This window comes from Schistocerca gregaria, chromosome 10, assembly GCF_023897955.1.
Source record: "Schistocerca gregaria isolate iqSchGreg1 chromosome 10, iqSchGreg1.2, whole genome shotgun sequence".
NCBI classification, from domain to species: Eukaryota; Metazoa; Arthropoda; class Insecta; order Orthoptera; family Acrididae; genus Schistocerca; species Schistocerca gregaria.
The window spans coordinates 181,213,877-181,358,055 of NC_064929.1; positions in this window are offsets into that span (position 1 = coordinate 181,213,877).

Sequence of the window (144,179 nt, forward strand, 5' to 3'; positions counted from 1 at the left end):
CCGAGAGGACTTAAAGGTGCTGCTCCACTTGCACTGTCCGCTCGTCATAGCTCTCCAGGAAATGAATCGATCAAATTGCCTTGGCACACTATATCCTGTGCGTTTTGACCTACCCACTGCTGCAGGTATTTCAGCTAATGGAGTGGTTATGTTGCTGGTCCAGGATGATATTTACTACGATCCCATCACATTGAACACGGGCCTGCAGGCAGTTGCCGTCTGAATTACTCTCCCCACTTTCACTTTTTCCGTTTGTACCGTTTACACTCCTTCGTCATCTGCTGCTACTGGGGCAGACATGATGCAAATTATTGCTCAGCTACCTGCACCATTTTTGTTAACTGGAGACTTCTATGCTCACCATCCTCTTTGGGGCTCTCCAGCATCCTGTCCGAGGGCCTCTATTTTAGCAGACGTTTTGAACCAGCTCAATCTTGTCAGCCTCAATACTGCCGCCCCTACTTTTCTTTTGGACACAACTCACACCTATCCCCATTTATTCCTCTATATGTTCTACCCAACCATGCACGCTGTTTTGAGTGGTATGCACTTTCTGCTACATATTAGAGTGACCACTTCCCTTGTGTTATCCATCTCCTGCATCATACCCCATCTACATGCTCAACTAGTTGGCACATCTCCAAAGCAGACTGGGGGCTCTTCTCTTCCAGGGCGACCTTCCTGGATCAAACCTTCGCAAGCTGCGATAGTCAGGTCGCACACCTCACGGAAGTCATTCTCACTGCTGCTGTATATTCCATTCCTCACACTGCTTCTTCTCCACGTCGAGCACCGGTCCATTGGTGGACCACAGCAGGTAGATACGCTATACGTGCTCGTCGACATGCTTTACGCACCTTTAAACGCCACCATACTATGGCGAATTGTATTAATTATAAACGATTACGTGCACAGTGCCGTCGTGTTATTAAGGAATGCAAGAAAGACAGCTGGGCTGCTTTCACAAGCTCTTTACAGTTTTACTTCTTCTGTTGTCTGGGGTAGCCTGCGCCGGGTATCTAGCACTAAGGTCCACTCACCAGCATCTCGCTTGACGGTCGCGAATGACGTCCTTGTGGCCCCTAAGGATGTCGGCAATGCCTTTGGCCGATTTATTGCTGAGGTTTCGAGAACTGCTCATTACCACCCTGCCTTCCTCCCCCGAAAACAGGCAGAGGAGCCTAGGCCACCTAACTTCCGCTCCTCGAATCGTGAAAGTTACAATGCCACATTCACCATGCGGGAACTCGAAAATGCACTTGCCCGGTCACGGTCCTCCGCTCCAAGACCTGATTCTATTCATATTCCAATGCTGAAGAACCTTTCTCTTGTGGGTAAAGGTTTCCTTCTTCGTACTTATAATCCCAATCTGTCTCGCGTGTGTGTTCCCACATGCTGGCGCGAATCTATTGCCACGATTCCTACGCCTGGAACGGACAAGCACTTGCCTTCCAGTTATCGACCCATCTCGCTTACCAGCTGTGTCTGTAAGGTGATGAAGCGAATGGATAACTCTCGTTTGGTTTGGCTGCTCGAATCTCGACACCTACTTACCAATGTATAATGTGTATTTCGTAGGCGCCGCTCTGCTGTTGACCATCTGGTTACCTTGTCGAACTTCGTTATGAATAACCTCTTGCGCAAGCGCCTGACCGCGGATGAGTTCTTTGATTTGGAGAAAGCTTACGACACCTGTTGGAGGGCGGGCATTCTCCGCACCATATTTTATTCATGCATTTTTAATCGATGGACAGTTCAGGGTACGTGTGGGTTCTGTCATGTCCGTCGCCTTTCGCTAGGAGAATGGGGTGCCACAGGGCTCAGTTTTGAGCGTCGGTCTCTTCGCCATAGCGATCAATCCAATAATGGATTGCCTCCCAGCTGATGTATCAGGCTCCCTTTTCGTGGACGATTTTACCATTTACTGCAGCTCGCAGCTTACATGTTTCATGGACCGCTGTCTTTAGCGTTCTCTTGACCGTCTTTACTCCTGGAGTGTCGCCGAGAAGACGGTCTGTATTAACTTCTGGCGCTACAAAGAGTTTCTCCCACCATCCTTACGAGTCGGTAGCATTGCTCTCCCATTTGTGGAGACAACAAAATTTTTAGGTGTTACATTTGACAGGAAACTCCTCCGTGTTCTCAGTGCTATGTCGTAGGGAGCGGATCGAACCGTCCAACTTCGCATATATCGGTCGATCGTCCGCTCCAAGCTGGATTATTGGGAGCTTCGGATACTCCTCTGCACGGCCGTCTATCTTACGCCGCCTCAATTCCATACAACATCGGTGTTGACGTCTTGCGATAGGAACGTTTTATACTAGTCCCATCGAGAGTCTCATGCTGAAGCCGGTGAATTGTCACTAACCTACCTGCGCGATTTGTCGTTATGCCTGTCGGCTACTGTCAATGCTGGACCGCCCGTCTTATAGGTCCTTATTTTGACGACACTCTCGACCGTCTATACGGGTTGTATGTCTCTGCCCTGATACCCCCTGGAGTACGCTTTCGTTGCCTCCTTCAGCAACTTAAATATACACTCCCTGCAACCTTTAGAGTGGGCGAGAGCCAAACGCCACCTTGGCTCCAGACTCAGGTTCGCGTTCACCTTGGCCTCAGCTCGTTCCCAAAGGAGATATCCCCAGCTTCGGTATACCGCTCCCGTTTTGTCGAACTTCGTTCGAAGTTCTTTAATATGACCTTCATTTATACAGATGGCTCTAAGACCAATGACGGTATCGGGTGTTCTTTTATTGTCAGGGCACACAGTTTCAAATACCGGCTCCATAGCCATTGTTCGCTCTTAGCAACTGAGCTATTTCCTCTCTACCAGGCTGTTCTTTACATCTGCCGCCACCGACAATCTGCTTATGTCATCTGCTCCGATTCCCTGAGCGCTATCCACAGCCTCAGTGATCCATATCCGGTTTACCTTTTTGTGCACCGGGTCCAACGCTCTCTTCAGTAGCTGGTGGACGACGGTTCTCCGGTTAGCTTTGTGGGTTCCTGGCCATGTCGGTATCCCTGGGAACGAAGCTGCAGATGCCGTGGCCAAGGCTGTGGTCCTCCAGCCTCAGACAGCTTCTTGTTGTGTCCCTTCATCAGATTGTAGCAGGGTCATTTGACAGCGCATTTTGTCACTGTGTCATGCCGATTGGGCTGTACTTAGGGACAACAAGCTTCCGCCCTTGAAACCTCTTGCCGCGGCTTGGACGTCCTCTTCATGCCCTTCTCGGTGGGAAGAGGTCGTTTTGGCCCGGTTACGAATTGGACACTGCCTCTTCAGCCATCGCCATCTGCTGACGGTCCGCCACGTATTAAAGTTCCGTCCAAATTTTAATACACTGCGTGTTGATCTTCGCCTGCCATGTACTCTGGATGCCATTTTAGCGGATGACCCAGGAGAAGGTGCACACGTTCTTCGTTTTGTCAACTTGACAAACCTGTCTGACATTTGATTATGCAGTTTTTTTTAATCCTCTGCCTGTCCGTCTTGTATAGTATTGTCCCTTTTAGTTGCTGTATTAACCTTGTGCCTCGCGGAGCATTCCTAACTTAGTCTGGGCGCTAATTACAATTACAATTGCAGTTGTGCCCCCTAAAACCCCCCAAAAAAATCCCTCTTGAAGGTGTGGCTGTCAGAATATGGGCGACGCAGGAAATAACTGTGTGCAATGTATATCTTCCTCCAGATGGTGCAGTACACCTGATTGTATTAGGTGCACTGATTGATCAACTCCCTAAGCCTTTCCTACTTCTGGGAGATTTGAACGCCCATAACCCCTTGAGGTGGCAGTGTGCTTACTGGCAGAGTCAGAGACATCGAAACATTACTGTCTCAGTTCGACCTCTACCTCTTAAACACTGGGGCCGCTACACAATTCAATGTGGCTCGATGTAGTTACTCGGCCATTGATTTATCAATTTGCAGCCCAGGACCTCTCCCATCTATCCACTGGTGATCACTTAACGACAGAGTGAGGTGGCGCAGTGGCTAGCACACTGGACTGGCATTCGGGAGGACGAAGTCTCAATCCCGCGTCAGTCCATCCTGATTTAGGTTTTCCGTGATTTCCCTAAATCGCTCTAGGCAAATGCCGGGATGGATTCTTTGAAAGGCACTGCCGACTTCCTTCCCCGTCCTTCTGTAATCCGATGCTGAGAGAACATAACGGCCTGTATAGTAGTGACCACATCCCCAACTTCCTGTCACTGCCCCAGCATCAGGCATACAGACGCCTGCCCACATGGGCTTTAAACAAGGCAGACTGGGAAATTTTAACCTCTGATGTTACCGTTGACTCTCCCCCACATGGTAACACCGATCTTATGGTTGAGCAGGTGACAAAATTGTTTCTCTGCAGAAAAACGCGGTCCCTCGCTCTTCAGGGTGCCAGAGTTGTGAGGCAGTCCCTTGGTGGTCGCCAGAACTCTGTAAAGCAGTTAAGGAGCGTCGGCGAGCTCTACAGTGGCATAAGCAGCATCCTTCCTGGAGCACCTCATTGCCTTTACAACAGCTCTGTGCCCTTGTTCAGCAACTTACCAAGTGATGGAAGCAGGAGTGTTTGGAGAGAGAAATCTCGACCACTGGGTGCCATGTGTCACCTTCGCAAGTCTGGGCAAATATCAAGCGTCTTTTCGGGTACCAGACCCTAACAGGTGTTCAGTGTTAGGATAAATGGCGTATTATTTACCGACGCAAACGCGATTGCCGAGCATTTTGCTCAAGTCTCTGTGTCGGAGGCCCACTCTTCCAGCCAAGCAAATCGCTGCGGCAGATTTAGAGATGGGCAGAGCTTCTTCTCTGAAATCGGATCACAACTGGTCAACCACCGGGAAGAACACTTTCTTTTTCATGACTCACCACTCTCACACAATAAGTGAAAGGAAGTCACATCGCCTTTTTAATTCAGGTCACTAACCCTGAATTTTTATCTGGTTTGATCCTAGTTCTAAAGAACTTAAAAATAGTAAAAATTGTTACTGCCCTATTAATGGTGAGATATTAAAGTTTTAAACATCGTCTGCTGTAAAAGTTACAAATGTTGAAAATAATACTAAATGTTTATCAAGTGATACTTCTTATATCTTGCTACCTCAATTGGAAAAGTACAGTATACAAATTACAACTGTAAAATAGTGTGTCTGCTTTCATTTAGTCAGTATTACCATATGTGTATTCAAAAAGGAATTTATAAATAAAATCTGACCCTCTTCAGTCGATGTCTCTCCTCAGTGGATATTTGTCGTGCTTTTAAAAATATTCGTTAACAGGGCACTGATGTTGCTCCGATGCATAACGCTTTTGGAACAAATTGATACAGCGTCGTCCATTGTAATTTTCTTGTTTCTCACCAGTTTACGGGATCGCTGTTTCTAGGCAAATATCCCTCCGCTAAATATTTATCCGAGTCTACAATTGCCGCATTTTGCACGTGGTGCCTTTCTTGGTTTCACCAAACTCATTCCAGGTTGCTCTGGCATTACAGTGGTAAATAGTTCAGAAATGAGCTGTGTTCTTGTTGAACAACCAACGCTTACTTCTCTGCAATAGCCTTCATGCTGAAAATCCTTGTTTGAATCGGAGGTCCAGTAACGTAACTTTGCCTGACCAGTTCGTTCCTGGAGATAACGCCAAAGCACTCAGATAACCCTTTAAGGAAATTATAAACCAGTGACTCGTTCTTGAGGACATTCTTTCTGTCCTTCAGATTCCAATTGTCGTTCCATTAATCTTGGCAAGATTCTCGTTTTTGAATGTGACAGTTTTGAAGACATCTCTTTGGTCACCTGACTGAAACTTTCAAAATCAGTAAAGGCTGTTGCATTATCTCCCAGGATGTATGTTATAAGTTTAAGATGATAGATTTTTGACCGAAAACAGCGAGGCAAGAAACTGAATCGCAAATTGTCAATTTTCGTTTTTTTCACTGAATAGTCATTTAAGAGTGTCGCGTATCGTTTGGTGTTGAAATGAAACTAGTCATACTTCTACAAATGGCAGAACAAGTAGTGCATTTAACGCTGTATGTTGGTGAAACCAAATAAGTCACTGACTTGTTTCGTTTCAACAGATATTGCTCGCTCCTGCGGACAGCCTGTTTTCCTTCAATAGTTGACATCCAATTCCTTTGTTGTGGCACTAATAGTCGCTGTTAATGCTCATTGCGCGACAGTTGGTTGTACTACCATGGCTCCAAAAGAAGAATAGTACTGCAAATTATGGAGGAAATAAGGTAAAGGCAATCTCTGTAATTGCTTTTGTACGAGCTATGTTCGAGGGAAAACAGTTAGAGAATCTTGCAGGTAAATATCACTCGTCCTTGTAACAACCGTAGGAAACTATAGATGTAAATGTCAATATTACCAGAAATATCATTCTTGTATTATTAATTTCATTCCAGCTGCAGAATTCAATGTAATGCCTCAATTGACGTAATTCAACGTAATATTTTGACGAAATTCCTTGATCTTTCTCTTTCACAAGTAATTGTTGTAAACCACTGACAACTCTTAATATCTATTAGAGTTGTTCACAGTCAACAAAGAGATGTAAATTAGAATAATGTTACTACGTAGCCAGTGTTTCATGCACCGGATCTGAGGACGGCCACGTTTGCTCGTTCTAATGCCATTAGCTTGCTGTGTCGCCTGGACGAAAACACTGTCATTTGCTATAAGACAAAAGCACATTCTGCGTAATGGTACTTTTTAGTACTGTACTGTTACTTAGTAATGAGTTTATTTATGATAAAAATAAAAAATGTAAATTATTTCAGATACATAACAAACATCAAACACACATGTTAATGTGGCAGGGGGGATGTTAAGGAGTGGTAATCTAATGGAAGTAAAGGAAACCAAGGAGAGATTTAGGTGACAGATATCGTCCAGTAGAGTGTTTCTTTACAATTGTGATTCTAAGATGTTGTACACATTCAAATTGTCCACAAGATGCACCAGGCACCCATTTTAATCTGAAGTTTAGTTGTCATTATGGCTGGAATGAAATATGAGCTACCAGATCCATTTGGAGGTTACAAACTGCCGTCGGTCCTGCCTGGTGAATGGAAGAGGAGAACAAAAAACAAGTTACTTTTTGTGGCCAGACATGAATAGTCAAGGTGAGACTACCTTCAGAAAGTATCAGACTTGGTTGTGAAGTTCTTATGTCGGATAATTTTGTTTGACAAGTAGTTCCTCAGGTGTGTTCCATACAATATGACCTTTTTTTCATGGTTCATTTGACTCTCTACTTGTGTATAGTATGAAATGTATTATGATACAGGAGTATACCAGATACAGGAAGTATGCATACAAGTAAAGCTGGAATTGCAGACCTAGTTATGTAGAATTGGGACAGACAAGGAAGCATGGTCTGTTGCCCAGTCTACATTAATGTACATTAAAATACGTATCACTTAATGAATCATGAATCAGGTCGTAAGTATGACATCCATGTAAATGTATAATCTAACCTGCAGCCCAGTAATTCCATCAATTCTAAAAATTTAGAGCAGCCAACTAAAAGTCGGACACCAGAGAAACTGCATAACACAAAAAGAAAAAAAACATCCATTTGCAAAGTGAAGGTACGTAAAATTGCGGTAGGTTCACTACTTAGAAAACAAGAATCGGTGACATTCATCTGTAGGTTAAATTTTCTGTATCAGCCTAGTTACACACCAGGTTAATTACAGAAATAGGGAAAAGACGTGATGAATACTTTAAACACACAGGGGCATATACTGTAAAATGTTGGCCAGACAGAGCACCTTTAGAATATGATAAAAGTAATATGTGGAGAGTACCGAAGTCAGTCTAGTTTAAGGAACCTATCTTGAAGGCCTTCACCACATTAATGGAGGCATGCAGAACATTTTACAGAGCTCTAGGAGGTAGGGAGAGGTCCAATTTTAAATATATATAGTTACTGACAAACATGACTCGCTACTTAGAGAATAGGACAAATATACTGCAGTGCAGAAAAATAAGTAGGCATTAAAGAGCTATTTCGAAAACTAGCCCCATAAAGAATGACATATACGTAACACACAAGATGGTCATATTTTGCTCCATGTGTTTTATTGAGCTCAAATGACCCATCTTCTCACAGATGGTTGTCGGACCTTGGCTTTTCTGTACAGACTATTTTATACGGACAATTGAGCAGTCGGCAGGTGATGTTTAAAGTGAGCGTCGTATCAAAAATCTAGATGCCAGTCATTGAATACTGGCCCCTATTGTGACTGGGCCAGAGGTGGGAAAACTTCAAACACATTGGGCGTGGGGCCTGAAGACAGCATAATATATCACCAAAACTGTTTCCTCAATAACAAAGCAATTTGGAAATGTAGATGGTTAAAAGGTGTTTGGTTTGACTTTTGTACATGGAGAGAAAAGTTGTTCATAAATTGTATGGATGCCACACAGCAGTTAAGTGCTGAAAGACGCATAAGGGGAATAGTGTTAAGGTAGGGAGAGAGGGCTGGAGCTTACCAACAATGCTATTCAGTCGGTACATTGAACAAAGAAGTTAAAAAAGATGAAAGGAAAACCTTGGCTATGAAATTGTCAGATGACACATGACTTGGAAGAGCAGTTGAACACAGTGGATAGTGTCTTTGAGAGATCATAAGATGAGCAAGAAAAGTGTAATGGAATGTAGTCTAATTAAATGAAGTGACTATGAGAGAATTACACATAAGGCAATATATTGTATAATAGGATGCCATATAAATGTGGTATTCTCCCATGATCGTATTTTAGACAGCTGAATAAGATTTTAGGTATTCAACCTAAAAATTTACAGTAAAAGTTTTCTCTTATAGGATTTGTTGTACATGATCCAGAACAGTTCATGAGAAATACTGATGTTTTAGCAGTCTCCTGACTGGTTTGATTTGGCGTACTGTGAACTCCTCTACCCCAACTACATAACCTCACAGTATAACACCCAGTTATTTTCTGGACATATTCCAATCTCTGCCATCTCCTGAAATTATTACCTCTGTAGCTCCCCAAAGTATGATGAAAGTTAATTGTTAGTGTCTTAACGCATGCCCTTTCATTTTGTCCCTTCTTGCCACTGTTCCTGTGGTGAAACTCTTCATTTCTTACCACAGCAGTTCACTGAATTTTAGTCATTCCTCTGTAGAACCAGAGGCCAAATACTTAGAATTATATGAAAGTCAATTACACATTGTGATAAACCAGAAAAATAAATTTGTGTTCCAAAAGTAAAATTCCCCTCCCCAACTGCTTCACTCCCTCCTCCACTAGGAGTTTTAGGACCTCGTGTGCCTCCAGCATTATTGGATTGCAGGTCTCCCAATAATTTATTCAACTCCTAATTTTCATTGCATCACCTATGTGTTCAAACTCTTCTTCTGTCATGTCATCAAACAGATCCTACCACACATAGAAGCCTTAATGCACTCTTACCACATGCCACCTTAGTCCTCCGAGTTCAACACTGGAATTACTTTCGCGTCATTTAACTTTGCCTCCTTTGCTTTCCTGTTTCAAACAAGTGACTTACTTCGCTGTATTTCTGTGATATATTGCACATTTTTGTAGTTCCTTACTTTACGAATCAATTTCAGTATTTATTCTGTAACAAGAGTTCTTTTACAGTTACCTCGTGCATACATAAATTTGTCTGTCCAACATCTGTGACTGCCGTTTTCAGATAAATCCTTCCCTCTTCAACTGATCTGCGTGTTGCAGTATTCATTACCACACTATTTATTGCTTCAGATAACTTTAAACACACACCATTCTTCTCAGTACCCCACTTACTTCACCACTAACAGTTATGGACTATTCTCTTACGCCTCGGTCTGCTCTTGGTCATTACTAACTTGTGACATGAATGTATATCTGTTCCTGAGTATACCCTGCTATCCAATATCAGATTTTACAAAATGTCTCAGTGATGTAATCCAGATAGAATCTCCTCATGTCCCTCAGACTTTTTCCAAATATACCTCTTCCTCCAGTAACTTTAAAATAGCATATTCATAATTAATAACAGACTTATAGAGAAATGGAACTTTTTTACTCATCACTTCTATTATCAAGCTCATTCTCCTAAACTCTGCCATGTATTACATTGCCTTTTACAGCATTCCAGTCACTCATGATTATTAGATTTACATCCTCATTACATACACATTTTGCATATACTTCTCCCTCTTCGTCAGATTGTGACATTGGCAGATATACCTGAAACATAACCATTAGCTTTTTGGTGCAAATTTTGATGAGAATATTCTTATTACTGAACTGGCCACTGTACTGACCCACACATACACTCCCAAAATCTTTGTAAGCAGTTTGCAGTGTGTACCGTGCAAGTCAGATGGAGATGGTGCTTGTGGATGTACACAGCCTCTCATCCATGCACTCTGCTTTCCAGCTGACATCTTTTGGGTATAGGATGAGCAACCTCTAGCTCAGTCATGTTTACCTTGACATGCATGTTACCTCATTGTTATTGTGCACGTCTCTGTACCTGGTATAATTTATGTTTTAGATTTAGTTTGTTGTGTCCATCATTATATTGTGTTCTCTTGCAGGATTAGAACATTCAATGACTCAAACTCTACCCTACATTTCTGCTCGTGAGAAATCCATCTTACCAGAAATGATATTATTCCTATATCGTTTCACTGACTGCCACTACATCCAGAGTGAACATTAAAATTTCCTCTTCAGATTTTCTAGCGTCTTTACCATATTGAACTTCTACAGATTTGTGAGTCAAAGCATGGAATGTCAGTAGTCACTGGACATTCATGTTTTGCAAGTTCATTTTATCAGGGGGATCTTCAGAGCCGAGATATATCTTTAATGAAGAAATGTATCCCGTACTCGAATCACACAGCATCCGTATGAGTATGCCTTATTTGGTAATTTTTGATGGATTGTAAAATTTAACTGTCCACACCATGGTTTCATTCCTTCATCAGTTGAGATATTTTGACTTAGATTAAACATTTCTTTATACTTTTTGGAAAAATAATCAACTGCAAATTTCACTTCAAAAAGCCGGTCGGCATTATCTGGTTTATTGTTGTCAGAAAAATGTAAAAATGATAATATTTGTCTGAATATCTTGTGGACATCGCTTTGCGAAATATGTGTCTATCAATGGATTTGTTGATCAGTAATCATGGATCCTTGCGTTTCGAAAATTCCCATAAGGATACTAAGCCCAAACTATTTTATAAAAACGGATCCCATAATGCTGACAAATATGACATTTTTAATCCAGTTTCCTTCTATTGCAATGTTGACTGTAATACTCATGGGTTTCATTGCTAATGTACTCAAACAGATCTTTCCCAATATATAATTCTGAAATATCCATGACGCTCTGTGAATCTTTGGGAAATGTGTGTGGACCCGGAGATTCTTCAAATTTGTTATTGGTCCTCAGTAAATCATAGTCTGTCTTTGTCTGATTCATCTGAGAGCTGGTATCTGATAAAGCTGTTTTCACAGTTTTCACTTGTAGCCTTTCCTCTAATAGGTTGGCATAATCCTGTGTCAGACCTAGAAACATGGTTTTGGTGAATTGGACAGGCTATGCACCTTGTTCTCGAATGGAGATAATACCCCTATGGAGAGGTGATGGGGGATAGGAGTGTCAAAGGGGTGATTAGAATCCTTCGGAGGTTGTGCAGGCGTGGAAGACTACTTCAGGAGAGGTGGGAAGGATATGTTAGGATATCTCTTATTTCAGGTTACATGCTGCTATGTCAACTATTTCAACACTGTGCCTGACCAGCTCACCTCACAAACACAACTGCTGTTATGTAAGGCATAACGTAAGTGTTCACCAGTGGCAGGCTCAGTTGTGATCTACTTCTTACTTCGCGTGTTTTGGAAGACAGTATATGATTACTGTGCTACAGTGCCCTCCTCCTAGACAAGACCTGGCCCTCTGGATCATGACTTAGAACATCATTGCACTAAAATGACTGATCCTGTTGGCTGCCACAAATGGCTCCAGTCAGCTTTTTAAGGATTTCTTTCACCATCATGTTACCTTACTCACAACTCATATCAAGTCTTGTTTCCTGATTGTTTATTGCTACAGCTCTCCCTCTGCTGCTTCCTAGTCTCTCGGAATCGAGTCCACAAGAGATCGAACATTGGCTGGATCCAAGCTTTGTCTAGGGATCCACTTCCAGCATGTGTAAACAAGAACTATAGTTGGTAGTGTCACAGCATTAACTATTATTACATTGGTCAATGCTATTTCCCTCTGGTTCTGACTCTCCCTGTGCTGACTTTCATGATGCACCCATGTCTCTCTCCATGGAGATGGGCCCAGCCTTACAGAGAATGAATTTGTCTGTGGACTATATAATCTCAGGCCCCAAAGTTCTATTTAACATAGTCAAATTAGTGGCTGGTAGCACTTCCATGTGTTCCCCTGCCCAATATAATCTGTGGGTTGTGCCTGAAACTGTGGCAGGTGGAGCAAAAATAAATATTGTTTTACATGGTGTCCTGTTCATTTATAATTTCCCCCGTCTTCCTTCAATATTAACTGCGTGGGATTTCTGACCCTCTCCACCTAGTCTGTTTGGACAAACCATAATGGCACTACTGTAATACTACGGTAACTTCTAGTTCCATATAGACAATCTGTGTTTGTCTTCCATAACCAATGATTTATTCCTTTACTCCAAGAAAGTTCTTCAGCATCTCACACTTATGAGGATACATGTGAACTGCATGATGTAGGTATTATGCATACTTGCTGCTTCTGGAAAGGAAATTGAAATCCATACTTTCCCCTGCTACTCATTTCCTCTGCTGTGGCTTGGTTAAAATGAAAAGGTTAGGTGCTACGATGATGCTAAAGGACAAACACTCTCTGGTATAGCTCCTTTTGCACTTGACATTGCACCTCCAGGCATTGTCTGGTGATCGGAATTCCGCTTCTAGCTGGCTTCTCACTTGTTCCATAGATTCATGTAATTCTCTCTCTCTGTCTCTCTCTCTCTCTCTCTCTCTCCCTCTCTCTCTCTCTCCCCCTCTCCCCCTCCCTCTCCTCTCCCTCTCCCCCTCTCTAACCCCCACTCTCTCCCCCTCTCTAACCCCTACTCTCTCCCCCCTCTCCCCCCCGCTCTCCCCTCTCCCCTCTCTACCCCCTCTCTCTCCCTCTCTCTCTCTCTCTCTCTCTCTCTCTCTCTCCCTCTCCCCCTCTCCCCCTCCCTCTCCTCTCCCTCTCCCCCTCTCTAACCCCCACTCTCTCCCCCTCTCTAACCCCTACTCTCTCCCCCTCTCTCCCCCCCGCTCTCCCCTCTCTACCCCCTCTCTCTCCCCCTCTCTCTCCCCCTCTCTCTCACCCCCTCTCTCTTTCTCCACCCTCTCTCTCTCTCTCTCACACCCCCCTCTCTCTCTCACCCCCCCTCTCTCTCACACCCCCCTCTCTCTCTCACCCCCCTCTCTCTCACACCCCCTCTATCTCTCTCACCCCCTCTATCTCATCCCCCCTCAGTCCCCCCTCTCTCTCCCCCCTCTCCCCATGCTGTCTTCCAAAGACAGTAGCAACTAAATTATTAGTTCTTTATCCAACTTTCTGCTTCATTTAGCAGCATCTCAGTTAAGATTCACCATTTCTTCTGCTGTTTTGTGTAATAAACACTTCCAATTCAGCTGGTGCAGTAAGAGCATACCCTTCTGCAAACACGAGTTTTTGTGCTGTAGCACTCACTTATTGCCTTCCTTATTCTACCCGTTGTTTTATTACTTCTACTATATCATTCACTCTTTCAACCTCATCAGCTGTCCCACTGTTTCCACATGTCATCCTAACACAGTGATCCAACCTCTACTACTGGTATGTGGTATATTCCCCAAAGCCTAAGTCACCTCATCCCCCAAATCCTCCCATGTTTCCTCCTACACACCCTGGAAACTCCTTCAAACATTCTGTGATCACATACCATCAGTTTAAAATTACCGAGGGCTTCTTCTAACCATGTTACCTCATTCTATGTCTACCATTCATTAAATAACACCTGTATCCCCCATTGATAAGCACATTTGTTGATGTGCTTGGTGAACAGTTCTCACTGTCAACGTGGTCGTTCTGCAATGCTGCCACTGCAATGACAAGCCATAGTCCTCTTAAGACTGGGTTTATCTTCTCTCCTGGCATAGCTCATCTGAGGACAGTGCATGTGTCTCTAATGCAAAAATCCACTGCTCCTGCACAGCAGGTAATCTTCCTTGTACCAAACATACAAAGAAAACTCCCTTACATCCTTGGTCTTCCCGTGTAGACCTACTATAGCTGTTTCACTTAAAACTTCTTGTTTGCTACTCATCACTTGTTTCCCACTTTCTTTCTGGCTCAGCCCTCCAATTCTTTGGTTAATCTAAGGACTTGTCACATGTTTCATATTTCCACATGCAGAATTCTCGTAGACAACTGCATTTTGAAAGTCACTGGTGACAGTTTCACAATCTGATATTGGCCATGACACTGCATAAAAAGTAGTGTCTTACTATTTGTAGTATGTGAATTCGATAGATTTCACATTGGCCATTTTTGTCTTGGTGTGATCTTTCCCTGTGAGTCACTGCTCCCTCTTGTTTATACAGTGCCAGTCTATTTACCTTAACCAACCTTTTCAATTCTTCTCTTGCCACCCTCACAAATGCGTTAACATGCATTCAATTATTGAAATAGGAAAACAAAAAGAGAAAGACAATAGGTTTTGACCATATTCCACCTCATATGGCTAAAATTCTGTAGTTTTTGCTGTTTTGATTTGTACACAGACAAAGATAACTTGAACAGACATCACAATTGGTATGTGTGTGCTATATGGTATTATAGCATGCTCTCTATTGCTTCATGCACACTTAACATGGTCCTACTAGCCTGACGATGTAGATGACTTGTCCTCAATTTCTTCCCATATTACAGCTTAAATTCCTTCTATAAATCCAAGATACGGATGACCTCCTTGATTTGTTATTTCTGGTACAATTAAGTTCCCTATTGTTAATTACTGCTTGTACCAATGTTGCTGCCTGTTCATTTGGCACTGCGACCATTTAGACAGGTTATGAAAAATGATTCATAATAACAAAACATCAATCCCAAAAAATTCAACCTCCTAAATCGCTTGTCACTTTTCAATGAGTTTGGGCTTGGCTACCATCGGACCTCTGCCATTGTAGCACCTTTGCACTTCCGTGCTGCATGTCTATCCTCCCTTTGGAACATGTCATGGACACGTTTTGTGAATGACGTTGAGGTGCTAGAGCTTCAGCACACAGACTACAGTTTCTTCTTTCGTAATCTATCGTTCTCCATTTTGGCGTTTGAGGTTTGGCTTTGTTTCCTCTTCATCCCTGTGCAGTTCTGAAGGCCAGCCCAAGTGTACCATGTGACGGGGTAACACGTAATGACCATCCCCAGGTCTGCAGGTATGGTTTCCACATACATGGTACAGGCCAGGTCCAGGGAGGGGTGGTAGTTTGAGCTGTAACCCTCCCAAATTGCCATTTAGTCCCTCTGTCAGAAGTTTGGGAGGTTTGATCCATCGCCTAATTAGTGTGAGATCCCCTCTGAGAAAGGGTCCCACAGCAGGAAGGAACATGCTATGCCTTTGGAGATAATGGCGGTCTTGGGGATTCTGTCACAATGAGCCAATTCCAATCTGTGTCTACTAAACGTAGTCCCTCTGTCAGAAGTTTGGGAGGTTTGATCCATTGCCTAATTAGTGTGAGATCCCCTCTGAGAAAGGGTCCCACAGCAGGAAGGAACATGCTATGCCTTTGGAGATGATGGCGGTCTTGGGGATTCTGTCACAATGAGCCAATTCCAATCTGTGTCTACTAAACGTAATGGGAATGAGGTGAAACATTCAGACTCTTCCAGCTTTCACATTGGTTCCTCATACAACATACTGGACATTGTCATTTCTTTGCTACAGGTAATCCACATATTATTCAGAAAGGTGTTGACAAAATTGCAGGCCCTGTGAAATCCTGCTCTCATTTATGTAATTGCACTTTGCTTTTGGAGACCAAGTGTGGTCCTCAAGCCCAACAACTGCTTGCAGCTTCACTCCTCCAAAGCTATCATGTTAGTGGTAAGGCCCATCGAATCCTGAATTCATGTGGTGGTATTTACACCAGGCTGCTCAATGCTCAGAATGAAGGACAAATCGAAATATACCTTTCTGATGAGTGTGTCACTGCAGTCTATTGGTTAATGAAACAGGTTGATGCAACCTTAGTCCGTACATACTCGCACTTTTGGTAGAGTAGTGCCTCTGTCAAACATAGACCAAGTTATGAAGTCATCAAAGTCCAACCACACATTTGAAGCCAGACGAGCTGTTACCACTGCTACTGTAACAACAACACTTCTGTCGCAACACAGCAAAATGTACTTGTGGTAGGGATGCTCATGAGTGATTGCCTGCCTTGTCCTCCCTCCTGCATAAATTTCACTGACGACCATGCAGTCTCATCCTGAGATGAGAAAGTCATGCATCAGATCTGAGTGAAGGCTTGCAAGTTGTTGGCTAGTTGAAAGCCTTGCATTTTACCATCCGGCACTTGCAGTACTGTTCTTGCTACACCTTGCTGCACAAAGGACATATCCAAGCAGACGTGACCTCAAATTCATCACTACAGCTGTAAAATTGCCCAGTGTAACAATAGTGTCACCTTCTCCTCTACCTGTGCAAGCCGCCAAATCTTTGCCTCTGGCAGCGAAATCACGTGCTACATAATAAGCAGGATGGAAAGGACAGAGGAAATGCTTCTGTGGAGGCTTCCTACTTCCTTCAAGCTAACAAACTTCTCAGCTTTCATCTACTGAATGCAAAGCTTGCAAGACACCAAAGGCAAACAGTCTTCTTCTTCACTGACTCACTGGTCCTCCTCAGTAGTCTCACTGAATAATACCCTCACCCACCAAACCTCAGTTTTGCCAGTGCACGCTGCTAACCATTTGGATACTCCGGAATCTCCACACTGACTCTGATAGAATGCTGACACACACGTAGCTCACATAGAGCAGGACTCTACAGTGACTGTAGCTGCCAAGTGCCAGCCTTTGAAGATTCATTACTACAGGTGACAGAGGTGACGACCCGTCACTTCTTTACCTCTTCCCATTTCCCCACCGTTACTTCCCTTCAGTGGAACAGTCGCAGCACTAGATCCAACAAGGAGGGATTATGGCTACTCTTGCAATTGCAGTGTCCACTTGTTTTCTCCCTCCAGGAAACAAAATTGCCCTCACAACTGCTTCAAACCTCTTGGTATTCTTTCCAGTCCTCTTTCACCTTCCAACTGGGGATAGCATTCCATTTGAGGAGTCACACTGCTCATCTGCAATCACATTCATTGTCACTCTGTCTCACTGAACACCAGACTGAAGCTGTTGCAGTCATCACTTCATCTTTCCTGTTTCCATTGTCCACGTCTCTCCATCATTGTGTGTTACCAGTGCAGACATCCTTCAGCTTATTGGGCAACTTCCTCACTTTTTGCACTTCAATGTGCACCATCCCCTTTTGGGCTCTTCTGAATAAGATATTTGTAAAAATAGCAAAACCATCGTGAAGAGATAATAAACTTTTATCCACACCTTGTATTTGCGACTTACTGGCTGATTTTTTAACCTCTTTCTCGACCTTCATGCAGAAATTAGCAGTAGTACCTTCGTCAAAATGGATGGCTCTCACTGGTGTTGGGTCTCTCTTCTTTATTGGTACAGACTTTCCAGCATCAGCTGTCAAAACATTGCTCAGTATTTAGAGCGGTTTTCTTTGTTGTGTATCAGGCCACATAGCGACACAGGCTTTTCAGTCGTATCATCTGCTCTGCCTACACCCTTCAGAGCCTGTGCTGTATGTTGTCCATCCCTTAGTGAAACAGATCCAAGAAATCTTTCACTTGCTGAACCTTTATGGAGCCACTGTGATGCATTTGTGGGTCCCTGGTCACGGCAACCTGAGAGGAAATGAGGGAGCTGATACTGCTGCTGAGGCAGCTGTCCTCTTACCTTGGCCTGCTAGTTCTTCCATTCCCTCCGATCTTTGTGTTGTTGTCTGTCAGCAAATGGTGTCTCTTTGTGATTAATACAGGTCTTCCCTTCATGGAACAAGCTCCAGGGAATTAAACCTCTTAGTGGCTTGGCCAACTTCTTCCTCTTACCTTAAAGAAATGTCTTGGAATGCACACGCTGAGCTACAGAATTAGTCCTTTGCCAGCCACAAATGACACCATATTACTCCATAAGGAAGTTTAATAATCCCAAGCAATCTTGCCCTCAATTCCAATTGTAACAAGTCTTGCCATGCAACTAAGAACATCATTCCGGATAAGCACTGGTATATCAGCAAAATGAAGGCTGTGCCATTCACTCAAAACAAGGAAGCACTACTCATACACTGCAGACATTGTCCTGCTGAACTGGCCTCCATCACTTGATTCCACATTTCTCTCCTTTGATTCCCATGACGCCAGCAGTACAGCTCAAGTTGGCAATAATTCACAGATGTGCCACTTGTCCTCATAACAGATATTCCATTGGAATACTGCTACCATCTGCAAACATGGTAAATTTGGTAAATTTGTACTAAACACCATTCACAATAGCTGGCAGATAATTATCAGAAATCAGAGGACAGACACAGGACAGAAGGCCTTTTTCCCCCCAAACCCTATCCCATTGCTATTACTAAAAGACTAACTTCATGGCCTGCAGTACCAGTTTCATATTGCTTATCTGACAGTGTCCAGGGTCAACAGAAATATTCCTTTTTAAAATGCAGGTAGTAATTACAAAAATACTGAAAATGGAACTGTTGTCAGAATGTAGTCAGTAAGAAGTATGATCTTGAATCAGCGGTTAAACATAAGAAGAACAGTATTCAGAAATGGCGTGCATGTCTTCAGCCAGTAGAGATAAAGATGTACAAAAAACACACACTATACTAATCCAGTGTTTCTTAATGAGAGCACTTAGCTGCTTCCAACAAAAACATTGATTATGAATTCAAACCTTCTCAAAATTCCTAATAGCAGACATTTAAAACACCATTTGCAAAGTAACAAAAGTTCAAAGAAACTGCAGTGTGTAAAACAACTCCAGATAATTTGAAGCTCAGTTATTAGAAGCAATAATAGCAATTAGAAACCCAATAGCAAACGATTTCCCTTAGTTTTTTTGTGGCCTTCCATAACATTTTCAAGGTTTGGCTGAGCTACAATAAATCCAGGTTTATGAAAACTATATTATCAGTGTCAGTTTGCTACACTTCACTTTCCTTTGAATTCTGTCACATGCTTTTGAAATTAAGACTTAAAGCAACATGTGTATTACATTCCTGCTTTGTGTCCTTTAGCCTTTTCACTATCCAAGGTTTTTATTGCATACTGTGCGCATTGAGAACATAGAAATAACTGTAATCCGATATGACTCTCGTTCCTGTCATGCTATTAAATAGGTTATATTAAGTACATGAAGATCAGAGCATATTTTTCTACTACGTATGTATGTCTACAAACTACTATTCCATGTGCAGCTACACAAGAATGTATTGTTTCTCCTGTGCTTTTTAATCTCTCTCTAGGAGAGCTTACATCACAAAGTTATAGGCTTTTTATGATACATTTTCCTGAAAATATATATTTGTGCACACTACTGCCATTCAGTTGTAAATTGTTTTCTTTGAAGCGAACAACTGTGCATATAGAAATATTACACGCTTGTAATATGATCTGAAATGCTGAGTGCCTGTTACTGTTGACATCCCACCTCTTGTCCTAAGCAGACTAATAAAAAGGTTGATGTATTGTTACATTACAAAGCAGTTAATTGTATGTGTTGTCTGGCAGTTTATTGTGATCGTGTATAAGCTTAGGGGTGGCCACTTGTTTAAGATTGATCGACCCACAGATTGCCACCTCTTCATAATATTAGACGTCATAAATAAGACATAGTAATACATTTATGTTCCTTGACATGATGTAATTATAATGGAACTAGCTATAGTGAGTGAGCTGCTTATGACATTGCAGTTTTGTGTGTTTACACAAGTCAGGGTTCGTACACTGCGTTTCTCGTTATGGCATATATATACGTCAAGAATATGTGCACCCTTTTTATTCAGTTTTCTTCAGTCTTTTTTTTTTACACAATACTGGTACTGTGAGGATGGGAAATGACTGAAAACAGTTGTAATAAAGTAACCTCTCACTACTCTCACCTGTCTGAGGAAAGAATTATTAGCTCAAGAAGCCATAGTTTCCTCATTTAAACATTTCTATTGACATTTTCACTGTTTTGATATGACTTGTTCACACTCGATTACAGTTGTATGAGATTTATTCAAAAGTTTGCGTAAAATACAATAGATTTCATGTAAGTTTACATTCTGATAACTAGAATTAGTAGTATAAATTTGCATTTGTCAAAGTAGTTACTGAAATCAGAATTTCTGTGCTTGGAGTCTCTTATCCAGAAGCACTCATCAAAATATTTTGTGTTCCAAAAATGTATCATTATTCACATTTGTAACTGTTAGTTGTTTAAATTTGGTCCCTTTGAAAGGAAGCATAAGTATTTCATATTGCAATTACTGAAGCTTCTACATTACTGTCGTTTCTTGCAATCATTGTAAAATGTCTGTGTCATTTAATTGAACTTCATGAAGCTCCCATTATTGCTAATATTTGCACCAATGTCATATTTTGTACTTCCAACATAGACATTACAGTATTTGGAGATTTACGAACTACAGGAAATAGTAAAGCACTGATGTGGAAACTGTATTCTATCCCTAATGTAACATCCAGTATTTAGGTTGCATGTTCCATAATATGAAAATTATTAAAATGATATTCCTCAGTCATTAGAAACTCTTACCCAGCTAGATGACATTCTTTGTTTGCATTTAGGATGTATATTATACCGTCAGCCACAGGGTCATATATTATAGATAGTCTTGTATGTTGTCTTTGTATCTTTGGCAGAAGTTAAAACAGCTAACTGGATCTTGACAAAATAATCTACTAGTAACATCAACATACAGAGTCATTTGTTGTTCGTCTGTCTGTCCGTTCTCAAGAATAGCTATACTATGGTAAACGATCCCTTTGCGATGTAAATAATTTAAGGTTCTAAGTCAATGTAGTCAAAAGATACGGCCACATATGTCACATATTTCGTTACTTGCAAACTCACTCGTCAAATCCTATTGATGAAATCAGAGCTCGACCCTGGGGCCTGGCGCTGTGCACGTATAGCGCAGAAACCGAGAGGTCGTTATCGTTTCTCGATCGGACCACCAATTTCTCATTCATCGTTTTAACCTAGTCTTCACATCTCAACGATGTGAGGAATCGTGAGGAACAACACGTGGTTCAGATTCCGCGTAAAAATATAGGTTGCCTTTACCCGGTTCGATAACGTAAGCAGGTTAGGGACACGGTAGTCGCTCTGGTGGCGTTGAATACGAAGACTTGTTTCACGCCTCTGAGCCACACTAAATTATTATTATTATTATTATTATTATTATTATTATCTATAAAAATAAGTAATTTGTACAGAAACCTCAGAGCGCCGTCATCCTCCTAGTTGTACTGTCGTTTTTGGCAAATTTTGCCCAGGTGGATTACATAGGTCAGTCCTCCTCAAATAATGTGCTGCATTACAAAAGGTCACAACGCCCTTACCTACTCAGTTATATGACACGAAATTTGGTTTAAAAACATAGGGTGAGAGTGTACTTGAGATCTGGTTTTTGCGTTTACACTCTGTCATTTTTGAATAGACCATGAACACATACATCAACACAGAATCACAGACGGAAAGTAACACTTCCAGCAAAAATTTCCGCATACTACCGTGTTGACAGAATGTGCAACTGATAGTTATGTGATTTCATTTCAAAGATTATAGAATCAAGTCAAATGCAAGTTTTGGTTGTCAATGCAAATAAAATGGGCTCTAAGCACTATGGGAGTTAACATCTGAGGTCATCAGTCCCCTAGAACTTAGAACTACTTTAACCTAACTAACGTAAAGACATGACACACCTCCATGCCCGAGACAGGATTCGAACCTGCGACCGTAGCAGCAGCGCGGTTCCGGACTGAAGCGCCTAGAACCGCTCGGCCACAATGCCGGTGGTTGTCAATGTAGATAATGAATATCGATGTGGACGAACAAGGTAATGAATGTGTCGAACAAGTAGCAATAAACCTACAGGGAATCAGAATTCTCTTTCAACGTGGAGCACACTTACTTACGACGCAAACTGGAACAAATGCTTGGTGTTTTGTATGAACATTCTCTGTGTGCTTAAGGTCTGGGTGGGATTCACACATCAGGCAACCATTTTTAACAAGTAAAAGACCCACTTCACCTGTGGTAAGGCCGGCTGAGCTGTGCCGTGTTGCACCGTGTTTCCATATCCACGTTAAACGCGACGACCGGTCGCTACATACTGGTGGAGTTGGATTGGGTTGTTTCGGGGAGAAGACCAGACAGCAAGGTCACCGATCTCATCGGATTAGGGAAGGATGGGGAAGGAAGTCGGCCGTGTCTTTTGACAGGAACCGTCCCAGCATTTGCCTGGAGCGATTTTGGAAAATCAAGAAAAATTAAATCAGGGTGGTCGGACGCAGGACTGAACCGTCGACCTCCCGAAAGCGAGTCCACTTTGCTGACCACTGCGCCATCTCGCTCCGTCTACTGGTGGAGAGTCGCTAATTGTTGGAGACGTAATAGAGGCTGATGTCACGCTACATAGCGATTCTGTTATCAGTAAGTTTCCTTATACGAGAGTTATTATAATTAATGAACGAATCGTCATGTAAGGTCGCAGGACGCTTATTTCTTACGGTGTTTGAACCTGAGATGTTGAAAATATTTGTCTGGGACTGAGATTCGAACTCTCATCCTTCCCTTCGCCAGGCTTCACCCCTTTCAGATGATTTAGTTCCAACGATTCAATGTTTCCCCTGGATTTCTGAGTTCTCAAAGTCTCTCCGAAAGGCGCATATCTGGGTTCGACAACTGGTCTGGCAAAAAGTTTCCATCACGACGTTTCAAGCTGCAGTACGCGCACACCAGCCTGCAGGTGACAATTATAGTTTTCAACGTCTCTCCGTGCCTTTCAACATTATTGATTGGTGCCGGTTTCGACTCGCAATCAGAACGATTCGTCATATTAATTTCATATACAATCATCGTCGCTTAGTTTGGTGAAAAAGTATTTCATAGTCAATGCCTCTTCGTGTGTAGTCGAAACGAAGACATTTGCAGGGCTCGACTTCCAATCAGCACACAGCTTTACGTCATGTTATTTCCAGTTCAAATACCTGTACATCTCACAACTGGTGAAATAAAATGTTTTTTAACATGTGTTCATGACTGTATAACACTAAAAGGTGTACTGGTTTCGAATCCCGGTAAATCAAAAGTTTTTCACCTCGGTATTTCAGTTTTAGTCGTCTTGCTAGTGTTGAAAAGATTTCAGATCTAATATTTGATTGTGCTCGATTAACAATTCAGTATCAACTGGGTTCGAATCCCAATCCCCCACAAACTTTATGCCATGTCATTTCAAATTCAATCCTGCACACACTTGTTACTTTTGACCTGAACCATGTTTAAAATTTTTCGTTGTTACTTAACATGAAGAAGAATTGCTGGATTGGAGACTTCAGTCCCATTCCAGTACAAAAATGTCCGTAATATAATTTCAAGTTGAATTTTGCTTTTTGAAATGTTATTTACTGTAATAAATTTGAGTTTGCAAGCGTAATGGCCGTGTCATGTCTAATAACGTGTTTTCTGTATTAATTTGTATGTGGATTGATACCCATTAAGGGCAGTTATTTTTTGAGGCCTCTTGTAATAACCATTTTAGTTAGTCAAACAACTGTATCCAAAAGACCACAGAGGGTATGCAAGACAGTTGCGTTATGGGGATTGCATATAAATCAGGCGAAACGCGATTTATGTCGTTCGGGTACTTTTGAGCATGACAGTACCACAATCCTTAATAAAGCACTTGTGTTTAAAAAGGTATATAATGTTTCTGATATTTATGTCTTGATATAGTCAGATGTTAAGCTCTTTAAACTATTTTGGACTTCTTCTGGCATAATGTCTACTGCGTTTCATACGTGGCATGTCTAATTTTCGTGCATGCACATTCGCAGAGTCGCTTCGCGTTAGAATAACTTACTATACAAACTGATTGTTTAGGTCACGATATTTATTTCGCCGTTAATCTGAAAATTCTGTTGTGATTATTTCCCTCGCAAAAAAATGTAGCACGTTCTTTTACGAACAAAGTTCACCTACACGGTTTCCCATCGTTAGCGAACTATGAAATAGTTCAAGGTAGAGTTACTTGTTACATGGCACAAATCTGAAATACGTATGTTTCTAAATCTTGCAGTGAGAAAAATTTGGGAATGTAGAGCATCAATTTCTCAGTTCAGATAAGTTTTGACTTCCAATTCTCTTACTGAGTTTCTACTGCACAAAGGGAAAATCTAATCTCATTACATAATTACTTGTTTACTATATATAGATCCTCCATTGGGATATTTCGAATCGATTATGAGGAATTTCGAATCCTTATTATGCTGTCTGCCAGACAGCAGAAAGCCGTTAACGGTCTGCGGTGACTTCAACATGGACTTACTAAAGGGTTCTGATAAAACATACACTCCTGGAAATTGAAATAAGAACACCGTGAATTCATTGTCCCAGGAAGGGGAAACTTTATTGAGACATTCCTGGGGTCAGATACATCACATGATCACACTGACAGAACCACAGGCACATAGACACAAGCAACAGAGCATGCACAATGTCGGCACTAGTACAGTGTATATCCACCTTTCGCAGCAATGCAGGCTGCTATTCTCCCATGGAGACGATCGTAGAGATGCCGGATGTGGTCATGTGGAACGGCTTGCCATGCCATTTCCACCTGGCGCCTCAGTTGGACCAGCGTTCGTGCTGGACGTGCAACCACGTGAGACGACGCTTCATCCAGTCCCAAACATGCTCAATGGGGGACAGATCCGGAGATCTTGCTGGCCAGGATAGTTGACTTACACCTTCTAGAGCACGTTGGGTGGCACGGGATACATGCGGACGTGCATTGTCCAGTTGGAACAGCAAGTTCCCTTGCCGGTCTAGGAATGGTAGAACGATGGGTTCGATGATGGTTTGGATGTACCGTCTACTATTCAGTGTCCCCTCGACGATCACCAGAGGTGTACGACCAGTGTAGGAGATCGCTCCCCTCACCATGATGCAGGGTGTTGGCCCTGTGTGCCTCGGTCGTATGCAGTCCTGATTGTGGCGCTCACCTGCACGGCGCCAAACACGCATACGACCATCATTGGCACGAAGGCAGAAGCGACTCTCATCGCTGAAGACGACACGTCTCCATTCGTCCCTCCATTCACGCCTGTCGCGACACCACTGGAGGCGGGCTGCACGATGTTGGGGCGTGAGCGGAAGACGGACTAACGGTGTGCGGGACCATAGCCCAGCTTCATGGAGACGGTTGCGAATGGTCCTCGCCGATACCCCAGGAGCAACAGTGTCCCTAATTTGCTGTGAAGTGGCGGTGCGGTCCCCTACGGCACTGCGTAGGATCCAACGGTCTTTGCGTGCATCCGTGCTTCGCTGCGGTCTGGTCCCAGGTCGACGGGCACGTGCACCTTCCGCCGACCACTTGCGACAACATCGATGTACTGTGGAGACGTCACGCCTCACGTGTTGAACAATTCGGCGGTACGTCCACCCGGCCTCCCGCATGCCCACTATACGCCTTCGCTCAAAGTCCGTCAACTGCACATACGGTTCACGTCCACGCTGTCGCGGCATGCTACCAGTGTTAAAGACTGCGATGGAGCTCCGTATGCCACGGAAAACTGGCTGACACTGACGGGGGCGGTGCACAAATGCTGCGCAGCTAGCGCCATTCGACGGCCAACACCGCGGTTCCTGGTGTGTCCACTGTGCCGTGCGTGTGATCATTGCTTGTACAGCCCTCTCGCAGTGTGCGGAGCAAGTATGGTGGGTCTGACACACCGGTGTCAATGTGTTCTTTTTTTCCATTTCCAGGAATGTATGATGTGGAAACCATATTTGGTCTTACAGTGTGATCTCAGTGACTAATCATCCAACATGGGTGGATAAAAGTAGCACCCCAACTAATGATATTTCCTTTGATGAAGCTGAATGCAAGAAAATAACTGTGCACTCACTAACAATGCTGTCTCTGATCATGGTGCACAGTCAGTTAGAATAAAAACGACAGTGCCTCTGCTCAGTGAAAATCCGAATAATTAATGATTGAAGAACAAATGTTTCTTAGAATGCTTTACGAAAAAAAAACATGGGATGAAATTTATAATGAACTAAATGCTAACACAAAATTTAATTTATTCTATGATAAATTCATATAACTGTTTGAAAATAGTTTAAGAAGACAGAGGGATTCATATTGACAATGTTTCCTTTGATGAAGCTCAAAGCCAGGTAATAGCTGCATAACTAATAATAAATTTTCTCTCAGTTCATGATGCACAGTTACTCAGGATAAATAAGACACTGCCTTACTGTATAAGACGTCTAAGTCGATACCAATTAGAGTAATTAATGACGCTAGGACAAATATTTTTGAGAATGGTTTACAAGCAATGACATGGGATAAAATTTATAACGAGCCAAATGTTGACTTAAAATTTAATTTATGGAACTATAAATTGATATCAGAATTAGAAGACAGCTTTCAACGTAAGCAAATTAGAAAGAACATTAACAAGCGTATAAAACACATGGATCACTAGAGGAATTTAATCATTTTGTGAAAGGAAAATGGAAATATATACACTCCTGGAAATGGAAAAAGGAACACATTGACACCGGTGTGTCAGACCCACCATACTTGCTCCGCACACTGCGAGAGGGCTGTACAAGCAATGATCACACGCATGGCACAGCGGACACACCAGGAACAGCGGTGTTGGCCGTCGAATGGCGCCAGCTGCGCAGCATTTGTGCACCGCCCCCGTCAGTGTCAGCCAGTTTGCCGTGGCATACGGAGCTCCATCGCAGTCTTTAACACTAGTAGCATGCCGCGACAGCGTGGACGTGAACCTTATGTGCATTTGACGGACTTTGAGCGAGGGCGTATAGTGGGCATGCGGGAGGCCGGGTGGACGTACCGCCGAATTGCTCAACACGTGGGGCGTGAGGTCTCCACAGTACATCGATGTTGTCGTCAGTGGTCGGCGGAAGGTGCACGTGCCCGTCGACCTGGGACTGGGCCGCAGCGACGCACGGATGCACGCCAAGACTGTAGGATCCTACTCAGTTCCGTAGGGGACCGCACCGCCACTTCACAGCAAATTAGGGACACTGTTGCTCCTGGGGTATCGGCGAGGACCATTCGCAACCGTCTCCATGAAGCTGGGCTACGGACCCGTACACCGTTAGGCCGTCTTCCGCTCACGCCCCAACATCGTGCTGCCCGCCTCCAGTGGTGTCGCGACAGGCGTGAATGGAGGGACGAATGGAGACGTGTCGTCTACAGCGATGTGAGTCGCTTCTGCCTTGGTGCCAATGATGGTCGTATGCGTGTTTGGCGCCGTGCAGGTGAGCTCCACAATCAGGACTGCATACGACTGAGGCACACAGGGCCAACACCCTGCATCATGGTGTGGGGAGCGATCTCCTATACTGGCCGTACACCTCTGGTGATCGTCGAGGGGATACTGAATAGTGCACGGTACATCCAAACCGTCATCGAATCCATCGTTCTACCATTCCTAGACCGGCAAGGGAACTTGCTGTTCCAACAGGACAATGCACGTCCGCATGTATCCCGTGCCACCAAACATGCTCTAGAAGGTGTAAGTCAACTACCCTGGCCAGCAAGATCTCCGGATCTGTCCCCCATTGAGCATGTTTGGGACTGGATGAAGCGTCGTCTCACGTGGTTGCACGTCCAGCACGAACGCTGGTCCAACTGAGGCGCCAGGTGGAAATGGCTTGGCAAGCCGTGCCACAGGATTACATCCAGCATCTCTACGATCGTCTCCATGGGAGAATAGCAGCCTGCATTGCTGCTAAAGGTGGATATACACTGTACTAGTGCCGACATTGTGCATGGTCTGTTTCCTGTGTCTATGTGCCTGTGGTTCTGTCAGTGTGATCATGTGATGTATCTGACCCCAGGAGTGTGTCAATAAAGTTTCCCCTTCCTGGGAGAATGCATTCACGGCGTTCTTATTTCAATTTCCAGGAGTGTATGTTGGAAAGAACAAGTAGAGATCCTGCAGTGATTGAACATTACAAAAGTTTTTCATAATAATCACATAGGGAGTCTCCCAATGCTCAATCTTACGTCTGCTATGGTTCCACATATATGTAAACGATTTTTGGTCTAATATACAGCAAGTGGAATTGGTTATTTTTGTGGATGACACTAGTATGGTAATCGTTCCAAGCATACATATCTTAACAAATGAGATGGTAAACAAGATTCTTAAAAGTATAATTGTTTTTCTGCTTACAGGCTTACCGTCTATTATAAAAAGACACATACTCAGTTTTGAACATCTAGGGATACTATATCAATGATCAGGGTAAGGCACATAGTGGGGAAATAATAAGTAGGGTGGAAACTTCAGTATTCTTAGGTGCCCAAACTAAAGTTAATTTAAACTGCAAAAGCACATTTCGTTGCTCCCGAAAAAACTTTGTCCATGTAAACACACTTAGAATCATTGTAAATTTAGGGAGAAACAAAACAGAAAGTTGACATTTACATGTATTTTCATTCAATAACCTCTATGGAATAATGTTCTGGTATAACTCATCATTAAGGAAGCAAGTCTTCATTGGTCAAAAATGTCGTGCAAGAATGATATATAGTGCTCACCCATAATCATCTTGTTGACATCTGTTTAAGGAGTTGGGCGTTCTGACTACTTCTTCACAGTATTTTTATTACCTCATGAAGTTGACTATAAATAATCCAGTTCAGTTCAAAAGGAACAAATTACAATACCAGAACAAAAATGACATTCATTATTCCACATTAAAGTTTAGTTATCACAAAAAAGGGTGCACAACATTGCAACTAAAATTTTTGGTAACTTACCCAGTGATTTCAAATTTTACTTAGTTGTCTAAGATTATATTACAAACTGAAAAAAGTTTCTAGAACGATAGTTTCTCTCCTCAATTATTATGGCCAATTGAGTCAATGATGAAGAGCTGGCAAATATTTTTCACGAAAATGTCCATTAACAACAGGAAATTATTCGTGACACATAACATGATTTGGTGGTATATTATGTCTTGCAGCAATATATCGTTGTCTGAAAGTGTAACATGGACCATAGAAATTCTTCAGATAGTGAGGATGGAAGCATGAAGGAGAATGTTAAAACGTGATGGAACCACAAAATGCAGATGATAATGTATTAGAGTAACTAAGAAGAAATTAGAAGGGCTGCCGTAAGATGACCAGAATTAGAGGGCGGAGGTGTAAAGAGTATATACGAAAATGGACTCTTTGCAGCAGTAATTCAGTATGATGTTTGAAATAATCACCCACATTAGAACAGGAAGATATGTAAAAGATAACGAAATCAGTTGCTGGACAGTTGTCAGTTGAGTGAAACACACAAGACAACGTATTCTCAGGAGCTCCTCACACTACAAATTTCGCTTTCAGTAATTTTCTATACTGTTTGTTTCTATGAAAATGAGGTTAGCAAACGCAAGAGATGAAATATAAGTTCTTTGTAAAATTAGGTTGAAGAGAATATTTGAGACTCCTAGTAATTAGAAAAAACTCACGTGTATGCATTTTTTGTGTTAAACGAATAATGACCTTGAGCAGCTGGTGGGCAAATTTCTTATCCTGAACATTGTCAGCTAACAAATTTTCGCACATAATCCGCTCAATGGAATAGTTATGCATCATTGACATCTGACATTCTTATTTATACAGGGTGTTACAAAAGGTACGGTCAAACTTTCACGAAACATTCATCACACACAAAGAAAGATGATATATTATGTGGACATGTGTCCGGAAACGCTTACCTTTCATGTTAGAGCTCATTTTATTTCTTCTCTCCAACTCACATTAATCGTGGAATAGAAACACACAGCAACAGAACGTACCAGCGTGACTTCAAACACTTTGTTACAGGAAATGTTCAAAATGTCCTCCGTTACCGAGGATACATGCATCCACCCTCCGTCGCATCGAATCCCTGATGCGCTGATGCAATCCTGGAGAATGGCGTATTGTATCACAGCCGTCCACAATACGAGCACGAAGAGTCTCTACGTTTGGTACCGGGGTTGCGTAGACAAGGGCTTTCAAATGCCCCCATAAATGAAAGTCAAGAGGGTTGAGGTCAGGAGAGCGTGGAGGCCATGGAATTGGTCAGCCTCTACCAATGCATCGGTCACCGAATCTGTTGTTGAGAAGCGCACAAACACTTCGACTAAAATGTGCAGGACGCCGTGCGGGTTTGGGGGTTAGAATAGGTCCGCGGTATTCCTGCCTGTCCTAAGAGGCGACTAAAAGGAGTCTCAAACTTTTGGGCCTTATATGATGGTCCCCTGTTGGGTTTGACCTCCATCTCTCAAAATTTTCCGAAGAGCGAGCCGATTGGGGAAGGGCGCTTTACTTGGTGCATTGTGTCCATCTTGCGATCAGACCGTTCGCTTGCTTATACACTGTTGAATTGCAGTCCTCTCCACTCTCCATCTCTTGGGCATGACTCTGTTTCTCCGTGCAGATTACACCTTGCACTGTGCAGTGCCTGTTTCTGCACCGACGGCGACCATGGACCACATGTTACCTAACATCCAGCACGGTAGCCAGGCTGTTGTGGTGGGGCCGCCATGTACCCTATTGATTGTAGCCCCCTGACTACACAGGGATCGCTCTACTGATGCCTGCGCCGTTAACTACCCACGTATGCCAAGGAGTAGATGCCTATCCTGCTGGGGTATCGGGACTCCCGGCAACAGCCATCCTGCCAGGTGGCTTTTGCCGTGGCTGGGTGGCACCTGTGGGGAGGGCCCTTGGTCGGAGTAGGTGGCATCAGGGCGGATGACCCGCAATGAAGCGTGGTACATCGTCTCTCGCTGGTGGCCAGCCGCCAGCAGTCTCTAAGCGTTCTCGGGCTCAGTTTAACGCTCAGAAGTACGATCCGAAAACGTTTCCCTCCCTGGCCACAGTGTGGGAGAAACGTATGTCTCAGGATGGCAGTAGCAGTTATTCGCCCCGCTTCTTAGTTTGTATGAGGGCTGATGGGGAGTCTTTGCTCTCCACAAAGCCTCAATTCTTCGTCAAGCATTTAGAGGACAAGTTTGGGGAGGTGGAGGGCTTGTCAAAATGCGCTCTGGGTCAGTCCTGATATAAACGGCATCCTCTGCCCAGTCACGATGGTTACTCGCTTGTGAGAAGTTGGGGGATGTTGCCGTTATGTTCACACCCCATAAGAGTTTAAATATGGTCCAGGGAGTTATTTAACATAGGGATCTTCTTTTGCAGTCTGATGAAGAGCTGCGCGCCAATTTAGAGCGCCGATGTGTACATTTCGTCCGGCACGTTCATCGGGGTCTGAAGGAAAATCAGATTGCTACCGGTGCCTTCATCTTGGCCTTAGAAGGGGATACATTACCGGAAAAGGTCAAGGTGATGGTCTACCGATGTGACGTTAAGCCCTATATCCCTCCCCCGATGCGGTTCTTTAAGTGCTGGAAGTTCGGCCATATGTCTTCTTGCTGCACTTCCAGCCTCACATGTCGAGATTGTGGACGGCCATCACATCCCAATACACCATCTGCCCCGCCTCCCATCTGTGTCAACTGCGGGGAGCACCATTCACCTTGCTCGCCAGACTGCCGAATTTTCCAGAAAGAGCGTAAAATCATGGAATACAAGACCCTGGGCAGACTAACCTATACTGAGGCCAAAAGGAAATACGACCGACTCCATCCTGTGAGAATGACATCTTCCTACACTGCTGCTACAACACCTGTGCTAGCCCTGTCTGTTTCTCCAATTGCGGCTGGATCGACGAGTAGTACAACTCCTCCTGCCCCCTCGCCAGTGGGGGCTCTACCCACCGGGTTGCTCCTGCGCCACCTACCTCAGGAGAAACACCATCCCACCCATCGGGGATGTCCATCCCCACTTCTAAGCCAGAGAAGTGTCCAACTTCTTCGGCTTCTCACGCTTGCAAGGGGTCCCTTGGGGGTCCCTCCCTTTCCAGGTTTCCGCCAGCGAGAAGGCTGACGACTGACAGTGGCGTAAGTGCCCGCAATCCGCTGGTCGTAGGGCTTCACGGTCCTCCTCCGTCCTGGAGACTGAATCGGTGAAGCCCTCCCAGCCGGTGCGACCCAAGGAACGGCGTGAGATATCCAAGAAGAGCTCTCAGCCCAAGGAACTCGTGGTGGCAGCCATCCCACCGCAACCTTCCAGCTCTGCGTCTGAGGATGAGGTGGAGATTCTGGCGTCCCCTGAGGACCTCAATCTCGCCGGTCCATCAGACGCCATGGAAAGCACTATCACAGGTGCTAAATCGGAGGCAGCAGGTGACCCAGTGGCGTAATCTCCCTTCCCAGTCCCGTCACGCCTTTCTCAGCCATGGACACACCATCCTCCAGTGGAACTGCGGTTTCTTCCACCATCTAGCTGAGCTCCGCCAACTTACCAGCCTTCACCCTTTCCTCTGCATTGCTCTGCAGGAAACTTGGTTTCCGGCAATGCGAACCCCCGCCCTCCATGGCTACCAGGGTTATTATAAGAACTGGGCAGCTTATGAAAGGGTGTCTGGTGGCGTCTGCATATATGTCCTGAACTCTCTTCACAGCGGGTCTGTACCTCTCCAAACACTTTTAGATGCTGTCGCTATTCGGGTGTGGACGCCACAGGCTGTTACCGTCAGCAATCTTTACCTTCCACTGGATGGTGATCTCGTGCAGCATGTCCTGGCTGCTCGGATAGCCCAATTGCCGCCACCTTTCTTGTTACTGGGCGACTTTAACGCCCATACCCATCTGTGAGGTTGGTCAGTGGCAACAGGTCGAGGCGCCATCGTTGAGCATTTATTGGCGCAGCTTGATCTCTCGATATTAAATGATGGTGCCTTCACACACTTCAGTGTGGCGCATGGCACATACCCCGACAAAGACCTTTCGATCTGTAGCCCTAGCCTCTTACCGTCTGTCCAATGGAGAGTGCATGACGACCTTTGTGGTAGTGACCAGTTTCCGATCTTTCTGTCACTACCACAGCGTCAGTCTTCTGGGCGCCCTAGCAGATGGGCTGTGAATAAGGCTGACTGGGACTTGTTCTCCTCCACTGCCGCTATTGAGCCTCTCTCTAACGATGACAGTAATGCAGTGGTTCAATCGGTCACCACCGGCATCGTTACTGCCGCCGAATCTGCCATTCCCCGTTCTTCTGGGTACCCTCGGCTGCGGACTGTGCCTTGGTGGTCGCCTGAGATCGCTGAAGCGATTAAAGCTCGCCGGCGGGCGCTCCAGCTTTACAAGCGACATTCCTCAATCGAACTCCTTATCGCCTTCAAACGGCTGCGTGCGCGAGCCCGCCGCATTATCCGCCAACACAAGCAGGAGTGCTGGGAGCTGTATGTGTCCACCATTGGCCTCAATGTCACTCCATCGCAGGTCTGGGTCAAGATTCGCCGCCCCTATGGCTATCGGACCCCTGTCAGCGTCCCTGCGCTCTCACCGAATGGAGCAGTTTGTACTGACTCCGACGTCATTGCAAACCGCTTGGCAGAGCTCTTTGCTCTGAATTCCGCTTCTGCCAACTACCCCTTGGGCTTCCGCTCCATTAAAGAGCGGATAGAATGTCGGAGTCTTTCTTTTCGCACCCAGCATCCTGAATTGTACAATGTTCCATTCAGTGAGTGGGAATTCCGCAGTGACCTCGCCGCTTGTCCTGATACCGCTCCTGGCCCAGATAGCATCCACTCTCAGATGCTGAAACATCTTTCAGTGGACTGCCAGCGACACCTCCTCGACCTTTACAACTGCATTTGGGTCGAGTGTGAGTTTCTGTCGCAATGGCGGGAAAGCCTTGTTGTCCCCATTCTGAAACCGGGGAAGAACCCTTTGGAGGTGGACAGCTACCGTCCCATTAGCCTCACCAACGTTCTTTGCAAGTTTCTTGAACGGATGGTGAGCCGGCGCTTGAATTGGATACTGGAGTCTCGTGGCCTTCTGGCTCTGTCTCAGGGTGGGTTCCGTAAAGGCCGCTCCACCACCGACAATCTGGTGAGCCTAGAGTCGGCCATCCGTACTGCCTTTGCCCGCCATCAGCATCTGGTCGCTGTCTTTTTCGACATGAGGAAGGCGTATGATACGACATGGCGTAATCACATCCTTTCTACGCTTTATGGATGGGGCCTTCGGGTCCCTCTGCCGATCTATACCCGTAATTTTCTGTCATATCGTACTTTCCGCGTGCACGTCGCGGCCTCATGTAGTTCCTCCGAAGTCCAGAAGAACGGTGTGCAACAGGGTTCTGTTCTAAGTGTCTGTCTGTTTTTAATAGCCATTAACGGGCTCGCTGCGGCCGTGGGAAATTCTGTCTCCGCTTCCCTGTATGCTGTCGACTTCTGCCTTTACTACAGCTCTATTGGCATTGCAGTTGCTGAACGTCAGCTACAGGGCGCAATCCGCAAGGCGCAGTCTTGGGCTGTAGCGCACGGTTTTCAGTTTTCGGCAGCCAAGACCTGCGTCATGCATTTCTGCCGGCGACGCACTGTTCACCCAGAGCCGCGGTTTTATCTCGACGGCGAGCTTCTTACAGTGGTGGAGTTACATATGTTTTTGGGGTGGTTTTTGATGCCCGGTTGACTTGGCTGCAGCTTAAACAGGCGTGTTGGCGGCATGTAAATGCTCTGCGATGCCTGAGCCACACCAGGTGGGGCGCCGACCGATCTACTCTCCTACGGCTTTACCAGGCGTTAATCCAGTCCCGTCTGAACTATGGGAGTCTGGCTAATGGCTCAGCATCCCCATCTGCGCTGCGGGTGCTGGACCCAATCCTCCACAACGCGATACGCCTTGCCACTTGTGCCTTCCGGACCAGTCCTGTGGACGGCATACTTGTGGAGGCAGGTGTCCCTCCACTGCGGATACGACGCCAACAATTACTGGCTGCTTATGCTGCCCTTGTTTTTAGCTTGCCCGAGCATCCAAATTATCGTGTCCTGTTCCCGCAGTCCCTCGTCCATCTGCCAGAACGTCGGCCCAGGTCGGGTTGTCCGATCGCCGTACGCGTCAAACAGCTTCTCTACGGGCTTGGATGTTTCCCTGTACCACCTCCTTTCCGGGCCACTCTGCGTACACCCCCATGCCTTCGGCTCGACTTGGCACAGGGCCCAAAGGACTCAGTTTCTCCGGTGGCCTTCCGACGCCGCTTTTATTCCATCCTGGACACGTATCAGGGCTCTGGCGTTGTCTATTCCGACGGTTCGATGGTTCCTGGTCGTGTCGGTTATGCACTAACTCTAGGGGACCATTCTGAACAACGTTCGTTGCCGGCTGGCTGCAGTGTTTACACTGCTGAGCTGGTCACCATCTTTAGCTCCCTAGAGTATATCCGCTCCTGCTCAGATGAATCCTTCATTATCTGTAGCGATTCCCTGAGCGGTTTACGAGCTCTCGACCAGTGTTTCCCTCGTTCTCGTCTGGTGATGGCTATCCAGGAGTCCCTGCATACTCTTACAAGTTGCGGCAGATATGTGGTCTTTGTTTGGACCCCGGGTCATGTTGGGATACCCAGAAATAAAACTGTTGACCGCCTGGCGAAAGAGGCCACTAGTGCACCATCTCTGGAGATTGGCCTCCCGGCGACTGATTTGCGGGCACTATTACGCCGCAAAGTTTTCGATTTATGGGACACTGATTGGCGCAACATGCCCGTGCCTAACAAACTCCGCCGTATCGAGGAGACGACTACTGTGTGGCGGTCATCCATGCGAGCTAACTGCAGGGAATCAGTCGTCCTTTGTCGGCTCCGCATTGGCCACACCTAACTGACGAACACTTATTTACTGTGTTGTCAAGATCCCCCTCTCTCTCGTTGTGGGGCGTCCTTGACGGTGGTCCATATTCTGTTTTAGTGCGCCCTTTTATCTGTGCTCAGGCAGACTTTTGCGCTGCCTGATACGCTCTCTGCGCTTTTATCTGACGACTCTTCCATAGCGGACGTAGTTCTGCGTTTTATTCGGGCAGGGAGATTTTATCGCTTAATGTAAGTGTGTGAGTTTTTGTGTTGATTCTGGCCTATGGCCTACGATTTGTCTGATTTTTTTTCATGTCTTTCTCGATGGTTGGCTTTTCCGTTTTTGTTTGTATGGTCGGCCAACCACCGTCATACTCTGTGTGATTTTAGTTCGTCTTGTCTGGTCTTTGTCTACGTTTCTCTTGTTCTGTGTCGTCTGTCTTATCGTCTGTCTTATCGTCCGTTGATCGTTTTATTCTCAGTGGGTGTTTTTAGTATTTGGAAAAAGGGACCGATGACGGTAGCAGTCTGGTCCCTTTAACCCCCACAAACCAACCAACCAAAATGTGCAGGACCTTCATCGTGCATGAACCACATGTTGTGTCACACTTGTAAAGGCACATGTTCTAGCAGCACAGGTAGTATCCTGTATGAAATCATGATTACGTGCTCCATTGAGCGTAGGTGGAAGAACATGGGGCCAAATGAAGACATCACCAACAATGCCTTCCCCAAACGTTCACAGAAAATCTGTGTTGATGACGTGATTGCACAACTGCGTGCGGATTCTCGTCAGGCCACACATGTCGATTGTGAAAATTTACAATTTGATCACGTTGGAATGAAGCCTCATACGTAAAGAGAACATTTGCACTGAAATGAGGACTGACACATTGTTGGATGAACCATTCGCAGAAGTGTACCTGTGGATGCCAATCAGCTGCTGATACATGGTACAGAAACAACTGGTTCTCCCGTAGCTTTCTCCATACAGTGACGTGGTCAATGCCTTGTACAGCAACAACTTCTCTCACATTGAAATTAGGGTTATCGTCAACTGCACGAAGAACAGCCTCGTCCATTGCACGTGTCCTCGTCGTTCTAGGTCTTCCCCAGTCGCGAGTCATAGGCTGGAATGTTTCGTGCTCCCTAAGACGCCGATCAATCGCTTCGAACGTCTTCCTGTCGGGACCCCTTCGTTCTGGAAATCTGTCTCGATACAAACGTACCGCGCCACGGCTTTTGCCCCGTGCTAATCCATACATCAAATGGGCATCTGCCAACTCCGCATTTGTAAACATTGCACTGACTGCAAAACCACGTTCGTGATGAACACTAACCTGTTGATGCTACGTACTGACGTGCTTGATGCTAGTACTGTAGAGGAATGAGTCGCATGTCAACACAAGCACCGAAGTCAACTTTACCCTCCTTCAATTGGGCCAACTGGCGGTGAATCGATGAGGTACGGTACACACGGATGGAACTAAAATGAGCTCTAACATGGAAATTGAGCGTTTCCGGACACATGTCCACATAACATATTTTCTTTATATGTGTCTGCGGAATGTTTCCTGAAAGTTTGGCCGTACCTTTTTGTAACACCCTGTATAGGTTCTATGTGTATCTATAAACGTTTATAGCTTCTACGAAATTTGGAAGGTATCAGTGTATGAAAAATATGATGAACAATCAAAGATTATTTCCAAATGAAGAAAGTGAAATAGCAGAAGACCTTCTAAAACAATGGCTTAGAGGCATTTCGGAACTAGCGAGGAGGCGCAGTGGTTAGCACAATGGACTCGCTTTCGGGAGGACGACGGTTCAAATTCTGATTTAGGTTTTCTGTGATTTCCCTAAATCGCTTCAGGCAAATGCCAGGATGGTTCCCTTGAAAGGGCACGGCCGGCTCCCTTCCCTAAGCCGACGAGACCGGTGGCCTCGCTGTCTGGTCCCCTCCCCAAATCAACCAACCAACAGAGACATCGGAAGAATCATATTGGAATACAGTTTTGTTATCGATTTGTAAACATATTAGATTTATTCTCTCTATGACTCCTTTCCTCTGTCTTCTTTATCTTCGTGGATGCATATTTATTTTTTCCTCGACACTTGGACGATCGTTTACATATGAACGGCGGCTTTCGTCAACGAATTAGACTATCACATGTGGCGATAAAATTGGGAAGTTGTAAGGCTGCAAGTATATGTCTTGGTGGGATTGTTAGAAAAATACGAAGCAGGATCCGCTTTGTACTTCGTACCTTGTATTTTAGATCGATAACCTATGTCTGGGGAATAAATAAATTACTGTAGTTATTGAGTCTGTCTAGTCTTGCTGTTCGTTGAGTGCAATAATGATTTCTTCAGATTTACTTACCTCATTAGTAACCTCAACAAGGGTATGTCAGTATAATACTCAGTATGTGATTAGTTCACGTTGTTTGATCATAATAAACAAAGATCTGAACCGATTTGTAGCACCTATCACGTCAGTTGACCGGCATAAATATTGCCTCCTCTCGCTCTCAGAGAAAACGATATGGCCTACAAATTATTGCGAGATTACGTAGCTAAGGTCTTAAGCTTTAAAATCATCTAAGATTATTGTATGCATCATTTATAGTTTACTAGTTACTGTCGATCATGGACAATATAACGTTTATAACCCAAACTTTTTCGAACATGCCTAAGGGCCTCGAACACGTGTAGCCACTCGCTAAGTAAGCCTTCTCAGTGTTTGTGTGCTTTCTTAACTGCGCCCTCAGAGCTTCGGCGCAAAACAAATCTGGAGCTGCATTTTGTGGAGGGCCGGTGCTTTCCCAGAAGTGACCTCCTGCTGCGAGGCTAGGGGTGGCGGCAGCCCGCCTTTGTTTGTTTGACGTTATATAAGACGTCACTCAGCGGTAGGGTGACGGGAGGGCGACGCCAGTTGTCTGCAGTAACCACATTAGCAATCTGCAGACAAACATGACACTTTGTCCTGTCGTCGTCCTTGTGCCTCCACAAACATTCCCTGGCCGCGGTTGTGTGTTTCGGACAACATAAAGAAGAGGTTCAGTCACCGAAGTAAAGGAACAGCACATATGTTAACTGCTTCTTGGAGTGAAAACTTTACAGTTCTCTGTTAATACATCGAAAGCGGAGTCATATGCCCTCCTGTAAAATTGCTGAAGGGAATGAAAACTGAACATCAATTAAGTTTGTCTGTGTTTTGAGGACGTTGGTGTAAGAGAAATCGTTACCCCTGTTCATAGATTTGAATCCACTTCTGTCATTTACGAACCCAGGGATTTCTAACGTGGTGAAGCCCTCTATTGGTGATTAAGTAGTTACACCAACGGAATAGAGTCTCAGTTGGACAATGATATGAATCTTTATTAAAGGTATTTTGGGATGATAGTGCTGAAATAATAATCTACTGTCAGAGATATTTCGAATCTTCGAATAAATTTTTACTTTGTTATTTACATTTCTAGTGGTGATCATGTCATCTGGTTGCACTACCATTCCCTGTTACTGAATAACCCACTTGCGTTATTCATTTGCGTGTATAAAAGAAAACGAAGAATGCTCAGAATGCTCACATGTGCATTTCACCAAGTGTCGTGTAGGTTGCACATATATCAGAAATTTTGTGATGACTAAATCTTATACAAATGGTCCGCCCCCGGTAGCTGATTCAGTCTGCTTTCCGCAGCGCTGTGGCGAGGACGTCTTGTTTACGTCCCGTCCGCGCGGTCGCGAGTGCTCGTAGTTGTTTACTACTGCGTTGTCGCTAGTTTAGCGTCCATGACTACCGACGGAACATGGCACATTCATACAGACAAACCACCATCAAGATCAGTTTTCAACCCGATAATGCACGACCGCGAGCTTTTGAAGTGGAACGTTTCCTTCATGACGACGTTAAAATTGACCCGCGAGACGTAATTGGTATCCATCTCTCTATCACGAGCAGTGTTGTCTACGTCAAGCTAGTAAGTGACGAGGTGTGCAACAGAATCGTGAGCGCACATGCCAACGGTCTGAAATTCAAACATTCTGATGGCCATATTCGGGCGGTCTCTATCGATCACGCTGGGCTTGGCCTACGTACGATACGCGTCTTCGAACTCCCTTTTGAAGTACCACTGGACGTAGTCACCGCGGCTTTCCAGCCCAACGGCAGAGTAATCAGCCATATGGCCGAAAAATGGACCACCTTTACAACGTACCCCGTTCTTAACGGGGTACGACAGATTAAAATTGAATTGACCAAACATGTTCCGTCATATCTGTCATCGGCGGATGTAGGGCGATCATTATGTATGACGGTCAGCCACGCACTTGCTCTGGTTGTGGCCAAGTAGGGCACGTCCGTTCGGATTGACTCCGACGACGGCTTACTCAAATCCCGACAGGTGAATCTATGACTCCTTCTACGGTGACGACCCTTCCTCTCAATTACGCCGAAGTTACACGGGCAGCAACCTTTACCGCTGCTGACGACATTAGTCCGATAACCGCCCTCGATGGTGAGAACATAATGGCTTCTGCAGTACAGGATCCGGCACCCCCACCTGAAGATAATCACCGACCGACCTTGCAAGAAGGCGTAGATGCCAGGATGGACATTGACCCACGGGTTGTGCCGACAGCAGCTTTTCTTCCAGACACCGGAGCAGCTGAAGAAATCTACCCACATTCAGATACTGAAGCACACGTCCGTAAACAGCGTTCCCCGCGAAAACACAAGAGACGGCGGCGTGCTCCATCGGACGAGTGTTTGCAGCAATCGTCTGCCATGGACTGTGGAAATTCCGACGACGGTACCGGCGGTACAGAGGCCGCTGTAACTTTAAACTCAACAGATCGCCGTGGTGACGGCTTCAGCCCCTCCGACCCCACAGAACAGCAGGATCACAAGCAGACAGCCGCTGCCGATTCCCAGCCAGAAGAGCCGATGGAGTCAGCGCCGAGTGCCACAGCAGCCACTAACAGCCACCAACAGCCGATGGTATTTCATGGCGACTGGGCAGACGACTGTGAGGCACACTCCTTGCCCATCGTGTCGGACGACACGGGGGGAAATTTATCCCACCAGTGCTGACGCTTTCCCGCCATTAGGTAGAGTGACGAGACAGCCTTACAGGGGTACTGATGGCCAACACAGATGCTGTGGATAGACCTCAAACTTATCGCATTGCAAATATAAACATCAACACTATACGGACGCGCGCTAAGTTATCATTGCTTCAGGATATGTTGAACTCGGCTTCCATCGACATAGCCCTCCTCCAGGAAGTGTACGTCGACGACTTCCCAGACATGTACGGTTACGATGCTTGCGTCTCTCCAGCTTCCCCAAAAGGCAGCGGTGTCGCTGTACTTCTTCGGGAAGGGGTAGTGGCAGACGATATCCTGTTTCTGCCTGGGGCAAGAGGAACGGCACTCACAGTACTGGGTGTCCGCCTTATCAATATCTACGCACCTTCCGGGACGGACAAACGTCGCGAACGTTCACGATTCTTTGCGGAAGACGTCGCCCCGCTCTTCCAAGGCCCCCACGTCCATCTGTCGTTTGGAGGTGACTAAAATTGCGTACTGGCGCCCAGAGACCAACTCCCACGACATAATCCTTGCCCGGAACTGGAGACGCTAATTCGAGACCTGCAGATGGTGGACACTTGGGAACATCTTCACAGCCACCGACCGGGATTCACGCACTTCACGAGTCACTCTTCCAGTCGTATCGACAGGATTTATGTCTGACGCTCTCTCGCCGCTGGAACACAAGATGCGGAACTGTGGCCTGCAGCATTCTCGGACCACTCAGCTTACATTTGTGCCGTCACCCTGCGGCGGCAACAAGTGTGGAGAAGCCGCAGCCCGTGGAAATTAAACATCGCTCACCTGTCGTACCCGGATTGCCGCCAAGCCGTTGAGGATACGTGGCATTCGTGTGAAAATCCCCTCCGTGCATATCCCACAACGATCCGCTGGTGGTTGGACTGCGCCATACCGTCACTGAGGCGAACGTTGATAACCTACGGTCGCGACCACGCTACTTGGCGAAGACATACACTCGACTTTTACTTCCGGGTCCAGCGCGACTGCGATACTATGGCGCCGTCTCCGGAACGACAAACGGCGGTCCACCGTGCCAAGGCTCATATTCTCGTTCATATGCGACGCCACCTAGGGGGGGTAGTCATCCGCTCGAGGACGTAGGATCGGATGTCTAGCGAACGCCCGTCAATGTTCCACGTCCTTCGTGAACGTAAACGACGCCAACGAGCGCTGATACGCTTCATCGACACGGAGGACGGTCATCGCCTCACCACGCAACAAGACATAAACACAGCGTTCTACAATCATTAATCCCAGCTCAATTCCGCACAGACCCCTGATCCGACAGCACTGGAGGACGTCTCTCAGACGATTTACGGCACCGTCACCCCGGTAATAGAAGCGGCCTTGATGGAAGAAATTACAGAAGAAGAAGTGATCAACGCCATTAGAAAAGGGGCTGTCAACAAGTCTCCGGGTCCTGATGGGCTCCCCTTGGAATTTTACCGGACTTTTCAATATTTATTAGCCTCCCGATGGACGGACATCTGTCGCGAACTACTATCCCCTTACGTGCCGCTCCCTGCAGCCCTTGTGGAAGGGATGATTATTCCTATTCACAAACCGTCCGGTGGCTCACGACTGCAGGACTACCGCCCGTTGACGCTATTGAACTGCGACTTTAAGATCTTTTCTCGACTGTTGGCGGCGCGGATACGCCAGACGCTACGCAATGTTATCTCACCCGATCAGACGTCATTGGGAGGCGACAATAATATTCAAACGGCACTCAGCGAATATCGTGACTTGATCTCACTGGCGAGGGCATGTAGTCTGAAGGGTGCACTGGCGACCATCGATTTTAGTCAAGCTTTCGACCACAACTATTTCGAAGCGGTCCTCCAACATATGCGGTACCCACAGCCATTCGTCACTGTCGTCATGCGACTACTCCGCGGCGCGACGTCCAAGGTGATAGTCAACGGCCGACCTACGCAGCCCCTCACCATTTCTCGATCGATACGCCAAAGCTGCCCTCTGTCCACTTATACTTTACGCTGTGGCCACAGAACCTCTCCTCTGCGGCCTGCGCCAACGACTAACGGGTATGACGTTACGAGGCCACACTTTCCGATGTAAAGCGTACGCTGACGACCTGGTGATTGTCATCCGCAACGGTGACGACACCGCTAGCGCACTAACTTGGATAGCGAAATATGGCATGGCCACTGGTAGTCGTATCAACGTCGCAAAATTGGTGGCGATGAACATCGGGGTCGGATTGTCTGAGAACAGTGTCACCCCCTTACAGCTCAGTGATAGTTTGAAATGTCTCGGCATTGATTTTACAGACGATATACGACGGACCGCTGCTCACAACTTTCGAAGGCTTTTACGAAATGTTCGGACTGGAATTGCCAACAACCGCCTACGAGCCCTGGATATCGTCCAACGGACCCAGTATGTCAACACACATTTAGCGTCACGCATTCCGCACTACGCCCAGATATTACCTATACCGGTGATGTTAGCTCGCCGTATACTTGCGGCTTTTGGGTCCTTCGTGAGTTCTGGAATGCTTTTCAAGATCAAATATGAGACTCTCACCCTTCCCCCGGATCGGGGAGGGCTTGGCCTTTATCACGTTTATAACAAAGCGGTCGCCCTATTTGTCAGCACATTAGTCAAACTATGGCACCGCCGTCCGGACAGTCTGACCAGTTTGTTAATAGAAGAACTAGCACCGCCCTCCCTGTTGCCGCCTGTGCCAATACACCACGTCCCCTCTTCGCTCTTCTACATCGGTGTCTTTTACCTCGAACTCAGTTACGTTCGACTTGCCTTACCAGCGACTCAACTGGCGACGGCAAAGACTGTTTGTAGGGTCCTGCAACGTGGACGACCCGATAACGTCGTGGAGAGGAAGCACCCAAACGTCAACTAGCGAGTAGTGTTGAGGACAATTCACCACGTAACACTAGACACTGACGTCACGGCGATGTGGTATATCACTATCAACGGTAAGCAGGTGACCAGATCAAGGCTTCATGCGATCCACATGGTAGACTCACCCATGTGCACGAGCTGTGGCGTTCAAGACAACGATGAACACCGTCTCAGCTGTGGCGAGTCTACAGCAGTGTGGCACTTAGTGAGGCAAATGTCAGCATACTTCCTTCGGGTAACGCCGCATCATATCGACCCCAAGACTATCTTATACCCGGATGAAACGTATTACCCACGCACTAAAACTAATGCAACGACGTGGCTTCGTGGACATGCAGTGCACTATTTGTTTCAAGACGGCACTAAGGACACTTTAGACTTTTGGAACTATTTGCAGGAACGGCATTGCAAGATCCTCCGTAACCCAAAGTATCGACAATATTTTTCCAATTTTTTGTGGAGTGCGTTCCACGACCCTCCAGGTAGCTGGAACATCACGGGTAAGAGAAGCTAAAATTACAATACGATAATAGAACACTACACGGTACAAGGTGGGATCTACTTTCATCATTAAGAGAAGTCATACCTGGATGATACAGCAGATGGAGAGTTTCGTTGGGAACCCTCACACTCTGTAGCAGTATTTGTCCCATTTCCTCTTTTTGTACCCGGTGCAAAAAGGTCTTCGCAGTTTTAGTTTTCCCATCCGGTGCAAGATGTAGCACTGGTTAATGGTGGTATGGATTCCACCCTTCAGTTTTGTTTCATGGTTTCCTTCGCCCCGCACTTTGCTCTCTTTCTTTATGCCCTTTTCTACAACTATTAGTATGGTTTTAGTTACGTGCGTCCCCAACTCGACGCAACGAGTGCACTTACTAGTTTTCTGTTCCTTACTGTTAAAAGAAATAAAAATAAAAATTAAAAAATAGTGGTCAGCGCGACAGACTGTCAATCCAAAGGGCCCGGGTTCGATTCCCGGCTGGGTCGGAGATTTTCTCCGCTCAGGGACTGGGTATTGTGTTGTCCTAATCATCATCATTTCATCCTCATCGACGCGCAAGTCGCCGAAGTGGCGTCAAATCGAAAGACTTGCATCAGGCGAACGGTCTACCCGACTGGAGGACCTCGTCACACGACATTTCATTTCATTTTACAAATGAACTTGTCAGTTAGTTTTATATGTTGTCACATAGGATCGATATAGGATTTTAACACAATGGCATGTTCGATGTAGTTTTTTAATAGTATGATTGACAGTATAAAAGTGGTGACCAAAGCTCGTTTTGTTTAAAATCTTTCTGTTTGAATATGTTAGTCAAACATGAAACAGTTCCACGTATAACATAACAAAGAAATGAAATTATTGCGCTAGTCGTACACTGGTCTTATTCAAAGAGCCTAAACAGCCCATCACCCATAAAAACATAGAACCCAAAATATATTTTATTATTATTAGGTGGCATTGAAGTTAGTTGACTACAGGCATACAGTACAAGTACGGATCGATAATATGGTTTAATGTATATTAGCTAACGAGAAAATACCTATTATGTAAACGTAAACACCCCACGTAATGTAAAAAAAATAAAAAAAGATGTCCACTGGCTGCCAAACTAATGCAGCACGTGGTGCAGTTATAAAGCTACAAGAACACATGACAGGTAATGGAAAGTTAGCGCGCATCACTTATAATGGCGGACACCAAGCTTACTCAGTTAAAAGTGGAAGTATTTCATGTGTGTCGTCAGTCTCTCTTTCATTACTCATTATTTTCGCGCTGGTATTTTATTAAAACGCTCATTGTTAATGTGTAATCATCGACACAGACACTCTTTTATATATTTTGTGGAGTTGTTTAAATATTCCGATACAAAAGTGGCTATGTAACTTATAAACTATTAAAGAGTCAATTTTCTTCCGTTTTCAGTTTATATCATCTACACAGTCTCTCAACTTGTTAACTAATTTTTTTCGCCTCAGGTATGGATCCATTTTTGGTTCAACTGCGTCTTCTGCCACTCATGTACTGCACCCTCCCGAGACAGTTTAACAAAATTTAAGTTGTCAACAATTAATTTTGAACTAAAACGATTAACAAACCAGCTTACTGGTAACAATTGTTCAATATACATACGCTTTTATACTTCACACACGTCTTCTTTGCAACTTGGGCTGCAATCGAGTGTTAATATTCGATCCACCAAGTCTATACTGCCAAAAAAGGAAAGAATCGTACTTCAGTGCATCGTGATTCGTTTAGCTAGACTGAACTATCATTGTCTGTCACCAATAAATCAAACTCTCATACAACGCCTTCATCACACAACTAATGTAACACGAGAAAATCACAAAATTAAATTGATAGCTTCGAGTCGAGTAACGCGAATTATCAAATAAATCTAAATCATTTACTCAGTATCAGCTGCGAGAAATACCGTTAAATTAAAACACAATAGTGACGATCTACATTCCTGTGTTGAAACTGTCTTTTTTGTTGTACTTTTAACACTTCACGTCATCTAGTTAATATTTATTGTAAGCCTTCAGTAAGCTTTTCGATAATTGATGATAACTCTGTGTAGGGCATCTACGTATCTGTTCTTTGTTTTTCATACGATGGGTGCAACAGTTTTGTTTAGACAACGAAAAGAACGACGACTTACTTTCTCAGGTGAACTTCTTCCTCACTGACATCTCAACGGAAAGCCTTCCTCGCTGAGTAGCTCACTGTTTATAATGATCTTTGACAGACCGTGCGCTAAATTCGGCACCATTAACTGCAATAATAGAAAAATGCTAGTTGTTATATCAGATTATATGCCGTGTACAGACCTTCTCCATAAAATTTTGCTGATCTGAAAAATAAAATATAGTCTGTCAGATTCACTGCTCAGGATGTTAGCCCTAATTTTTGTGTATAAAATAGATTCATATATTGACGTCTCCGGTACGTGCACAGATACTGAAATTTTGGTAATTCCCAAGAATGATTGCCTATCGAAGTTGGTGGGGTCCAAACGATACATATCGAACGTGCGATAGTAAATCGATTACGGAAGTCTCGTGGCGGGCGTTATGAGTATGTTTCAAGTAGTCACTACAAAAACGACCAAAGAAAAGTGTTGGAGAAGCATTTGTAAATTCAAAGGAGACGACTTACCTTACTCGTCGTTGGTGTTATCGTCTTGTAACAGACCGTGTGATGTATAAAGTACAGGGGCAATTCCATTTTCCTGTGGCCAGGATAAACTCTGCCAATATCGCGCAGGAATATCGGAAGAGTGTCGCATGCATCGACTTTTCCCTGCAAACGCCAAGTTGTGGAAGTACAGGTACTGGAAGGAGTACAGTCCGTTCCTCTGTCCTGGACGCCCTTCTCTTTTTATGGGAGACTTGACAGACTTCCACAGCCATTCTATATTCTGGGTGTGGACACTGTGGAGTTTGTCTCTTTGGAAGACGCTAGAGTGGTTCACAAATTCGTGGTAGAACCCTTCAGCCTTCAGAGTCTGGTACGACTGAAATCTTGTGTGATTACTTTTGTTCGAGGCAGTATGAAGTGTTTTATGAGACCGATTAAACTCAACTTGTCTCGGGACAATACCCTCACAACACTTGCGGTACTCTCTTTGCCCGCATCTCGTGGTCGTGCGGTAGCGTTCTCGCTTTCCACGCCCGGGTTCCCGGGTTCGATTCCCGGCGGGGTCAGGGATTTTCTCTGCCTCGTGATGGCTGGGTGTTGTGTGATGTCCTTAGGTTAGTTAGGTTTAAGTAGTTCTAAGTTCTAGGGGACTGATGACCATAGATGTTAAGTCCCATAGCGCTCAGAGCCATTTTATTTGGACACCCTTTCTGTTCCACCGATAACCCAAATATGATCTACTTCACTTTTAGAAGGCCGTCCTCTCTGGTTCTTTCGTCTAATATATATAAGATTCGTCTACTTCTACTATTTTATTCGGTCCTCCAATTTAGTTTGAGTGTGGCTGATTAACGTCTCTGCAAGTTAGTTTTGCACTTTACACATCACAGAAACTAAAAAGTGTTGTTACATTGGAGACGTACACGAATTCCGTTAAAAATATCTATTACATGCATAATTGTAACATGACAGTTTTGTTATCCGCATTAAATATTAGTTCACGTGTATATGTACTGCTTCAAAAATTGCCAGAAAAATGGTACCGTGGGAATGAATGTTGAGAAAAGGATTAACTTTGTGGTGTGTTTGGTGCGTTATGTGAGTGCAGTTCATATTCAGCCTTTGATGCCGGCGCCGTGCGCTGTGGCCGAGCACCAGTGCCCGCTGCACGCCGCATTTTTTGCGCGCCCTGCAGCTCTGCTCTGTCCTGCTTTCACACTCGTAGTGCTGTCGCCATTATTGGACTTTGTACTATATATTTATTAGGCAAGATTTATACAAATCACTCATAAGTGTTCCATATTAATCGTCAGATTCGGACGATGATTCCCTTTCACCTTCAGAGTCACTATCCAGTATGTGAGAAAGAGTTTCATCCACAGTATATCGCTTACCTGCCATATCACTTCTAGTAGAAACAGAAGTTAACAACACGTCACTTCAGATCAGAATCAAGGCGGGAAATGAGCGAAACAAACACTTTGAAAGTGATTGCAACTGCATCTAGCGACTGTTGTTAACTACAGACGTTGAACAAAGCCGCTAGATGGTGCATAGGTCAAGCTTCCACACAAGTCGAGCGTAGTGAAGCGGAGAAGTATGACGCGAAGCGGAACTGCTGCACCAGTCCACCGGTTGAGCGCCACATTCGCTCCCGACTTCTACAGAAGTTCATCGTAGCGAAAGGGTTACTCGCGGGGATTGGATCCGGTTTATAAGAATCAGTTTGGCACCTAATTGCAGCACTCTCTCATACCCTAGCCAATCGACACAGCCAGAGTTCGAGCTCTGCGACAGTTCCCAACTCAAGTCATGGGCGGCACTGTCAAGTTTGATTTCTGATATCCATCAAACTCACTCTGAGTTTCGATTTGTGTCATGTTAGCTTTATTGCCGACAGCATTGCAGTTACTAATCTGTTTCGTGCTGTCATTATTAATATTACTCCAAAATTGTTTCAACTGCGAGTAGACGACCTAACGTATTTAATTCACCGTGACAATGTAAACTTTAATCCGACTATGTCAGTGTTCGCCCGCCCGGTTGGCCGTGCGGTCTAACGCACGTCTTCGGGCGGGAAGGAGCGCCTGGTCCGCGGCACGAATCCGCCCGGCGGACTTGTGTCGAGGTCCGGTGAGCCGGCCAGTCTGTGGATGGTTTTCAGGCGGCTTTCCGTCTGCCTCGGCGAATGCGGGCTGGTTCCTCTTATTCCGCCTCAGCTACACTATGTCGGCGATTACTGCGCAAAACAGTTCTCCACGTACGCGTACATCACCATTACTCTACCACGCAAACATAGGGGCTACACTCGTCTGGTGCGAGACGTTCCCTGGGAGGTCCACCAGGGGCCGAACCGCACAATAACCCTGGGTTCGGTGTGGGGCGGCGGAGCGCTGAAGTGGACTGCGGTAGTCGTCGTGGGGTTGTGAACCACTGCGGCTGCGGCCGGGACGGAGCCTCTCCGTCGTTTCTAGGTTCCCGGTTAACATACAGTACAATGCAATGCAATGTCACTGTTCTCCTGCGGTCGGTCAGAATCCACTCCACATGTTATTTTCAACTAGTATCCGCACTGCGCGACAATCTCGCTCCCCACTGTCTACTACCGATAGTTTATTCTCGAGTCTTGTACAAGCTTCCGTAAGGATCACATACTCACACAATGAAAATCTGGAACCTAGCAGTTACAATTGGAAACTGATTGATAAGGGTTATCAAATGTCTATTTCGTAAAAGTACCTGCAGATATTAATGAAATATGAAAAATAAATTACAAGGTCTTTTCTTTTTTACTGTTTCCTGTTCACCGCACTTGAGTAATCTTAACTCTGGTTACGGTTCTCCCACAGTTGAAGTGCGAAGGAATGGTTGGACCCTTATTTTGAAAATATAATTTTAAGCTAAACGTCAAAGCAGCAAAAATATTTCTGAATTCATATTTGATGACGAACTACAGTTTCAAGCACAGAAACTTAGTTCTTAAATTCAACTTAACTGTAATATATAAGGTGTTCAACTTTGCTTCCGCCGTTTGCCGATAGGTGGCGGCAACGATAAGTAGCGGTCGAGAGAAACAGATCGCAGACGTCAGGCAGTTAGCCTTGACCTCGGTCAACATAACCTCATTCAGACATTAGTCGATTTGTGTCTGCGTAATAAAGTCAGTTTACGATCCTAATTCTCGTCATTTGCGGGAGGTGTTACTGTTTTGTTTCAATATGAACAAAACAGCGGCGAGTCTCATCGAATGTTCTCAAGCACGTATGGTAAGGACGCTATTAGTGAAAGAACGTTGCGTGAGTGGTTTCAACGATTCAAGAGCGGTGATTTTAACGTCTTAGACCGGCATAGTGGTGGAATAGAGAATGTTTTCGAAGATGCAGAATCGGAGGCATTGCTGAGTGAAGACTCTCGTCAAACTTAAGAAGAATTGGCACGATTAGTGGGAGTGACACAGCAAGATATTTCAAAACGTCTCAAGGCTATGGGCACGATTCAGAAAGAAAGAACGTGGATCCCCTGTGAACTGAAACCGAGAGATGTTGAACGGCGTTTTTGTGTGAATAGTTGCTTCAGAGACAAAAACGGAAGGGATCTGCATCGCATTGTGACCGGGGACGAAAAATGGGTTCATTACGATAACCTAAAGGCAGAAAATCATGGGGATATCTCGTCCAAACCGAATATTCACGACTCCGAGATCATGCTCTGCATTTGGTGGAACCAGCTCGGCGTCGTGTGGTGCAGTATGAGGTGTTAAAATCAAGTGAAACAATCACAGGTGCTCGTTATCGAACGCAGTTAATGCGTTTGAGCAGAGCATTTAAAGAGAAACGGCCGCAATAGAGCGAGAGGCACGATAAAGTGATTTTGCAGCACGACAACCCTCGACCCACGTTGTAAAGGAGGTCAAAATGTACTTGGAAACGTTAAAATGGGAGGTCCTACCCCACTCGCCGTATTCTTCACACATTGCTCCCTCTATCACCTGTTTAGATCAATGGCGCATGGCCTGGCTGACGAAAAGTTCTGAACTCGTGAAGAAGTAGGAAATTGGATCTATTCTTGGAACGTTTCAAAAGATGAACAACTTTTTCGACGCTGGATTCGTACAGTGCCCGAAAGATGGGAGAACGTATTGGCCACCGGTCGAAAATACCTTGAATGATACAAGTGTAATCAATTTTTGTCTCTAAAGCCTCAAATGTTGGGGAAAAACGGGGGAAGCAAAGTTGTACACCTTGTAAACAAATTTATGCCGGCCCTGGTATCAGATTTTCAAATGTCGCATCGGTAGTACATCTATACCTTTTACAGTTAAGTTGAATTTCAGGAATAAATTTCAGTATTTCACAGTGCTTGTAGAGATATTTACACGGCTTGGAGATTGCTATGTTGGTACTCAGATCTAAACCTCCGGGAATGACGAGGATCGTAAGACAACAACATGTTAATATGTAACTCATTAGAAGGTTTGCTCCATAACGAACGTTGTATAATATATACAGGGTGTTACAAAAAGGTACGGCCAAACTTTCAGGAAACATTCATCACACACAAAGAAAGATTATATATTATGTGGACATGTGTCCGGAAACGCTTACTTTCCATGTTAGAGCTCATTTTATTACTTCTCTTCAAATCACATTAATCATGGAATGGAAACACACAGCAACAGAACGTACCAGCGTACCTTCAAACACTTTGTTACAGGAAATGTTCAAAATAACCTCCGTTAGCGAGGATACATGCATCCACCCTCCGTCGCATGGAATCCCTGGTGCGCTGATGCAGCCCTGGAGAATGGCGTATTGTATCACATCCGTCCGCAATTCGAGCACGAAGAGTCTGTATATTTGGTAGACAAGAGCTTTCAAATGCCCCCATAAATGAAAGTCAAGAGGGTTGAGGTCAGGAGAGCGTGGAGGCCATGGAATTGGTCCGCTTCTACCAATCCATCGGTCACCGAATCTGTTGTTGAGAAGCGTACGAACACTTCGACTGAAATGTGCAGGAACTCCATATTGCATGAACCACATGTTGTGTCGTACTTGTAAAGGCACGTGTTCGAACAGCACAGTATCCCATATGAAATCATGGCGGTGAATAGAGGAAGTACGAAACTAAAATGAACTCTAACATGGAAATTAAGCGTTTCCGGACAGATGTCCACATAAGATCTTTTCTTTATTTGTGTGTGAGGAATGTTTCCTGAAAGTTTGGCCTTACCTTTTTGTAACACTCTGTATAATATGAGTCGACCAAAAAGTTCCGTTTTAGGGCGTTGCTGCAGCATATATATAACGTAACTTGACGTATATGTGGGTATATAAACAGTAAGATGCAGGCAAGGGATTAGTGTGGTATCCCTTTCTATCCGACGTGTGTTCGGTAAATGTCTAAACGTGGCATATTACCAAATGCGTCGAAAAGGGACCAACGTGCTGTTATTGTTTCCTTCACTGCCGAAGGATAAGCAGCGGTAGACGCCCTTCAGAGAATGAAGAATGCGTGCGCTAAGGGCTGCTGGTGCTTCACGATAACGTACGTCTCCACATTGCACATGCCGTGACGCATTTGTGCCAACTACTGATCTCTGCCCCATGTGATTGTCATACCTTTCGTCCCTTCAGAAAAGCCACTGAAGGATGGACGATGTGTAGCACGCAGCAACGGACTTCTTCACGCAGCAGGACACCGTGTTTCATCAACATGGTGCACCGATGGGGCGAGTACCTCAATGCTGACGGGGATTTCGCCGGATTGAAATATCGTTTCTGGATTGTACGGCCTTCGAACAGAAACATTTTGATCAACCCTTATATGAAGACCTTGTCTTGATAATGTTTCCGTGTATGCATTGGAGTAAGTAAAAGTCGTAAAACATAAACGCTCTCTTTGTGTAAGAACCAGACGCTGTGGACAGAAAGGGAGACTCATTTGTTACAAAAGGGTGAAAAACATTTTTCAGGAATCGTCAGGAAACTATTCTTCCCGCCAAACTAACATTCTCTCTTCTACTGTTGCGGAAGCAGTGAACTAATGGCCCATAATGAAACAAGAACCAGGAAATCATTGTAGAACTGTAGCTGTGTCGCCTGTAAAAAGGACTGTCAATACGTTTCACCTGGCCAGATGTAAAAACTTTAATAATCGCATTAAAACTACGAATTTCGTAAAAATTACACTAACTACGTATTACAAGAGTAATACTAATATAATTCGTTCAGTTGTTAAAATGAGTGCTTGATTTTTAATTACAAATGAGAATAACTGCAAATGTCAGCTCCTCTTCACATCGTGTTTAATGATAGAAACTCAGATTTTCGTCTACGTCTACATCATACTGCGCAAGCCACCAAATTGTGTGTGACGGGGGGTACTTACGGTACCACTATCTGATCCCTCCAGCCCTGTTCCACTCGCGAATACTGCGTGGGCAGAATGATTGGCTGTAAGCCTCTGTATTGGCTCTAAGATCTGTAATTTTCTCCGCGTGGTATGTGGAGGGAAGTAATATGTTGTCCGACTCCTCCTGAAAAGTGCTGTCCCGAAATTTCAGTAGTAAATCTCTCCGTGATGCACAACGCCTCTTTTGTAACGTCTGCCAATGGAGTTTGTTTAGCATCTCCGTGATGGTCTCTCGCCAGCTAAACGATCCCGTGACGAAACGCGCCGCTCTTCGTTGGAACTTCTGTCCTAACTGACAGGGATCCCAGATGGATGGACAATACTCAAGAATCGGGCGAACAAGCGCCTTATAAACCACTTCGTTCGTTGCTGAGTTAGACTGATCGCAAGAATCGTAAGGAAATAGGAGTCTGGTGTCTGCTTTTCCCATTATTTCTTTTACGTGGTCATACCACTTAAGGTCGCTCTGGATAGTTACGCCTATCGGATATTTTACGGCATATGCTATTTCCAGGTGCTTGTCATCAATGGTATAGCTGTGTAGTTGCGGATTTCTTTTCCTACTTATATGCAATGTTACATTTATTTACGTTCAGGGTCAACGGTCAGAGCCTGCACCACTCATCGAATCTGTGTAGGTCGTTATGCAAATTCGTACCATCTTGTGGCGTTGCTACTATGGTATAGACAACTGCATCATCTGCGAATAGCCTTGAAAGGCATCCCACGCTTATATATATATATAGTGTAAACAGCAACGGTGCTATAACACGTCCCTGTGGTACTCTGCATATTACCTTTACATCTGCCGATTTTGTTCCGTTCCCCTTCATGTGGCTTACGTTGTTAGTTATTGGTGAAACCTGCTAGGCAAGAGAAAGCAGGATTTGGTTACGCTTGTGGACGGGGCCGTTATACACAATTTATTTTAAACCAGTAATTCCATACTCAACAATAAATAAAAAATATCACACGTTAATAATGAAGAAGTAAACAACTGTCTAAAAAAGAGTTTTCAGTGTGTTAGAATTTAGCAAATCACCATTAAATACAGATACAGCAGATAATGTTTTAAAAGCAAGCCACTGTGATCTGGGCAGAAAGTCTTACACGCCAGGAATGGCAATATATTAAGAATTGTATAAGAACTAGCTGCAATTCACAACTTACTGGTATTGGAATATTAAAGGTAAGTCGCCACAAACACAGCAGAAGGCATCAGAGGCCAGGAATGACAAATTATAATTTTAAGGCAGATGGCCACAATCACGCCAGGAACGGCAATAATATAAAAAGTTTAGAAATCTGCTGTAAAACAGCAAATACAATAGCAAAGGTTAATTAAAAAACAACGCTTTCAAAGTTAACCAACCACTGAACACTACACTGCTAGATTTATTCCAGAAGGTGACCAGAACTATTAAGTAGACATATATAACCTCTAATGTAGGCATTACAAGGTATTGTAGTAAATAATACAATACTAAAACACAAGGACCAGTACATAAGTTCCCTAAAGGATACTGAGGCAGATTATACCCGCAGAAGGCGTGAGCTGAAGGAGCGTAACACAGAACTATTGGCCATCAGTCCTTTTGGAACACACATGTCTTACAAGAACCAAGGGGCCACAGACGGTGCTCCAGGAATCGACCTCAGAGAAGCTCCGGCAACAAACACTTTCGCGAGCGATGAGATTGACAGCCGAGAGTTGCATTCACTTCACGAGATGGTAATTCAGACGAATGACTAATGGTAATTTTGGTGAAGCTACCTGACGTCTGATAAACCAAATGCAACGATGGAACAATACGCCAAAGCTGGAACCGGCAGTCTGTATTACGTCCCCAGAATACTGTGTTTAGAGCCCCCGGAACGAGAAAGCAATCACTACAACCGGAGTAGAAGAATCACCAGCCGGCCTACGATCAAGAAAGCTTCCAAAACTACGCGCTTTACTGGACAGCAGAGGAAAGGCGAGGAAACTTACACTGCCGTTACGCACACTAACCCCCAGGGTAGGTAACTGGGACGTTAGCGGCCACCAGGCAAAAAAAATTACCGTTTGTTGAACTTAACAAATTGTAACAAGTTGAACGCAGTAAATAGTAATAAGAAGCTAATCAGATCTGCCTTTCCCAAGCACTCCACTCGCTACTCTTCGCGTCGGCGAAACTACGAGCAGCAACACGAACCCAAGTCACTGGAGAATCGCGAGATATCACATTGGTGGAGGTTTCTGTACATGGATTGAAATGCACTGACCTTAAAGCTTGCTGGATCCGGTTTACGACGAGGTCGTACTCCCTCGTGAACACAGCCCTTCCATCCGGCAGTCCATGCGTACCGCCAGCGGCCCCGACGTGTTCTGGCACTGTGCGGGCCTGGCTCCTCCTGAGTCCCCAACCGAACTGGCCAACTCACACGACCCAGAAAACCAACGACGTCGCCCCAAAGATGGGGCAACAGTTACTACATATCGATAACAGCCGCAGCTGCCACTAGCTGGCATGCAACCCTTGCGAAACCGAGTGGCGCCAGTCAACACGAGAAGCTGACAAACAAACTCAACCGTGCCAACTAAACGATACCGTCTGGCCTCAAACAGAGGGCGAAAACTGTACGTTGTAGAACAGCACCAACGTGACCGCAGCACGGCTCAGTTGGTGTCACACGCAAGCGTGGTGGAGGCAGGGCGTGCATTGTGGAGGAGGAAATTATAGTTTAACGTCCCGTCGACAACGAGGTCATTAGAGACGGAGCACAAGCACGAATTAGGGAAGGATAGGGAAGGAAATCGGCCGTGCCCTTTCGAAGGAACCATCCCGGCATCTGTGTGAAGCGATGTAGGGAAATCACGGAAAACCTAAATCAGGATGGCCGGACACGGGTTTGAACCGTCATCCCCCGAAAGCGAGTCCAGTGTGCTAACCACTGCGCCACCTCGCTCAGTGGCGTGCATGGTCTGTATGTAGACAGTCCACGTGACCACTGCCTAAGTCTGACGTCAGCGTGCAATAATCACTCACAGACAGCACGCCGCAGCAGTGGCAGTGGAGGGTACATGAAAGATGTCAAGGGAAGCGGAAAACAATACAGTCGTTGAAACTTCCTGACAGATTAAAACTACGTGCCAGACCGAGACTCGAACTCGGGACCTTTGCCAGTCGTTGACATAATCTACATCTACATCTACATCCATACCCTGCAGACACCTGACGGTGTGTGGCGGAGGGTACCCTGAGTACCACTATCGGTTCTCCCTTTCTATTACAGTCTCGTATTGTTCGTGGAAAGAAAGACTGTCGGTATGCTTCTGTGTGGGCTCTAATCTCTCTGACTTTATCCTCATGGTCTCTTCGAGAGATATACGTAGGAGGGAGCAATATACTGCTTGCCTCTTCGGTGAAGTATGTTCTCGAAACTTTAAAAGCCCGTACCGAGCTACTGAGCATCTCTCCATCTTCCACTGGAGTTTATCATATCTGTATCGCTTTCGCGATTACTAAATGATCCTGTAACGAAGCGCGCTGCTCTCCGTTGGATCGTCTCTATCTCTTCTATCAACCCTATCTGGTACGGATCCCACACTGCTGAGCAGTATTCAAGCAGTGGGCGAACAAGCGTACTGTAACCTACTTCCTTTGTTTTCGGATTCCATTTCCTTAAGATTCTTCCAATGAATCTCAGTCTGGCATCTGCTTTACAGACTATCAAATTTATATGATCATTCCATTTTAAATCACTCGTAATGCGTACTCCTACGGTGCTACTTGTGGGCTTGAGCAGTAGGCGCCCGCTTCCTGCGCCCGTGGCGACTGCTGTTTGCCATTCACTGGCGACGAAGGGTGGAGTTTGCACGCCAGTACTGCAACTGGACGTCCACCGAGTGGCCTTTTCAGGTAAATCACGTTTTACGCTTCATCTGAATGAGACATCTGAAAGCAGGTACCCTTCAACAGTCATCGGAATGGTCCAGGCGGGGGAGGGGGTGATGGGGAAGGGGGGGGGGCAACGTTATGACCTGGAAATCTTTCCGTGGCCTTCCGTGGGTGATATCGTCATTCCGGAAGGCACAGTCGATCATAACATGTATGCATCCACCACTGTGAACCGTGTCGACTTCTATATGCAGCTCGTTTTTCCTCAGCACCACTGCATCTATCATCAGTACAATGCAACTTGTCACACAGTTGGCAGTGTACGTGTGTAGTTCGAAGAGGACCAGGTCACCAAACTCCACGGATTTAAAACCAGTCGAGAATCTGGGGGACCACTTGGATCCGTGTGTTCGCACCACGGATCCTCAACCTGGATACCTATTGCAGCTCGTCTCGCAATTGGAGTTGGGGTTGCATCAGAACACGATTACTGACCCCGTGGAGTGCGAAAAAAGTAAACAATATTATTAAAATGGCTCAAATGGCTCTGAGCACTATGGGACTTAACCCTAGAACGTAGAACTACTTAAACCTAACTAACCTAAGAAATCACACACATCTATGCCCGAGGCAGGACTCGAACCTGCGACCGTAGCAGCCGCGTGTTTCCGGACTGAAGCGTCTATAACCGTTCGACCACAGAGGCCGGCAAAACCTGACGTCCTGCTATGACTAATGTACAATGAGGGGCAAAATAATAATTTAGGCAAAATAATAATTTAGAATCCAAGAACAGAGCATTACCAATGCCCAGTTCAGAAGAGCCTGTATTCACATCTCAGCGATTTGTGGAGATTCAGCTTGCTGTTTACGACTGCAAATAGAAGCAACACAATAGTTAGGATATAGTATTTGTCAAGATACATTGCAATTTAACTCATCCTTTCGCTTCGTTTGGAAATCATTATTCGAACTCGTAGACACGGTCGAAATATAAGAATTCCACGTCGGTAGAATTACTGCGACCAAAGTTGGCCGTCAGTGACGGACCGGCGAGGACGCGTCGTCGCCGCCCCGCCGGCCTCGTGGCGTTCGCGAGCGCGAGACGCTTACTACAAGCTCACTGCAATGACATGACGAACTCATTTAGGAAGAACACTACCAAGATTACATTCCAAGCCGAATATCCGAGACCACGAGCACACGAAGTAGAAAACTTGTTGCGTGAAAAACTGCGTCTAGATCCAAAGGACACAACTGGTATTCACTTTTAGCACACAGCCAGCGTAGTCAATATTTAGATGATTGACGAAGAACAGTGCACTGCCGACAAACCACAGTTTACGTACTTTGATGGCCTTAACGGCGCTGATACCGCTGAACACGCAGGCAGGGGTGTAAGGCCACTTTCTGAGGTATCCACGAAGTCCGTTATCCCCCCCTCTCAAGTATATATATATATATATATATATATATATATGGTATCTGTTCTCTTGGACATGTCCGAAAGAACAGATACCGTCGCTGACCATGCAGCTCGTTAGAATGATACTGCAATGAAATGAACACCCATAGCTGCTTACAGGCGTTGACATACGTCAATGGGGGCAGATGAAAATGTGTGGCCCGTACCGGGACTCGAACCCGGGATCTCCTGTTTACATGGCAGACGCTCTATCCATATGAGCCACCGAGGGCACAGAGGATAGTGCGACTGCAGGGATTTATCTCTGGCACGCCTCCTGCGATACCCACATTCTCAACGTATTGTCCCGCACTACATTCGTTGTGTCCCCGCCCATTATACTCATTCCTCACGGCGCATTGCCGATTCCCGTAAGAGTTCGGGCACTGTTCGTGCATTCGCACAATGTGGATTTCGCAGGAGGCGTGCCAGAGGTAAATCCCTGCAGTCGCGCTATCCTCTGTGCCCTTGGTGGCTTAGATGGACGCCGGCACGGTAGCTCAGCGTGCTCGGTCAGAGGGTTAGCTGCCCTCTGTATTAAAAAAAATCTGAGATAATCGAGCAACAACGAACTTAAACGGATGGCTTACGACGTCCGCCCCGAGCAGATGCAACGAACAAAATGAAAATGAGATGTCGTACAATTATCGCGTACGATGGACAACCGGGCACATGCTCAGGAAGCAGCCAGGAGAGTCACATTCGCTCTGATTATTTGCAGGGGCGGATCGCCAAGAGTCCTTCAAGAGAAGCGGCACAGCACGTTCCTCCATCGATCCTGCCAGTTACTTATGTACATCTGCGACGTCGTGCGGCGGGGATCGGGACATGCTGCCACCGCAGGCGGGCGAAGACGCTGTTGATGAGCCACATACGGTCCTCCTTATGCAGACGGAGTCGCCTGATTGACCTGAACAGCAATCGTCACCTCACAACGAGCGGCTGGATGTTGATTCACGAGTCGTGCCAACCCGAACTTTCCTCTCTGAAGGCGCCGAGGCACGGAGGCACGCCGTCTCGGGACTGTCTCTTGTGGGCAGGGGCAAACGATCACACCGATGTAGACAGTGTCGTGGATGTCCGTGCTCCGGAGTTGTCGACCGACGCTGCTCACTCTTAGGAACTGCCACGACGGACTTTTCTTCTTGCTGACACTAGTGCGGGGATGGAGGGGCGATGGAACACCGACGCAGCCGCGAGGAATCGTAACAAGAGGGGCTTCTTTGATAGCCGATGAACCACACCGACAGCCTCTCTCCAGTAACTCGTGGGCGGACGACTCTCAGGTGGGCACACCACATGCAGAAGAGGGGGAGTTACATCATCCTACCCATCTCCTGCGGACAACATGGTAATGGTAACGTCAGGGTGGCGTGCGGGTGAGCGAACCTGTCGCCACCGGGTGCACCGATGACTGACGCTGCCGTCGAGGGCGAACGACAGTCATGTCGATTCGTGAAGGATAACATCAATATCATCCAGTTGCGCGAGAATCTTGCATTGTTACGCGACACACTTTATTCAGCCGACACTGAGGTGGCCTTATTGCAGGAAATATACATTCTTGGCTTCCAGGACATTTCTGGATGCACGACACGCGTATCACATGCGTTGGATACAGGCAGTGGCCCCGCAAAACTTTTCAAAGAAAGTTTAATAGCGACCGATATAAGTTACCTATCAAATGCCAGGGGCATGGCTCTTATAATCCCAGAGATACTCCTCGTCAATGATTACGCAGCGTCCGGTACCAACAAAAGGCGTGAACGTTCCTCAGTTCTTTACTGAGGAATTAACACAGTTATGCCCAGGCAGGATAGATGATATGGTGATCGGGGGCAGTTTTATTGTACAATTCGCTATGACCAAATTCCTCAGCATACACTACGCCCAGAACTCGGCACTGTCATTTGCGAGCTCGATTAGATAGACACTTGGATCATCATCTGTGCTGATAGGGTTTCGCGCACTTTACGGGACATTAATCAAGCAGAATTAAAAGGCTGTATACATCCCGCTCTCTCGAGGATGCGGTCAAGGCAGCCGAGTTGTGGCCAGCTGCATTTACTGATCACACTGCTTACGCCTGTACCATCAAGCTTCGACGACAACTACTATGGCGTAGGCGCTGCCCGCTTACCTGATCTCAACGGAATGTCAACCGGCAGTTGGAGACACGTGTAGACTGTGCCTACTTAAACCTAAGTAACCTAAGGACATTACACAACACCCGGTCATCACGTCGCAGAGAAAATCCCTGACCCCCCCCCCCCCCTCCCCCCGGGAATCACAGAGTTTTACTACGCCATCCTCAGGTATTGTTCCGTTATGCGACAAACACGGGCTCGACAGATGACTGTCAACCGAGCACGTCAACACTGTGAAGGGACCATCATTTGAACTCGTCAAATGGTTGGAATCATCAACGACTGCCCTCCATATCCCACGTTGTTTTTGTTGGAGTCTTCAGTCCTGAGACTGGTTTGAAGCAGCTCCTTATGCTTCTCTATCCCTCTGAATCTGCTTAGTGTATTCATCTCTTGGTCTCCCTCTACCATTTTTACTTTCCACGCTGCCCTCCAATACTAAATTGGTGATCCCTTGATCCTACCAACCGATCCCTTCTTCTAGTCAAGTTGTGCCACAAACTTCTCCCCAATTCTATTCAATACCTCCTAATTAGTTATGTGATCTACCCATCTAATCTTCAGCATTCTTCTCTAGCACCATATTTCGAAAGCTTCTATTCTCTTCTTGTCTAAACTATTTATCGTCCATGTCTCACTTCCATACATGGCTACACTCCATACAAATACTTTCAGGAAAGACTTCCTGACACTTAAATCTATATTTGATGTTAACAAATTTCTCTTCTTCAAAAACGCTTTCCTTGCCATTGCCAGTCTACATCTTATATCCTCTCTACTTGGACCATCATCAGTTATTTTGCTCCCAAAATAGCAAAACTCCTTTACTACTTTAAGTGTCTCATTTCCTAATCTAATACCTTCAGCATCAACCGACTTAATTCGAACACATTCTATTATCCTCGTTTGGCTTTTGTTGATATAATCTTTTATCCTCCTTTCAAGACACTATCCATTCCCCACAACTGCTGTTCGTAGTCCTTTGCTGTCTCTGAGGTTTGCCGATGACATTGAGATGAAATAAATACATAAATCTATACTCGATGTTAACAAATTTCTCTTCTTCAGAAATGGTTACCTTGCCATTACCAGTCTACATCTTATATCCTCTCTACTTCGAACATCATCTGTTATTTTACTTCCTAAGTAGCAAAACTCCTTTACTACTTTAAGCGTCTCATTTCCTAATCTAATTCCCTCAGCGTTACCCGACGTAATTCGACTACATTCCATTATCATCGTTTTGCTTTTGTTGGTTTTCATCTTATATCTTCCTTTCAAGACACTATCCATTCCTTTCATTTGCTCTTCCAAGTCCTTTGCCCTCTCTGACAGAATTACAATTTCATCGCCGAACCTCAAAATAAAAATTCGGAGTATGTATTAAAATCCATGGAGAAGAAATAAAAACTTTGTTTACTTCACTGCTTACTCAATATACAGATTGAATAACATCGGGGAGAGGCTACAAACCTGTCTCACTCCCTTCCCAACCACTGATTCCCTTTCATGCCCCTCGACTCTTATAAATGCCATCTTGTTTCTGTACAAATTGTAAATAGCCTTTCGCTCCTTGTATATTACCCATGCCACCTTCAGAAATTCAAAGAGAGAAAACTTTTGACAGTGTTGACTGGAATACTCTAAGGAAAGGTCAACCTACGTTTCTAGCTTTTGCAGACATAATCTATTTTCTAAGATAAGTCGTAGGGTCAGTATTGCCTCACGTATTCCAATATTTCCTAACTGATCTTCCCTGAGGTCGGCTTCTACCAGTTTTTCCACTCGTCTGTAAAGAATTCGCGTTAGTATCTTGCTGCCATGACTTACTAAACTGATAGTTCGGTAATTTTCACATTTGCCAACACGTGCTTTCTTTGGGATTGGAATTATTATATTCTTCTTGAAGTCTGAGGGTAATTTTTCTGTCCCATGCATTTTGGTCACCAGATGGTAGTTGTGTTAGGCTTGGCTCTCCCAAGGCTGTCAGTAGTTCTAATTGAATGTTGTCTACTCCTGGGGCCTTATTTCGACTTAGGTCTTCCAGTGCTTTGTCAAACTCTTGATGCAGTATCATATCTCCTATTTCAACTTCATCTACATTTTCCTCCTGTTGTATGATATTGTCCTCAAGAACACCGCCCTTGTATAGACCCTCTATATACTCCTTCCACATTTCTGGTTTCCCTTCTTTGCTTAGAACTGCGTTTCCATCTCAAATCTTGAAATCCATGCAAGTGGTTCTCTTTTCTCCAAAGGTCTCCTTAATTTTCCTGTAGGCAGTGTCTATCTTTCCCCTAGTGACTATCACGACAGCTGTCCCGCAGAAATATGTGGACGGCAATCAGCGCAAAGCGTGTGGCACGTGGTGTCCACTGACAAGCAAATATTCTGTTAGGCCGAATTATGACAATGGTATGATGCACACAGGAGTAAAAAACAAACCAGTTTGAGATGGGCTATAGTACCGTGTATACACGTATTCTGGGTCAGGTGCACAAGCCATGGACTACTTGGGTTGAGTTTAACGTGAGCTACTGATGTGTTTGGCTTTATTTAGGGCTGTCCACATGTTTCGCTTTCGTTCCTAAGTACAGTGTGCCTGGTGGTTCATAAAGAAAGTTTGCTTCACTCCAGACTTACGTCCATTGTTATTCCGTGGTCACGTGATCGGACGACATGCTCATATCACTGAGGCCTGTATGCCCTCAACGTGCACTCCTGTGAGAACATCATTTACCGCATTCACCAGCTAGTAGACATTATAAATAGATTTCATTTGCCGGTTACTTGTTTACTCTTTTGTGCAGAGTCAATGTATTTATGGCAAACAAACCTCATCAAGTTCCATCGCCATGCCATCACTTTATCCTTGTCCCTCAACACAGTACAGGTGTACAGCAATAAAGCTAGTTCACTGCGCAACTGGCATGTGAGCAACAATATTAGCCTGTTCCGTCTTCACTGGTGATCCAGATGTGATCTGTGCATAACTTTTGGTGAAGAACTTTCGCTGATGTCTGTGACATGGAACCATTAGGTGACAAACCATCCAGTTTTTTGTAATAAGCCTCTGCATCCTTACATTTGTCCTATAGCCATCCCTGCTTAGCCATTTTGCACTTCCTGTCGATCTCATTTTTGAGACGGTTATATTCCTTTTTGCCCGCTTCATTTACTGCATTTTTATATTTTCTCCTTTCATCAATTAAATTCAATATATCTTCTGTTACCCAAGGACTTTTACTAGCCCTCGTCTTTTTACTTACTTGATCCACTGCTGCCTTCACTACTTCATCCCTCAAACCTACTCATTCTTCTTCTACTGTATTTCTTTGCCCTATTCCTCTCAATTGTTCCCTTATGCTCTCCTTGAAACTCCTTACAACCTCTGGTTCTTTCAGTTCATCCAGATCCCATCTCCTTAAATTCCCACCTTTTTGCAGTTTATTGAGTTTTAATCTACAGTTCATAATCAATAGATTGTGGTCACAGTCCACATCTGCCCCTGGAAATGTCATACAATTTAAAACCTGGTTCCTAAATCTCACGCATCGAGTGGCAGCTCGAATTCTGCGTACGACGTCCCGTGTCCTATCAATTGATGAGTCATCGATAGGTGGGATGCATAATATCCGCTCCGCCCTGTGCCGCTGATTGCCCTCGCTAAGGTGCGTCGCGTATCGGGAGCTCTGGCTGCGATGTTCGTCAAGCATTTGATTGCGTCAGTCATACGTACTAAACTGCTGTTCTTCAGAATAAGCATTACCCCGACGCTTCCTCCGAGGTGTTACTCGTCTCCTACGTGGCGCAACAGGGAAAGCGCTTGTCAACGTTAGACTGTCGAACACCTTGTAAATTCGCCGCTGTGTTACACAGGTACGCCTATTATGGACAATACTGTACGCCCTGCAGTAGAACCTTTGTTGTGCGGGCTGCGACACCGCCTCACGGGTTTGTCTCTTGGTGGCTTCTTTTTTAGGTGCACTGCGTATGCTGATGATCTGATGTTACCTCTTCGTGACGAACGTGATGTTCGCAAATCATTGGATTGGTTAGCCACTTCGAAGCTTCGAGATGCCGTGTAAATGTACATAAATCAATGGTTTTGAACACTGGCGTGGGATGACACCTGCGAGGGTGGCACTGCGCGATAACATCCGTTGTCTCGGTATCGACTTCACGGACTACATCTCACGCACGACCACCATCAATTATCGGAGTCTCTTGCAAGTGCTGGGCTTGTGGATCTTCGTCTTCGTGTGTAGGACCTACATCAACGGACCGAATATGTTAACGTCTATCGGGCATCACGAATTCCGCACGTAGCGCAAACACTACCGATGCCTAAACACATAGCTCGGAGCATCGTGGCCGCATTCGGTTCCTTTGTCAGCGCTGGAATGATATTAAAGGTTCGATATTACTCCGTCACTCTTCCGAAAGAACGAGGCGGACTTGGCCTTGTCAGTGTTCACTATCGAGCAGTATTTCTCTTCGTTAGTTTGCACCGCAGGCTATGGCGACGATGACCGACCAGCCTCACCGGCCTACTGACGGATGGCCTGGCACCGTGTTCCCTTGACCCTCAGGTCAGACACGGGTGCCCTTTTCCTGCTTTGGCAGGCTTTACCTGGAGTACGGCAACCTCCCCGTCTCTCGCTTACCAACAGCCAGTCACCTGCCGCACACTACTTCGCCGCCGGTCGCTTAATGTCGTCGAATTGACGTGTCCTACCGTGCACTGGAACGTAGTATGGTGCACTGTCAACGCGGTGACGCTCGATCCTGGTGTACGTTCGACCTGGTATTCGAGGGACTCTCCATAGGACCCATCTTGCAGATTCGCCTTATGTGTGAACTGCAACGTCTAGAATAGAGACCAACACCGGCTCCATTGTGGGCCAGTGGAAGAGATCTGGTGTTTCGAGCGTCAAAGTCTGGCTCTCTTTTTACGTATGTCACCCTCTTATGCCGATTCCCGCACTCTACTCTACCTGGACGATGTTTATTATCCGAGGACGAAACACAACGCTGTCACGTAGATACAGTGCATGTACTACAGCTATTAAAACATCGATATCTAAGCCTCTTGTGGCGGTAATACAACACTAATGCTGTAGGTAGATAATAAATTTAAACAAATTTAAAGAAATTAATACAAATTTACAGAGATTATATTCGAAGTGAATTGGAAACACGCTACTAACTCCCATCGGCTGCTAGAGCAAATTTCGTGAGCAGAGTGGATGGTTGTAGTGCTATAGTCGTTAAAAAAAAAGATTTATGTCTAGTTCATGTAATACAGTTATTCATATCTCAGCCTGTTATGGCGGTAGCATGAAACTAATGCAGCAGATAGGCAATAAATTTATAAAAATTTGAACAAATTATATTCGAATTGAAAGGAAACACCATACTAACTCTCATCAGCTGCAAGAATAAAGTGTTAGAGCAAATTTCGTGAACATTCTCAAAGACGGTGGCGAACACACTTGATGGTTGTAGAGGTTCTAATTGTTTAAATAAGGACTTATGTCCAGTGCAAGTAATAGAGCTATCGATATCTTAGCCCCCTATGGCGGTAACACGACACTAATGCTGTAGGTAGATAATAAATTTAAACAAATTATATCCGAATTGAATGAGCAGGCTCTAGTGGAGGCAACACAACACTAACTCCCATGATTTGTGGGAGTAAGCTCTTAGAGGCAGTACCACAATCCTCTTGGAAAATGCACGTTAATTTCGCTCTAACTGCTTAATAAGGACTTATGTGTAGAGTTGAATGATTTGATGTAACATACCGACAACCTATATCTCAGCCTCGTGGTGGTAACACACTAATGCCGTAGGTAGATAATAAATTTAAAGAAATCTAATCAAATTTAAACATATTTAAACAAATTTATAAAAATTATATTCGAATTGAATGACAATATCATAATAACTTGCATCAGCTGCAGGAGTAAGCTCTTAGAGGAAAATTCGTGAACATTTGGCAAGAGCATGGCGAAAACACTTGATAGTGGTACTACCTCTAATGGTTTAAATAAAGACTTATGCCTACTTCCTAGGAAGAGTTGACTTAGGTTAGTGGAGATAGCCAATTCTTTCTCGCCATTTTTTTAGGTTAGTAGAGGTAGCGCAATTGAGCTATCATCCCTCCAAAAGCCACTATCTTGGATAACGGTAATCGTGTCATCAGCTAACATCAATCGCGTTATCAGTTGCCCCACTACTTGAAGTTACTCATTCTGAAACACTAAATTTTGAAAGTAACGTTAAATGTAATGCAAAAAAAGACGTTCAGTAACCTCAGTGTAACTTAATGCAAAATTTAGAAAACGGCAAGCATTTATTTTTGGCTATTGAAAGATTGAACTGAATTACCTTTAAGCATATGAGAAATCGGTTTCACTTTTAAAATAACAACAATCAAATAAATACCAAGGTAGCAGAAGTCACTCTCTAAGGTTAATACAGAGTAAATGAAATTGCGCTCTCTTAATTTATATTGTTGTAGCCTACAGTCCTGAGGCTGGTTTGATGCAGCTCTCCATGCTACTCTACCCTGTGCAAGCTTCTTCATCTCCCAGTACCTACTGCAACCTACATTCTTCTGAATCTGCTTGGTGTATTCATCTATTGGTCTCCCTCTACGATTTTTACCCACCACGCTCCCCTCCAACACTACACTGGTGATCTCTTGATGTCTCAGAACATGTCCTAGAAGTCGATCCCTTCTTCCAGTCAAGTTGTGCCACAAACTTCTCTTCTCCCCAATCTTATTCAATATCTCCTCATTAGTTATGTCATCTACCCATCTATTCTTCAGCATTCTTCTGTAGCCCCACATTTCGAAAGCTTCTATTCTCTTCTTGTCTAAACTATTTATCGCCCATGTTACACTTCCATACATGGCTACACTCCATACAAATACTTTCAGAAACGACTTCCTGACACCTACATCTATACTCAATGTTAACAAATTTCTCTTCTTCAGATAAGCTTTCCTTGCCGTTGCCAGTCTACATTTTATATCCTCTCTACTTCGACCAACATCAGTTATTTTTCTCCCCAAATAGAAAAACTCCGTTACAACTTTGTCACATTTCCACCTTCAGCATCACCCGACTTAATTCGACAACATTCTATTATCCTCGTTTGGCTTTTGTTGATATAATCTTTTATCCTCCTTTCAAGACACTATCCATTCCCCACAACTGCTGTTCGTAGTCCTTTGCTGTCTCTGAGGTTTGCCGATGACATTGAGATGAAATAAAAACTTTGATAGAATTACAATGGATTTTAATACCTACTCCGAATTTTTCTTTTGTTTCCTTCACTGTTTGCTCAATATACAGATTGAATAACATCGGGGCGAGGCTACAAACCTGTCTCACTCCCTTCCCAACCACTGATTCCCTTTCATGCCCCTCGATTCTTATAACTGCCATCTGGTTTCTGTACAAATTGTAAATAGCCTTTCGCTCCCTGTATATTACCTTCAGAAACTGAAAGAGAGAAAGCTTTTGACAGTGTTGACTGGAATACTCTAAGGAAAGGCAAACATAGGTTTCTAGCATTTGTAGACTTAATCTATTTTCTAAAATAAGTCGTGGGGTTAGTATTGCCTCACGTATTCCAATATATCTACATAATCGAAACTGATCTTCCCCGAGGTCGGTTTCTACTAGTTTTGCCAATCGTCTGTAAAGATTTCGCGTTAGTATGTGGCAGCTGTGACTTATTAAACCGACAGATCTGTAATTTTCACATCTGTCAATTCCTGCTTTCTTTGGGATTGAAATTATAATATTCTTCTTGAAGTCTGTGGGTATTTCGCCTGCAGATGGTAGAGTTTTGTCACGACTGGCTTTCCCAAGGCTGTCAGTAGTTCTAATGGAATGTTATATACTCCCGGGGCCTTGTTTCGACTCAGGTCTTTCAGTGCTCTCTCAAACTCTTCACGCAGTATCGTATCTCCCATTTCATCTTCATCTACATACTCTTCCATTTCCATAATATTGTCCTCAAGTACATCGCCCTTGCGTAGACCCTCTATATACTCCTTCCACCTTTCTGCTTTCCCTTCTTTGCTTAGAACTGGGTTTCCATCGGAGCTCTTGATATTCATGCAGTTGGGTCTCTTTTCTCAAACGGTCTCTTTAATTTTCCTGTAGGCAGTATCTATCTTCCCCCAAGTGATATAAGCCTCCACATCCTTACATTTGTCCTGTAGCCATCCCTGCTTAGCCATTTTGCACTTCCTGTGGTTCTCATTTTGAGACGTCTGTATTCCTTTTTGCCTGCTTCATTTTCTGCATTTTTATATTTTCTCCGTTCATCAATTAAATTCAATATTTCTTCGGTTACCCAAGGATTTCTGCTAGCCCTTGTCTTTTTACCTACTTGTCCTCTACTGCATTCACTATTTCATCCCTCAAAGCTACCCACTCTTCATCTACTGTATTTCTTTCCCCCATTCCTTTCAATTGTTCCCTTATGCTCCCCCTGAAATTCTGTACAACCTCTGGTTTAGTCAGTTTATCCAGGTCCCATGTACTTAAATTTCCACCTTTTTGCAGTTTCTTCAGTTATAATCTACTGTTCACAACCAATAGATTGTGTAAGAGTCCACATCTGCCCCTGGAAATCTCTTAGACTATACAACGGTAAGATACAACTTAAAACCTGGTTCCTAAATCTCTATCGGATACCTGCTAGTATCACCAGGATTCTTCCATGTATACAACCTTCTCTTACGATTCTTGAACCAAGTGTTGGCTTTGATTAAGTTGTGCTCTGTGCGAAATTCTACCAGGCTGCTTCCTCTTTCATTTCTTACCCCCCATTTACATCTACATGACTACTCTGCAATTCACATTTACGTGCTTGGCAGAGGGTTCATCGAACCACATTCATTCTATCTCTCTACCATTCCACTCCCGATCAGCGCGCGGGAAAAACGAACACCTAAATCTTTCTGTTCGAGCTCTAATTTCTCTTAATTTATTTTGATGATCATTCCTTCCTATGTAGGTTGGGCTCAACAAAATATTTTCGCATTAGGAAGAGAAAGTTGGTGACCGAAATTTCGTAAATAGATCTCGCCGCGACGGAACACGTCTTTGCTTTAATGACTTCCATCCCAACTCGCGTATCATATCTGCCACACTCTCTCCCCTATTACGCGATGATACAAAAGGAGCTGCCATTTTTTGCACCCTTTCAATGTCCTCCGCCAATCCCACCTGGTAAGGATCCCACACCGCGCAGCAATATTCTAACAGAGGACGAACGAGTGTAGTGTAAGCTGTCTCTTCAGTGGATTTGTTGCATCTTCTAAGTGTCCTATCAATGAAACGCAACCTTTGGCTCGCCTTCCCGACAATATTATCTATGTGGTCCTTCCAACTGAAGTTGTTGATAATTTTAACACCCAGGTACTTAGTGCTATTGACAGCCTTGAGAATTGTACTATTTATCGAGTAATCGATTTCCAGAAGATTTCTTTTGGAACTCATGTGGATCACCTCAGACTTTTCGTTATTTAGCAACTGCCACCTGCCGCACCATTTAGCAATCTTTTCTAAATTGCTTTGCAACTGATACTGGTCTTCGGATGACCTTACTAGACGGTAAATTACAGCATCATCTGCGAACAAAGTAAGAGAACTGCTCAGATTGTCACCCAGGTCATTTATATAGATCAGGAACAGCAGAGGTCCCAGGGCGCTTCCCTGGGGAACACCTGATATCACTTCAGTTTTACTCAATGATTTGCCGTCTATTACTACGAACTGCGACCTTCCTGACAGGAAATCACGAATCCAGTCACACAACTGAGACGATACCCCATAGGCGCGCAGCTTGATTAGAAGGCGCTTTTGAGGAACGGTATCAAAAGCTTTCCGAAAATCTAGAAATACTGAATCAACTTCAGATCCCCTGTCGATAGTGGCCATTGCTTCGTGCGAATAAAGAATTAGCTGCGTTGCACAATAACGATGTTTTCTGAAACCATACTGATTACGTATCAATAGATCGTTCCCTTCGAGGTAATTCATAATGGTTGACGTCGGTTTTCAGTAGGGTTTTGGAGCATATCCTGTATTCAATGATACAGGTCTGTTGTTCGTTGGATTACTCCTACTACCCTTCTTGAACACTGGTGCGACCTGCGCAATTTTCCAATCTGTAGATACAGATCTATCGGTGAGCGAGCGGTTGTATATGGTTTCTACGTAGGGAGCTATTGTACCAACGTAATCTGAAAGGAACCTAATCGGTATACAATCTAGACCTGAAGACTTGCCCATATCAAGCGATTACAGTTGCTTCGCAACCCCGAAGGTTACTTCTAAGAAACTCATGCTAGCAGCTGTTCGTGTTTCAAATTCTGGAATGTTCTATTCGTCTTCCCTGGTAAAGGAAATTCGGAAAACTGCGTTCAGTAAGTCCGCTTTAGCTTCACAATCGTCGGTAACAGTACCATCGGCACTGCGCGACGAAGGTATTGACTGCGTCTTGCCGCTTGTGTACTTTACATATGACCAGAATTTCTTCGGATTTTCTACCAAATTTCGAGACAATGTTTTGTTGTGGAACCTATTAAAAGCATCTGGCATTGAAGTCCGTGCCAAATTTCGCATGTCTGTAAATTTTAGGCAATCTTCGGGATTTCGCATTCTTCTGAACTTCGCATGCTTTTTCCGTTGCCTCTGCAATAGCGTTCGGCCCTGTTTTGTGTACCATGGGGGATCAGTTCCATCTCTTACCAATTTATGAGGTATGAATATCTCAATTGCTGTTGCTACTATATCTTTGAATTTGAGCCACATCTCGTCTACATTTCCGTAGTCAGTTCGGAAGGAATGGAGACTGTCTCTTAGGAAGGCTTCTAGTGACACTTCATCCGCTTTTATTTTGCGTTGGTTTCTGGTGGATTTGGAAGAAATGGCATTGAGCCTAGCTACAACGACCTTGTGATCACTAATCCCTGTATCAGCCACAAACACTCCAGAGCTAATAGCATCGTGACTAAGAGGTCAAGTGTGTTTTCGAAACCATTTACAATTCAAGTGGGTTCGTGGACTAACTGCACGAAACAATTTCGGAGAAAGCATTTAGGACAATCTCGGAATATGTTTTCGCCTACCACCGGTTTTTAACAAGTATTTTTGCCAACATAACGAGGGAAGGTTGAATTCCCCACCAACTATAACCGTTAGAGTGAGGGTATTTATTTGTTACGACACTCAAATTTTCTCTGAACTGTTCAGCAGCTATATCATCGGAGTCTGGGGGTCGGTAGGAGGAGCCAATTCAGTTGTTAAGTATAACCACCGCACATAGGAATTCGCACTGAGTACCTACTTCGGCTTCACTACAAGATAAACCACTACTGACAGACACAAACAGTCCACCACCAATTCTGCCTAATCTATCTTTCCTGAACACCGTCTGAGACTTCGTAAAAATTTCTGCAGAACTTATTTCAGGCTTTAGCCAGCTTTCTGTACCTATAACGATATCAGATTCTGTGCTTTTTATTAGCGCTTGAAGCTCAGGGACTTTTCCAGCGCAACTACAACAATTTACAACTATAATTCCGACTGTTCCTTGATCCAAGCACGTCCTGTAATTGCCAAGCACCCTTTGACATTGCAGCCCATCCCGCACTTTCCCGAGGACTTCTAACCTAAAAAACCGCCCAGTCCACGCCACACAGCCTCCGCTACCCGTGTAGCCGCCAGCTGAGTGTAGTGAACTCCTGACCTATTCAGCGGAACCCGAAACCCCACCACCCTATAGCGCAAGTCAAGGAATCTGCAGCCAATACGGTCGCAAAACCGTCTGAGCCTCTGATTCAGACCCTCCACCCGGCTCTGCACCAAAGGTCCGCAATCGGTTCTGTTAACGATGCTGCAGATGGTGAGCTCTGCCTTCATCTCGTAAGCAAGACCGGCAGCCTTCACCAAATCAGATAGCCGCTGGAATCCAGAGAGAATTTCCTCAGATCCAAAGCGACACACGTCATTAGTACCGACATGTGCCACCACCTGCAGCTGGCTGCACCCTGTGCTCTTCATGGCATCCGGAAGGACCCTTTCCATATCAGGAATGACTCCTCCCGGAATGCACACGGAGTGCACACTGGATTTCATCCCCTCCTTAGCCGCCGTATCCCTAAGGGGCCCCATTACATCGCCTAACATTGGAGCTCCCAACTACCAGTAAGCCCACCCTCTGCGATTGCCCGGACCTTGAAGGCTGAGAATGATCCTCTTAAACAGGGCAGGCAGCTACATCTGGCTCAGCCAGAGACAGTGCCTGAAACCGGTTTGTCAGACGCACAGGGGAGGCTTTCGCTGCCTGCCACGCCTTGGAACGACCTCCCAATCAACCACAGGCGAGGGCTCAGCCCCACTGCGGGCAGCAACCGGGGCAACCACAGCGGCAGACCGATCTGGGGACAGACGGGACGAGGTTGACATCCCTGTGATACCCGAGCCCGGCTCCCCACAGTGGTGCCCATTGGCAACAGCCTCAAGCTGCGCGACCGAAGTCAGCGCCGATTGCAGCTGTGAGCGAAGGGATGCCAAGTCAACCCTCATCCGAACACAGCAATCGCAGTCCCTGTCCATTCTAATCGATGTTTCACAACAGTTACCGAAACACGAGAACGTGCCTAGATAACGCAAGCGGAACACGCAAAGAATATATCAACTAACCTGTACAAATGCCTAACGACTGCGCTACAATCTGCTGAATCAGTTTTGATATTCTTATGACACTCGATGATTGCATGGAAAGGAAAGGGACCCTGCATGGTAATAATGTGTGAGGACAATGCAACACAGGTGTCCTAGAAATTTTAACTTTTGCAAGTTATTATTCAAGTTATTCATACTCTGTGAATGAAATGTTGCTGGTTGATGCCTCTCTACACTACAATGTTTGTCAATTAACAGTCCTTCGATATTGTAGCTGTGCGGATGACAAGTATGTAGCCGACGACAATGCGGAGCTGCTGTTGCTGCTGCTGCTTGATGAGAGGAACCCCGAGTCGTCTCCAGAGCCACGGATACGTACGGGACAGGCAACAGCTGAAACTGCAGCTTCCCCCGCCTGTCCACTCCTACCGTGCTCTCAGTAATCGCAGGTTAACGAGTGAGGGATGTCTACACTGGCGCGAGTATAGGTACACACCGGGTCGGCCGGAGCGTTCAACAAACACTTCCGCACTCTTTCATGACACAAACTGCTCTGCCTCCCATCTGCACGCCACGCGACAGAGGCTCTCCATGCGCAAAGATAAACATCGGTACAGCTATTATCATTTCGTCTTTGCTATTGATACATCTCAATAAAGCTCCCTTGGCTATTACCCGGCAATTTATAATATTTCTATTATAATTACAATCAATTATATACAGTCAAATTTTTATTTAATACGTAATCGAAGTATTGATGTATTTAATTTCTGTAGTGCAGCATATAGCATCAGAATCAAGAGTATAGTGCAAGATATCAACGAAAATTAAACGGCGAAAATTTTGTATGTTGCAGACGGTACTTTGTCTGCATTTTTGGTGTTATACCCTCTATGAGACATGTGTATATTGATGATTACCCGGTACACGCCTGATCACGTGGTACTGTAGACATGCCAGAAAATGGAGAGACACCGAAATCCATTGCAAATAAATACATAAAAAACCACATTTAGACGTCAACTGCTAGGAGTCTCACGCGTACATCCGCAGGACTATCTCATGTATATATGTTTGAGGGAATCCCATCATTCCCAGAGTGACAGGTAGGTATTGCAACTCGCCGGACAATGATGTGACCGCCCAACATTCACCAAGCTTTTGTATGAACAGAAGGACCTCCACTTGCTTTGCCTGTAAGGTAGGACGATAATTGCCCGTAGATGATACTGAGGCCAAGAAGATTTACTAATCATCAGGACACAGTGGTTGCGAATGCTGAGAGATATCGTAAACCAACCATTAACCAGGAAAGGAATCCTTTTACATTGACAATTTTTTTGTGAAATACGTCTTTCTTTATGTGTGTGGCAAAGGCATTGCCCAACCGTAAGGGAAGCTGCTAAGAAGTAATTCTGCTGACTGCTTGTAGAATCCTATCTGGCTAATCAAACGTAAAGAAACGACCACGGTGAATAAAGTGCTCGGAATACTGCTGCATCCAGTAACTGACCTGTGCTGATATTTCGTCCGAGACTTCTTCGTAGCCGTAATATTCTTCACAGATGTCAGCATCTTCCGAATTGCTGTTTTATATTTTTTATTGAGGTCAGAGTATGTGTTACTCGATGCATATATCTCGCTTACCAAGTGGAATGGTGCTACGAAGGTAAGTTCACCCAGAGTTTCAAGAACTGTGAAGGAATTTCGTCTACTACAGCTGCCTTCTTTTGATTTATGTGTTTCAGTGCTCTTCGGCAGCTGCTGTTGTTATAACGTCAAAACTCAGAGACTGAAAAATATTCCCGTTACGAGCAATACTACCGCTGAAATGGGTAGTTTGAAGCGCGAGAAGTTGTCAGATACTACCCTACGCCTTGTACTGTACATGAACGCCTGCGGTTCAGCGGGGCAACCTCATGGCTGGATGCACGTTCCCCTCACGCTGCGGCATCCCGTCACACCGGTAAGCTCTGCGGACTGCCGTGTCTCATGCAGAAAAGGTATTTGGCTGGTGCATAAGTTCTAACGTAACACAGACGTTTATCAATAATACGTTCTCCTTCTCTATTTAAAACAATCCGTCAACGCTGGAGTACGTTTTATATTCCGCGACTGTGGAAATCACGTGGTTTTGAGGCGAAGAACTCGTCGAGCCATGTTCATAGAGCATCTTCATTGGAAAGGGAAGTTCCTTCAAGGTTGTATCTGTGTATGAGGACACCAGATCAGCTGAATAACGTGGTTGCGGAAGGACTCCCCAACACAACTCCCGTATAGTGTCTTCCCTCAGCCTAGCAAAATGCGGGTGGTCGTTATCGTGGAGCAGCATCACTTCACGCGGTCTTCCTCCTTGTCGTTCTTGGATTGCGTCTGCAAAACGTCGCGGTTGCTGAGAATAAACGTCAGCAGTGATGGTTACACTTCGGGGAAGCAATTCGTAGCGCACCAGATGCATAACATCATCTTTTGTAGATGATTACAGGTCGTTGTTCGGGGAGTTGCTGCTTTGCTAAGCTCAACCATTCCTTTCGTTTCCCTGTGTTAGCATTGTTGTTGTTTGCTGTCTTCAGTTCTGAGACTTTCTTGATGCAACTCTACATGCTACTCTATCCTGTGCAAGCTGCTTCATCTCCCAGTACCTACTGCAACCTTCATCCTTTAGAATCTGCTTAGTGTATTCATCTCTTGGTCTCCGTCTACGGTTTTTACCCTCCACGCTGCCCTCCAGTGCTAAATTTGTGATCCCTTGATGCCTCAGAACATGTCCTACCAACCGGTCCCTTCTTCTTGTCAAGTTGTGCCACAAACTCCTCTTCTCCCGAATTCTATTCAATACTTCATCGTTAGTTATGTGATCTGCCCATCTAATCTTTAGCATACTTCTGTAGCACCACATTTCGCAAGCTTCTATTTTCTTCTTGTCCAAACTATTTATCTTCATGTTTCACTTCCATACACGGCTGTCGTGCGGTAGCGTTCTCGCTTCCCACGCCCGGGTTCCCGGGTACTATTCCCGGCGGGGTCAGGGATTTTCTCTGCCTCGTGATGACTGCGTGTTGTGTGCTGTCCTTAGGCTAGTTAGGTTTAAGTAGTTCTAAGTTCTAGGGGACTGATGACCATAGATGTTAAGTCCCATAGTGCTCAGAGCCACTTGAACCATTTGAACCATACATGACTACACTCCATACAAATACTTTCAGAAACGACTTCCTGACACTGAAATCTATACTCGATGTTAACAAATTTTTCTTCTTCAGAAACGCTTTCCCTGCCATTTCCAGTCTATATTCTATATCCTCTGTACTTCGACCATCATCAGTTATTTTGCACCCCAGTAGTGGTACGGAGTAGTCATCGTCGGTGTTGTTCACGAGCCAAGCAATGATGCACATGTGGTCACCTGCTGATTTTGTGATTTTGGCTTAGGGCATGCGGCACCCGTACTCTTGATGTTTGAGCCTTTCCCATTACACTTAAATTCGTACGGTGGTGAAATAATTGCAGTTTACCACATTTACCAGCTCTCGAGTACACTCGCGTGGATCATTGTGGGTTCATGAGTGTGAACGACTTCCATCAAACAGCGAAATCATTAACGTCAAAACGATCCTCCTTAACAAGAGAAAACCACTTCCTTAGAGTTCTCTGTCCAATAGTCCAATAGTATTATCCCCACACACGGTGCAAATGTTTCTGGGTGCCTCCGCTGCTGTAGCCCCTCGAATGAACTGAGACCGTGAAAAATGTCGGAAATGTTCCGATTTCTCCTGTTTGTACTCCATTTTGTAGCGTCGACAGCTCCACTCACTATCTTCAGACACAATATTTCAACATGTAAACTCAAATAGCAACAGTAAACTAAAAATAAAAACTGACAATCGTTAAATAAACCCATAGCAACCTGAATACCAGCTGACAAAAAAAAAAAAAAAAAAAAAAGAAAAAGCTGTGAACTTCTGCACCAGCCTAATAGATACATATTTTCAAGTGAACCTAAGATTTCAGACTTAAATTTTTTGTTTTAGAGCGATTGTATCAGGACGCTAATTATGGACAAAGTATGGTCACAAAATTTCGACATAATATTTACAGATGACTTTGACATAACACAAATCAATATTTTGCACATTTTGCGCCATTTTCTGGAGCATCTATGTTCCACTACATCCGCATTATGTACAAACCAGCAGAATGTCTGAGATTTATAGTAGTGTTGCAAAACAATACCTATGATGTATAAGAAAACACAATTAGTTACTTCAGACTTTTTTTGAGTACACCCTGTGGTCCATAGCATTCTACTTAAAGCTCCTAAAGCATCTCGCTAACACTAGGCAGATATGAGACATCGACGTGACAATTCTAAACACTGCGTATGACTTTAGTATGACAGATGTATCCCATCAGCAACGAAAGATTTAACTTTTTCTCAGTTACCCTGATTTATTTAAAGAAATTAAATCGTTTTTCGCAAAACTAGGCCTCACGCTGGTCTATTTGCTTCCTCATTTGGTCATATCCTACTCTTTGTTTCGAACAATTTATAGAGAATCATATTTTCGTTACAATGAAAAATTTGACCAATGAAATATACAGACAGCATTCCGCTCTAGGCAGAAGCACGCCAAAAAGAGAAACTAAAGTGTAGCCTGTATAGAAACAATAGCTGTTGTACGTTCTCGCTTCCCACCCCCGGGTTCCCGGGTTCGATTCCCGGCGGGGTCAGGGACTTTCTCTGCCTCGTGATGGCTGGCTGTTGTATGCTGTCCTTAGGTTGAAGTAGTTCTAAGTTCTAGAGGACTGATGACCATAGATGTTAAGTCCCATAGTGCTTAGAGCCATTTTTTGAATAACTGTTGTAGAATTAAGGAACATGTTTTATGTGGAAGAACTGCGATGTTTTTGGAAAATGAATATCTCTTCTATAAAAGTCAACATTGACTTATCAGGATGGCAACGTGAGAAGGCAGTATTGAATACTGAAAAGAATTGTCAGCACCATTGCTCTTTGCAACGTATGTGAGCCGTGACTGGCTGGATGGGTGCCTTGCTTTTTTTTTTTTTTTTAATCATTTGTTGTAGCCCAGTGGTTACCGCAATAACGTTGCTGTCTTCTCTCCGTGAGCCGCAGCAGTGTGTATCGATACTAGTAATGCTGTACTATGTCTGGTGTGGTGGATATGTTTTCCGGGTGTGCTGTGTGTGACAGTCGGTCCGTTGGGTCAGAGCAACGAGGAAGTCTCTGTGGCGCGTGGTCAGACCGGAGCCGCTGGCGGCGTGCACGTGCGGTTGGAGTTGTGAGGCGCTTGTTGCGAGGGTTACGAAGTTCGTCAGCCACCGAAACTGGACTCTAAAGTTGAGTGCTCACTTAACCTACTATCAAGCCTCAACTGCTATCACATCTCTTGGTTTGATCCTGGTTGTCACTTTCTGAGAGATCCACGCGAGCAACAACGTGTGTGCATTGAAGTCGACTAGAATTGCAGCCGTCTTCCTGTGTGGTGTTAAACTTCATTAATGAAGGAATGACTTAAATTAAGTGTACCAGAGGTATCTCCTGTGTTGTGGCCGTTGACGTTCCAGTGACCTAAAGTGGTTGTTGACGTAGTTTCTGGCAGTGTATTTTCCACATCGTGTTGGTATTGTACAGCACAGCGTGTAGTGTGACAGCTAAGGTGTTGGTAGTTTTGGGCGTTTATTCTCATTTGGCTTGATTGGCCACCAGTATCCGGAACGTTTTGCGATTGACATCTTGTTGTCGTTTTGCTGTTCAGATGCAGTAGAAGTGATGTTGTTGGTTGGTTCCTCGGCTGGCTTTTTGTTGGGTTGCCTTTTGATTAAGAAGTTGTCGGTCTGGCTGCCTGTTTCACCTAAAAGTGCGTTAGTTACTTCCCCAGGTTGGAACGTTCTGAGCGCCGCTCCTTGTGTTTTACAGAGTGATTTCCTTTTTAGTCTTAAGTACTGTGTGTGGCCTTCAGCGGAGTTTTTTCTTATTGAAATTTCAAGGCTTTTCTTCTTAGGCCTTAAGGCGTAAAAAAAGTTTCTTGACTGGTATGTGGCCTTCAGCCGAGTTTTCAGCCTTTTCAAATCAAGATTTGAAAATTTTGTCTAGGATTTAAGCCGGAAGAAATATTTTGTAGTTTTTATGTGGCCTTCAGCCGAGTTTTTCAGTTAAAGCCCAGACAAAGAAACTTCCAATTTTTAATTTTAAGACGTGAGATTGTTTGGGTTTCGTATGTGGCCTTCAGCCGACTGTTATGTGAAGCATTTTAGGATAAAGACTTTAGCCTATTTTATTTGAAATTCAGAATCTCTTCCTTTAGGCCTTAAGTCGTAAAATTGTTTTCTCCATGATGTGTGTTTTAATCTCTATTAAATTAAAAATTCAAAATCCTTGTCTTGCCCTTAAGTCATAAGATTGTTATTTTTTAATATGAGGCCTGCAGCAGAGTTTTACACGAAGTATTTTGAGATCAGGCCTTCAGCCTTTTCTAATTGAAAGCTCTTCTTCCCAGGCAAAATCCGTAAAATTGTTTTGTTGATATGCGGCCTTCAACCGAGTTTTCAGCCAATTTAAATTAAACTTTGAAAATCTTTGTCTCGGCCTTAAGCCGCGACACTATTCTTGATTAACGTGAGGCCTTCAGCCGCGTTATATGGGATAAAATTAAAGCTAAGGCTTTCAACCTATTTATATTGAAGATAAAAAAAATTCTGAAGAAGTGAAACCGCCAGAAGAACTCCTGTACCTTGCTTAGGCCTTGTGCCTTGGATTTTCGATATGGCCTTCAGCCGATCTAAATTAAATCAAAGGAGGTCTTTCGTTAAAACCTTGAGAGTTTTGATTCTTGCTTGTCTGATTGTGTGTTTTAAGAAATAAATTTTGTATGTTGGTGTGCAACTGACAGTAACATATTTTGACCTCTTTCCACAAATATAACCGCATCCGCTCCGTCCTGCTAGCCCAGGGATTTCACTGGTAGCAGAGCGTGGTTACGTTTGTGTTCTTGCCATTTCAGTTACTGTTAGTTTCAATTTTATTTCTGTTCTGTGACACCACATTGTTTTGGGTGTTGATTGTTTCAGGTGTATTGTAATGGCGGTCAGTCAGAGTCCGGGGATCGGCCTGCTCAGAAACATCTTGTTTACGAGTTGGAAATAAGGCGCCAAGCTACTGAGGGCAGTGATCCGGATTTAGTGGCCCGTTTAGGTGCTGCCGTTTTTCAGCCGGTTGACGTCACGCCGGCGGTGTTGGGTGAGAGAGGAGCGGCCACTGAATTTTTGTTGAAGGCTGTTAGGGGCCTTGTGGACACTATTTGCGTTTTGGAAGGCACTCAACCTAGTGCCAGACTATTGGATACGGTGTAGGCCCAGTTAATGTATTTAACAAATCGGAAAGCGGATTTGGGCATGTTAGCTTTGGAAGATCACCATTAAAAATTAGCCGCCGAATTGGGCTCTTTGGTTAGTGCATTGCAGTTTAATGTTACGTTTTTAGATTTGGTGAGAAGAGGATTGAGGAGCGGAACTTGCTGTGTTCGGGAGAGGGCGAGAGCCTGCCCGGGATGGTACTGTTACGTCCTCGGTGAAGTTAGACGCAATGTTTGCCAAGTTGCCTAATCCTCTCGTGATATTACTGAATTAGTCGTGGAGCGGCTTGAACAGGTCGAAAAATTATTACGGTTGTCGGTTCGTCTTGAACTTTATGCTTCTCCCTTTCGTGGTTCCACACCAAGTAATTTTGTCACTGCCGTACCTGTTAGCTAGAAGTGAGTTGCAGAACCTCCTCTTCCGAGCCATGGCTGAAGTGTTCTCCTTACAGCAGTTCAGGGAGCTCGTCATTAGGCAGAGATTGACCACAGGAGTTCGAAAACCGCTTGAATGTCGTTACATTTGGGAGTTGCAGCGGGATAAAGAGCAGTTACATCAGTATGTGGACAGAGTTCAGACGGCGTCCTTGGCTTTGTTAATCGATTTGCCTGAACAACAGTCGCTGTCTATTGTTCTTAGGGGAATGCGCGTTGCGGATAAGTAGCACTATGTCTTCCGTAATCAGCCTTCAGCTTGGGAAGAACTCCGTGCCGCGGTTGTAGCGATATGGGCGTTGCCGCTTGGATACGATGTATGTCACGAAGTTAAGGGGCAGGCCACCGGCGCTGGCAAGGGAAATTCCGAAGTGTCTGCATCCGCTGAAGCAGTAAAACTGGAACCCCGGTGTTGTTTCAGGTGCGGCAGCACGGCTCACTTGGAGCTCTCTCGGATTCAGCCTCGCGCTCTCAGAGCCAATAAATGACGCCGGACTGGGCAGCTATCTCGTGATCGAGCCTTTAGACGCTGGCGTACCCGTGTTGTCGCTCCCTCTTCACCGCCCTCGCCTTACGTTTGTTCTCGAGTAGGTGGCGAACCGATCTGTGCTCTTTCCGATTCTGGTAGCTCATTTTCATTATTGTGCTTCGAGTGGTTTTTGGAAGTTGGTCATTTTACGAAACTTCGGTCGGTGCTTTCTCCGGTGCAGAGATGTCGGGTGGCCAATGACCAGGTGTTGCCTCTGCATGATTGGGTCCGAGGGAGTATATCGATGGGGGATTTTTCCTGGCCCTTGTCATTAGCCTCGGTCAAGGAGCTGCCGGTCGATCTAATTTTGGGATGTGATTTCAGTAAATACTGGGTTATTCTTGGATTATTCTGGGCACACCTTTTTCTTTAAGTTAGCTCCTTTGGAGAAGTTTCTACATCTACATCCATACTCCGCAAGCCACCTTATGTTTCGTTTTATAAGTGCGCTAAACGTATTGTGCATCGAAATGCAGATGCATTGGCCGTTCAGGATGTGGCTAATGAGTTTGATCTTACCCATCTCTCGCCGCATCACGCTTCTCAATTACTGGATTTGTTACAGAGTTTTCCTGAGCTTCTTAGTGATAACTTGAGTGTCACTAATGTTCTTAATTACCATATCCTTCTATCCGACGATAGTCCTGTCAGGCAGCCAAATGCTCCAACAAGGAGTTATTACGCCTTCTACATCTACTTATGCTTCCCCCACATGCCATGTTCCCAAGGATCAGGAGCACTATTTCAGACCTGTGGTTAACTACCGGGTGCTTGAACACTAAGGTTGTCTTTGAATGGGCCTCTGCCTCTGATCTACATAACTTTTACCTGGTTTGCCGGTACTAATTGGTTTACTGTTCTTGGTTTGAACCAAGCCTGTTATCAGATTCCATTAGCTGAAGAATGTAAACATGTTACCGCATTTTGTACTGATTGGAATCTGTTTGACAGAGTTCCTTTTGGTTTGGCAACTCGTTTGCTGGATAATATCCTTAGGGACTTGAAATTAGTGTTTGCCTATAATTATTTGGACGATTTAGTCATCTATAGCCGTTCGTTTCAGGACCATTTGGATCATATCCAGAAAGTTCTTTCGAGGTTTCAGGGAGCCTGGCTGACTGTTAAACCCAGTAAGATGACATTAGAAACGCAGCAGGTGTTCTTCTTAGGTCACCTAGTGTCAGGTCAGAGTATTCGCATCGAACAAGAGCGAACTAAGACCATACGGGCGTTGCCTCCGCCTACTGATAAACGCGGAATTTGCTAGGTTCATAGGCATGTTGAACTATTTTATCGTTTTGTCCCTAATTTTGCTTAGTTGGCCGCGACCTCAAACGAACAGTGCCGGAAGAGAGTGCGTTTTGAATAAGGACCTGTCCAGGAGCCCGCGTTTGAGTATATTAAGGCAGCTGTAGCCAATCCTCCATTTCTAGGAGTACCACACTTTAATAAAAGGCTTATTGTCCAAAATGACACATCTAATGCTGGTATTTGAGCTGTTCGAAGGTCAGACGCAGCCATTAGCTTACGCGTCTCGTCGGTTCACTGGCGCCGAACTTAAGTACTCCATCTACGAGTGCAAGGCGTTGGCCGTTTTGTTTGCATTGGAGAAGTATCACTTCTGCCTTGAGCATCGGGAATTTCAGTTAGAAGCCGACAATCAGGCTTTGAGCTGGGTGCTGGCTAGGCCGCGTAAAACTGGCCGTAGTGCCAGATGAGAGGTACGCATTTAATTTGAAGTTAAACACGTGAGAGACACTGAAAATATCCTTGCGGATGTCCTCAGCCGGTAGTTCGCCGAATCTACACCTAGTGAGGGAACCCGGGAGACAGATGAAGGCAGGATTGGGAGAAATTCCTCTTTAGTTTGATGTCGTTTAGCGTCGGGATCAGGACCCTATTTGGCTGGGGAACTGTCGCATGAGTATATTATTAACAGTTGCATTCTGCGTAAAAGGGTCGGGCATGCGAAGCAGTTAAAGAAGTTTGCCAGTAGCTCTGGTGCGCCCGGTTTTTCGGTACTTTCATGATTCGTTGGTGGGTAGCCACTTATAAGTTCCTAAGACTCTGAAAAAAGTCAAAGCCTCTTGGCCCTCCATGGAGCGAAATGTCAGAGAGATGGTATAGCAATATCGGCTGTATAATGTAGTCAAACCCAAGAATGCTCTTCAACAGGGTTTGCTGAGCTCTGAGCGCGAGTCCTGTCCTACGCACAAGCTCTATATCGATTATCTAGGACCCTTTCTTCGTACTAAGAAAGGTCATCGATACGTGTTAGTTATTATTGATGCGTTCTCCGGATTCACTTGGCTCCTTCCGAGCCGTAACGTCACTGCTACCACCACTATTTCTCATTTAACTAAAGTTTTCATTGTTTTTGGCCCCCCTAAGAAAATTGTTAGCGATAATGCGCCGGCCTTCCTTTCGGCTCCTTTCAAGGCGTCCTATTTTCAGAACGGTGTCAAGCATATCACGACTGCGTCGTATTATCCGCAGGCATGCTTTACGGAGAGGGTTAACCGAAACCGTAAATCCGCTTTGATTTCAGAAAACGCCTAGTAAGTGGGACTCTAGTCTTCCTTGGCTTAGTTTTGCTTTTAATACCACCAATCATGAAGCCTTGGGAGCTACTCCCGCCTCTTTGATCCTTTCCTATCCTGTTAATTCCCCTTTTTAGAACTTGTGGGGAATTCAAGATCTAGTTCCTCAAGTCATCAATGAAAACTGGAACCGTCCCAGACGTAATATACTCAGGGTCCATAATAATCAAGGTGAGCGTTACAATCGTAATCGGCGAACATTTAGAGGGAGGCCAGGAGATCAGGTCTATGTCCGTAGTTTCCCCAGTAGGCAGGTGCGTGTCGGAAATATGAGTAAATTTACTCCTCATTTTCTGGGGCCTAGCACCAATTTGCGCATTTTAGGCCCGGTGAATCTGCTGGTTAAGGATAACCATTCCGGTAACCAGTACTGGGTTCACCTTAGCCAGGTTAAATCCAGTTAGTTCGTCTGATGGTTAAGTAGCCCCCCTCCCCTTCCGGCATCGTGTTTGTTTGAGGGCGGGAGGTTGAGCCGTGGCTGGCTCATGTTATGCTTCCCATTAAATCTTGGTTTTGGTTGATATTCTGTGATTAGTCTCTCGCGGTTATGCTGTTATCCTCTCTCTCCGTGAGTCGCAGCAGCAGCGCGTATCGATATTAGTACCCTTGTACTATCTATGGCGTCGCGCTTATAGTTTTCCGACTGCAGCGCGTGCGGGTAATGCTCCGGTCCTTTTGCCTCAGAAAGTCTACAAGGAAGAGCTATGTGGTCTACTTAGTTCTGGTGCATACCGGAAGATTAACAAAGATCCTACTATCAAGGTGACAGTATGGACTGCTGCCTTGCTGAACGCTTCATCACTACCAAAGGAAGTCAAAAGAAGTACCACCGAGATATTATGGTCTTCCTAAAGTTCACAAAATGTCTAAGTATGAGAGTGTAGAGGTCTATGAGACCTATAACGAGCGCTATTGGTTCACCGACGTATTTTTCTGCCAAACACTTGGCTTCCTAATTAAAACAATTGGTAGGAAAATGGAGTCACCACATTCGTAATTCTATGGATTTTATTCAGAGACTTAACACGTCAAAACTAACTACCACATCATTATTATTTAGCCTGACGTTGCTGTCATTATGCACCGGTACCTTTAAAGGACTCTTTCTCTTATCAGCCAACATCTTGATAAGAACATTACGGCCTTATTTGAACATGTGCTTTTATCATCTTATTTCCAGTTTAATGGTGAATTTTATGAGAAGATTGGATAGTTAATAAAAATTTGCTGGTTTCCAGCCGCGTCGGGTGGTTAAAATCCCACGGGCTTTCGACTGAGCTCTCCCCGGTCATTCTCAAGTGGTAAGACTGACTGCTGTGTCGCCGTGGCCGCGTCGTTATACAGCCGCACTGCTGGATGTGACGTCACTGGTGCTCTCTTCCACGCCATATATGATCATGTTTTCATACCGCGTCCATCGCGCCCGTTTTAACATCGCGATAGCCGGGTCCCAGGCTGTGCTGAGCTGCAAACATCCGTCCTTGTTGATGGTGTTTTCAGCGGTTTTTATTTCAATAGCTTCTTTTATGACGCTATCGCAAAATCCCTCCGCTTTCATAACGACAGATGTTTCGTCGAATAGAATTCGGTGTCCATTTTCTAAGGCGTGTTCTTCCACGGCTGATTTTTCTGGATAGCGTAGGTGTAAGCACCTCTCGTGTTCCTTTCCGACGTTGCTCTACCATGCGTACTGTTTGGCCGACGTAGTAACAGCCACACTGACATGGTATCTTGTACACTCCAGGCGTTCTTAGCCCTAGGTAGTCCTTCACAGGCCTTATGAGCTGACGAATTTTTGCTGGGGACCTGAACACCGATGAAATGTTACATCTCTTCAGGAGTCGGCTAATCTTTCCCGACACTGTACCACAGAAAGGCTAAAACACAAGTTTCTTGTTTTCTTCTTCGGTGGTGTTCTCTTCTCTCTTAGTTTGTTTTTTGCGTGTCGCGCCAGATATAGCCTGTGATACCTGTCCGTGGCTGTACCCGTTTTCCCGGAAGACGTTTCGGAGGTGGCTCAGTTCTAGTGGCAGACTTGCTGCGCCTGGGACGACTTTAGCACGATGGACGAGGGTATTCAGAACGCCACGTTTTTGTGCCGGATGGTGGTGGCTGAGAGCGTGCAGATACTGATCTGTGTGTGTGTGTGTGTGTGTGTGTGTGTGTGTGTGTGTGTGTGTGTGTGTGTGTGTGTGTGTGTGTGTCGGTTTTCTGTAGACACTGCGGCTGAGGTGCCCCTTGGTTTTCCGTCGAATGAGGACGTCAAGCAAGGGCAATGTACCCTCTGTCTCGACTTCCATCTTACACTTGATGTGGCCGTGAATGCTGTTCACGTGTTCCAAAATTCACGACCATGGGGCTACATGATGAAAGTGTCATCAACGTAACGCTAAAGGCAACTTGGTTTAGATGGAGCCGTGTCCAAGGCGAAGTCTTCAAATTTTGCCATAAAAAGTTTGGCTATGGATAGAGCCAGAGGGCTTCCCATAGCCACGCCGTCCAACTGGTCGAAATACTGGCCGCCATGTAGGAAGTACGACTATGTCACTGTGTGCTTAAACAGTCCCACAATTGTGCTATCAGATAATTGTGAGAGGAGATCTATACAGTCTTTGACCGGAACACGTGTAAACAGGGAGACCACACCAAAACTAACCATCATATCTCCTTGACTAAGACACAGTTGTTCAATTCTGTTGAGAAAGTCGACGGTGTTCTTGATGTGATGCACACAACGACCCACATGCGGTGCAAGGAGGCTGGTCAGGTGTTCTGACAGTCTATAAGTGGGTGACCCAATGGTGTTCACAATGGGACGAAGAGGAGAATCCGGTTGTGGATTTCTGGTAGTCCATAAAGCGTAGGTGGTCTCGGCGCCTGAGGGAGCAGAGTCTTAATAACGCCCTCTTCCAGCATTGACTGTTTTAGAAGCTCTGATGTCTTCCTCATTATTCTTGACGTCGGGTCCCGTGGCAGTTAACGCTATATATCCTCTTCAAGCATTAACTGAATTTTGGCATCGTAGTCAGCTTTATTTAGAATGACGGATGCATTGCCCTTGTCGACTGGCAGAACCACGATGAGTGCGTCGTTGCGGAGTGCGTGAAGACTATTGCGTTTAGCCCTAGTCAAGTTAGACCTCGGTGGTTTAGATTTTGAAATGATGCGACACGTTTCGCGATGAATTTCGTCAGCATTCTCACTAGGCATCTTACGGATTGCTTGTTCAACCCCACTTATATCATCATAGACAGGGATCCTCTGAGGCGCTGGTGCGAAGTTAAGACCTTTCTTAAGCGCCGAAATGGCACCCGCATCGACCTCTTTCTCCGTCATATTGATGACAGTTCCTTCTGTTGATTTCCGTTCTGCACCGTGTTGTTGTTAAGATATCCACGCGAACTACCCTTTCTGTTTCTCTGTGGCCTTCTTTTGCTGTGGTGGCAGCGTCGACCCACTCAAAATCTAAATCCAGCTGCCTCCTAGTGAAGTGTATCGTTTCCCGCAACAGGGCAGAGCTGGCTGAACGGTAGATTCACCTGGCTGCCGAGGTAAATCGTGGAATCGCGTTCTCATCTCAACAGCGTAGCAGGAAGGCTACAGAGCTTAACAGGTTAGCCTTCTTCCCAAGCAGGTTCCCTAGGCGCCACGTCCCCCCCCCCCCCCCCCCCCCGTAGAGGTACGCCATGTATGAATGCGTGGTTTCGTAACCATATGAATTAATAAGATTTTCTCGGGCTTCCAGCCACGTCAGGTGGTTATAATCCAACGAACTTTCGACCGAGCTCTCCTCGGCCACATCAAGTTTACGATGGAAGTCGAGACAGATGATGCACTGCCCTTGCTTGACGTACTCGTTCGACGGAAAACCAACGGGCACCTCAGCCACAGTCCCCGCAGGAAACCTACACACACAGATCGGTAACTCAGCCACCACCATCCGGCACAAAAAGTGGCCTTCTGAATACCCTCGTTCATTGTGCTAAAGTCGTCCCAGACGCAGCAAGTCTGCCACTAGAACTGAGCCACCTCCGAAACGTCTTCCGGGAAAACGGGTACAGCCACGGACAGGTATCACAGGCTATATCTGGCGCGACACGCAAAAAACAAACTAAGAGAGAAGAGAACACCACCGAAGAAGAAAACAAGAAACTTGTGTTTTAGCCTTTCTGTGGTACAGTGTCGGGAAAGATTAGCAGGCTACTGAAGGGATATAACATTTCATCGGTGTTCAGGCCCCCAGCAAAAGTTCGTCAGCTCATGAGGCCTGTGAAGGACGATCTAGAGCTTAGAACGCTTCGAGTGTACAAGATACCATGTCAGTGTGGCTGTTACTACGTCAGCCAAACAGTACGCATGGTAGAGCAACGTCGGGAAGGAACACGAGAGGTACTTACACTTACGCTATCCAGAAAATTCAGCCGTGGAAGAACACGCCTTAGAAAGTGGACATCGAATTCTATTCGACGAAACATGTCGATATGAAGGAGGGATTTTGCGATAGCGTCATAAAAGAAGCTATTGAAATAAAAACCGCTGAAAACACCATCAACAAGGACGGAACCCGACTATCGCGATGTTAAAACGGGCGCGACGGACGCGGAATGAAAACATGACTGTATACAGTGTGTTACAAAAAGGGACGGCCAAATTTCAGGAAATATTCCTCACACACAAATAAAGAAAAGATGTTATGTGGAGATGTGTCCGGAAACGCTCAATTTCCATGTTAGAGCTCATTTTAGTTACGTCAGTATGTACCCTACTTCCTCTATTCACCTCCAGTTGGCAAAATAGAAGGAAGGTAATGTTGACTTCGATGTTTGTGTTGACCTGCGACTCATTGCTCTACAGTACTAGCATCAAGCACATCAGTACGTAGCATCAACAGGTTAGTGTTCATCACGAACGTGGTTTTGCAGTCAGTGCAATGTTTACAAATGCGGAGTTGGCAGATGCCCATTTGATGTATGGATTAGCACGGGGTAATAACCCTGGCGAGGTATGTTTGTATCGAGACAGATTTCCAGAACGAAGGTGTCCCGACAGGATGACGTTCGAAGCAATTGATCGGCGTCTTAGGGAGCACGGAACATTCCAGTCTATGACTCGCGACTGGTGAAGACCGAGAACGACGAGGACACCTGCAATGGACGAGACAATGCTTCGTGCAGTTGACAATAACCCTAATGTCAGCGTCAGAGAAGTTGCTGCTGTACAAGGTAACGTTGACCACGTCACTGTATTGAGAGTGCTGCGGGAGAACCAGTTGATTCCGTACCATATACAGCGTGTGCAGGCACTATCAGCAGCTGATTGGCCTCTACGGGTACACTTCTGCGAATGGTTCATCCAATAATGTGTCAATCCTCATTTTAGTGCAGATGTTCTCTTTACGGATGAGGCTTCATTCCAACGTGATCAAATTATAAATTTTCAGAATCAACATGTGTGGGATGACGAGAATCCGCACGCATTTGTGCAGTCACGTCATCACCACAGATTTTCTGTGAACGTTTGGGCAGGCATTATTTGTCGGTGATGTCTTGATTGGGCCCCATGTTCTTCCACCAATGCTCAATGGAGCACGTAATTATGATTTCATACGGGATACCCTGCCTGTGCTGCTAGAACATGTGCCTTTACAAGTACGACACAACATGTGGTTCATGCACGATGTAGCTCTTATACATTTCAGTCGAAGGGTTCGTATGCTTCTCAACAACAGATTCGGTGACCGATGGACAGGTAGAGGCGGACCAATTCCATGACCTCCACTCTCTACTGACCTGAACCCTCTTGACTTTCATTTATGGGGGCATTTCAAAGCTCTTGTCTACGCAACCCCGGTACCAAATGTAGAGACTCTTTGTGCTCGTATTGTGGACGGATGTGATACAATACACCATCCTCCAGGGCTGCATCAGCGCATCAGGGATTCCATGCGACGGAGGGTGGATGCATGTATCCTCGCTAACGGAGGACATTTTGAACATTTCCTCTAACAAAGTGTTTGAAGTCACGCTGGTACGATCTGTTGATTTGTGTTTCCATTCCATGATTAATGTGATTTGAAGAGAAGTAATAAAATGAGCTCTAACATGGAGTTAAGCGTTTCTGGACACATGTCCACATAACATCTTTTCTTTATTTGTGTGAGGAATGTTTCCTGAAAGTTTGCCGTACCTTTTTGCAACACCCTGTTTGTCGAGGAAGAGAGCACCAGTGACGTCACAGCTAGCAGTGCGGCTGTATAACGACGCGGCCACGTCGACACAGCAGTCAGTCTTACCACTTGACAATGACCGGGGAGAGCTCGGTCGGAAGCTCGTGCGATTTTAACCGCTGGAAGCCTGAGAACATTTTATTAATTCATATCGCCGAGAAACCATGCATTCATACAAGATCGATGGTGTTGTCATGGGACGCCCCCTCTACCCTCTGGTAGCTAATTTATTCATGGAAGACTTCGAGGACAAGGCACTGGACTCAGCAAGTTTTAAACCAACGGTCTTCTGGAGGTACGTGGACGACACATTTGTGGTATCGCCGCACGGGATGAATGAATTACATCGATTTCTTGAGCATTAGAATTCCATCAATTCTAGTATCAAATTTACTATGGAAATATAAAAAGACGTTTACCTCCCATTTTTGGATGTTGTCGCTCGCCGTAAAGTTGATGGCACATTAGGACACGCCGTATACCGGAAACCAACGTATACAAATCTATATGTTCATGCCAGTAGCTGCCATCACCCTTCACAGACCGTAGGTGTTCTTAAGACCTTAGTGCATAGGGCACACTCTATTTCCGATAAAGACAATTTGCAACAAGAGCTTACATACCTTAAGAGCATTTTTAAATCGAATGGATTTTCCCCGCAACAAATTTGTAGAGCATTCAATGTAAAACCTAGGAAGAAGATATTAATTCTTTCAAATCTAGTACTTTTTTGCCGATGTGGGTGTATTCTTGAGAAACTCTGTATTGTGGTGGTCTTTCACCCCCCCCCCCCCCCCCCCAACGAAGACTGCTGCAGCTATACTCTGTGAAGGACGATTTACAGCTTCGTAAAGCGGGTGTGTATCAGATTTATAGCGGAAATTGTGAGAAATCGTACAGAGATCAAACACGCACCGTTCATGAGAGATGTGTAGAGCATCGAAGATACAAACGCTTATTACAGCCAGACAAGTCAGCTGTGGCCGAACATTGTCTTGGTACAGGTCATTCCATGAATTACAGTGATGTGAATATTTTAACATCCACGTCTTCCTTTTGGGAATCTGTCTTCAAGGTATAGAGATTAGAGCAGCTAATAATTTAATTAACAGAGATAATGGTTTTAATTTGGACAAAGCATGGAATCCGGCTCTTGGGGTAATTGAACTGCAGAGAAGTCGTCACGGTGTCACCGCCGCTGATCATACATCGATAAGCGAATCGAATGTCTGTACGCCTTCGCCACAGGCGGTGCATGTATAAGCGTATTTCTTTGCCGCCGACCATCTCTGACTCGCATGCGCAGTACCGCCGCGGTGGAGCATCTAAGGCCGCGCTTGGCATCTTGTCGTCAGTCTTATGACTCACTCTGAGGATGGCCGGACGATACGCGGCCGAAATATCAGCGGAGGAAATTTTATTTGCCCGCCTGCGTGCCCAAAATTTAATGGACTGTTCATTACACCGCGAGAAATTGAAAATGGACAGTGGTTATGAAGTTTTTTAACTAAGAAACTGAGGAAAAATAGGGAGGAAACGTTTATGAAAAAGCACATCGCCGATACAAAAATGAGCTTGTAATGTCTTCCCTTACGTTGTACTATATCCCACAGTATGTCTCGTTTCACCAGCTATCGATGCCCCTTAATAATTACATTGTTTCATCGTATAATGCGGTCAATAATTAAGTTTTGCATGTTAACCATACGGCAAAGCACTCTTCTCTTTGCGTGCTGTCATTTGCCAAAATCTTGTTTCCATATCTCAAACCGTTTGAGATGTGAGGAATGTTGAGAATATCTCATTCTGGCTTTTTCGCTGGCTCGGACGGTTGCAGATGAGTGCGCTACATCAGGTTAATTTTTCCGTCATTGGTGACTGAGACTTCCACCAAAGTCTATAAAGAAAAATTCATTATCTCAGCTGAATTTTATACGCGGCAACATATTATGTAATGTGTACCAAACGCAAAATCTTAGCAACCCCTATTTTCTATTTTAAACTTTTTCATATTTCATGCAGTGTCTTACTTAAATCGAAGTACCATAATAACTGTCACCATTAACGAAATGATGGGCACGTCACACGAAGCTGGCATATAAAGCTATAAGTAGGGAAAAATGATTTTTTTTTTTTACGGAATAGTATCTGTAAAATCGTTTGAGGAAGAACGCAGGGCGTGTGGCTCGCTTCTGCCATCGCAGTGTGTCGCCAGCCGGCTGGAAGTGACCAGACAAGGTCGGCCCCGCCTAAAGAAACAAATGAACTCGCTCAGTAACTTTTCCCTGCGCATCGGCCACTGTATCCAGCACGGACTCCACCATCTGCCACATCATATTACACGGCTTGCAGGGTATAGGGTAGATGTGGACATTGATTTTCCACAGCTGCCACTATGCTCTGTATGTAAGTAAAGATTTTACAGCGGGTTTGTTGTTCAGAAATCGCATTTGAGTGTTGTTTGTTTGTGGGAAGACTGTGTGACACCTTGTGTACGAAGGGGAAACGTCTACCAGCACGTACCAAAGTCCGAGACTGCAGTTTGTCGTTACGCTGCTCGCGCTGTCACGTGTATACGGTGCCTATCGGTTCGCGAGGGTCACGTAGGCTGTTAATGGCCCTACGTGACTAGCGCCTGAGAGGCTCGACATGCTGTTTGGTTGGCTGTGCAGGAGCACACACACACACCAGGTCCCCTGTGTCTGGGAACACAGCGAGCTCACTGGTGGCCAGAAGAGCGCCCTCACGGACAGTGCGGCGACGTCCAGCGACAACTGCTGTCGAAGCCCACATCGACGCGACAGCAGACCGAGGCGGCCGACAGTGGAACTCCCAACAAGGAGACTGGACATACCAAAGTGGCACTATGTCGTCATTGCAGACGAGTCCCAGTCCTGTGTACAACATCACATTGGACGTATCCATGCATGCAAGCTCTGAGGAGGACGAACGTTGCCAGACTGCTTTCGTCATCTTCTCATGGGCTCATCATCTGACTTGTTGGTATGGGGTACCACTGGGTAAATAAGATGATCGCGTCTTGTCCACACAGATGGTAATTTGGACTGTACCTATCACATTTATGGCGCCTTAAGGACGGTGGCTATGACCCTTCTTCGAGATGTTCCTGACATTATCTTTCAACACATTACAGCAACATCGCATGTTGCCCTTGCTGTGCTGAACTGTGCCTCACACTGGAGCATATTTACCGAAATTATGGCCAAAATGGCAAAAATGGACGTTTGGTCAACTATTGTAGCAAGTACATGAAAGATTCTCGGTTCACTTGCCTCGTCAAATTTTCAGAAAATTTCACGCTTTCGATGATACCCTCCACCATCGTCGTCAGGGACTAAAACTGACTGTCGTGAACTGGCAAGGTTCCCTCTTTCATACTCATAGGAAGGCATCTGATTTGCTGGATTACGTCACGGTGAAGCGTACAGATGTGTTGCCCCCCTACGTCGATAGATTTTGCTTGCAATCTAGCGCTGCATGCAGCACCATCTATCGCATCAGGCTGTGAACTGCGAGAAGTTAGAAAGTAAACCAACGTGCAATTGAAAAGAACTTTGCGACAGGCCTGGGACAATCACCTGCTGTGATCGGTAACATTAGACAAATGAACGTAGCAGAACCAACCTAGATTACACACACTAACATACACTTCTCAATACGCACATGTATAACACAGTACATAGCTATAATTAGTTTGAAGGCGCATTTAAAAATTGCGAGAAAAGTATGGCAAACTAACTACATATGGAACAATCACACACGTGACGAGCAATTCGGTGCCCTAGTAGAAGCAGTCCTGTCATCACGTCACCAGTAAAATCGTTACAGCAAATTAAGGGTATCACACGAATCTACTTTGAAATTTTCAAGTACAAAAGGTTAAGAATTTGTGGTAAGTGGCATGGTACAAACTGAAAGACAGGCACACAAACTAACAAATGCATGCCGAGTCATCCCAGGCACCTCTCTATGGACGGCAGTGGAGTAGTTTAGGGGTATTCACAACTACAGTTAACCTAGTAGTGAAAGGGAGTGCTTTAAAGGTTTGAAACTATCAAAAATAATTTTGGCCAGGATTTCGGTACATGTAATCCACTGTTGGTTGGTTGAATTGTTGGAGGGCACCAAACACCAAGGTCATCGGTCCCTCACATTAGGGAAGGATGGGGAAGAAAGGTGGCTATGCCCTTTCAGAGGAACCATCCCGGCATTTGCCTGAAGCGATTTGGGGAAATCACGGAAAACCTTAATCAGGATGGCGGAATGGGTTTGAACCGTCGTTCTCCCTAACTAGAGTCCAGTGTGGTAACCACTGCGCCACCATGCTCAGTATATAATCCTCTTTGCGTCGATACAGAGCGTTCCAGACTGTTGCTTTAAACAGACACCAGAAACACTGGCTACGAACTGTGCAGAGACAGCCACAACAGGGGGTGAAACCCGTGTAGGGGCTACACGTAACACGACTTCGGTTCGCTGTCAGGCCACTTGCAGTGCTGCAAGTTTATTAATGCATCATGTCGCTTTCTTATTGGATGATCTTTAGGTTCTGTGTTTGTTTTCACACGTTATTAACAGGCAGTTCAGATAGTGCATTTTAGCAGAAGTCAACGAAAATTTTGGTGGAGTACGAAAAACGAATGGGAACAAAAATAACAAAGGATACGAAGAGTACACTAACAATGGATTTCAATCGAGGTTCTTAAGCTGTAACAAAAATACGTGAGTCTGCAGAACACCGCGCGACAAAACCAGCGTCCTTTAGTATGCAACAAAAACAAATACAGAAGCATTTAGTTCACCCTATAATACGGATGTCAGCAAAAATTAAACAGAATACGAGCAACGTATTTGCAATGCAATTCAAAGACTGCAATACACACAGAGAGGTCCTCAAGTGGTTTAAATGGCTGTGAGCACTATGGGACTTAACATCTGAGGTGACCAGTCTCCTAAAACTACTTAAACCTAACCAACCTAAGGCCATCACACACATCCATGCCCGAGGCAGGATTCGAACCTGCCACCGTAGCGGTCTCGCGGTAGAGATGTCTTAATCGGGAACATAATTTCAACTCGATTACAGCCAAACGGTAGAAATTGCATTATTGGGTTTTAAAATAAATGCACTTTGGCACCAGACCCACTCATATAAATGAAAAATATTATCATATAGTACTCGCATTTTGCAGAGCAAGAATACAGATTATCACGTCATATTTCCCCGAATTCAAAGTTCACCGCCAGGCCATTTGGAGCGCGACCGTACCTTAACATAGTCGCTACTCTTGTGATATTTTGGTATTCTGTGTGGCGGATCACCACCCTCCATTCAGTACGATACAGAGTCGTATCAGCGTGGAATGCCTCGCGGCACCCCTGTCTGTCACACGAGCTTAGTTCGTCTCGATGTGCTGCCGCTTGTCCCTGCCTGATGTAGCTTCACTGTCTATTAATTTTCGAAGCCTGAATGAGCAAAAAATTAAGTACTCTAACTAGAAGAGAAACCAGGCATTGAGCAGGTATTTATTTCTTCTAGTCTTCTGTTATTCCATCTCTTCCTCCCGCTTCACTCTGTCCACCTCCTTCCCCCCCCTTTCTCTAGCCATCCTCTCTCTCTCTCTCTTTATCCACTCTTCTCTCCCGTCCCTCCTTTATCCACGGCCTCCACATCTCCCCTCTCTCTTGCCATTTCGTCCTCTCCCCTCTCTCTGTCCATTTCCTCTCTTCTGCTGTCCATGTCCTCCTCCTCCTCCTCCTCCTCCTCCTCCTCCTCCTCCTCCCCTCGTCTCTCTCCACGCTATCACGCTCACCCCAGCAGGAAGCTGGTGGATTTTAGCTCTTCATTCTAGACAGCGACTAATATGTGTGCCAAATATGACTGAAGTCGTTCCAAGGATTAGGATGAGCATTTTACCGCTAGTTTGCTCGTATACGTACACGTCACCTAATTTCAGACAAATTTCGATCATATTTGTATACATATTTCACCTGTATGCCTAGCGAATTTTCACCCTGCTGTTGTGTTTTCATATAGCTAAATGTTTATGACGTCGTATATCCTGAAATATGTGTTGTACAAAAAGATAATTTTCCAGGTAGATCCAGCAGTATACGTGGCCACTATCTGCGAAATGCGTTGTGAACACAGTTGGCAGTAAAGAGGTAATAAATTAAAACGTCACACATCATCTGACAGTTTCTCGCGCATCTCACTGTTTATGACGTAATATCTCTTGAACTATTTGTTATAAAATTATATATTTTTGTAGGTACGTTGAGCGGCATATGTGGATGATGTTTGCGACTAGAGTTGGTTTCTAATAAGTGATAAATTAAAACGTCATGTATAATCTGAACGTTTTTCACTCATGGTTCAGGAGACATGTCAAATACTGAGATGAGTTGTAGAATGATATATTGTAGGTACAAATGTAGATACTGTCTGCAAAAAATGTTGCGAATAGAATAAGTAGCAACTAAGTAATAGATTTAAACGTCTTGCATGATATGGTAGTTTTCCACGCAGTCAGTGTTTATGAAGTCTTGTCGCCTAAACTACACTCCTGGAAATGAAAAAAAGAACACATTGACACCGGTGTGTCAGACCCACCATACTTGCTCCGGACACTGCGAGAGGGCTGTACAAGCAATGATCACACGCACGGCACAGCGGACACACCAGGAACCGCGGTGTTGGCCGTCGAATGGCGCTAGCTGCGCAGCATTTGTGCACCGCCGCCGTCAGTATCAGCCAGTTTGCCGTGGCATACGGAGCTCCATCGCAGTCTTTAACACTGGTAGCATGCCGCGAAAGCGTCGACGTGAACCGTATGTGCAGTTGACGGACTTTGAGCGAGGGCGTATAGTGGGCATGCGGGAGGCCGGGTGGACGTACCGCCGAATTGCTCAACACGTGGGGCGTGAGGTCTCCACAGTACATCGATGTTGTCGCCAGTGGTCGGCGGAAGGTGCACGTGCCCGTCGACCTGGGACCGGACCGCAGCGACGCACGGATGCACGCCAAGACCGTAGGATCCTACGCAGTGCCGTAGGGGACCGCACCGCCACTTCCCAGCAAATTAGGGACACTGTTGCTCCTGGGGTATCGGCGAGCGAGGACCATTCGCAACCGTTTCCATGAAGCTGGGCTACGGTCCCGCACACCGTTAGGCCGTCTTCCGCTCACGCCCCATCATTGTGCAGCCCGCCTCCAGTGGTGTCGCGACAGGCGTGAATGGAGGGACGAATGGAGACGTGTCGTCTTCAGCGATGAGAGTCGCTTCTGCCTTGGTGCCAATGATGGTCGTATGCGTGTTTGGCGCCGTGCAGGTGAGCGCCACAATCAGGACTGCATACGACCGAGGCACACAGGGCCAACACCCGGCATCATGGTGTGGGGAGCGATCTCATACACTGGCCGTACACCCTCTGATCGTCGAGGGGACACTGAATATTGCAAGGTACATCCAAACCGTCATCGAACCCATCATTCTACCATTCCTAGACCGGCGAGGGAACTTGCTGTTCCAACAGGACATTGCACGTCCGCATGTATCCCGTGCCATTCAACGTGCTCTAGAAGGTGTAAGTCAATAAAGTTTCCCCTTCCTGGGACAATGAATTCACGGTGTTTTTATTTCAATTTCCAGGAGTGTATATATCAAGATAGACGACAAACAGTGTCATATAGTGATTAGCCATATCAAGCGAGAACAAATTCCCTCTCGGTCATACCACTACACTTCATAACTGTATCAAGAAGAAGATTCCGTAACCTAAACGGCAGCAGATGTCCAGGGCTGTTAAAATGACAATTTTTGCTGGACCCAGGTTGTATAATCTGAGTTGACAAGTAGCATAAATAATAGTTGAAGGAGACCAAAAGAGTGTTACAATACAGTACAAACATGGACAAAGACAACAGTATGGAGATAGCTACACATTGTATAAAAGTCTCATTCACAGTGATTATTAATTTTATAAAAATCATTCATGCACTGCAGCTTGTTTGATATTTCACTGTACACATATCGACCAAAAATTCACACAATGCAAAGCAATGATCAGTTAATGATTTCAGATTTCTAAAATCAAGGCTATGTTTTTTACTTGTGGTGGTAGGCTGTTTTGTATCTTGGTTAAATGGTGCCATTGTTCATTGTTTGGACATGGAGTTTCCTATCTAATACAAAGTGTGTGGAAATGATGATAATGTAATAATAATCCTTTGAGTTATTTTCTCTTTGTCTTTTTTATGTGTTTTTTCTGTGTTTCTTCGCTCTGTTTGTATTTTGTCTTCATTGTTGTCCCGTGGTTGTAATTGTAAATTGTGTGAAGTAACGAGTTGAAATTACTTATCCTAAATAACTGTTATTTTCTTAGCAACTGGTCATGGACCCAGGTGCCAGGTGTTGCAGTACAACAAATAAAGGTGGAAAAAATTAATCCAGTACCTAATTTAGAGTCATGGCTCAAGAGGAGGAGGAATACAAGGTACTGTTATTTAATGGGAAGAACTTTAGCAACTGAAAATTTAGGACTGAAATACTTCTATGTGAGCTGGAAGTGAGTTTTGTGTGAAAGAGATACATGGACATGGCTGAGACAGCTGTATAGTGTGCGTGGAAGCAAACTCTTCTAGGAGAGCTTGGCAAAACCGATAAGAAGTGTAAGTCTCAAGTAATCCAAAGAATTTCACAAAGTTGCTTGGAGTAGGCCTACACCAAAAATGAGAAATACATTAATTCAAACATTTGAGCTGAAAGGTATGGCTTTTATTAAGAACGACCTTTAAAGATTAATGCAAATGACAATAACTCTTGAAATTAATTTTTTGGAGTTTCGTAAGTTAATGGGTATTTTGAAGGATCGGATGATAATATTGGAGGAACTGATATAGTATGCGGTTTCTTACAAACAATTCCACCAGAATCCGAAGTAGTTGTTACTGCTCTGAATACCTTCTCAAGTGAGGAATTGGAACCGAATTTCTTAAAGGGTAGATTACTAGACAAAGAAGCAAAACTTAATAATTCTAAAGGTAACAACTGGACAGTAAATGAATTGCCATCGTCGACAGGATCTGACAGCAAGGTAAAAGGATGTATTCAGAGACAACCAAGTCTCAAGCTATGTATGATGCAGCCAAAGCTTTGTCTAAAATAAGATTTTAGTTGATATTGTGGATGCTAGGAGTTGTCATTTTTTACTTTGTAATTCACTGTTGCTATATGAGTTCACATATTGTCATTTTGTTATATAGAGATAATGAGTGGAGGTTTGGACACTAGAAAATGGAGTGCCTAGTGGAGAAATCTAAATATTTCTGATGTATTCTTCTATTACAGTTCAATAGGAATGACAGCTACGGAGGCAGTCAGAAACATTCACGCCACATGTGGGAGGGGGATAATTCCATGAGACAGATCATGGCAAGAATGCAGTTTTCTCGTTTTAAGAAGGATCATTTTGACATCAGTGATTCAGTACATTCAGGAAGACAGTCGAAGTTTCATAAAGATTGTTTAAACACATTAACCCACAATAATCAATGTCAGCAAACTCGAGAACTGGCAAATGTTATTAACTGTGATCATTCTAACATCGTGCGACATTTGCATGCAATGGAGAAGGTTGAAAAAAGGTACCACATGCTCTAAGCCGAAAACACACAAATCAGCAGGTGGATGTATGTGCTTTTCTCATTGTTAGTGATCAGTTTGCTTGAAAGCAACGTTGACCATTCCTAACTTGTATCGTTATAGCCTTATAGGTGACAAGAAATGGTGTCTTTATCCTAAGATCATAAGGAAAAGAAAACAATGGTTGCCCCCAAACAAAGCAGCAACTCCCCATATAAAAGCCTGCATGCATCCATAATATTATGCATCTAGTTGAACAGTGATGGTGTGGTGTAGTACAGATTGCTTCCCCGAGATGTAACCATCACTGATGATATTTATTGTCAGTAACTGAGACATCTTGTGGATGCAATTCGAGGACAACAACCAGGCAGACTGCGAAAAGTGATGCTACTCCACGAAAACGCCCTCACCCATTCTGCTAGACTGACCAAAAACCTTATACTAGAGTTGGGTTGGGAGGTCATTCTGCACTCACCTTATTCAACTGATCTTCCACCCTCAGTTTTTCCTGCTCCCTATCGAACAAACTTCAAGCTAAGCTTTGCCGGATACAAAAGGTGCTCCTACCATGGCTCGACGAGTTCTTCACCTCAAAACCACTCGAACTCTACAGTCATGGAATCGAAAAGTTATCTCAGCATTGATAGACTGTTGTAAATAGTGAAGGAGAATATATTATGGATGAGTAGGGTGTGTATGTGTATCTGTTGTGTTTATCAAACATACAGAAAAACGGAACAAACTTATGTACCAACCCAATATATGTGTTACAGATGTGGGAAACAATGCCATTATTGGGGAAAAATACAATGTTAGATTGCCACAAATGCATAGAAGTATAGTTCTGCAAATTTAGCTATATCTCTCCAAAAAATAAACAGAAATGAAAATAATTTTTCTTTCTCAGCTGTTACTGGAAGTTTTCCAGGTGGCAGAGTGGATTGGTTTCTGGATTTGAGGGTAACAGGATATTTAGTTAATTAATCTGTTCTTTGATGGATGTGAATGAACTGGTGAATCAAATATGAATAAAGGTTGGAGAAATTTATGTTGAAAGCATAGTTTGTGGACTGGAATTTCAAATGAAAACTAAAAGGTGCTCTTCTAGTGTCAGGTTCACTAAATAATTGATTGTCAGTGCATAAACTATAAATGGCTGGCTGATGCTTGTTTTTAAAAATTCAGCGGGTTCAATTCAAAAGGGTGATAGCTATAGCTGCTGCTCACAGAAATGATTCAATCGTGTATACACACACACTAACAAGGGGAGTGCGAGGGTTGGGAAATGAAGTTAAGAGTGGGATGGCATGTGTTGGCAGCACTACCCCATAGAGTTACAATGCCCCAGCCATACGGCCAGATGGCTAGCCATTCACGAGAAAAACACTCAGAAACCTACAGTCCTACAGTATATAATACCCATGTGTCTGCTCACTGAACTGTATGGCATGGTGGTCGATACAATATTGGTAACAATTCTTGCTTCGTATTTCCAAAGTATGTATTTGCTGAAAATCAGGAGATTAAAAAGTGACAACGGTCATGAGTATATTTGCAAATTCAATTACGAAATGGAGTGGCAGAGCGACTAAATCATACTGTCATTGAAAAGGCTCATTGCACAATTCTTGGACGCGAAGTTTGAAAGCCATTTTAGTCAAAAGTTACTGGTAGATACTTTTATCATTAACCATAGTTATACTTCAGTTTTAGATGCACAAATTCTAGAAACGCTATCGGCTGGAAGAAAGCCAAATTTGAACAAATATGAGTTTGGGTGTGTTGCATAGTGGCACATTCCAAGGAAAGTATTGAAAAGGAACTAGCCCATTAAAATGTTTCGTGACTGGAAACTGTCTTATTAGCCACAGAATATGGTGCACCAAGCAACACAAAGTTGTATTTGGGAGAGATGTAATTTTTGAAAAAGATAAGTTTCTATTTGAAGGTGAAACCAGTGATGATTGGATCTTGAAGAAGACCATTCAAGTGAACAACGTAATTCAGAACATTCTTTAGTTTCCTCAAAGTTAGTTCTGTTTTGAAGTCCTTGATTTTGTGCAAGCTGTTGAAGGTAACTCAAGGCCCACAATGTCAGAAGAAGTGGAAGCGAGCAGAAACTTTGTGGAAAAGCAATAGAATAACAAGAAAGTTTAGGTTTTTCAAGGATTATGCAATGTTTCCCTTGAATGCAAAAACATTCGTGGGAAAACTTACCTCAGAAGTCTGAAGACGTTCAGGTTAGGCATCATAAAGAAGAAGAAGAAGAATGGGAAAAAGCAATAAAGGAATAATTGGGCTCTCAGTCATCTAATGGAACTTTGACTTATGCACCACTTACAGCAAATAAAAGTATAACTGACAGTAAGGGGATGTTCAAAGTAAAAATAGACATGTCTGGAAATATTGAAAGAGATATGACTATACTCCACTTGCTCAATTCACAACACTAAGAATGCTCCTTAGTGTGGTGAAGGAACATAATTCATTTATGGAACAAACAGATGTACAAAATTGATTCCTGCATTGAGACCTGGTGTAAAGATTAAGAAAAGTCTTGTATGCAAACTAAAAAAAAACTTTTGAAAGTTTTATGAAGGAAATGACAGCTATGACCAGACGAACTGCATCACTTAACTATTTTAGTAGACAGCAAAGTAAACCAACAGAATTAGAGTAGAAATTTTTGAAATGAATTCTTTGATATATTAAAGGGAGACTTGATGTTGGTCTGTGTTACAAAAAAGGAAATTTTAAATGCTATTACTGCTATGATGATTCTGACTGTGTTATGTTGTAGATCTTCTGTCTTCTTCACTTTCTTATAGTTTTTTGTTTGAAAAACTGTTTCTTGTGACAAGGAGACAGATGAGTTTCACTAGGAAATAGAAGCAGAATATCCAGCTTCGGCGACAGCTATGACAGACACCCCATGGCTTAAGCATCTTCTTGAAGAATCTGTCAATTACGGAAATGGGAACATAGATGACTGAAGCATGTGGATGTGAAATCCGTTCTACACAAGAGCTGTACAACAAAGGCCATCTGAATGTTCAATACATTAGCTCCGAGGAACAAATGGCACATATTTTACCAAAATTAGCTAAGAGTGCACGTTTCAATAGACTGTGTCAAAAGCTGGGGATAGTGAATTTTATGGGCAATTTAGGAAATTATTAAATTGATTGGGGGGGGGGGGGGGGTGTTGAAGTAATGACAATTTGATAATTATACTTTTCTAACTTCCAGAATTCTGGAAGGCATTGTAATGCCTAAAGAATTTCGGAGTAAATTCTAGAGACCCTCGTATTTCCACCGTCTTGAACACGTTTTATTTTAGAGATGAGTAGAACTGTGTCTACTGCACCACAGTTATGTGTGTGTGCAGGACGGACGTGTATGGGACGGATGATCGGCGTGGGCAGGTAGTCACCTGGAGTTACACGTCCAGCTCAAGGAATAAACGCGCCGCACTCCGTGCGACGTGAAACATTACTGTGTGAACATTTGAATGTTGTTGAAAGAAGAGAAGGGACAATTACGAATGTAAGAGAAAGAATCAATAATTAAGGTCCAGACAGTTGTCTTGTTAAACTGTGTGAGATTTGTAGACTGTATTTATGGAAAAATGAATGTGATAGTTTTCATACAGCTAAAACATTTTTTGTAAGCTTGGAACCTTCCGGTCTGTCAGAACCTGTTGTGTGTCATGAAAATACAGTGAGATTGAGTTTTAAAATAACTCCGTACACTCAAGAATATTTTAAAGTATAAAAAATTTCCTCCATGTAGCATCCTATATTCAGAGAAGAAGTCGTGCAGGACATCACAGGTGGTTATCCTGAAAAGATGATCAGCGAAGCAACTCCAAGTAAGTTTGATAGCCAAGAGGGAGTGTGAGTCTTGCACACCAGTACCACACTGACACCCTTAATCACTGGAAACCACCAGAGCATGTCAGAAAAAACAGTATGGTTTACCAAATTATGCAATAAATTGCAGAGAACTGTCAAAGTAGAAATATTAATTTGTTTTACGTCATTACTATGCACCAATTAATGCAAAGTAATGTCGGAGGCAGCCACTTCCAGGTACATTGGAAATGTGAGATGGTCTATGGACAGCTGATTCTAAGTGAGAAATGACAACCATGGCAGACAAAGCCCTGAATTCAAATTTGTGTCCTAAGCTAACCACAACCCCATGATGTGAAATGCATCAGAGAGAATAGCAATCAACAATCTGTGCAGATTTAAAAATCGCACTTGCTTTGTTTATGGTGGTTAAAGCTAACCTCTATGAAGCAACTCGAGACGGACACACACACACACATTAACAATTATTTCCACATTATAGGTGACACAGGCAGATTCCAGGAGAAAAAAGAATGACAGAAAGAAAAATAGGGTAAATAAAACAAACAATAATATCAAAAATTACATGTAAACGAATTAATTGAATAAAAATAATAATCACATTCTTTTGATCGGATTTGTAAATTGAAAAAAAGTTTCATTTGTCGTTTTTTGATCCAACAACCTTCTACGTCATGTTTATATGATAACCATTGCGCTAGGCCCCAACGCAGGTACGTAGCTGGTGCATTAGTTTGTATACTTTTTCTATAGGTTTAATAAACATAACAGAGACTTCAGCGTACAATAATATATCATCCTTCAGTGCTTACAATGGACAGCAAACATTGGGGAAATTTTCGATTCTGCGAAATAGAAATGGCATGGTTTTCTGGTGAAGAATTCATTAAGTCATGTTCAGAACACTTTTTTAATCCGAAAGGGAAGTTCCATGAAGGTTATTTGATAGAGAGTGGAAAAGGCTCAAATCTGAGTCACAAGATCAGGTGAATAAGTTGGGTGTGACATGACTTCCCAACCCAACTTTTGCTAGACTGACAAAAAAATACTGTATGGAATGCAGGCAGGCTCTTTCAGGGATCAGTATTGCTTCACGTGGACTTCCTGGTTGCTGTTCTTAGACTGTATATGCAAGACATCTTTCCTGTTGACAGAAAATGTCAGCAACGATGGTTACATCTTGCGGAAGCAATTCATAATATACCCCACCATCGTCGTCCCACTAGATGCATAACATTATCTTTTGTGAAAGCGTGCTGATTTTTGTATGGGATGTTGCTCCTTTGTTTGGCCTCAACCAATCCTTTCTTTTCCTTATGTTAGAATACAGACACAATTTTTCATCACCAGGATAGTGCTGCACTAGTGTCAGTCTAGTCAAGGGAAAGGGAAATTTTTTCGAAATTCAATGAAGGCGCTGTTGGGGGATGAAATCTGGGGCTGCTGGCAGAGTCCCGTAACGGACGACAGCCAGCAGGCCAGGCAAGGTAAACATGGCATCTGCCGGCGCAGAGCTGCGACAGCGGTATTGCATGCATGATTTGTTTTGAGTGGAGCAACAACAAGGTAGGAAACTGCAGTGTTGCTCTTAGTTAGTGGATGTATGAGGTGGGGCACTAGGCCAGAGCCAGGAGTGGATATTTGTAAATGGCTGACCTGTAGGAATTTATCCCTACAATTGTTCCTGTCTCTCTCTGACACTATGTCAGAAGCAAGGGAGAAACCAATATAAATAGATGGGCAAGTTTAGCTTGACAGGGTCTGCCAGGTCAGTGGAGCGTCGGGACAGACCTGTGCTGCTCTATGCTTATAGTGGCCAGTCTGGCAGCAATATTATAAGCATTCTGTATAAATTTCTACTTTGTTTCTATGTTGTTGCTTGGGCTATATTCTGCATAGGGGGACACAACGCCAGGGGAGGGTGGAATGGCATCCTTCCACTTGGAGATAGCACGGTCTGCCTGAAAAACGGCAGTGAGAGAAGTCTGCAGCAGGTCCAGGAGGGACTCAGTTCCACTCTAGTGTAGTGGCCAAGTTTGCTTCCCACCTGGCATACTGGGACTGGGCGAGGCGTACCCTGAGGGTAGCAGAGCAGCGCTACGACAGTGCCAGAGATGGCAGTGGGTGTTGCCATCCGGCAAGCACCATTAGCGGAAAATTTCAGCACAGAATCCAGGTGCGCGTGGGTTTGAGTCAGGTCACGTGTTGGGAGCAGCGGTGGCCTGAGGGCTACGGGTGACCAGTACATCCACCTTCATCCCTTGGTCAGACAGAGCAGGCCTAATGGGGCGGAGAAAGTCGCAAGGCGCTACGCATCGCTGGGTGGTGACCGGGAGAGCGGCGGCCAAGTTCCGTTGGCAGGCAGCCTTGATAACAACAGCAGCGGCATCGGCATACCAGGAGTCTGCTGACCCGGCTGGACTTGCAGGACATCGGGCGGGCAGCAAGCTGACACTAAGCTTCACCATCAAATACTGTAAATTAGCTGAATAAAGCAATGTTACTGAATACCACTGTATCACTCTGCACTGCCTCTCAAAATTCTTGAACTTGCTCGCTCTCCTGACGAAATATGGTGTGGTGGGTCCCAGCTTCAGGTCTGCCATGTGGAGTCCCGGGTTTGACCCCTAACCCCACAACAATTGTAATGTTCAGTATTTCATGAGCCACTTGATGATGAGCAAATAGAGATAGATATGACCACCAAATGATTTTCGCTGTTTTCACTTCGGACATGCGGTACTCATACACCTCATTTTGTAACCTTTCTGTTGCATGCAAAATTTGCACAGTGGTGGAATGATCATGATCATCAATGACCCAGATCTTGAATACACTGGCATGTATCACTGTGGATTAATCTTTCCATGATCTTCAGAAAGGCCTTCGCATTTTTATGAACTTAGTGGGTCACTAATGTGAAAATGGTCCTCCTTTAAACGAGAAAACCATATTCTTGCTGTGCTCTGATGAATAGCATTATCCCCACATATGGTGCAGATGTTTCTGGCTGCCTTCACTGCTGTCACCCCTCTACTGAACTCAAGAAGAAAATGTTCAGATTATTCCATTTGGCACTCCACTTTCTAGTGTCCACAGCTCCACTCACTATCTCCAAATGTCAAAATGTAAACTGAGATAGCAACAATGAACTACAAATTAAAATGGCAATTGATAAAGAAACCCGTAGCAACATGCAAAACGAAAATGCTAGTAACTTGTGTGTGAACCTTATATGTGTCAAAGTGTATGAAAAAGCTGATAGTTATACATATGTTACATAATTGGGCATAAAGTGTTTGACACAAAATAAATAAAGGTTTTGAGTTTGATAATTTAATGTTTTTTTCAACTGGGATTAACAAAAAGATAGATGTGTTCTCAGTGGAAAGTGAAAAGCTGCTGTATCACATATATACCTAGTATATGACAAAGTAGTTGAGAGGAAAAGTAACAAATTAAAGGAAACTTCTGTATTCTCAGTACTACTTCATGATTTCAAAATGAGTGGTACACAACTCTACTGATAAGAACAAACTGGATAACAACATTTCCATGTGTAACAGCAAATGAGGTCTTAATGAACAGTCTGTAGTTAATCTTAAGTTTGTATCAGAGAAAGCACGTTATTAAATGTTAATATAACATAGAGGGAAGGTATGACTCAGTGAAAGGCACAGTAAGAGTGACAGAATGGAAAGTAGTAGGAAACCCATGTATCAAGTAAAACTTAAATATGCTATGTAGACACTTTTGACACAGAAAGAGATATAGTTTCAATTTTTAAGTTCAGTGAACCCCATTTTATGTATGGAAGTGAGGGGGACATAGACGGACCCATAGGAGGGATGGTGTTACCTGGGGTCAGGCGGATACATAGAGGAAATTACCTAAACTATTTTTCAATGGAGGTATAAAAGAAGGGACAATATCATCTCAAAAATAATATATGTACACAGTGTCTGTCCAAAAATTGAGTTGTAAATGTTGGTGCTACAAATATTTTAAGCTGCAATGTGATGTTGTGTCACAATAATGACATAGTCTCCAAAATAGTCAAAAGTAAAGAGACTTAGCTGGAAAATGACAAGTCAACCTGTACAGAGACACCATTTAATATTTGTCACAAATCAGATTTGAAGTAACGCAGTGCAGTACAGAACCCAGCATCAACATGTGACTCCCTATGGTAAAGAACAGTTAAACTATTTCCACCAAAACATGGTTATAAACTATGTCCTTACGAATTAATTACATACTATTACCCTTAACTGGAAATGTTATAAGTGTGATCAATCTTAACAAGAACTTGAAATGCATTTATTATCTCTCACGCCGAGGAACGACATTCATAATTGTTAAAAACATATTTTAAGTAATCAGTAAGTGTGGGCCAACCAACCGTGTGTTTCTCACTGTGGAACAATGAATGGTAAATGGTTATCAATCTCATACCCTAATATTTGTGTTTTGGAACAGATGAGACAGTATGCCATGCACTTGTGACCACCCACTTTCTGGGAGAGCACTGTGAAAGCATCAATATAAATGGGAGGTTAAACCCTAGTATACCTTTCTGTTTACATCATTAGGCCTTCACAGTTTTCCTGTCGATGGCATGGAATAAACTGCAAGTTCCTCTTTTTCAGTTTGCAAAAGCCACAAGATTTTACATACCACTTAAAATTTTGAAAATGGTGCCTTAACATGATAACGAGTCACTCCCTAAACGAATGTGATAATTAGCGTACCCTAAATATGAGTGTAAATTTATTTACCACAACAGGGCTTATTTATTGCGTCCGAGTGTTACTTAGGAGTAACAATTGTTTCTACACAATCAGAACAAGATTATGAAATTTTTAGATATGTTTTTCAGATTTACTTGCCCCTTAAGGTTTTAGGGAGAAATCAAGCTTTCAACAGCTTCTCTGTTATTGACAGGACCTGCCTGTTGAACCGCACACTGTCATCCTCTGTATGTAAAAAACTGTCACAGTGTTACTGGCAGAGCTAACTCTCTTAACTGAGTATGGAAGAAGCTCCCAAATGCTCAAGCTATCTGTGCACCCTCATGTGGGAATAGGAGAAAATTATCCCATAATGCTGTCACAAAAGAAATTTTGATTATTGGAAAATTCTAATGTAGTGTATAACCACTCAAATACAACCATTTCAGTGTTGTCTATTTGATAACAGCACTTGCCACCATTATCTTTCTTCCCAATTCCAAATTTTATGGACAAAAACGTTGCAAGAGTTTGTTTTACATCTTGAGGTTGCTTCTTGACTACCACATCAAATTAATAAACACTGCCAGAGGTGAAATAAGTTATATGTGAGATATCCTTAGGGAGATGAATTAAAATACCTATACATGTCAAACATATTTTTATTTCTTTCTGGATGAAGGCATAGCTGCTTACACTATAATTCAACAACATTGTTAACATCCACTTTCCGCAACAGGCAATAAAGATATAAAAATAGATGATGTATAAAAAATCAAGAATTTGCTTTTATAAGAGATCAGTAACAAAATAATGGTAAGTGGCCATAAAAGTGTAAATCAGCATCAACATATTACAATGACTTACAAAAAACACTGCGAGTGACAGTAGGGGATAACTTTAATAATGTATTTCAGGATAGTTAGTAATATTCTTTAATGTTCAGAACATACTAACAGTGAAACATCATACTAAACTTAAATAACATATTAAACACAAACAACTTTTTTTTACAATTATAGCTTTGAAAACTAAATTACAAACAAGTGTTAGGCAATGCTATACATAAATTCGAGGTAAAAAAGGCTATAGTGACAAGGATTCAGATGAGGCATTAAAGAAATGATACACTGGTGTACTTAACATCGAAATGAATACAGAATTCCATCAAATGAACAATACAATCATATCATTTAATTTTACTTTATTGTTGCAGCAACATATGTGCACACCAAAAATTGATTGAATAAAGCAGAAATTTGTATTAAGCAGTCTTGCTTCAGGTGGTAATGCAGTCATCATTGCACTGATTAACAATCAACTCATCTAACAGAATAAATAAATAATTACAAATTTACTGTCCAGTGAATAGACTATTATAATTGTTGTTCATGTCATCGACATTGTTATCATTGCCATTAATACTGTTCACTCTGCTGTGTGTTATTTATATAATGTTATAACTTAACTGGGTCAAAGAGCACTTCGTGACACATTCAATGCTGTAGAATTAAATACTCTGAAACCCTTGATGGATGTTCTCAAAAAGAAGTACATGCCACATATGCACAGCCTTTGTTGCCACTACTTTAGAGGCAGTCTTGGATAAGGTAGTGGTAAGCTGTCAAGTTACAGTTCACAGTGCCGCAAACGTATGTTGGCTACCCATGTCTTGTGCTGCATAAGAAGGGCTTTGATGCACATACAGATTCATATCCATATAAAATTTGAGAACTGTTGTTCATGGGTGGAGTGAGGATGGGTCTGTGTAGGACCAATATTCTCTTGGAAAGGAAACTGTAGCCTCATCACAAGTGTCATGTTACCCACTGCACCTGCAGAGGGAGGTACAAAGAACAGGGTGTGGTAGACAGTGTGATAGCAGTACAGATTGATCCAGGAGTCTAAGAAATATGGAATGTCCAATACAGCTATGAACAGAGCGTAATCCTGGTGGCTGCACACCTATCAAGAGAAATTCTTGCACCCCAGAGAGGGTTATCCACTCAAGAACGTTTTCATCTTCACGCCAGTCCCATTGTAGCACTAGTCCCATCGTCAAATCAGCCCGATTGCAGCACTAGTTTTGCTGTTACATCCAGAAACATCATAGAAATGACGTTTCAGATGATCACAGAATGTCATCACCTCTGATAGTATTGTTAACATGCGAATATAGAGCTCATTTGTTTTACACAAAAGTAGTATTGTTTTGACTTGTCCCATATGATGCATACAAATATAAAGTAACCAAGCAAAACTGAAGCTAACACAGCTAACATTTACAGCATTAAGTATCAGGTACCAGCAAGGCATCTTTACACTCAAAAATGCCTGCAGAAATCAGTGTACAGTAAGAAAGGAAAGAATGTCTTTAAGCATTAATCTGATTGTTACTAAGTTTACATTTAATTTTTGAATATTTTATGATAATTGTGCATAAATTATTTTAATTATTATCATAAATTATAACTGTCTGTTGGGAATTCTGTTGACCCAAACTTAAGTTTCCTAGCGAACAATAAACTTTTACATACATAATGTATAAACAGGTTACTATATAACATGAATAAAAGTACTTACGTAACTAGAAACATTCTAGATTAAGGAATAATCATTATGTCAACATGACAAATTACTATCAAACAGTTACAACTTTTACAAGCAGCGCAATGGCAGATTTCTGTAGTGATGTTTGCTACATACAGAATGTAAACATCAAAGGTAATTATAAGTCTAAGGTAGAAGATCAATTTTCAACATTTGTTAAATACAACTTCAGTTATAGCTGAGCAGTCTAAATCTGCACATAGTGCAAACTTCACATCATCCCCTGTAAGTCATTCATTTTACATTATTGTTTGCACAACATACTAATATGTAGCATCTCTGTCCCAAATAATCCCACCACAAACCTCATAGTTTGGGCAATTACATAATATCAGACTGAATAACAATATTTTTGGCTTATACAGAACAAAGCAGTTATCTCACAAACAGCAGTATTCACATGATCTGAGTAAATGTCAGTTTTGTCCGACTCATGTTTCAAGATAAACAAAACAGCAGACAGTATTTTCTACAAAGGAATAAAACTGCACCATAAATTTTTTGAATGAATTAATACCCTGATATTAAAAAAAATGAAGCATACCTCTCAAATAGTTAATACTAAAAAGTCCATGATTATTTATGTAACATCAAGCAGGCATTGAAAAAATTATTATTATTTAATTAGAAATAATGTGAAATTCTGCATGCAGTGTCTGTGATGGATAATTTCCATACTTAATACAATTTTGTCATCTTAACATTGTTGTGAGCTAATGACTCTGCTTTTTCAAATGGGCTAAAGAGACAACACAAAGAATACAAGGGGATGCTAAAAGTATTGTCAAGGTACTTAAGACAGCTGAAAGGCAGTGCCCAAACTACAAATATTCGCTCACCCAGTGTGTAGTTATGCGACACAAACTGTATTTTTTTTTTACGTAAATTGTAAAATTGTTTGGCAATGTGTATAAAAAATTGTACAAAACACTTCAAAATTAACAGCAGATCATCATCATCTACAACTGTAAAAGATGTTATTGCTGTATGTATGGATTAGTTAATTAAAAAACTCTTTCCTCTTTCAATTAACATGACATATGTAATATTTCATAAACATTCTATGGTTGAATCTGGTAACTTACTAATATTTTTTGCACAATTTCGACTTTAAGCCCATAGATGCACACTAAATGCTGCAACATAACATAGTACATAAAACCAAAAGCATTGGGCTGGGTCTCTAAAAACTGAGGAATATACAGTACTGATTGTAACAATTGCATCAGGTTTTATCTTGGCCTGACTGGCAGCAACTTCAAGATATCATAAATACAAGGATGCTTTTAGACTAAAAACATTTAAGTAAATCTGCAACTGCCACTCACATGCCTCAATATAGATACAGCATTTCAAACACTAAAGGTAATCTACAAACAAAATATACAACTAACTTATGGAGGAAAATGGGCATCTTAAAATAACTAGAAATATGCATTCACACCTTCAGTTCACCTCAGCAAATTCTAAATGAGCAACTACAGCTGGCTAACAAACAATCCTGAAAATGTTCATTGCACTTTTCACACAAATTAAACATGATTGGTCTGTGTTAGGACTCTGAACAAGGGTATCCTTATTCCACTAGCTGCCCAACTTAACATCAATTGAAGAATATTGTCAGGGACCAAAATCAAAACACATGCCATTGCTTCTCGAGAGTAGCCTGATAAATCTTCTTGTTAATTTCTCCTATGACATGCTACAATTAGAGTTCCTCACTTGTAAGAAGTGCAGATTTGTATCGTCCACACATTCTTTACTTAACATACAGTAGATGAGATGTTTCCTTGTTGAGAAATGAGTGATATCTTTGGTCAGTGGATAGACTTTTCACTGTAAGCAAAATCATTACATGTGAAGTACTTGTCAAAGGCTGCAACTGATGAAAAATACTGTGAAGTGTGTGCACAACACAGTGGATTGTTTAGAATAAGTGCATTGTCTATAATTCTTAACTCTTCGTGTGTCATGCTGAAAATGCTTAAGGACCAAAGAAAGCCTAAATGATACCGACAAAACAAATCGAGGGTATATAAGTATTTCATTTTATATTTTATCAAATACATGTATATTAGCACATTGTTGCAATTACTTAAAAAAAGTAAGTAAATAAAATAAAAACCTGTAGACAGCCATAATAGCTTGAGACTGGTAATGGCATTTAAATTAATACTCTTAGAAGTACTCATGGTTGGTTGCATTCTTAATCAACATTTGTTCACAGCTGTTGAGTTCAGAAAGATCCAGAATGGATAAAAGACCATTAAAATTATGTGCTAAGCTGACAACAGCCAATGATCCAACATTACATATTTATAAAAGCATTTCTACCCTCAGAGAAATTTTGAAGTGAAATTATCTATAAAACATGATAAACTGAACTGTACATTTAACTATGTGGGCCCGAATAGTATGGAAACAAATGTGTACCCAGTAACTCAGATCCATAAGGGAATGCATCACATATCCTGTGACTATCTACATACTGCAAATAATAATGGTGTACATGCATTTTTCCATATTATAAAAAGTTTTTACATCTATTTATCATGTTTTATGTTATTAAATTACAGGAAAATTGAAAATAACTCTGTGGGCAGCTACTGACAGGTTATGTATACAGAGATGCATGCTGAACTGATTACAAAAAATGCATTATTAAATACTTTTTATTGTATGCAGGCCTGCAAGGTACTGCAAGTGCTTGATGTGGATCAACTCAGTTTCATATAAGCATCATTTCATTATACTGGAAGAAAAAAACATCAGGACAGTGGAAGTTTTATAAAACTAAACAAAACAAACCGGGACCAGAAATGAGAAAAATCAGTAAAAAGTAGTAAATAGTATTATGATGATGAAACTTTCCAAAATCTTACTAATGTTAACAGTTTAATTCCATTACCCACAGACATTCTTGAATTCATTCACAAATTACTTTAACTATTGTCACTGATAAGCTTATTAAGCAAACGACTTCATTGACATGAATGTTCATAAATATCCTGAAGCTTATTAGCAAGAAAACAGATATAAAAGACTGAAGGTGACACTGTCAAAAGGGTGCAACAGTAAAGAACTGACTTATTTGTAACTACAGATTCTTTAATTTTTTGTATTTTCATTAAATACGCCACTAGCTTGTTCCCCTATCCAGGCGTTTTGCTATTTCATACTTCAAATATCTGTATCTGTGCTTACAAACATATCAATTCTTTACCATTGGATCGTTTTGACAACTTCACTTTCAGTTCTTTATATCCATTTTTCCTATGGATAATAAGCTTCAGGGCTACTCAAAATTCATGCAGGTTCAAGATCCGTGCCAACATAGTTGAGGGCAAAAGCTAGTGGATATTAAGAGAAGAATTGGAATGCCCAAGCCTCCAGAAATAAGAGTAAATTATTTACAGACAGACACCTTAGTATACAAAGAAGGACAGTGACTTGGATCATTTTAATTATAGTTGCCAGGAATGGACTTTGTAGAAACAGGAAAAAATATACAGAAGCATTAGGAATGTGAAGTTGCAGAAAATCTGCTACAACATCCTGGGCCGGAAGAAGATAATTTTCCCATTTGGTTGCAGTTGCTGCTCACTGTTAACCCATTGTGATACAGATTTTCTGGACACACAACTTGGTGTTTTTTCAGGCTTTTCACTTTAAATATGTTTTTAGTGACACTTTTACATTTAATTACGTCTCTAATAGTTTTACGTCTCTATATCATGCTAATTTTCTTTCAGCCCAAGATGTTCATAAACACTGCCCAACTAAGAAATTGAAATTCACAGAAAGAAAAGAAATGCCATGGGTTCAGACGGTATGTGATGTTACTTTAGTGATTACAAAATTGAGTCAGATTTACAAAGAACTTGGCAGTATGAGCTCACTTATCAATATGACATGCACCCAATTGCCCTTCTTGCATACACTTGTTTGTTTGGGAGGGTGTCATAAGGCCACTAGATTCCTTCCTCGGGCAAGCTGGCCTCAAACTGTTGTAATGGTCCACAATATTCTGGATACTGACACTGGGGCAGAGTTTATGTCCAAGCTCGTGCCACATATGCTCTGCAGGGAACATATCTAAGGATATTGCTGACTATGGGAGCAGCTAATACCATGCATACAATTGATACATACACATACCACTGTGTGGATGAGCACTGTTGTGTTGGAAATAACATCACGATACTGTCATACAAGATGTAACACGAGGATTATCGACATCTGAAAGGTTGTTGTTCCGTCACAGTTCCCTCAATCACTATCAACTGCAACCTACAGTCATAACCATTTTCTGGCCATACTGTGCCTTTCCAAAACACTGGAAGAATGGAATGTCCCCCAAGCTGCCACCACACGTGCTGACAGTGGTCATCGGGGTTAGTGCAGAACCGTGATTCAACACTCAACTCTCAACTGCTTCAATCCTGTATATGAACATGAGGACTTAGAGCACAGCAGAAAGGCCTTTTGAAGTACATTGCTTGACACACATTTCCTCAGACAGGTCCAATAATAATTTAAGTTAAATAGTGAAAACAGTTGGAGACTGTGGCTGAAATTCATGACATTCTAGTTCAATCCCAAGGAAACATGTACGCCAGGATAGTGCTGTTTCCTCTAAATACACGAGCTACAACAAAAAACTTTGTCGATGACTAATATTCAGTGTTTTATCAAGAATGAAAACACATATTACGTGAAGGATAGACAATACTGCGAAGCTACTCACACCACGAGCTTTAACCCACCTCCTACTCCTCCTTTCACCAGGTACACTTCAGGAGACAAGCACACATTTACACAACATAGGCTTTCACAGCGACTGTTCACATTAGTCAAAACTTCTGGACTGGCTTGTGGGAGGACGGCACGGTTGATGAATAAAATTATTTCTGACATTTCATCTCCAACTGAGGTAGACATCTTAGGATTGGTTGGTTTGTGGGGGTTAAAGAGACTAGACTGCTACGGTCATCGGTCCCTTTTTCTAATACTAAAAACACCCACAGAGAATAAGAACAATCAACAAACGAGAGGACAGATGACACAGAACGAGAGAAACTGAGACAAAGACCAGACAAGACGAACTAAAATCGCACGGAGTGTGACGGTGGGTGGCCGACCATAGAAACAGAAAAGGAAAAGCCAACCACCGAGAAACACATTAAAAAAAGCAGACTAAAATCGTAGCCCATAGGCCAGAATCAACACAAAAACACACACATTTACATTAAGCGATAAAATCCCCCTGCCCGAATAAAACGCAAAACTAAGTCCGCTATGGAACAGTCATCAGTTAAAAGCGCAGAGAGCATTTCAGCCAGCGCAAAAGTCTGCCTGAGCACAGTTAAAAGGGCGCACTCCAACAGAATATGGACCACTGTCAAGGACACCCCACAACGACAAAGAGGTGGATCCTCACGACACAGGAAATAACTGGGCATCAGTCAGGTGTGGCCAATGCGGAGACAGCAAAGGATGACTGAGTCCCTGCGGTGGATCGCATGGATGACCACCACACAGTCATCGTCTCCTTGTTATGACGGAGATTGTTTGGCATGGGCAGTTTGCGCCAATCACTGTCCCATAAATCTAAAACTTCGTGGCGTAATAGTGCCCGCAAATCAGTCACCGGCAAATCAGTCTCTCCAGAGATGCTTTACTGGTGGTCTCTTTCGCCAGGCAGTCAACAGTTTCATTGCAAGGTATCCCAAAAGGGCCTGGGTTCCAAAGACAACAGATCTGCCGCAACGGGCAAGATTATGCAGGGACAACTGGATAGGAATCACCAGACGAGAACGAGGGAAACACTGGTCGAGAGCTGGTAATCCGCTCGGGTAATCACCACAGATAATGAAGGACTCACCTGAGCAGGAGCGGAGATACTCTAGAGCTCAAAAGATGGTGACCACGTCAGCAGTGTAAAAGCTGAGCCAACCGGCAATGAAAGTAGTTCACAATGGTCCCCTAGAGTTAGGGCATAAAAGACACGACCAGCAACCATCGAACCGTCAGTGTAGACAATGCCAGAGCCGTGATACGTGGCAAAGATGGAATAACAGTGGTGGCGCAAGGCCTCCGGAGGGACTGAGCCCTTCGGGCACTGTGCCAATTACAGCCGAAGGCAAGGGCGAGGCACACACCACGGCAGCATACACTATGTGGTATGATTAGTACACAGACACAATCATTACATTTCATCCATTACCTGATGTGAATTATTTCTGAGTTAAGCTGCAGAAAGCTAATCCCTCAATTGAATCCTTTGTTTGGTATGATTAGTACAGAGACACAATCATTACATTTCTTTTATGGATTTTGTTTGTTGGTATGGTTACTCCAAAGCCTAAATCATTGCATTTCATCCTTTACCCTATGTATGGTTACTACAATCACTACATTTCATCCATTACCTGATGTGACATATTTCTGAGGGAAACTACAGAAAGCTCCTCCCTCATTTGGTTTGTTTGTTGGTATGGTTCCTACAAAATCAGAATCATGGCATTTCATCTATCACCCTATGTGAAATATTTCTGAGAAAAGCTACTGAAAGGTCCTCACTCATTGGCGTTTGTTTGTAGGTACGGTTACTACAAAGCCAGAATCATCGCATTTCATCTATTACAATATGTTATGTATTTAAGAGAGAAGGTGCAGAAAGCTCCTCCCTCACTTGCATCTGTTTGTTGGAATGATTAGTACAAAGACACAATCCTTATATTTCATCCATTACCTGATGTGAAGTATTTCTGAGGTAAGCTACAGAAAGCTCCTCCCTCATTTGCGTTTGTTTGTTGGTATGGTTACTACAAAGCCAGAATCATCGCATTTCATCTATTACAATATGTTATGTATTTCAGATAGAAGCTGCAGAAAGCTCTTCATTCACATACATCTGTATGTTGGTATGATTAGTACGCATACACAAACATTGCATTTCATCCATTACCTTATGTGAACTACTTCTGAGGGAAGCTAATGGAAGCTCTTCCCTCATTTGCGTTTGATTGTTGGTATGGTTACTACAAAGATAGAATCATTGCATTTAATCTATTGCCCTATGTGAAATATTTCTCAGAAAAAGTACAGAAAGCTCCTCCCTGATGTGTGTTTGTTTGTTGGTATGGTTACTACAAAGCACGAATAATTGCATTTCAGCTATTGTCCTATGTGAAGTATTTCCGAAAGAAGCTGCAAAAAGCTCCTCCCTCACTTGCATCTGTTTGTTGGTATGATTAGTAAACAGACACAATCATTACACTTCGTCCATTACCTGATGTGAAGTATGTCTGATCGAAGCTACAGAAAGATTCTCCCTCATTTGCATAAGTTTGTTGGTATGGTTACTTCAAAGCCTGTATCATTGCATTTCATCTATTACACTATAAAACGTATTTCAGAGAGAAGCTTCAGAAAGCTCTTCCCTCACCTGCATCTGTTTGTTGGTATGGTTACTACAAAGCCAGATTCATTGCATTTCACCAATTACAATATGTGATGTATTTCAGAGAGAAGCTGCAGAAAGCTCCACCCTCACTTGCACCTGTTTGTTGGTATGATTGGTACACAGACACAATCATTACATTTCATCCATTACCTGATGTGAATTATTTCTGAGGGAAGCTGCAGAAAGCTAATCCCTCAATTGAATCCCTTTGTTCGGTATGATTAGTACAGAGACACAATCATTACGTTTCCTTTATGGATTTTGTTTGTTGGTATGGTTACCCCAAAGCCTAAATCATAGCATTTCATCCATTACCCTATGTATGGTTACTACAGTCATTACATTTCAACCATTATCTGATGTGAAATATTTCTGAGGTAAGTTACAGAAAGCTCCTCCCTCATTTGCGTTTGTTTGTTGGTATGGTTACTACAAAACCTGAATCATCGCATTTCATCTATCACCCTATGTGAAATATTTCTGAGAAAAGCTACAAAAAGCTCTTCCCTCACTTGCGTTTGTTTGTTGGTACGGTTACTTGAAAGCCAGAATCATTGCATTTCATCCATTACCCAATGTGATGTATTTCAGAGAGAAACTGTAGAAATCTCCTCCCTCACTTGCATCTGTTTGTTGGTATGATTAGTACACAGACACAATCAATACATTTCATCCAACACCTGATGTGAAATATTTCTGAGGGTAGCTACAGAAAGCTCCTCCCTGATTTGCGTTTGTTTGTTGGTATGGTTACTACAAAGTAATAATCATTGCATTTCACCCAGTACCCTTTGTGATGTGTTTCACAGAGAAGCTGCAGAGAGCTCTTCCCTCACCTGCATCAGTTTGTTGGTATGATTAGTACACAGACACGATTATTACATTTCATCCATTACCTGATGTGAAGTATTTCTGAGGCAAGCTACAGAATGTTGCCCCATCATTTGCGTTTGTTTGTTAGTATTGTTACTACAAAGCCAGAATAAACACACTTCATCTATTACCCTATGTGAAGTATTTCTGAGAAAAGCTACAGAAAGCTTCTCCCTCATTTGCCTTAGTTTGTTGGGATGGTTATTACAAAGCCAAAATCATTGTATTTCATTATTTACCCTATGTGGTGTATTTCGGATAGAAGCTACGGAGAGCTCCTCCCTCACTTGCATCTTTTTATTGATATGATTGGTACACCATCACAGTCTTTATATTTAATCCATCACCTGATGTGAAGTATTTCTGAGGGAAGCTACTGAAAGCTCCTCCCTCATTGGCGTGCATTTGTTGGTAAGTTTACTACTAAGCCAGAATCATTGCATTTTACCTATTACCCAATGTGATGTATTTCAGAGAGAAGCTGCAGAAAGCTCCTCCCTCACATGCATTTGTTTGTTGGTATGATTAGTACACTGACACAATCATTACATTTCATCCATTAGCTGATGTTGAGTTCTTCTGAGGGAAGCTACAGAAAGGGCCTCCCTCATTTAGGTTTGTTTGTTGGTATGGTTACTACAAAACCAGAATCAACGCGTTTCATCTATTTCCCTATGTGATGTATTTCAGAGAGAAGCTGCTGAAAGCTCCTCCCTCACTTACATCTGTTTGTTGCTATGATTAGTACATAGACACAATCATTACATTTCATCCATTACCTGATGTGAATTATTTCTGACGGAAGCTACAAAAAGCTCCTCCCTTATTTGCGTTTGTTTGTTGGTATGGTTCTACAAAGCCGAACTGTCACATTTCATCTATTACCCTATGAGATGTATTTCATAGAGAAGCTGCAGAAACGTAGTGCCTGATTTGCGTTTGTTTGTTGTTATGGTTACTACAAAGCCATAATCATCGCATTTCATCTATTACTCTATGTGAAGTATTTCTGAGAAAAGCTACAGAAAGCTCCCCCTCATTTTGGTTTGATTGTTGGTATGGTTACTACAAAGCCAGAATAATTGCATTTCATCCATTACCCTTTGTGATTTATTTCAGACACAGGCTGCAGGAAGCTCCGCCCTCATTTGTGTTTGACTGTTGGTATGGTTACTACAAAGCCAGAATCATTACATTTCATCCATTACCCTCTGAAATGTATTTCAGAGAAAAGGTACGGGAAACTCCTCCTTCACTTGCATCTGTTTGTTGGTATGATTAGTGCACAGACACAAACATTACATTTCATCCATTACCAGATGTGAAGTATTTCTGAGGGATGCTACAGAAAGATCCTTCCTAATTTGCAATTGTTTGTTGGTATGGTTCTACCAAGCCAGAATCATCGCATTTCATCTGTTACCGTATGTTACGTATTTCAGAGAGAAGCTGCAGAAAGCTCCTCCTTCATTTGCGTTCCTTTGTTGGTATGGTTACTACAAAGCCAGAATCATTGCCTTTCATCCAGTACAATAGGTTATGAATTTCAAAGAGAAGCTGAATAAAGCTCCTCCCTCACTTGCATCTGTTTGTTGGTATGATTAGTACACAGACACAATCATTACATTTCCTCCATTACCTGATGTGAAGTAGTTCTTAGGGAAGCTACAGTAAGCTCTTCTCTCATTTGCATTGTTTGTTGCTATGGTTACTACAAAGCCAGAATCATTAAAATTACCCTACCCGAAGTATTTCAGAGAGAACCTGCGGAAAGCTCCTCAGTCACCAGCATCTGCTTTGTGGTATGATTAGTAAACAGACACAATCATTACATTTCATCCATTGCCTAATGTGAAGTATTTAAGAGAGAAGCCACTGAAAGCTACTACCCCATTTGCGTCACTTTGTTGGTATGGTTACTTCAAAGCCAGAATCATTGAATTTCTTCCACTACACTATGTGAAGTATTTCTGAGAGAAGCTGCAGAACACTCCTCCGTCACTTGCATCTGTTTATTGGTATGATTAATACACAGTCACAATCATTAGATTTCATCCATTACCTGATGTGAAATATTTCTGAGAGAATCTACAGAAAGTTACTCCCTCATTTGCATTTGTTTGCTAATATGGTTACTTCAAAGCCAGAATAACCGCATTTTATCTAATACTCTATGTGAACTTATTCTGAGGGAAGCTGCAGATCGCTGTTCCATCACTTGCATCTGATTCTTGGTAAGATTAGTGCACAGACACATTCAATACATTTCATCCATTACCTAATGTGAATTATTTCTGTTGGTAGCTACAGAAAGCTCCTCCCTCATTTGTGTCTTTTGTTGGTATGGTTACTACAAAACCAGAATCATCCCATTTCATTTTTACCCTATGTGAAGTATTTCAGAGAGTAGCTGCAGAAAGCTCCTCCCTCACTTGCATATGTTTGTTGGTATGATTACTACACAGACACAATCATTACATTTCATCCATTACCTGATGTGAAGTATTTCTGAGGGAAACTACAGAAAGCTCCTCCCTCATTTGCGTTTCTTTGTTGGTATGGTTACTAGGAAGCCAGGATCATCGCATTTCATCCGTTACCTTAAGTGAAGTATTTCTGAGAGAAAGCTGCTGGAAGATCCTCCAAAACTTGCATCTCTGTTTTGGTATGATTAGTACACAGAAACGATCATTATATTTCATCCATTAACTGATGTGAGGTATTTATTATAGAAGCCACTGAAAGCTCCTCCCTTAATTGCGTCTCTTTTTTGGTATGGTTACTGCAAAGCCAGAATAATCGCATTTCATTCATTACCCTATGTGAAGTTTTTCAGAGAGAAGCTGCAGGAAGCTCCTCCCTCATAGGCATCTCTCTGATGTTAGGGTTCCTACAAAGCCAGAATCATCGTATTTCATCCATACCCGATGTGAAACATTTCTGAGAGAAGCTACAGAAAGTTCCTCCCTCCTTTGCATGTCTTTCTTGGTATAGTTACTATGAAGCCAGAATCATTGCACTTCACCCTTTACCCTATAGGCAGTATTTCTGAGAGAAGCTGAAGAAAGCTTTTCACTCATTTGCATCTCTTTGTTGGTATGGTTACTACAAAGCCAGAATCATCGTGTTTCATCAATTTCCCTATGTGAAGTATTTCTGAGAGATGCTGCAGTAAGCTCCTCCCTCATAGGCATATCTTTGTTGGTAAGGTTATTACAAAGTCAGATTCATCGCATTTCGTCCATTACACTGTTGTTGTTGTGGTCTTCCGTCCTGAGACTGGTTTGATGCACCTCTCCCTGCAACTCTATCATGTGCAAGCTTCTTCATCTCCCAGTACCTACTGCAACCTACATCCTTCTGAGTCTGCTTGGTGTATTTATCTCTTGGCCTCTCTCTACGATTTTTACCCTCCACACTGGCCTCCAATACTAAATTGACGATCTCTTGATGCCTCAGAACATGTCCTACCAACCGATTCCTTCTTCTGGTCAAGTTGTGCCACAAACTTTTCTTCTCCCCAGACCTATTCAATATCTCCTCATTAGTTATATGATCTACATATCTAATCTTCAGCATTCTTCTTTAGCACCACATTTAGAAAACTTGCATCCTCTTCTTGTTCAAACAAGTTATCGTCCATGTTTCACTTCCATACATGGCTACACTCCTTACAAATACTTTCAGAAATGACTTCCTGTCACTTAAATCTATACTCAATGCTAACAAATTTATCTTCTTCAGAAATGCCTTCCTTACCATTGCCAGTCTACATATTATATCCTCTCTACTTTGACCATCATCAGTTATTTTGCTTCCAAATAGCAAAACTCCTTTACTACTTTAAGTGTCTTATTTCCTAATCTAATTCCCTCAGCATCACCCAACTTAATTCGAGTACATTTCCTTATCCTCATTTTGCTTTTGTTGATGTTCATCTTATATACTCCTTTCAAGACACTCTCCATTCCATTCAACTGCTCTTCCAAGTCCTTTGCTGTCTCTGACAGAATTACAATGTCATCGGCAAATCTCAAAGTTTTTATTTCTTCCTCATGGATTTTAATACCTACTCTGAATTTTTATTTTGTTTCCTTTACTGCCTGCTTAATATACAGATTGAATAACATCAGTGAGAGGCTACAACCCTGTCTCACTCCCTTCCCAACCACTGCTACTATATCATGCCCCTCGACTCTTATGGCTCCCATCTGGTTTCTGTACAAATCGCAAATAACCTTTCGCTCCCTGTATTTTACCCCTGCCACCTTTAGAATTTGAAAGAGAGTGTTACAATCAACATTGTCAAAAGCTTTCTCTAAGTCTACAAATGCGAGAAACATAGGTTTGCCTTTCCTTAATCTTTCTTCTAAGATAAGTCGTAAGGTCAGTATTGCCTCATGTGTTCCAGTATTTCTACAGAATCCAAACTGATCATCCCTGAAGTCAGCTTCTACTATTTTTTCCATTCGTCTGTAAAGAAATCGTGTTAGTATTTTGCAGCTGTTGCTTATTAAAGTGATTGTTCAGTAATTTTCACATCTGTCAACACCTGGTTTCTTTGGGATTGGAATTATTATATTCTTCTTGAAGTCTGAGGGTATTTCGCCTATTTCATATATCTTGCTCACCAGATGGTAAGAGTTTTGTCAGGACTGGCTCTCCCAAGGCTGTCAGTAGTTCCAATGGAATGTTGTCTACTCTGGGGGCCTCGTTTTGACCCAGGTCTTTCAATGCTCTGTCAAACTCTTCACACAGTATCGTATCTCCCATTTCATCTTCATCTACATCCTCTTCCATTTCCATAATATTGTCCTCAAGTGCATCACCCTTGTATAGACCCTCTATATACTCATTCTACCTTTCTGCTTTCCCTTCTTTGCTTACAACTGGGTTTCCATCTGAGCTCTTGATGTTCATACAAGTCGTTCTCTTATCTCCAAAGGTCTCTTTAATTTTCCTGTAGGCAGTATCTATCTTACCCCTAGTGAGATAAGCTTCTACATCCTTACCTTTGTCCTCTAGCCATCCCTGCTTAGCCATTTTGTACTTCCTGTCGATCTGTTTGTTGAGATGTTTGATTTCCTTTTTGCCTGCTTCAGTTATTGCATTTTTATATTTTCTCCTTTCATCAATTAAATTTAATATTTCTTCTGTCACCCAAGGATTTCTAGCAGCCCTCATATTTTTACCTACTTGATCCTCTGCTGCCTTCACTACTTAATCTCTCAAAGCTAGCCATTCTTCTTCTACTGTATTTCTTTCCCCCATTCCTGTCAATTGTTCCCTTATGCTCTCCCTGAAACTCTTTACAACCTCTGGTTCTTTCAGTTTATCCAGGTCCCATCTCCATAAATTCGCAACTTTTTGCAGTTTCTTCAGTTTTAATCTACAGGTCATAACCATTAGATTGTGGTCAGAGTCCACCTGTGCCCCTGGAAATGTCTTACAATTTAAAACCTGGTTCCAAAATGTCTGTCTTACCATTATATAATCTATCTGATACCTTTTAGTATCTCCAGGGTTCTTCCATGTATACAACCTTCTTTCATGATTCTTAAACCAAGTGTTAGCTATGATTAAGTTGGACTCTGTGCAAAATTCTACCAAGCCCCAATCCATATCCACTTACTATGTTTCCTTCTCTCCCTTTACCTACACTCGAATTCCAGTCACCTATGACTATTAAATTTTCACCTCTCTTCACTATCTGAATAACTTCTTTTATCTCATCATACATTTCTTCAATTTAGTCATCATCTGCAGAGCTAGTTGGCCTATAAACTTGTACTACTGTAGTAGGTGTGGGATTCGTATCTATCTTGGCCACAATAATGCTATCACTCTGCAGTTTGTAGTAGCTTAACCGCATTTATATTTTCCTACTCATTATTAAACCTACTCCTGCATTACTTCTATTTGATTTTGTGTTTATAGCCCTGTAGTCACCTGACCAAAAGTCTTGTTCCTCCTGCCACCGAACTTCACCAATTTTCTAACCTACCTGCTAGATTAAGGGATCTGACATTCCATGCTCCGATCCGTAGAACACCAGTTTTCTTTCTCCTGATAACGACATCCTCTTGAGTAGTCCCCGTCCGGAGATCCAATTGGTTGACTATTTTACCTCTGGAATATTTTACCCAAGAGGACCCCATCATCATTTAATCATACAGTAAATCTGCATGCCCTCAGGAAGTTTTCCCTTGCTTTCAGCCGTTCACAGTACCAGCACAGCAAGGCCGTTTTGGTTATTGTTACAAGGCCAGATCAGTCAATCATCCAGACTGTTGCCCTTGCAGCTACTGAAAAGGCTGCTGCCCCTCTTCAGAAACCACACATTTGTCTGGCCTCTCAACAAATACCCCTTCGTTGTGGTTGCACCTACTGTAAGGCTATCTGTATCACAGAGACACGCAAGCCTCCCCACGATTGGCAAGGTCCATTGTTCATGGGGTGTCCATTAAACAATGTGAAGTAATTCTGAAAGAAGCTAAAGAAAACTTTTCCCTCATTTGTGACTGTTTGTTGGTATAATTACTACAGAGGCCAGAATATTCGCATTTCATCTATAACCCCATGCAAAGTATTTCAGAGAGAAGCTGCAGGAAGCTCTCCCCTCATACGCGTACATTTGTTGGTAACGTTACTACAAAGCCAGGATCATCGCAATTCATCCATTACCCTATGTGAAGTTATTCTGAGAGAAGCTACAGAAAGCCCTTCTCTTATTTGCAATTCTTTGTTTGTATGATTACTACACAGACAGCATCATCAGATTTCATTTATTACCTGATGTGGTGTATATAAGAGAAGCTACAGAAGGCTCCTGCCTCATTTACATCTGTTTGTTGGTATGATTACTACACAGACAGAATCATCACATTTCATCCATTACCTGATGTGAGGTATATAAAAGAAGCTACAGAAAGCTCGTCCCTCATTCCTGTTTCCTTGTTGGTATGGTTACTACAAAGCCAGATTCATCGCATTTCATCCATCACACTATGTGAAGTATTTCTGAGAGGAGCTACAGAAAGCTAATGTCTCATTTGCTTCTCTTTGTTAGTAAGGTTACTACAAAGCCAGAATCATTGCATTTTATCCATTACTTTAAGTGAAGTACTTCTGAAAGAAGTTACACGGCATCTAAGTGTGAACCCATGTCTATGGTCCACTGAGTCTTGTGGATGATTAGCAAGAGCTGGGTTTCACATGGCCATCTTTTTCAAAACAAATGCTGATTCCTACAGAGTAGGTTGGTAGTCTCCAGAAAACTCATTATACTATAACATAATTCATGTTCCAAAGTTCTACAACTAATCAACATTAGAGATATAGGTCTATAGTTCTGCACATCTGTTCGAAGTCCCTTCTTGAAAATGGGGAAGACCATGCCATTTTCCAATCCTTTGGAATGCTATGCTCTTCTAGAGACCTACGGTACACTGCTACAAGAAGAGGGCTATGTTCCACAGTGTGCTCTGTGTAAAATCGAACTGGTATCCCATCAGGTCCAGTGGGCTTTCCTCTTTTGAGTGATTTTAATTTTTTCTCTATCACTCTGTCGTCTATTTCGGTATCTACCCTTTTGTCATCTGTGGTGTCTGGACATTTTGTTTTGATCCACCTATCGCTTTGACATAAGACCAAAATTTCTTAAATTTTCTGCCAAGTCAGTACATAGAACATTACTTTTGAATTCATTAAGTGCCTCTCACATAGCCCTCCTCACACTACATTTCACTTCGCATAATTTTTGTTTGTCTGCAAGGCTTTGGATATGTTTATGTTTGTTGTGAAGTTCCCTTTGCTTCCGCAGCAGTTTTCTAACTCGGTTGATGTACCATGGTGGCTCTTTTCCATCTCTTATGATCTTGCTTGGCACATACTCATCTAACGCATATTGTACGATGGTTTTGACCTTGTCCACTGATCCTCAACACTATCTGTACTTGAGACAAAACTTTTGTGTTGAGCTGTCAGGTACTCTGTAATCTGCTTTTTGTCACTTTTGCTAAACAGAAAAATCTTCCTCCCTTTTTTAATTTTTCTATTTATGGCTGAAATCATCGATGCAGTAACTGCTTTATGATTGCTGATTCCCTGTTCTGGATTCACTGTTTCAAATAGTTCAGATAATTTTGTCACCAGAAGGTCTAATATGTTATCGCCACGAGTTGGTTCTCTGTTTAACTGCTCAAGGTATTTTTCAGATAAAGCACTTAAAAAAAAAATCACTGGATTCTTTGTCCTTGCCACCCGTTGTGAACGTTTGAGTCTCCCAGTCTATATCTGGCAAATTAAAATCTCCACCATGAACTATAACATGGTGGAGAAATCTGCTCAAAATATTTTCCAAATTATCCTTCAGGTGCTCAGCGACAACAGCTGATGAGCCAGGGGGCCTATAGAGACATCCATAGGACTGTTGCTATACACAATACACATAAATGACCTGGTGGATGACATCAGAAGTTAACTGAGGCTTTTTGCAGATGATGCTGTGGTGTATTGAGAGGTTGTAACAACGGAAAATTGTACTGAACTGCAGGAGGATCTGCAGCGAATTAACGCATGGTGCAGGAAATGGCAATTCAGTCTCAATGTAGACAAGTGTAATGTGCTGTGAATTCACTGAAAGATAGATCCCTTATCATTTATCTACAAAATAGCAGGTCAGCAACTGGAAGCAGTTAATTCCATAAATTATCTGGGAGTACGCAGTAGGAGTGATTTAAAATGGTATGATCATATAAAGTTGATCGTCAGTAAAGCATATGCCAGACTGAGATACGTTGGAAGAATCCTAAGGAAATGCAATCCGAAAACAAAGGAAGTAGGTTACAGTACACTTGTTCGCCCACTGCTTGAATACTGCTCAGCAGCGTGGGATCCGTGCCAGATAGGGTTGATAGAAGAGATAGGGAAGATCCAACGGAGAGCAGCGCACTTCGTTACAGGATGATTTAGTAATCTCGAAAGGGTTACGGAGATGATAGAGTAACTCTAGTGGAAGACTCTGCAGGAGAGTACTCGGTACGGGCTTTTGTTAAAGTTTCGAGAACATACCTTCACCGAAGAGTCAAGCATTATATTGCTACTTCCTACATGTACCTCGCAGAGAGACCATGGCTACAAAATCAGAGATTAGAGCAAACACAGAAGCATACCGACAATACATCTTTCAATGAACAATACGAGACTGGAATAGAAGGGAGAACCGATAGAGGTACTCAGGGTACCCTCCAAAAACCCACAGTCAGGTCTCTTGCGGAGTATGGATGTAGATGTAGATGTAGAAGCTGCAGAAAGCTCCTCCATCATTTGCGTCTCTTTGTTGGTATGATTACTACAAAGCCAGAATCATCGCATTTGATCCATTACCATATGTGAATTATTTCTGAAAGAAGCTGCAGAAAGCCCCTCCTGCAGCAGCATATCTATATTGGTATGATTACTACAAAGCAAGAATTATTGCATTTCATCCATTACCCTATGTGAATTATTTCTGAAAGGAGTTCCATAAAGCTCCTGCTACATCAGTGTCTTTATGGTCGTATATTTAATACAAAGCTAGAATCATCCCATTTCATTCATCACGCTATGTGAATTATTTCTGAAAGAAGTTGCAGAAAGCTCCTCCCACAGCAGCGTCTCTTTGTTGGTATGATTACCACAAAGCCAGAATCAACACATTTCATACATTATCCTATGTGAATTATTGCTGAAAGAAGATGCAGAAGGCTTCACTCGCAGCACCACCTGTTTCTTGGTATGGTTACTACAAAGCTAGAAACATCGCATTTCATCCATTACACTAAGTGAATTATTTGTGAATGAAGCAGCAGAAAGTTCCTTCCACAGTAGCGTCTCCTTGCTTGTATGATTCCTACAAAGCCAGATTCATTGCATTTAATCCATTAACATATGTGAGTTATTTTTGAAAGGAGCTGCAAAAAGCTCCTCACATAGCAGCTTCTTTTTGTTCATATGATTACTACAAAGCCAGAATCATTCCATTTCATTCATTACCATATGTGTATTATTTCCGAAAAGAGGTGCAGAAATATCCTTCCACAGCAGTTTCTCTTTTTTCATCAGATTACTACAAAGCCAGAATCATCGAATTTCATCCATTACACTATGTGAATTATTTCTGAAAGGAGCTGCAGAAAAGCTCCTAGCACAGCAGCATCTTTTTGTTCATATGATTACTACAAAGCCAGAATCACGCATTTCTTCCAGTACCCTATGCGAATTATTTCTGAAAGAAGCTGCTGTCCCTCCTCCGGCAGCAGTGTCTATTTGTTGCTATGATTACTACAATGCCAGAATCATCGCATTTCATCCATTACCCTATGTGAATTATTTCTCAAAGAAGTTACAGAAAGGGTCTCCCACAGCTGCGTCTTTTTCTCCGTATGATTATTACGAAGCCAAAATCATCCAATTTCATCCATTACTGTATGTGGTTATTTTATGAAAGAAGCTGCAGAAAGCTCCTCTTGCAGCAGCATCTGTTTGTTGGTATCATTACAACAAAGCCAGAATTGTAACATTTCATCCATAACCGTATCTGATCTATTTCTAAAAGAAGCTGCAGAAAGCTCCTCAGGCAGCAGAGTCACATTGTTCGTATGATTACTGCAAAGTGAGAAACATCCCATTTCATCCATCATGCTATGTGAATTATTTCTGAAAGAAGTTGCAGAAATCTCCTCCCACAGCACCGTGTCTTTGTTGGTATGATTACTACGAAGCCATAATCATCTCATTTCATCCTTAAGACTATATGAATTATTTCTCACAGGCAGTGCCAAAAGAACCTCCCACTGCAGCGTCACATTGTTGGTATGATTACTCCAAAACCAGAATCAAAACATTTCATCCATTACACTACGTGCATTTCCTCTGAAAGAAGCTACAGAAAGCTCCACCCATATTTGCGTTACTTTTTTGGTGTCATTACTACAAAGTCAGAATCATCAATTTTGATCTATTACACTATGTGAATTACTTCTGAAAAAAGCTGCAAAATGTTCCACCCAGAACGGCGTCACTCTGTTGGTATGATTAATACAAATCCTCAATTACAACATTTCATCTGTTACCCTATTTCAATTTTTTCCGGAAGAAGCTGCAGAAAACGCCTCTCACATTTGCGTTGTTTTCTTGGTATGATTACTACAAAGTGAGAATCATTGCATTTCTTTGATTACCCTATGTGAATTATTTCTGAAAGGAGCTGCAGAAAGGGCCTGCCGCAGTTGTGTCACTTTGTTGCTATGATTACAACAATGCCAGAATCATTTCATTTCATCCATTACCCTATGAGAATTATTTCTACTACAAAGAGCTCCTCCCACACTTGCGTAACACTACAAAGCCAGAATCATTACATTTCATCAATTACACCATGCGAATTACTTCTGAAAGAAGCTGCAGAAAGCTAATCCCACATTCGCATCACTTTGTTGGTACGATTACTACAACGCCAGAGTCATTGAATTTCATGAATAACCCTATGCGAATTATTTCTGAATGATGCTGCAGAAAGCTAATCCCACATTTGTGTCACATTGTTGACTTGAGTACTACACAGAAATTATCATTGCAGTTTAATCCTTTACCCTATGTGAATTAATTCTGAAAGAAGCAGCAGAAAGCTCCTTCCACAGCAGACACACTTTTGTTGGTATCTTTACTACAAAGCTAGAATCATCGCATTCCACCCATTACACTGTGAGAATTATTTCTGAAAGAAGCTGCAGAAAGCTCCTCCCACATTTGCATCACTTTGTTGGTATGATTACTACAAAGCCAGAATCATCGCATTTCATGCATTGCCATATGAGTATTATTTCTGAAAGGAACTGCAGGGAGCTCCTACCACACTGCTATCACTTTCATGGTACAGTTACCACAAGGCCAGAATCTTCTGATTTCATCCACTACCATACGTTAATTATTTCTGAAACGAATTGCTTGTAGCTCTGCTCACAGTACTGTCACTTTGTTGGTACAGTTTCTACAAGGCCACATTCATCGCATTTCATCCATAACCCTGTGGAAATTATTTCTGAAAGAAGCTGCAGAAAGATTCTCTCACATTACTATCACATTGTTGGTTCAGTTGTGATCTATTTCTGAAGGAAGCTGCAAAAGCACCTCTCTCAGTACTGTTACTTTGTTTGAAATTTTACACAAAGCAATACTACTACTACTACTACTACTACTACTACTACTACTACTACTACGTGATCAGGCCCAGTAGACCACACACATCTACAAGTTTCCTCCTCCACTGTATTCTGTCCAATGCTGCTATCTGCCATTCGTCCACATCTATTGACACTTGGATTAAATCTTCATGGGGTCCACCCCTCCAATTGTTCTTGGGTCTCCCTGGCAGTCTCTTTCCTGTAGGTGTGATCCTCCATCCAAGCTACAATGTCGGCCCACTGCATTTGTTTGGCTTTCAGGGTACCTGCTATGTTGGGCCGCTGGTATAGTTCCTCAAGCTCTTCATTGTATCTGATCCTCCATTCCCCGGTATCTGCATCCAGAACTGTACCAAAAATCTTCCGAAGCACTTTTCTCTCAGAAACAAGGAGCTTATGGAAGCCCTGTTTCCGGATACTCCATGTCTCACAGCCATATAGAACAAGAGGCTGGATAAAGGTTTTGTACAGTTGAATCTTGAACTGTCTGGAGAGATATTTCTACCAAAGCAGTTGTGCTAGGCTGTGGAAAGATCGGTTTCCTGCTTGTATTCTGGCATTGATCTCTACATCACATGATGAGTTCACAGTGGAAAGTGCCCCTAGCTATTTGAATTCTTGCACTCTCTTGTAGGAAAGGTCCGCAACAAGCAACAAGCATTGCATTCTATCGATAACCCTATGAAGATTATTTCTGAAAGAAGCTGACAAAAGCTCCTCTCAAATTACTATCCCTTTGTTGGTATAGTTACAAAAAAGCCACAATCATGGCATTTCATCTTTAACACTATGATAATTATTTCTGGAAGAAGCTCCAGAAAGCTCCTCTCACACTACAATCACTTTCACAGTTAGTTACTACAAAGCCACAGTCGTCTCATTTCAGCCATAACACTATGTGAATTATTTCTGGATGAAACTGCAGAAAGCTCCTCTCACACTACAATCACTTTCTTGGTGTAGTTACCATAAAGCCAGAATCATCACATTTCATCCATAACACTTTGTGAATTATTTCTGAAAGAATCTGCAGTAAGATCCTCTTCCTTAACAATCAATCTGTTCATATAGCTACTACAAAGCAACAATCATTGCATTTAATTTGTAACGTCATGTGAATTATTTCTGAAAGAAACCACAGAACGCTCCCCTCAAAATACTATAAACCTTGATGGTGTAGTTACTACAAAGCCACAATTATTGCATTTGATTCATAGCATGCTGTGAAATATTTCTGAAAGAATCTGCAAAAAGTTCCATTCACTCTAGAAACAAAGTGTTGGTATAGTTATTAAAAAGTGACAATCATTGCACTTCACTCATAATGGTATGTGAATTATTTCTGAAAGAAGCTGCAGAAAGCTCACAATACTATCACCTTGTCGGTATAGTAACTACAAAGTCATATCCATAGCATTTTATGCATAACCCTATGTGAATTATTTCTGAAAGACGCTGCACAAAGGTACTCTCACTGTAGAATCATTTTGTTGCTATAGCTACAACAAAACCACATACATGGCATCTCACCCATAACACTATGAGATTTATTTCTTAAAGAAGCTGCAGGAAGATTCCCTCACAATACTATTACTTTGTTGTTATAGTTACTGAAGACATACAACCGTTGCATTTAATCCATAACCATATGTGTATTATTTCTGAAAGAAGGTGCAGCAAGCTCCTCTCACTCAAGTATCAATCTGTTGGTATAGCTATTACAAAGCCACAATCCTAGCATTTCATCCATAAGCCTATGTGATTTATTCCTGAAAGAAGCCGCAGAAAGCTCCCCTCACAATACTATCACTTTTCCAGTATAATTACTAATGAGCCACAATCATCTCATCTCATTCGTAGTCCTATGTGAATTATTTCCAAAAGAAACTGTAAAAAGCTTTCCGACCAATACCACGAGTTTTGATACAGTTACTAAAAAGCCACAATCATTGCATTTCATTCATAGTCATATGTGAATTATTTCTGAAAGGAGCTTGAGAAAACTCCCCTCACAATACTATCATCCTGTTGGTATAGTTACTACAAAGCCACAATCATCACACTTCATCCAAAACCCTATGTGAATTATTTCTGAAAGAAGCTCCAGCAAGCTCCTCTCACTCTATTACACTGTGTTGGTATGGTTACTACAAAGCAACAGTCATCCCATTTCATCCATAATCCTAAGTGCTTTATGGGACAGAAGCTGCACAAAGCCCCCTCACAATACAATCATTTTGTTGGTTTCCTGAATGAGATTTTCACTCTGCAGCGGAGTGCGCATTGATATGAAACTTCCTAGCAGATTAAAACTGTGTGCCCTACCGAGACTCGAACTCAGAAACTTTGCCTTTTGTGGGCAAGTGCTCTACCATCTGAGCTACCAAAGCATGACTTATGCCCGGTCCTCACAACTTTAATTCTGCCAGTATCTCGGCTCCTACCTTCCAAACTTTACAGATGCTCTCCTGCGAACCTTGCAGAATTAGCACTCCTGAAAGAAAGGATATTGCGGAGACATGGCTTAGCCACAGCCTGGGGGATGTTTCCGGAATGAGATTTTCACTCTGCAGTGGAGTGTGCACTGATATGAAACTTTCTGGCAGATTAAAACTGTTCTGGAAACATCCCCCAGGCTGTGGCTAAGCCATATCTCTGCAGTATCCTTTCTTTCAGGAGTGCTAGTTCTGCAAGGTTCACAGGAGAGCTTCTGTAAAGTTTGGAAGATAGGAGACGAGATACTGGCAGAAGTAAAGCTGTGAGGACCTGTATCTTCATTAGGGTGATACCCATATGCATCTGCTTCCCACTTACTTACTGTTTTTAGAGTGTCATATGCCTGTAACGCTATCAGGTGGCGTCCGACATCACAGTGGGCAGTGGTCATAATGTTTTGGCTCATCGGTGTATAGGGGATCTATACAAGGGAGATATAACTGAGGGCAACATCATACAAATAGTAGAAGAGACAGATGAAGATAACAAGGGAGATATACTGTGAGAAGCATTTGACTGAGCACTGAAGACTCACACTGAAACAAGGAAACAAGTACCCAGGGGTAGACAACATTCTGTCAAAACTACCGATAGCATTGGGAGAGACAACAATGACAAAATTATTCCATTTGCTGTGCTAGATGTACGAAACTGGTGAAATATCCACAAATTTCACTAAGAATGTATTAATTTCGCTTCCAAAGAAATAAGGTGCTGAGAAGTGTGAATATTCCCAAACTGTCAGTTTAGGAATTTGTCGTTGCAGAATACAAACACAAATTCTTTATAAAAGGACCAAAAAGCAGCAGATACTGACTTCATAGAAGATAACTTTGGATTCTGGAGTAATGTAGGACCACATGTGACAATACTGACCCTACAACTTATCTTAGAAGATGCATTAAGGAAAGGCAAACCTATGTTTCTACCATTTGTAGACTTAGAGAAAGCTTTTGACAATGTTGACTGGAATACTCTCCTTCAAATTATGAAGCAGGGATCAAATACAGGGAGTGAAACACTATTTAAAATTTTTACAGAACCAGATGGCAGCTATAACAGTTGAGGGGCATGAAAGGGAAGAAGTGGTTGGGGAGCAAGTGACACAGGGTTGTAGCCTATACGTGACGTTATTCAAACTGTATATTGGGCAACCAGTAAAAGAAACAAAAGAAAAGTTCAGAATAGGAATTAAAATACATGGAGAAGAAATAAAAACATTGAGGTTTGCTGACAACATTGTAATTCTGTCAGAGACAGCAAAAGACCTGCAAGAGCAGTTGCACGGAATGGACAGTTCTTGAAAGGAAGATATGATATGAACATAAACAAAAGCAAAAGAAGATAATGGAATGTAGTCAAATTAAATCAGGTGATGTGAGGGAATTAGATTAATGAATGAGACACTTAAAGATGATGATTTTTGCTATTTGGGCAGCAAAATCGCTAATGATGTTCAAGGTAGAGATGATATAAAATCTAGGCAGACAATGGAGAGGAAAGTGTTTCTGAAGAAGAGAAATTTTGGAGCATTGAATATAAACTTAGGTTGTAGAGTAATTGCACTTTATGCAAGACACCTTTGTAGCTTTGTTTTCAGTGAGACATTTTTCAGCACTTTTTTTTGCTATCTTCAGATAGTACAGAAAATGCTGAAACAGGTTTGTGTGAAAACACAGCTATGAACATGCCCGAAAAAAAAAGAGAGGGGAAATTTCTCTCTAATTTTCTTAGACACAGAAATAAAGACAACTGAAGTATTCACAACATGGAACTGCAATATTCACAACATGTTTGTAGATTTAGGTGTTACAAAGATTTTTCTGGAAACATTTGTATTGATTGTTGGTATATACGAAGTGAAACATGGATATCAAACAGCTTAGACAGGATGAGAATAGAAGCTTCTGAAATGTGGTGCTACAGATGTATGCTGAACATAAGATGGGTGAATGGACTTGGAGAGAAAAGAAATTTCCTACACAAGCTGACTAAAAGAAAGGATTAGTGGACAGGATGCATTCTAAGATGTTAACGGATCACTAGTTTAGCACTGGAGAGAAGTGTGGAGCAGTGGCACCACACCAGTATCGTATATTAAGATCCACATAAGACTTTTGGTAACTTTATTTACAAAATTCTGATGATTAAGTTCATACTTTATGCAAAGTCTTACGAGTTAATAGGTATATTTTGAAGGAAAGATCACTTTCAAATTAAAGGGCTATTTTTCCTCTTTTCAGTAAACTTAACTATCTTAACAGATATCCAATATAATAGAGGGAAACATTCCACATGGTAAAAATATACATAAAAAACAAAGATGCTGTGACTCACCAAATGATAAAACACTGGTAGACAGACGCAATAAATAATACACAAATACACACACAAATTTCAAGCTTTCGCAACCCAAGGTTGCTTCAACTTTGGGTTGTGAAAGTTTGGAATTTGTGTGTGTGTTTGTGTATTTTTTATTGTGTCTATCTACCTGCACTTCCTCATTTGGTAAGTCACAGCAACTTTCTTTGTTATATGCATTAAAAGATATTGATAATTGTTAGTTTAACTTTATCCAGATTTGTAGTGCCAGTTATGGACATATTGCTGTGAATTTCCAGGATCTGTTGATACACTTTTGATCATCTGATTTTTCTAATTTCTATTGACACCAGTACTAATGAGCAAGAGTCCTGAATTAAAAATTACAGATTTTTCAGTAACTACATTTTAATAAGCAAGTTGGGTCCCATAATAATAATAAGCCCTTGATTTCCAATGCATAGGCATAAATTAGAATTGAACTTTTGAATAGACGCTGCTCATGCGAAGTAACATACTGCTACAAACAAAATATAATGACATTATCCACAGCCAATAAAACTTAGCCTTCTGGCTCACAGGTTTTGTAAACAATAATAAATTAACACAGTTCATTAATACCATAGAAGAAATCTGTTTACGGCCTACATTCACTCCACTCTCTTGATTCTGATGTTAATCTTCTTCAGGTATGGCTTCAGTTTAGCTAGGCTGCATTCTAGACCACTCTTGGGAATTATTTGTGTTGCCTCTCCATTCATTTAAGTCAGGCTGAGAGAACTTATTTTACAATTATGAGCAATAAATATCATTATGTGTGTGTTTCAGTTTTATTTGATGATATTTGTGTTTACAACAACCATTCTTTGCCATGTTTTACTTAACTGTATGTGAAACAACTTTTGATCACTTCATCTGTATTGTGTGCACATTTACTTTCTGAAGACATAATAAGTATTGTGCTCCATGGATGTCCATACTAAGTACCTGTCTGCATACATCATTAGAAACTGTAAGAGATCTGGTCATCCCAAATAGGATCTTAAAGACATGATTAAAGATTGGTGAGCTCATAATTTTGACCTTATAAAAGAAACTTCTGGCTATCCATTTTAAGGACGGAACTATCAACAGCAATTTCACGTGCTGATCCTCTGAAACTGTACAGCTTCTGAACGGCTTGTATCACAACTATTGATGTAACATAACATCTATGGTATATTTTCTATTGTCTTCTGCAATGAAGTTCCCATTCTATCCATTACATGGTTTAACCTTACTTGAACCATCATCATGATGATGAACATCTGAATAATTTAGTGGGTTCTGAACCTGAAACATGAAACAGTAGAGGACTACAAATACGACAGTGGGAACTCATCTTCAGTGCTGTGTGAAAGATCATGCACAAAAATCCTTGTGGGATAGTGTTGCTAACAACTATTGTTTCGTTTTAGTTAACTTCAGTGCTAGTAAACAGTCACTATTACTCAATAGATATTAAAACTGAAAAGAAGTAAATTTTTGGAAATTTGTAGAATCTGATCACAGATGAAAGAAAATAGAAATAATCTTAAATATATGTTCTTGATTATTAGCATTATTTTCAGAGAGAGATAACAGAAATAAGATTGAGCCCACAGTGTTATAAATGTTTCAAAGCCAGAAGCTTCTTCAAGGAAATGCACCCAACTGTAGAGCTTTTCTTTGACGGTAGACAATGATAATCCCATTCCTTAATAGAATGTTGATACCTTGCATATTGGCTGCATATTAATAATCATAACAAATCTTCATCAGAGCAAGGAAAACAAACACAAAAGCACACAAGCTCTGGCACCCAAGACCAGACTGCAAGCAGAAGCACATGGTGGGAGAAGCAAACAGGTGGTAGGGAAGGAGGAGAATGGGGCAGGGAGAGATAGCAGGGTAGGGGGACAGTTATGTGCTGCTTGTGGACGGTTACATGGACAAAGCGGGGAGAGGGTACGGCAGCTAGTTGGAGTCAGGAGATTAGACAGATGTCGGCAGGGGGGGCGGGAGGGCCATCAGAAAAGGAGGTAGCTATAAAAACTGTGGGTGCATTACCGGAATTGTGTTCTGGAATGGGAACAAAGAATGGTATAGTTTGGTGGTAGACAGTGACTAATGAAGGTTGAGGGTTACTTAAATGTAGGCTATACTGTAGGGAGAGTTCCCACTAGTGCAATTCAGAAAAGTTGGTGTTGGTGGGAAGAATCCAGAAGGCACAGGCTGTGAAGCAGTCACTGAAATGACAAATATCATGCTGCGCAACATGCTCAGCAATTGATTGGCCCAACTGTTTCTTCATCACAGGATTTTGGTTGTCATTCATGTGAACATACATTTCGTCAGTTGCCGTGTCGACATAAAATACAGCTCAGTGGTTGCAGCTTAGCTTTTAGATCACATGACTGGTTTCACAGGTAGCATTGTCTTTGATTGGACAAGTGACAATTGTGAGTGGACTGGAGTAGGTGGTGGAGGGAGGATGTATGGGACAAGTCTTGCATCTATGTCTATTACAGGGGCATGAGCCACGAGGTAAAGGGCAGCGAGCAGGGGTTGTGTAGTAGTGATAATATCTAGGTTCAGTGGTCAGTGGAATATTATTGTGGAAGGGATGTAAAAGATAGTGCTTAATACATTCCCCATTCCAGGGTACTGTGATATATATTTTTGGTTTGTAAATAAAGCTTCCTTTTCCTTCTGCTAGTTACTTTATTTATCCCATATGTGTTTCGCCTTCTCCTGTTCTAAGGCATCATCAGTGGGATATATAATGATACAATTTTGTTACTTTTAGATTATTAAACAGTTCACTTTGTAAAAAAAAGTAATTACTTATGATTTGCTAATTTTCTTATCCTCACATCTGGTCTGAAGGTCACACTACCACTTTTATCACTGCCATATAATCACATCTTTGTGTTCTCACCTTCCATACACCATTCACCATATTTCTCACCTTTTTGTGGTCGACTATTGTTCTTTTGTCACTCGATACAACTATTTCGTCGTACACTGTTTTTCTCAACGTAAATATTGCAACTACATTATTTGTTTCATCTTCTTTGAGAAGTTTACCTATTTGTTGCAAATGTAACGAAGTATATGTTTGAGACTAACTTCTATTCCTAATGTTTATACTGCGTGTGCGTATGATTGAGAGAGAGGGAGGGAGGGGGATAGAGCTGATGAGTTTTAATTTGGGTGGGGGGGGGGGGCAGTGGAGGCGGGAGTACAAGCTATTAGTGAGTGGTTGAAAATTTTGGTGACAGCGACAGCTGATTTGACTTTTCCTTTCAACATTCTGTGGAGGGGTTCATGGATTTTTTGGATTCTATTATTATTATATTGGACTGTATTATTCTATTAATCCTTTTTGCAGATGGTATTCTATTATTTTAAATAATGAATGGCTTGGCATATGTACTTGGTCATTCAACAGGATTTTCCCTTCTGCTTTGGTTTTCTGTATGTGGTAATTTTCTTGCATTATTAGGAGGTGTTGTTTTACTGTCGATTCTAATTACTTTATGTCATTGTCTCTAGTGGTTGGTTTGTGGTCATTTTCTCTTAGGCATTCTGCAAATGTGATGTGGTTTGTCCCATATTTCCAAACTCTCATGTGTTTTTTGTATCTGACATCAAATGTTCCCCTGTTTGCTCTATGTAACTGCCTTCACAAGTGTTACACTGTAGCTGGTATATACCTGCTTTCTGGTATATGTCTCTGTTATTTGTCAGTTTTGGGGTGTATTTTTGAATAGAACTGTCTATTGTGTCTGCTATGTTTATTCCTTATCTTTTGAAAATGTTGGTGATTTGATAGGTGAGTTTGCATTTGTATGTCATTGTGTATCATCTACTGTTTTCTTTCAACTTTTTCTGATTATCCTGTGCAGTTGTTATGAGACTGCATGTTTGTGTTTGGTTCTGTTGTGTTGTTGTCTGTGGTTTGGAGCTTTCTGCTTTTATTTTACTTTTAATTTTGTTGTTAAGCTTGGTTACTGTGTTACTGTTGTAACCATTACTTTGTGCCTCCTGCATCATTATGTCCAATTCTTTTTGGTAGCCTTCTTTGGCAAGTGGTACTGTGTTGAGTCTGTGGAGCATGTGTTGAAGTGCTGTTTGCTTTTGTGTGAGTGGGTGGTTAGAGGATTGAGGAATCATATTGTCTGTTGCTGTGGGTTTACGGTAAATTTCAAACATATGCTTATGGTTCTGTTTTTTTATTGTTATATCCAGGAAGTTAATTTGGTTGTTCTGTTCTCTTTCAATTGTGAATTTTATATTTTTATGGATCTTGCTGATGTCAGTATGTAGTTTTTCAAATTTTCTTTGTGGTACATCTGTTAAGCAAAGGATGTCATCCATGTATCTGAACCAGTATAATATGTTGTATTCTTTTGCAAATATTTTTGTGAAAATGATCTGTTAAATGTGGTTTACAAAAATATCTGCTAAGGCTTCTGAAACTGGGGACCCAATTGGTAATCCATCTTCTTCTAAATAAAATTCATTACTGAATTTGAAGTAATTTCGTTGTGTTATGAGCTTTATTACTGTGCATATTTCCTTAATCTGTTCATCAGGAAGGTGACTATAAGTTTTCAGGTACTTATGTATAATTTCTATTACTTCTGGTACTCCTGGCCGGTGTGACCAAGCAATTCTAGGCGCATCAGTCAGGAACCACGCAGCCACTAAGGTTGCAGTTTCGAATCCTGCCTCAGGAATGACTGTGTGTGTGTTGTCCTTAGGTTAGTTAGGTTAAAGTAGCTCTAAGATCTAGGGGACTGATGACTTCAGATGTTAAGTCCCATAGTGCTCAGAGCCATTTGAACTATTTCTGGTACTGGTATGTTGCAATACATGTTTTCTATAACAAATGAAAGGAGGGTTATATCTTTTGTTCGTTGTATTTGCTGTGAAGTGTTTTTAATAGTTCTGTCTTCTTGTAATTTGAAATTTTCAGACAGAAATTTTAACATGTATCCTGCAAGCTTTAATGTGGGGGGATTTTCTAACATCCAGTATTGGCCTCACAGAAGATTCGGTTTGTGGATTTTTGGTTGGCTTTGGAGAACCAGCGCAGTGGGACTGATCTATGACAACTTTCTTTTCTCCATGTTATCCAGTATGATGTCAATATTTTTCAGAGTGTTTTTTTTTTTTTTTTTTTTTTTTTTACTTTTGTCTTTAATCTGAATGTCATGTCTGATTTTAAATTTGTAATGCTATTTTGTAAAATGATTTCTTGTGTTTTGTCAATGTATTGTTCTTGGTGTATCAGTAATATTGTGGTCCCCTTGTCTCCTTTTAAAATGTTGTTGTTGTTGATGTTGTTGTGGTCTTCAGTCCTGAGACTGGTTTGATGCAGCTCTCCATGCTACTCTATCCTGTGCAAGCTTCTCCATCTCCCAGTACCTACTGCAACCTACATCCTTCTGAATCTGCTGAGTGTATTCTTCTCTTAGTCTCCCTCTATGATTTTTACCCTCCACGCTGCCCTCCAATACTACATTGGTGATCCCTTGATGCCTCAGAACATGTCCTACCAACGGATCCCTTCTTCTAGTCAAGTTGTGCCACAACTTCTCTTCTCCCCAATCCTATTCAATACCTTCTCATTAGTTATGTGATCTACCCATCTAATCTTCAGCATTCTTCTCTAGCACCACATTTCGAAAGCTTCTATTCTCTTCTTGTCCAAACTAGTTATCATCCATGTTTCACTTCCATACATGGCTACACTTTATACAAATACTTTCAGGAAAGAGTTCCTGACACTTAAATCTATACTCGATGTTAACAAATTTCTCTTCTTTATAAACGCTCTCCGTGCCATTGCCAGTCTACATTTTATATCCTCTCTACTTCAACCATCATCAGTTATTTTGCACCCCAAATAGCAAAACTCATTTACTACTCTAAGTGTCTCATTTCCTAATCTATTTCCCTCAGCATCACCCAACTTTATTCGACTACATTCCTTTATCCTCATTTTGCTTTTGTTGATGTTCATCTTATATCCTCGTTTCAGGACACTGTCCATTCCATTCAACTGCTCTTCCAAGTCCTTTGCTGACTCTGACAGAATTACAATGTCATCGGCGTACCTCAAAGTTTTTATTACTTTGCCATGGATTTTAATACCTACTCTGAATTTTTCTTTTGTTTCCTTTACTTCTTGCTCAATATACAGATTGAATAACATCAGTGAGAGGCTACAACCCTGTCTCACTCCCTTCCCAACCACTGCTTCCCTTTTATGCCCCTCGACTCTTATGACTGCCATCTGGTTTCTGTACAAATTGCAAATAGCCTTTCGCTCCCTGTATTTTACCCCTGCCACCTTTAGAATTTGAAAGAGAGTATTCCAATCAACATTGTCAAAAGTTTCTCTAAGTCTACAAATGCTAGAAACATAGGTTTGCCTTTCCTTAATCTTTCTTCTAAGATAAGTCGTAAGGTCAGTATTGCCTCATGTGTTCCAGTATTTCTACGGAATCCAAACTGATCTTCCCCGAGGTCGGCTTCTACTAGTTTTTCCATTCGTCTGTAAAACTTTCGTGTTAGTATTTTGCAGCTGTCACGTATTAAACTGATTGTTTGGTAATTTTCTCATCTGTCAACACCTGCTTTCTTTGGGATTGGAATTATTATTTTAAAAAGATAACATTTTGTTTTTGTAGTTTTTTCCTAGTTTATCCTAGTGTTGCAGATCTGAGTTTTTGTTGTTTTTGTGTTGTTGCATTTGGATGCTGGTTATTATATTCTGGATTTCTTTTTTTACTGGTTCTCTAGTTAATCCAATGCTGACACTGCTATTTTC